At 43.9% G+C, this 121,896-nt stretch overlaps 1 protein-coding gene across 1 annotated transcript; it reads left to right on the top strand.

The window, feature by feature from the left end:
• Positions 1 to 661: 661 nt before the first annotated feature.
• On the top strand, positions 662 to 90,242 carry WTIP (WT1 interacting protein). The gene is made up of 8 exons (XM_064459572.1): positions 662 to 2,766; positions 34,901 to 35,002; positions 63,920 to 63,987; positions 77,595 to 77,657; positions 80,128 to 80,258; positions 81,353 to 81,404; positions 83,233 to 83,301; positions 86,037 to 90,242. The coding sequence occupies exons 1-8, from the start codon at positions 1,296 to 1,298 to the stop codon at positions 86,187 to 86,189; spliced, it is 2,109 nt and encodes a 702-aa protein (XP_064315642.1). The 5' UTR covers positions 662 to 1,295; the 3' UTR covers positions 86,190 to 90,242.
• The last annotated feature ends 31,654 nt before the right edge of the window (positions 90,243 to 121,896 follow it).

Raw genomic sequence — 121,896 nt, 5'->3', positions numbered from 1 at the left:
AGCGTTCTTTTTTAAACTCGTGTCAATTCATAGATTGCTTTAGGCCACAATATGTTTACCATACGTGTTCGTACTGCTTTTTTTTTTTCCCCCAAGACCGAATAAATAACTGCAAATAATTATCAGCTGCTGTGCTAAAGCACAGGTCCTCTCAGCAGTCACCTGGACGGTCCGGGGATTTTGCACAGGTGCGAGCCATTTGGAGCAGCGGGGCTGATCCCACAACCCCCCGCCCGCTGCAGGCACAGCCGAGACGCCGGCAATTTCGCTCGGCGCCCCCAGCCGCATCCCCGGTAGGACGGCGCGGGCGGGACGGGCGGCAGCTGCCCCCTTCCCGCGGCAGGACGAGGCCGCGGGTCCCACCGTAAAGTTCCAGTCAGGGACGAGAGCGGCGGAGCCCCCCGGAAGGCGGGAACCCCGGGCGGCGGTCCAGCGCCTGCCTCTCTCCCTGACAGACAACCCCCACCCCAGGCACGGCCGCCCTCAGGACGCCCCGCCGAGTCCCCGCTTCCCGCCCGGCGGCGGCCCGGGGCGCGGTGACAGCCCCGCCGCCTCCCGATCCGCTGCGAGCAGGGGCAGCGCCCGCCCGCCCCAGGCAAGGATCGGTGAGCGCCGGCCGAAGAGGAGAGCCACCGGCCCAGCCGCCGAGCAGCGCTGCGGCCGCCCTCTCCCTGACTGACTCGGTGAAAATCATTGTTTGGCTCCAGCATTAACTACATTCCAGCGGGACGCAGCGCCCAGTCTCCTTCCTCGCATTCCTGCCCCACACAAAGGAGTCCCTGCCTCGCCGCGCCCCGCGCTCTGCTCGCCGCGCCGCAAAGCCCCTCCGGGCCGGCCGCCGCCTTCGCCCCCCGCCCAGGGGTGCGGGCCGGGCCGCGGCCCCGCCGCGGGGCGGCCGGCCGGGGGCGGCGGGGGCAGGGAGCCGCCGAGCGCAAATTCCTCCGCGCCGCGCGCCATTGACTGGACCGAGCAACTTATTTAAGGCTGGAAAGTGACACAGGGGCTCCTCGTCTCCGCTCGCCGCGCGCCGCCGGGCAGTCCGGCTGCACCGAGCCCAGCGCTGTGGCGCGGGGATGCCGCCGAGGTGACTGCCGCCTCGCCGCCCTCCGGAGAAGGAGCTGCGTCGCGCCACTGCCCCGCCAGGACCACGGGAAGGGGCTTTCTTTTGGGGTGTTTTTTGGCTTTGGTTTTTATTTCTTTTTTTCCTCCACCTTTCCTTTCTCTGCCCCGGGCTGCGCTTTCGCAGAGAGTTCGCCGTCCCTCCTCCGGCCCGCGCCGCCGGGCTCCGGCCGAGCATGGAGAAGTACGAGGAGGACATGGCACTGAAGGCCACCAAGTTCATGGAGGATCTGTCCCTCTATGAGCCCTGCCCAGAGGGTCCGTATGGCCGGGGCGGCCGCCGGGACCTGGCGCTGCACCCCGACCTGGAGGAGACCAAGCGGGTCATCGCCGCCCACATGACGGCGGAGCAGCGGGGCCGGAAGATGAACGGCACCGCCGCGCCGCCGCCGCCCGCCGAAGCCTTCCCCGCCGCCGCCCCCTGCGGCAAAGCCTACGCGCCCGCGGCGCCGGCCGCCCCGCTCCGCGCCGCCAACGGCCGCGCCGCTGAGCCGCCAACGGCCGCGGGGCCGCCGTGCTGCGAGGAGGGGCTGTGCACCCGCTCCGAGGTGGCGCTGCCCTGCTACAGCGGCTTCGCCGACAAGGGAAAGCGCTACTCGGCCGAGGGCTACCGCTACGCCGCGGGCAGCGCCTACGAGGGCGGCTACGTGGCCAAGGGCGGCGGGCGGGCGGCCGGCGGCCCGGACGGCAAGTACGGCGCCGCCAGCCCGCGAGCCAGCCTGGCCGCCTCCTCGCCGGGCCCCGTCGCCGAGCATGGCAAGTTCTCCAGCCCGCGCTCCAGCCTGGGCGGCGCGGCCGCGCTGCCCTACGAGAAGTTCTCCAGCCCCCGCTCCAGCCTGGTGGTGCCCGGCCAGGAGAAGTACGGCAGCCCCCGCGCCAGCCTGGTGCAGTACGACGGCGCCGCCCTCAGCCCCCGCTCCAGCTACGCCAGCACGGCCAGCGACACCAGCAAGCACTCCAGCCCTCGCGCCAGCCTCACCAGCTACGACGGCGGCGGCAGCAAGCCCAGCAGCAACCGCACCAGCGGCATCAGCATGGGCTACGACCAGCGCCACGCCAGCCCCCGCTCTAGCACCGCCAGCCAATACTCCTGCACCACCAGCCCCCGCTCCAGCTACTCGGACTCCAGGTACGGCCCGCCGGGCAGCGCCGAGCCGGAGGGGGCGGGCGGCGCCGGGCTCGCCCTGGCCAGCCCCCGCTCCAGCCTCTGCGGCCCCGAGGGCCGCGGCGCGGCGGGCGCCGCCGTGGTCAGCCCGCGCTCCAGCATCTCCAGCCAGAGCTCGCGGAGCTCCCGCGGCTCCATGAGCGCCTACCCCGAGCTGCAGCTGCCCTCGCCCCGCTCCTCCCTGCTGGGGCCCGGCCTGCAGGAGGACGGCGCCGTGCCCGAGCTCGGGGACCTCTACCACAAGATCCATGCCCAGTCGCCGCCGCGGCACGACCAGCAACACCCGGCCGCCGCCCCCGAGGCGGCGCCCCCCTACACCTACAGCCCGACCAAAGGCTCCGCTTCGGCTCCCAAATTCAAGCTCCCCTACCAGGTGACGCCGTGCCGGGAGAGCGGCCCCAGCCAGGCGGAGAGGCGGCTGGAGGCGCTGACGCTGGAGCTGGAGAAGGAGCTGGAGATGCACATGAAGAAGGAGTACTTCGGTGAGCGAGCCGCCGCCGGTGGGGGGGGCTGGGGGGTGGCTGAAGGGCGGCGGTGTGCGGGGCCTGTCAGCAGCCGGGTGGGTTTGGTTGTGGGGGAGGCGAGCGTGCGATGCCCAGGGCTGCTGCGACCTGGTGAAGCCCCGCATCGCCATGAATTCTGTCTAACTGGTGTCAGAATGCTTACACCAATAGCTCGTTCCCGCTGATTGATCTCTCTCCCGTCTATTCCTTACGCGGTTTGCTAGGGTGCGTGGTGCTTCCTCTTCCACGTGCAGATGGGAGGCTTGTCAGAGGTGTTGGAGAAGGTGTTTGTGCTCTGGGGCTATGGTGACTCTCGCTTGCCTCTCTCCCTCTTGGGCTGCTGAAGCTTCACCGATAACCACCAGCATCCCTGAGGCTGTGGCATTCGTGATTGTGCTCTTGGACCATCTGTGATAACTTCATAGATGGCGAGCGTGGCTGGTGAAGCAATTTTTAATGCCTCATTCAGTAAAATTTTTGAGCTAGTTCAGAGTGCCTGTGAGAGCTCCAGCATTGTTTCTGCCCCACGAGGCCTCGCAGGGTCTGCTCCGCATGCAAGGCTGCCAGGGGTCGATGTCATCCCTGGGGTGGGAGGGGAGTTTTGGGGGAGAGGAGAGCCCTCTGTCCTTGTTGAGGCTAAATCAGCCTGTTGATCATTTCCTGAATTTCTGTTGTTGCTTTATAGAACAGAAGTAACTTCTTGAAAAGAGTGAACGCATTTTTGTAGTCACGCTAGTTAGGTTTAAGCTCCCCTATCTTTCTTACTTTGTACTGGGAGGAAAGGGCCAAAATGCCTTTGAAAGATGGTCCTGGAGCGTTCATATACTGCTCTGTTTCTACCGTACTGGGGACTGCGGGTGAGCCAGGCAACTGCCAGACCCGGGCAGCCCTCAGGAGCAGTTTGTTCCCTGCTTGAACGAGGAGTGAGGACTGTCATGTAGGAGCTCCAGCAGAGGAGGGAGAAGGAGGCCTAGGAAGATGAGGGGCTGTGGATGAGTCAGTCCTCATCCCTGGCTTTTGAGGGGACAGTTATCTCTGGGCTTTGTGTGCTGCCTGGGAACGGGGTAGAGGCTCCCTGGCAGTGTGTGATGTCTGACAGACATGAGCATTGCTGAGGATGGAGACATGCATTACCTTCGTCGCCGATTTAAACATGAGGATTCAGGCTGCTTTTGGCACAGCATTAGTGTGCTCTGCATGGGAAGGAGGAGTTGCAGGGATTCTTGCAACTGTCTGCAAGACACTTGTAGTGAGACAGACTGGGCTGATCAGCAAGGTAGCTGAGTGAGCAGTACTACAAGGCAAACCTTTCTGTGACCTGCAGTAGCATAGTTTTTACAAGCTCTTGTGCCTTGACAAAGGAAGCTGAATGCAGTGCTTATTGCCACCCTCAGTCCCATAATGGAGCTGATAAGAAAGCTGATGGTCATCCACTGCATCATCTGCAGGGCCTGGCACCTGATGTGGTGCTTCTCAGCAGCTGAGTGACTCCAGCTGAGGACAATAACGGTTCACTTCTGAGTAGGTGCAGAAGCTGGATGGGAGGGCTCATTAATATGCTAACTGCAAGAAATGTTGTCTTCAAAATTTTTGTGGTATATGGTGAGGGAGTGAGAAATAACTTGTTTCTTACTTGGAGTACATCTTATAGTTGTCCTGAGCCTCTGAGAGGGGTTTCTAGTGGCCAGGGAAGCTGGGTGTGCAATCAGGGACTCAGGAGCAGCCCTGGGGAGTCTGTGTTGTGGGTGGGTTTTTCTTATTTACAAGAATTTGCCTGTTGTAAGCGTCACTACTTGCAGGTATATTCTGTAGCAACCTGTTGGAGCATGCCCTAAACCTTGGCAATGCATCCTGTGTAGGATCAGCAGTAAGCTTGCGCCTTTATGCCTAGAGAATGCACGTACCAGCTGCTCTGTAGGTATTTGTTGTAGTAGCACAAAGAAGTGCTGCTGTGACTTGCATCCTGGAAGCAGATGAAACCCAGAAAACACAAAAATCAAGAGCTGATTTCTGTGAGTTGTTGAGGTTTTGATAAACCCTGGTGGGCTCGATCCCACATTTCTGGTTCAGATCACCCATGGAGGTGAATGCTGCACTTTGGCTAAGCGAGTGCATGAAGGCTTGGAAGGGATGACTGCAGGCTGATGGGTCAGAGACAGGGAGGGTGAGAACAGGATGGGGAGAAGTCTGCTATTTAGTTTGACTTAGTCAAGAGGGTCTGAAACAAGGTTCATAAAGAGAAGCAAGGAGAAATGCATTGATTTGTGTAGCAGCTTGCACATACTACAGCTGAAGTCTTTGCTTACATGGTCAGTCTTTGCTGGTGTCTAGCACAGTCTAAAGGCAGTTGAGGGGTGTTCTGTGATGTCTGTGGAGAACTGAAGTGTTGAGCCAATAGTCTAACAAGGTAGAGGGAATAGAGGAGATGGTTTAGTGCTCCTTAATTAGATGAACTTGGGTTGTCTAGTGAGTAGGACACTAGTAATTTTACTGTGTTCCACCCACCACCACCACCCCAAAAAAAAGAAAAATTGAGCAGTGTATTACTTTGAAACTGAGGTCAAGTGACTAACCAGTCCTTTTTGGAGGAGCAACCACTCTACCCTGCCTTCATTCTGTTTGTGGGTCAGTTTGAGTGTTCCCCTAACTGTGGTTGTGCTGGCAGTCCCTGGCTGCTCTCCCACACCTTGCTGCTCTGCTTCAGGAGGAACCTGTAGTCTGGGGCAGCTACCTACATGATGGAGGACATGTGCAGGGTCTGGGCATCGGGGAGGCTCCTGGGGTGCCACACAGTGTGCAACCTGGCAGGTCAATGGGACTGACAGATGTCTCTGCCTGTTCTGGTATGAATGGCTCTGAGCAGCGCTGTGCTGGGAGCTTTGCTTTACTGCCTCACCTTCTCCATCCTTCCGTTTCTTCTGGCAGGCCTCAGTGCATCTGTAGAGAGAAGGAAAACGCCCTTCTGCCGCTGATTTAACATGACTGAAGATGACAGTGCCGCAAAAGGAGTGCTCTGCATATGCCCTACCCCCAGTTGCACAGCTGAGAAGTAGCACCCTGCCACTTCCAAGTGCTCCCACTAGCACATTGCAGCCACATGTGCTCACTGATCTTACAGAAAGTGAAGCCTGCAGAGAAGGAAGAGGAGAGGGAGGGTTGTTTTGAGCTGGATTGGTGAGCTGCTCCAATTCATCCCTGTCAATGAGGTGGCTGGAGCTGACCCAAGGGAGAGGGTGCAGACAGAGGGCTCTGGGAGGCTGAGCCTGTTCCCTTGGCAGCAGCCTGCAGTTGGATTGGGTGTGACTTTGTTCCGCTGTAGCTGCTTCCTATGCAACCGCTACCCAAACTGCTCCATCCTCAGCCCTCTGAGATACTGTCTGTCCTGTGTCAGGGTACTGGCAGTTTAGTAAATGTGCTCAGTTTAGTGGCAGATACTGAGAAGAGAGCTAATAAAAATATAATTTCACTCACTTTTGTAACTCTTCTCAGCTGAGCATTTTTATGTGGTGAGGTGAGTAGTCAAACTTCTGTTGCAGAGATGTTTTAAATTGAATGTGCATCCTGAGGTGTCAACAAAACATTTGTGGGTGTTGGAAAGTCGTCAGCTCAGGCACTGGTTTAAATTCTATTTACTTTGCAGAATTTTTCAGTCTGATGTCCAGGAGCTGAAAAAGACAGTTTAAGGCAAAAATTGGACTTTAGCACGCTCATCCAAGTTGAAGCAGTTCTTGTGGGACTGACTGTAGACCTATGGCTTGTCATCTACCAGGCAGGGAAGTGTTGTGATGTTGATTTGGCTGTTTTTGAACAAGATCTTTCTGTATGTCCTGTAGCTCTGCTGGCATGTTGTCAGAAATAGGAGAGTCAACGGAGGGGCACAGACAGCAATCTTGCACTCCTGGCAGCCCCTGCTGTGCTGCAGCCATTGCCCAACAAGGGCTCTCTGCTCATCTTGGACAGGGTGGTGGGGTCCAATGCAAGAAGTGACTTAATTGTCTCACCATCTTGAACTAAAGAGGAGATGGAAAAGGCACTGTGAGACTAGGGAGGCGGGGGAGTGCGGATGATTTTCCTGCCTGTGCAAAGTCGAGAGGGGGACAAGCAAGTTTGTGATCTTGCTGGCATCCTTTGACAGCCCTGTGCAGTGCCCTTTGTGAAGGTGCTTTTCCCCATCTCTACACATCAAGCGTCTTCCCTGCCTCTTGCTGCCACCTTGCCCGTGTATCTCTCGCATCTGATATGCAGCATACAGCAAGTTCATCTCGTGTGTGGTACTCCTCAGGAAATCACAAAGAGCTGTCACCGTTCTTGTTTTCCACAGGCACCTTTGCCTGACCCTTCTTCACCCTAAGGGAAACACCCCTTTTGCAGTACCCTGGTGGGTGGTTTACCAAGTGAAGCAGTAGTTGGTTGATCTCTCAGAATGAGAGACAACGTCTAGATTCTGTTAGTAACTGTAGTCATCTGTCTAGCAAAAGCCTGTTCTTACCCTAGTGAGTAGGCTTGACTTTTGAGAGTTCCTGGATCTTTCAGAAACCCACCTGGTAGTACCAACACATGTTTCTTGGAGCACTACCAAGAAATGCTGCTGATAACATCCTGTTGAAAAGCCTAGACCGATCCAGGCCCTTTCTGCCCTTTATGTACATAGTCATCCGTGCAAATCTGTTTCTTTACATTGAGAAATCCTGTTGGTGTTGCAGGATTGGCTTTTGGGCCTTACGGTGTGCTTGTGAGTTCAGAGTTGTGTGTTATGTTTCTTTTGTGTGTGCAGGTTAATTTGATGGAAGGGTGTATATACAGTGAGATCAAAGTTAAGATGGATAACAGTGATAAATCCCTAGAAGCTGCATTGCTTAAAGATGAAATTTGAAAATCTGAGTGAAATTTAGGTGAGCATGTAGTTGGTGACCGGAACGCTTATGATATTTGCTGAAGTGTTGTCTTCTGTCTTATGATTTCCTGAAGCTTTCTTTGTGAAATATTAGATCTTTCCTATTTCGATCAAAATAGAGGTAACAGTTGATATATCATACTGGCTTTGGAAACATGCAAAGATTTATTGTCTGGGAATTACTTTGTATTTCTCTTTATCTGAGCCTAGAAACCCATTCAGCTTTAAGCAGTGGAGGTCCTTCAGCTTTTACAGTTGGGGCTGTCCTGTGAAAAATGATTTATTTTCCACCAGATTTGAGCCTTTAATAGACAAATATCTAACTAGAAATAAACTTATGTGGTGTGGTCTCCTGAAGTATTCAAACAGGTCACATACTTCAGAGTTTGGTTTTGCTAATCTCCCAGTTACAGCTGGAAAATACACTCCTGAAACTGATTTGAGAGTGGTCAGGCTTTTTTCGCTGAAATGCAAGAAAGCCCTCAAAAACAGGGTCAGACAAGTGTTCACTGGGGAAGGTGTAAGGAGAGCTGCAGTGGGACATGCTGGGGTACAGGTGAATTAGCAGCACCCTGGTGGCTTGCAGCTACTGAGAGCGTGCCCCCCGTCACTGATCCTACATTGAGACAACAGGCAATGCAGAGTGCGTGTGCATGAAGGGGAGAGTGAATGGCGCTGCTGCATGTGCCTGGGTGCATGAGAGGAGAGGAGAGGGGAAGAGAGTGAATGATTGGCTGAATGAGTCAAGAAAATAATGGTAAACAGATAGGGAAAGCGGGGAGCTGGAGGGTCATCCAGAGGGAGGAAGGAATAGGAAGGTGTTGGGAAAGAATTTAAGACAACAAAGAGGACGCAAGGAAATAAGTGTGATAACACTAGTCAACAGAGCTGGAAAAAAGTAGTATCCTTCTTTTGTCTGTGTTAGGAAATGTCCTGTGAACGATGTGGGAGTAGTTCTAGGTGGCCTGTTGCTGTCCCTGCTAGCTATGCCATATGCTTGTGAGTCTCCCTGAAGTTGGGAAGTAATAAACCATGTCATATGTAATAACAGGAGCAGAGAGATGTGGAATATAAGTGTGTTTATATTTTATTAAGTACTAGGTGCATGTAATGTACAATTAACATTAAATGAAAATTTGGGTGACTAACTTGCACAGAAGCATGTTATGAATGGGGACAGCTGCTTTCTTATCTTCAGTTGCAAGAAATTTGACCATGAATAGGGGTATTATTTAATGGCAAATGTTTTTTGCTTGGTTTTGTTGTTTGTGCTTTTACTCTTGGGTTCTCTCTGCATTGTTATAAAAGCACTGTGTGGAGGGGGGTGGTGACTTCCAAAGAACCACCACATGTTTTATTGAGGCTACCACAGGTGAGGTTTCTGATGCAGAGGTTTGGATGTGTAATACAAGAGTTGGCGTGGGCATATGTACTGCTGTGGTATAGTAACTCCTGGTTTAATTGTTACCCTTTCCTTCCATCTTCTGGTTTGGGAAGTGTGCCTACGTGTGTACCCCATAAGTGTTGTACCTGGTTGCTTTTGAGCCACAGGGTGATGCAGCAGTGTGCCAAGGGAGGGAAGGGACGAGCCACCCAGCTCTATGCGTGTGAAGTGGAGGGGATCATTACATGCAAAATGCATGCAGAGAAGGAAGTTTCTTTTTGCCTGTTTCAAAGAGTTCATAGCCTTGTGGAAAGTATACTGGTTTGCAAGGGTTAAGTGGAGCCCATGTTGCAGTTTGCTTTTGTTTTGAGTGTGCTGTGCCCCGGGTGATCACAGAGCCACAGGGCTGCTGCATGAAATGCAGAAATTCGTTAGAACTGCTTGGTTTTTAAGGCTCTGTCACAAGCTCCAAGCCAGGTCTGTACTGCATTCCTCAAGTAAGAAAGAGGCTCTCAAATTCCCAGAAGTAGTGTAAGGCTTTTAAACAGACCCTTCCCCCTGTGTCTGCCCCTCCAAAAGCCCAATCAGGTATGCCCTCTTAGGGGCATCAGGGAGGCCTCCTAAGCAAGATTCAAAGTAAAAATATTTTCCTCTAGTGGAGTTTAATTAGTATTGACAGCTGTTTGCCTAGCTCTGTGCCTTATCCTCCACAAAAATTTGTGTGTGAATGTCCCAGTTTGATAGTAAATAACACGCTGGAAATTCGTTATGTGGTGGTGTGTGAATTGGGAGTAAATTGTTTAATGGATTCTGTGGCTGCTGTATTTTGCAGAGTAGAAATGTGACCCTGTTGTGAAGGAACAGGTGAGACTCAGAGTACCTGTAGTTATGTGATTGAAGTTGTTGTTTAGTGGAAGATTTCCCTGCAGTTGTATCACTTTTACATTTAAAGTGTGTAAATGATAAAATTTGCATGTTCCCACTGATGGCTTGGTGGTAGCAGCAAAGATACCAATATAGGCTGAAATCCTTAATATCCATGGTTAATTAATTAGGATATAAATGTCTCTGTTACAGCCATGTGGATATCGGATGTTTAGAAAGCCTTTTCAAAGCAAGAGAATTTGCCAAGTACTAGAATTATTAAAAAAGAAATCTGGCAACTTTCAGATGCTTAAAAGGGTTGTTCATCAATGGAAAGAAAATAAAATGTCAGCAATAAGCCAAACAATTATACTAAAACAAAAAATTTTTGCAGCAATTTAGTAAGCTTTGGGCTTGGCCCCCTACCTACATCATATGTCCCAAAAGCCATCACAGGACAGTGCCTCACATGTTGGCAGAATTATGGTTTGGGGTTTTCCTCAGCAGCATTGGAGGGGCATCTCCTCTGTCCCAGACTGAGCTCTGGCACTGGCAGAGCATGTAATCCTGCGCTGCTATCCAGTGATGCCTGCCTGCTAGCTGGGTGCTTGGGCAGCTCTCCTTGTTGGGGTGAAGGTGTTGGGATCCCATGGGACCCCACTCCCTGGGTCCCCACCCTGCTGGTGGGAGAGATGGCGCAGCCACTCCTGTGGTGCTTCAGAGCCCATACTTTGTCTCACAGCCTGCCAAAGCAGAGTGATTCTGCTGTTGTGTCCAAAATAATTTCTTATTCTGTGGCTGGAGAAACTAGGTGTCTTGGAGTGTAATGTAGTGTTTGGTTTTTAGGCCCATCCTGGATAAAGTGCCTCTTCTCTGATAGGGCTGGGAATATATGGTATAAAGCAAAACTGAAGCAGCAAATAGGAAGAAATGCAAGAATGTGCATGGTGTCTAAGTTTTAATAAAAGCTTAAAATGGCTCGTTTTGGAGGGCTGCGATCAACTGCCTGAAAGGTTCAAGTCCTGACAGGACAGAGGTAACCTGGGGCTGTGATGTGGAATTGCTTGGAGATGTTCCACGGGCATGATGTGACTGCTCTGAGGCTGGCAGCAGGATTCCTCTTGGCTTGTTTGGGAGCAGGACCATTCTTAGCAAAATTAGCAGATGTGCTAATGATTGATCAAGATGTCAGTGTTTGGCTGGATTTTTATGTGATTTTCATTGTGCCTGTGTGGATGGTGTCTCTGGAAGTGGATTTTGTCCCTTTTTTCTACATTGGAGCAGATGTTTCTGTTGTGTGGTATGTTATCTCTTTCTATTAACCTCACTACATTGTTTTAACTCCCTATCAGCATAGCCTTCTTTAACTGTGCTGTGAGACAGAGGAGCACAAGAAAATGGCCAAGCAAGTCATATATCTCTTCCAGCTGGAGTATTTCACATTGTCTGAAATTTCATTCCTTGTTTTTTGGAGCAGTTTTACTAAATCTCTAATGTCACATTTATGTGTTCCAGCAAACTTCTAAGAAAAGGCCTATGACTCATTAAGGAAAAAAACCCAGCACCCTAGAGCATGAACACTTATTTAATGCTCAGCTGAGAACTACTGTGCATATAAAACATGTAAGTGCTTACACAGGGGGACTCAGCTGGGGGTGAGGATTTATTGCTGGTGACACCTATTTCCAAATTTGAGATGCTGGAAGAGCTCCTCTTGGCAGGGTTTGCACGAAGACCTGTAGGCAGTTGGGTTTAAACCTTTGTGTTCCTGTGTTGCTGGGGTTGTGGTTGTGCACATGTGCTGACAAGTGCAGCTCAGCTGTTGTCTCAGTCAATGTGGCTGTAAGCCCTGGACCCTCTGTGCTGCTGAGAGAAGGGGGCAGCAGTGGCAGCTACTGTGTGACTTGGAAGAACGGGTATATTGGGCTGATTTAGTTGGTGCTGCCTGTTGGGGTTGGGCAGGAGTGGGGTATGCCGATGGGTGCTGCACACTGCCTGTGCACAGTAGGCATGCTTAGAGTTTTACCCGTGATGAGTTTTTGGGAGCTGAGGTACCTAACAGAGGACTGAGTTCCTCCAAGTGTGAGGGATGAGAAGGCAAATGACTCTGAAGAGGGATTGATAGGGTTGGAGTAACAAAACAAATACTTAAGGCTAGATTTGGGGGAGATGGTTAATTCTAATGTCTTTAATTGCAGGCAGCAGCACTGAAATGCATCTAGCTTGCCGTGAGGGTTCATGTGTGTATTTTTGAATATTGGGAGAAGTGCAGGGAAGGCACTGTGCAAACATAAAGAATATTAATACCACACACTGTCATGAAATAGCAGGGAGTGGATCAAATGGACAATAAAGAGATATTTAGTAGGCTACAAAAGGTCATGTCCAGCTATATACCGTTGCTTTTTTAAATAATTCGGCTGGACAAGACTCACTTCAGTTCAGAACATGTTTATAGCTTTTGTGAAAAGTAGATAGCTGTTATGGAAGAACTGCTGGGGACTCTCGGAAGCTTTCCTGGCCATCCAGACATTTATTTAATTGTCAAACTGTTTCACTTGCGACACTGCAGAACTTCTGGAAAGTGAAAACAAGATGTTTTCTCCCTTTTAATGTGGCCACTTGAAAAAATCAGAACATTTCAAAGTTAAAATAAAGAGAAACAAAAAGCCATTCCTAAACGCCATTTGACAGTTGTGCATATTTAGATGCTCCAGCTCGCTTGGATCATATTTCCTGTGGTCCGTGAAGACCCTGTGGCCTCTCCCAGGCATGGGAAATACCCTTTTGTTCTGGTGGTCATTACATAAACCTTTCTTCTGTGCTGCAAGCTTGTCCCCAAGCATGTGCAGTGATCCCAGTGAACTGGGATCCCATGAGAAAGCTCCTGGCCTTGGAAGCTGGGTGGTTCTGCTGTACTTTCTTCACCTCCTCCAAGGTTACCTCTGTGCTGGCAGTCCCAGCCTGTGGGGTTTTGGGGTGCATTGGGTAAGGTCAGTCCTGAACGTGGGTCCCTGGTTGGGTCAGTGTGGTATGTTGTTGAACTTGACATGCAAGGCTAGGCAACTGTTTGTGGATGTCCTGATTTTAAATGCAAGTAATTTGAAGTTCATTTTTGTGTGTGGGCTTTGCATGTGCAAAAATGCAGCATGTGTGCAGGGAGTAGTTGATTGGAAACCTTTGTTAGGAAGGGATTTCTAAGTAGGCAGGAGAAGTATGATTGAGTGTTTTTACTGTAATAAATCAAGTGCTGACCTGACTCGAAGTGAGACACCTGACGTCTCTGCTGCTGTGGCTTGATTCTGTTTTCCTGGCCTTGCAGATATGACATTGCCTTCAGTAGTATTAGAGTAGGATCTTGGTTTTGTGTTCTATGTTTGTTCCTGGTGTGACATTCCTACCAAATCCATTTGTTTGGGCCAGATGTTGAATGACTGGAAAATAATCACTGGGGGAATGGTTCTGAGCAAGGGGATAGTGAATAGACTTTGCTGCTTTACCCATGGTTTCCTCCATTCAAAAAAGCATGCTAACCTGGCCATGTGCTGCTGCCTGCTGTCCTCCCTGTTCTTGTCATTGATGTGAAACGCAACAGGATTAGTCCTATGGTCTCTATGGACAGTCTCACATGTTGTTCTTTTTTCCACCTCAAGTTTTTTGTTTGTTTTTTTAAAATGTGGAAGAAGCAAAATATATTGGAGCCCAGCACCAGCTGAGACAAAACTACTGTTTATATCAGGCAGTGGAAAGAGCTGTAATTGGTAAAATGATGGATCTTTCGATGTTTCTCTCTGTGGCAGTTGCTATGCTGTTAACCTTGAGCATCCCAATTCTTAGGTGTAGATGGGGGAGACAGGTAATTCCTCAGGGGACAAGGCAGAAGTTTTGATGACTGGATAATAACTGTTGCAGCTCTTTTTTTGCTAAGCAGTGATGTGAAAATTCTCTGCAATTGGTGGGTTGCCCATTTTTAATCAAAGCCATGTTTCCCAGATCAAAACACTCAATAGAAAACAGAGCTGCACAACATTCAAGTGTGTTAGAGTCCAGATTTTGAGCTGGTTTGAGAAATAAGCATGTAATTTTCTGAAGTGTAGGTCAGTAGCTGGTCGTCTTAGAAAGTGTGTTGGCTTGTTGTACCTGTTCCTTGCTAGAGGAGGGCTGAGCCTCTGCAGTGCAGCCCTGTAAAGCGGCAGTGCTTCACGGCAAGTGATGCACTTGCTTTGGTGGAAAACCCCTGCAGCTCAGGTGCAGACCTTAATGACTTAACTCAGGAAAAAAACCTCAGGACATCTCAAAATAAAATCCATGTAAGGTTTTAACTAACTAAATTTTTATTTAGAAAATGGAACACTTTTAGCTGATAAATCCAGACCTCCCTCATTCATGACAGTCCTGTTTAGATCACAGGGGCATGTTTGACTTGCTTCTGACAGCTTGGAGTCATCTTCAGTTTTTATTACACCACAGAGATCAGGGAAAAAGTAAATTCACATCTGTGTTTTACCCTTGCCATGTTTCTCTGCCTGGCCTGCCCAGCTGCCTCTGTACCTCCCAGGATATATCCACTGTGGAGCTGTCAGGTATATATCTGCTTTATGCTTTGGCTGTAAAAGTGATGTGTGGTTTGCCCAGGAACTTGGTATCTTGACAGATAGACACCAATTTCCTGCAAATTATGATGTAAATAGCAAAGAGCAGGTGGAGTTAATGGTGTAAAAGAGGGCTATAATGCTCTGTTAAGTCCTGCTGACCTCTTTCAGCTTGTACAAAGCCAGCTGTGGGCACTGAGTTCCCAAGTTGCTCTGATTGCTCGAAGGAAGAGGTGATGGATTTATGGAGGTTGCTTGTGAATCCTAGGAAAGCTCCTTATTGCAGAAGCTGGGATCTCACTGTCTTGGGGCACTGAAGTGTCAGTGTGAAGAGACTAGACTTAGAGACTGAACCTGATTTTTCCATGCAGGTGACTTTTGGCAGGGTGGGATAGAGGCTGTGTCCAGAAGTCATCATCTGCCCAGAACACAAGTCACATGAAGGTATCAAGACCTAGACCCAACAGGGATGTAGAGATTAGAGGAGCAGGTATGGATGTGGATGCATGTGACACCCATTGCCTCTGATCTGCAGGTGGTTATAGAGAGCACCCTGATGCTGTCTGTGCTGTGAATGAAGTGCTGGGGGCGCTGGGTTCTGCTACCACTTTTCCTTTGGTTGCCTTTTTTGCAGTAAAGTAATAGGTCCTACTTATTGATACTTAATGTTTCTTCCCTGAAATTTTGGCAGCCATCAGTTGTTGTCTCAGATGCTGTTTTACAAACAATTAGAAAAAAACTTGCTGTTTTGCTTGGCCTGGAAGGAGAATCTCCTAGTCTTATTTCTTACTAGTTTTGAGGGAGACATTCCTGTGCAAGGTTGGAGAGAGTGGCTGTAGTGGGAGGTGTTGCCTGGTCTTGGAGAGTGGTGCAGGGCTTCCTGGCAGCTGCACAAGCAACACCTGCAAAGCAGGTCACTGCCCAATTCAGAGAGAGGGGGGAAAAAAAATCAAATCCACAGCAGGTTTGGGCTTGGAGCTTTGAACACAGCACAGCACAGGGCAGGTGCAAGGCAAGGTTTGCCCCCTGCTGTAGTTTCTGGCAGAGTGGAGGGGTGGCAATTCACTTGCCAAATCCCACATTGCCCTAGAGCTTCAGAGAGCCCTTGTGCTGCAGAATGGAAGGACTCAGCCAAACCATGCTCTTTTAAGAAACAAAACCAAAAAGCCTTCCTGACCTATTGAGAAAATGAGAAAAGAGAAAGGGGTGCCTTGGGTTAGGCTGAAACAGCCTTGCATGCTGTGTGAGCAAGGTGATGTTACTCTTTTGGGAAAAGTCTTTCTCAACCCCTTCCATACCTGGAAGGAATTCAGGCTGGTGAAGAACTGGACCAGAAAGAGGTGATCCCCAGAGGCTGATTTGCATTTATCCACAAAGAAAATACTTTGAAGGTGCTCCAAGTGCAGACTTGCAAATCAGCTTCCTGGTGTGCCAAGTGTGTGAAGCTCTGCCTTTCTCTGCTGCTGCCTCTGCTCCCCACCTTGCAGGGGCTTTGCCTGGCTTCCCTGGGGGAATGGTGGGAGTGACAATGGGCAGGAGCAGGGAGTAGCTTGGACCCATCTGGCCACAGTGGTGGCTTGCCTCTGGCTGGTCAACCTCACCTGTGTCCATCTAATTTATTTCTGTAGCTCATGAAAGGGAGAAAAAAACAAAACCAAACACAACATGCTAGCTCCCAAGCTTAAGGCCAGATCTTGGACTCCTTTGTGGGCAGAACTTCCTTTGAAATTACTAGGTGTTTTGCTTGGTGAAAGACTGGCAGATTGGGAAACCCAGTGCTAGATTATTGCAAGGTAAGAGGAGAAGGGTGCATTGCAAGATCTGATGGAAGTACTTTCTTTTTTCTGATGAAGTACCCCATGAATAATGGGTATTGGCTTAGAGCTTTTTCATTTCCAAATAGGTTGGTCTGTGCCAGCATGGGGAATTTCTAACACTCCTCTGCAGGTGGGATGACAAGTGGAGGGACTGCCGAAAGCTACTGTGCCTGGGTTGGAGCAGAGCAGGGGACTTGGGACCTGACTGCCCTACCCACCAGTAGTGCTGTATGTCGTGCCTGGGGACTTTCAGCATGGAGCTGAATCCCACCTGTGGGAACTGGAGGCCAGTGGCAGCAGTGCTAGTGGGGGTGAGGGTAGGCTCTGGGCTGCTGCTGAGAGCACATGCCCATGCACAAACATTATCTGGACTTCAAGCCACAGGTGTCAGGGTAACAAGTAATACTAGCATTTTTCCCTCTCCCCTTTTTACATTCAGGTGTTTCTCCCTCTAACTCTTCTAGCCTGTGTAGTTGGGTGAGGACAATGAGCACCAGCTGATCCCAATAGTCAGGGTTCCTCTCTTCTGGTCTTTTGGGTGGGGGTTGTCCCTGCCTTAACTCCTGTCTTCTGTCAACCTGCAAATACAAGGCCTGTGTGGGCTTGTAGAAAGACCATGGCTTCTGCAAGGAGGTAGCTTCTCTGGTTGCTCAAGGTTGCTATGGATTTTGCAGTGATATTCAAAAGCAGAGAGGAAGAGGCATGCAGTGGTGGTCAGGGGAATGGCTCTTCAGAGGGTGAGTCACTCTGGTAGTACTTGCTGCAACTGGGCAGCTCAACCAGCAGGTGCATTTGGGGAGCTTTTAAATTAGTGTTGCTAACCATGTATTAAATGCAAGAGAGAACTTTGATTCAAAAAAGGGGGGTGGGGTGTGCTGCTGAGAGCTCTGGCAAATATTTACTTAGATTTTTGAGAAATATGTTATTTCACCTTTATTACAAAGCTTATGCCTGTGTATTTGCCCCCTCACTGTTTTCCAGGCTTTTGACATATCGAGGCACTGTTCCTTGGTCCAGAACTGCCAGCACCAGGGCTGAGATGAAAGTGACTATAAAACCACATTATTTCTATTTTGAGTTGTTTTCATTTTGAACACAGAACCAAATTATAGGGACACTATAGGGCAATGTTAAATTTTAAGTTTTATTTTGCTTATGTATGTTTTAAATTGGATTAGGCCTGCAACCAAACTGCAGTGAGATTGATGGAGTCTTTCCTTCTCAGAGCGTAAGAACTACATACCCAGGTGTCAATCATCTGTAAAAACATCTCCCTAAACAGTAGACATTCCTGTTTTGAAGAAAGATCAGCTGCTGGGACAGGCTCAGTTCTGCACACATCACTTCTACCTGCAACACTACTGTTCTGAAAGAAATAGTTACCAGCCAGAAAAAGTATTAATTAAGCCTGTAAACAAATTGTTTGAATTTTTTGGACTATGCAGCTTGCAGTTTCTGACCAAGCAGTTGACTTAAGGGAACAGAGTAAATGTCTTGGGGTCTAAAGTAGAGTAAGATTGACTCCAAGGTCAGCTGTGACCATTTAATAACAAATAGTTGCATGCTTGTTTTTATGATGCAGCTCAGGGCTAGGGCACTGATATTTAAGCCTAGGGGGAGAAAAGGTGAGATAAGGTTGTTCTGTGCAGTCTGGAGTGTAGATTTGAACAGAGAACAGCCCACATGCTTGATCCTAAATAGGAGTAATGTATTTCAAGTGTTCTTTTCTTGAAGAGCTCCAGGATCATATCATTGGGAAATAGCAAGTAGTACACTGCGTAATATTATACAGGGAAAGAAGAGGCTGGAGTCTGGGGGACATCCAGTATTTCAGGTCTGAGTTGAAGGTCCTTCTGCTGTCAGCAGATGCTTAGATATTACCTACTTCAGCAGGTAAAGGACTGAAATACATGCCAGGATTTAAACCTAGTTCTGTAGAGGAACACAGGTGGTTTTTCATGTGTGGTGTGTGTTTTTTCCTTTCTTTCCTTGGTACAGTGTAAGTTGCAAGGCTATTTCTTACGTGATATCCCATGTTCACAGTGTCTGATGGTTCAAGGGAAGACAGGGAAAAGGATGCACGTTCATCCTGTGTTCCCCCTGCCAGAGACTTGTACAAGTCATTCCTGTCAGCCTGAGTCACTGACACCACTGCAAGATAAAAGCTGTGGTTCCCATCAGATGCAAACCAGTAGGGGACAACAACTTGTAGTGATTGCTTAGTTTTTCTTGCTTTGCTTGAAGAGACATCTCTCTTTCTGGCTATGGTGGAAGACAACCAGAGAAGACTTTTTGTGACTGGTACTAGATTGAAACAGAATCTGTTTTAACTGAGGATAAACAGTGATTCCTTCTCTAAATTGGACAAAGAGCTCCTGTCTAGAAATGATAAAATCCTTCCTATCTCAAAGGCACCTGTAGGAGAAGCAGGGAATGTGTAGGCACTAGCTCAGTACCAATTCTGTACTTCACTCTTAACCTTGCAGACACAGCACAGTGTAGAGATTCCTCATAGATTTTTTTAAAAGCTACCCTTATTTCCATGGATACAATTACAGAAGAGGCTAGATTCATCTGGAAACAAAGGCTCTAGTAATTAAAGGGCAAAATAAAATAAATAACTCAACAAATACGCTAATTCTTTTAGCTAGTTTTCAAAACAGAAGTTTTGTGAGTTGGTTTGGTTTTGGTTGTTTGTGGTTTTTTTTAAAGGGAACATTTACAAATGCATTTCTTGGTGGATACAGTGAAAGGAGAGTTTCCAAAAGGGCTTTGCTGCAATTAAGGGAATGGTTGCATTAGGTTGTACTGCAGTGATTTAGCATGTGAGAAGGAAAATCCCAACTGAGTGATTTACACACTGAATCCTGGATGTTTTGATTAAGGGTTAGACTCAGAAATGCATTTATGCTTATTTGGAACTCTAAAGAGAATCCACTGGGGAGTTAAATCTCTAAGTAGGAGTTGAATGTGTAAATATTCACGGGTAGCTCTTTACTTACTCATGTAATTTTGTTGTGAATTTAGTTAGGGAAAGTTTTACTTGAAAACTGCAATCCAGTCCTGACTAGTGCCTGCAATAGGGGAGAGCATGCCTGTAGATTGTCCTGACTTAGGATGTCACATATATGAATTCTGTACCTTACTAACTTAAAGGAGTTATAAAGAGGCTAGGAAGAAGAAGAGATCTGGGAGAGCTAGTTGGTTTTTTTCCCAAGGATTGCTGTCTCCAAGCTCAGGAATGGTCCATCCTGACATTCAGGAAGTCAAGCAAAAGTGACAGGAGGCCTGCATGGATAAGCAAGGAGCTCTTAAAGAAATGAAAGGGAGATATAAAACATGTGAGGTGGAAGCAGGAACAGGTCACCTGGAAGGAATATAAAAACACTCTGAGCACACACACAGTTGGGATCAGGAGAGCCAAGGCTCACCTGGAGCTGGATCTGGTAAAAGATGTGATGGTCAAGAAGTGCTTCTGTAGATGTAAGAACAAAAAGATGACTAGGGAAAATGTGGAACAGGGGGTACTGGGGTGGCCTTCTATGATGAAAAGCTTGGTGAATAAGAGCAGTGAATGTTGTTGATAGCAACTTTAGCAAAGCTTTTGATACTGTCTCCCATAACATCTTTCTAGACAAACTGATGAAGTACAGACAAGTGGACTGTGAGACAGACTGAAACTGGTTGATCTGCTGGGCTCAGAGTTGTGACCAGCAGGATGAGGTTGAGTTGGAGGCCAGTCACTGGTGTTGCACTTCAGAAGGCAATACTGGGGTCAGTACTGTTCATCTTCATTAGTGACCTGGATGATAGATGGGACAGAACACACCCCTAGCAAGTTTGCAAATTCTGCTACACTGGGGAGGAGTGATTGGTAGACTAAGTGTATGTGTTGTCATTCAGCAGGACCTTGACAGGCTGGAGAAATAGGCTAAAAGGAACCTCATGAGGTTCAACAAAGGGAAATGGAGAATCCTGCACCTGGGGAGCAACAGCCTTGTACAATGGTATGAGCTGGGGGCCTAGTGGCTGGAAAGCAGCTCTGCAGAAAGGCCCTCTGGGGTCCTACTCAACATGAGCCAGCACTCTGCCCTTGTGGCAAAGGAAGCCAACAGCATCTTGAGCTGGTGTTCAGACCCAACTGTCTTGGATCATAGGAATACTGAAGCTGAATACATGCCCTGGATGTCTGCCTGGGAGCTGGGTGCCCCCGTGATCTGTCCATGCACTGCATATCCCCAGTGTCTGGGCAGTTTGCCCACAAGAGCTGTGGCTAAGCAGGGTACCACAGGGCCTGGAGGTTTCAGAGTGGGTTGTGTCAGCTTGTGGTGTGGGTAAATTTCAGGTGGGAGAGGCACCAGCTCCCTCCCACTGCCCAGACAGAAGGTCCCACTGCTGTGATCTGAGCTGACAGGGCAGCTCAGGTCTCATCTGGTCTTCCCAATAGCAGTTCCTCTGGTGCCCACTTCTCAGGTGGACCTTCAGAAACTTAAAAGGCCACAAAACACCTACCATATAGATCATAATCAGATGTTTATTGCTTCTGTCATACTAATCTGAACCACTGCTTTAATAGTAGGGAAAATATTTACCACTGATGTTGCATGTGGGGTTTCCACTCGGCTCTGTAACAATGAACAGACAGTGCAACTGAGGTGGAAAGGGTTACCTCTCTTTATCGCTCCTCTGTGTTTTGCTGAGTATTTTAATTAAAACCAGATAGAGGAAAATATTTCACACTGTTTCCAATTTTTGTGATTTCACCTGCTGTTGAAAATTGCATTAAGACGTAACACTGAAGGGATGATGTAAAGAGGAATGAATGCTCCTTTTTGCTGCTATGAATAGAGGCTTCTCATATCGGTTATGTGTTGACTTTATAATTATGAGAAGATTACATGTTTCTGTTACTTTTCAGCTGGTCCTCTAAGATGTAAATTAACTAACATTTCACCACTTTGTATAATCTTTCAAAATGGAGAAGGGAGGATTAGCTGATAAATTGCATAAGATCACATTACTTGGAGATGTTTACTGCAACTAATGAAGTGGAAAGTTACCTTCTGAACCCTTGGGTCTTTTCTTGTCTACTCACTCTTTCCCTGGTTTTGCAGCTCTTGAGTTTTCTTTTTGCTGCCTCTAGAAAGACTTTTAATCAATAATTGTCCCGGAGGTGTTTGCTCCACAACTGTGCTTTAGTTGTGTTTTTGTAAGTGTTGCTAAAAATTTAGCCAAACTCCTGTGCTGACTGTGGGTGGTGGAGCTGATGAGTTACTAAATGTTTGGGGGGCTGGATGCTCAAGGTGGTGGTGGTATGTCAGGACTGGGAGAGAAGAACGTCATGCCTCTTGTTGCCACTTTGACTTGACTCTGGCATCTAGCTGCACAAGAAACAGAGTCCGTCTTCCAAAATTCAGCTAAAAAAGAGGATGTCTTGCCATGTTGATGTGGAGAAAGGCACCCAGTGCTAGTTCTGGGAACAGGCCTGCTGTGATGTGCACTTGGGTCCCGCAGTGCTGAGGGCTGGTTGGCAGCTGCCAGTGTCTCTTTTGCAAAGACAAGACTTTTTAGGCACTGGGGTGCTGGTGCCAGTGCTACACACAGTGATCATCTTGAAAGATTAATCCCCTCAAGCAAATAGCCTTTGACATTGGCTGTTAGCCATTGAGGCCAAAATGTGTTTCACTGTTCGCATCTCGGTGCCAATTGCTATTGCAGGACATGTGTTCTTTAATAGGAGTGGCGTAGCACTTCGGCTAAGTGGTTGCAGGTTTCTCTGTGAAGGTTATGGGCCAAGGGTTTGGCTGCAGGGGCAGTGGGCAGCTTATGAAAAGAGCAGATGATGCCAAAACCCCATTATAGTTGGGGTTTGCCTCTTCTGCCAGATACTTGCTGAAATAACTAATTGAGGAGCATCTTCTATGTTTTTTCTTTTGTGCCCAGCTTTTGTGGAGGAGCCAGGCACTTCTACCATTGCTCTGTCTGTAAGAATATATAAAGGTGGGTGGTAAAATACCAAGTGTGTTTCTAGGCATGCAGCCTACTAACTCTGGATGGTGGTTTATCACTAGCTGGGAAATGGTGTATAATTGAGTGCATAAGCAGAGACTACTACACATGCTTCTTTGTCAACTGCTATGAGCATGCCCATTTCCCCGTTGTTTTAATCTGAGAAAACTAGCTCTACTTTTTTTCCCTATTTGTCTGACCTTTTATACTAATTTTGTTCCCATTTTGTGTCAAGATGAGTGAAACAGGGACAAAACAGAGGAGAGGGATGGTCCTGACTGATATTTGTGCATTTCTGGATCATCCATCAATACTAATTGGGTGCAGATCAAGGGTGTGTTCATATTTGTCGAATTAGCCAGACAGACAACGTATCCTGGTGTTCACACCAGCTGCTGGAGAGCAGACTGTTACCTGATCCAGAACTGACAATACCTGATCCAGCAAAAAGTCAAAGCAGTCCAGACAGATGATACCTGACCTAGCAGAAATCCTGCCAATATGAAATTAACCATCAGTACTTTACACTGTGTGGCATCTTCTAATATGGTACTAAGAGTTGTAAAGCTGGATTTACTTAGTTGTTGGAACATGACTTCATCTACTGCAGTGCTGCTGCCCATCTCAGTGGAAGGGTTGCCACCGAGCAAAGTGACCCACTCCTGCAGGTCTGAGCAGTGCTGGCTGGCTGCAGCTGCCTTGGAGAGCATGTCACTGAGGGTGAAAATGGAGCTCAGGTCCCCTCACAGTTGTGTGAAGCTCAGAATTAGAGTGTTTGCAGACAGGAATCTGACTAAAGCCCGGAAGAATCACCACTTGTCTGCCTTAGGTCTGCAGTGGTGAGCAGCTGAACGCATGGGACTGCCAAGGTGTACAGAAGCCTCATTTTGCTGTGGGAGTTGGCAGTGTAGTGATTTTCTGATTTTTCACTTTTTTTAACCCAGTTGGATTCATAGGAAGGTGATGAGCCTACATATATAGCATGTAGTGTTACTGTTTCCTGGAGGTGGAGGAGGCAAAATTAGAATATCCTGTTTGTGTCATTAGTGCTGTATTTGACCAGCTGTCCCAAGGGTTTTTAACTTGCTAGATCAGGATAGGCTTTTCTTATGGTCTGAGATTCTTCCTGTCCTACTGGAGCAAAGAAGTGCAGCTGTTTGCAGTAGCACTGGGCACCTCCCTGGACTGGGTCTTACAACTGCGGAGCAGACTGGGCTTTTCACTGTAGCCAAGGCAGGGAAAGCAAGGCTTGCCAGGATACGTGCTTCAGAACTAAAGTCTGTCATGAGCTGAAGGCAGGAGAAACCTATGGCAAATGACTTTCTGAAATTGTTGTTCCTGCAGGATGTCCTTACAGGAAGGTATGTCCCTCCTCTGCGTGTTCTCAAAGCATCCTTGGGTCCAATTGACTCACAGTGATTGGGGGGGGGGAACCACACAAAAAAACCCACCAACCAAGTGATTCAGAAGGTTGAGGTGACAAAGGTTTTAAAGGAATTTCCAGCTTTCCCTAAGGAAGTAGTTCAGTCTTTCTAAACAGCTTGGTATAATACCTATCTATATACATGCTTTTGTTTAAGCAAACCTATTTATAATTCTAGAAATGATAAAGAACTTCCATGTGGCCGAGAGAACTAGTGAGCCGGCATCATTGGCACCTTTGCTGTCCGGGTGGTGGAAATATGGGGCTTCTATGGATGTGCAGAGCTTGGGTACCGCTTGTGGAAGGAGCTGCTGAATTTATAACCTAATGTGGTTACATAATGCCATGCCTTTTCCAGACTGTCATGCTCATTCTGGAACCTAGACCATTATCTAAAAAAATAGAGAAGTGCACCTGGAAACTTTTAGACTAGTCTCCTTGTTTAATCATGAACCCATTTTAAATATGTCAAGGAAGGCAGCTGTAATATATGACCTTTTTCTGCCATATATTAGTGATGACTCATACGAGCAATGTCAGGAGAATGTAATGAAAAGTCTCTCCAACTTGACGTCTGTGCAGCTGATGTTTTCAGGTCTGATGTGGTGTGGAGTTCAGGGTATTTGGGCTGCATTGTTGGTGTTTTCCATATCACTGTTGTGACCTGGTTGCACAGATTTTTTTTTTTCTAAGCTGAAGCATTTACATAGATCCTGTCTTTTCTGTGTTTAACTCTTTTTCCTGAAGGCCACACAGGCATCAGTGGCTCCCATTTCATAGAGAAAAGACCCAAGACAGGGCAACTAAATGGTTTGCTAAAGACAACTAAGAAAGTCAAAACTGGAAAACAGGGCTGGTACAGTAGAGTTGCTGGCTGGTTCTGTGCTCTGATCACTGTCATTTATATAGGAAAATCTTTAATGTGTAGACAGATATACTGTTATTAATGTGTGGTATCAGTAAGCACAAAGGTGATGAAAATATGAGCTTTAAATATATCATTTATTGTTTATTTACTGTAATAAACCTGTCTCAATGTCTGTAAACCTGCAACTGGAAACAGCTTAAGTAAAACGTAGCAGGTCCACATTCTGACCTGCATTATGCCAGAGTAAATCTGAAGTAATGCCTTGGACAAGCATCTCATCCTAGACCTCAGATGATCTCCAGTTGGTACAACCGACTAAATGAACTTGTAGAAAATAAAGCACTGGTTGAAATTGCAGTACCCATGTTAATTAAAAACCAGATGTTTATGCGTGACTACATTTGCAACCTGATGTTTTTTTGAGAAATCTCATCTATCACTACCTGTGAACTACCCCTTCTTATACTGATTATATTGAGGTATGCAGTGTGAAGGTCTGCCCTTTTCCTAAATCAGCGTGAATATACAGCTGGGCTGAATGCCCCTGGTGCCCCACACCAGCTTCCCACCAATAAATTTGCCCAGGAGCACGGGGGAGCTTTGGATGTTGGTACTATATCTTTCTGGACTGAAACGAGCGATGCTCCTGCAGGTCCTAACTTTTGCTGTCTGTGTGACCTCTGTGTGTGTCTCTGGGTTTGCCTGGCAACACTGGATGTGGTGGTGTGTCCTCCTCTGCCAGCAGTTGTTACAAGCTCAGTTTTTGCTGGCCCTAGCCTGTCTTCACCTGATTTCTACTATCACTGTGCTAGAAACTTTACATTCCTCAAGTAGATGGAATTATATTTGTGATCGCACATTAGGTTCCATGCAAAGTAAGTGTGGTTTGAGCTGAAAGGCCTTGTTGACCTGGTCCCTTTGGGCTGTAAGAGGATGAATGTCTACAGTGAGACGTTCAGGTGTTCAGCAGTGGAGGGGCAGTAGGAGGGGGAAGGGGCTTTACAGAGGTGCTTTTCCCTCCAAGTCATTCATTCCCAGTGGTGACCCCAGCTGTATGCGTCGTCTTACTTTGCAAATCCCAGTAATTACAAGGTACTTCTTTTAGAAAGATTTTCTTCTCTATCTTTTTTTGGTCAATAATTCAGTTGCTAAAGTTATTTGCAAGTCCCCTTGTGCTGTGGTGGTCAACTTGAGCATGAAGCTTGAGCACTCAGCTGAACTCTGATCCGTGGACAAAGCAACCCAAAGCAGCACAGATGATAGAGCAGCCATGAGAACTACTTGGTCTTCCAGTTTGTTGCCTCAGCTTTCTATAAATGCCAAGTGAGAGGTATAAATTATTCTGGAACTGCCATGTACTAAATCGAGAAGCAGAGAAATGAATGAATTTGTAAACCAAGTGTCAGTGTAACTAAAACACTGCGCAGAACAATAGGCCTGTGATATGCCTGGTGCCATCGGAGGCTCTGCAGCAGAGTCAGAGATCAACACAAAGGGAAGTTGTGCAGAGGCGTGTCAGCTGCGGCTGAGGCAGGATGAACTATGTGCAGATAGTAATTTCATGGTTCAGAGCAGTAATTTCACATACTGTATGAAGCAATAAGCATTTGCTGTGCTAGCTTCAGGCTTTCACTGTGTGACTGGGTGGATCTACTTTAACAGTAACAAAAGCCTTCCAGTTTCCAGCAGCTGGTAAACAGAGCTGATACTGGCTTCCATGATATTTCCCACTCCACAGTGCTCACCTGGAACTGCTGTGGTTTAATTCACCAGCACAAACATGCCCAGGGCTCATAGCTGCTAAAAGACGAGGCTGGGGAGGGTGGTGTTTGAGAGTTGCTTTTACAGCCTTCTGCGTTCCCAAACTTGCACCCATCACCTCACCCTACATTTGAAACCCTGGCAAGTTTTGGACAAAACAGAATAGCCTATGTATTTACTGAAGCAAGAATAAATAGGCTGAGGCCAAGCCCTGCTGACCTTCTGGCAGCACTGACCCCTCAGGCAGGGTAAAGCTCAGCTCCTGTGTCCTGATCAGCACAGTCATTCCTGGAACTGGTCCCAGTGCCTCCCTTTGTGCCCATGACCTCTCCCAGCAGCTTTGTCCTATGCAAGCCACAGCCTTGTTTACCTCCACTGCCTATTGCTTATGAAAGTTACTCTAGGAGCTGGAGTTAGAACTTGGAGCTTGCTTCTACAAAACTTCTAGTGAATGTGAACTTCACTGTGTTTATAACCAAATGTAAGTTAGTCTTAAACTTTGATTTTTCTGAAGAAGTTCTACACATGCATCCCTCCTTCTCCAAGCCTGTATATTAATTGAGTAAAGCTTCCTGTAGGAGGCAGGTGCTGAAATGATGGAGATCATCTTAGGTAAGCAGATATATATCTTAAGGCCCAAAGTAGTTCATTGGTGGGGTATTTATGTTCTTTCCTAGAGGAGGCAAGCAGGGTCAGGGGCAATCTCAATAAGGTTTAACAATGACAGTAAAAAGTTTCCTGGTCCACAGGCTGCTTCTTGTCTTGCTTTGCTTAAGGTGTGATTTGTGTTAGGTACCGTGGCCTGCCTTCCTCCAGTTTAACCTACTCCAGCCTCCAGCATGGTCGCTGCAAGGGATACATGGGTACTTGCAAGGCAGAGTTATGTTACTGGATAGGGTCAGGTCCCTCCTGGCTGTAGGGTGTTGCGGTGCCAGGTTTGAATGGACTGTGGCTTGGGAGGGGAGATTAAAATGTTTACCTGAGCATTTCCCACTTTTCTTAATCCATAATTTTCAACCTTAATTCAAGTTGTGGTGTCGTCTGATTTTTCCCCAGGGAAGAGGGTAGTGCTGGTAGCTTACCAGACAGTCCTGTCATTCCTATCATGACAACTTATGCAATTTTACATTGCTGCTGAGCGTGTCCAGGATATATTTATTAATTAATAAATTGTACATACCAGATCTTATTTTGTGTTGGGTGTTCAAGCCTTGGTACTTTTGCCAGGTATCTGCCAGGTGACAAAGCCCTCCAGCAAGAGCTACCTCTGGTGGTGAGGGCCTGGGAGGGTTTCCTAGGCTGCCTCCCCTGCTCCTGCCTGAGTGCTGAAGAGGCTCTGCCCCTGTGCCCTGGAAGGTGCCTTGTTTCCTCTATCTGCCTTCGCCTGGGACATGACGTGTGCGTTGGAAGATCCCTCCTCCTGTGGTTGTTGGAAGGAAGGGAGCATATTTCTTGACTGAAGTCACATCTCAGCATCCAAGGTGCGGCAGTCCAGGATGTCTGCACAGTAGCTGCTGTCAGCTTGGGCAGGTACTGCTGCAGCAGTGACACAGCTGCCCAGGCTTGGGGCAGCTGTGATGCTTCACTATTTACCCAGCTTCTTAGCAGAATATTTTTTAAAGGTAGTAGCAACACCCTGTGTAAAAACCTGTCTGGGTGTGAGATCACGGGCTGCAGGCACTGCAGCCCATGTGGGAACGCGACCTGTGGCCAGTGACACCTGCAGGCATCTGGTGCAGCCCCTCCACAGTCCTCCTGCTCTTGCAGCTGGCCCCTGTTGCTGCAATTTGATTTCTTGAGCTGAGTTAAGGTTTCCCTCCTCTGGTCTTTCTGCTTCATGGCTGTAGTTTTTAATTTCCCTGCCCCTGCACCTTGGCTAGGCCACAGGTGTGGAAAAGCTTGTTGGGGTCTTGCGTAGAGGTGATCTTTTCCTGTCTGAGAGAGAACACAAGGGGATTTTGCAGTAGTCCAGCCACCCTTTTCAGAGCACTGCAGCATGAGCGGAACTGCAGAGTCAGGGAGGGAGTAATCTGTGCCATGTGTTAGTTGTTAATTTTAGCTTTACCATAACTCTTGACGACAGGGCTTGGTTGTTTCCTACTGTAGGCAGCATGTAGCAGTTATCCTGGAGATACGGTGTGGCTGTAAGACAGTAAAGCTGCAGCTCATCCCTGAGCTGTGGCATGCTGTCAAGGAGTGTGATGGTGAGATTCCTCCTCTGACTCACACAGCTGCTGCCTATGGAAGTTGAGAAGCCATATGGTACCATTTTTCATGTATTTATGCAAAACCCTTGACTTGAGGTTAAGTGAGGATGGCATTTGGCACAGGCTGAGTTCCACATGTGTCTGAGGATGAAACTTGGCCAAAAGGTGGCTGTAGATCTGCCTTTATATATACTCCATTTAACCATTGCCTACTGTCCTTTTTCCAGTTCTGGGTACCTGGCAAAGTCTGTATTAAGTACCAGCCCATACTGGCATGGTCAAAGGAGCGTCCCAGGATTTGAAGTACGAGTTTCAAACTGAACAACTTCTAATGTGTAGGCTACTACAGGGAACTCTTAAAAGTATGTTATAGCAGACTGAACAAAAATCATGTAACTCTAATATCTTCTGTAGGTTGTTGCTGATACCTTTGCTTGTTATAATGCATTGTGTTTGGTCTCGAGTCGAGCAAAACAGCTGTCTACATCAGAAAATACCTGTCTTACTTTCTCCTGATGCTGATATTAACATTTTGCTAATGCTTGAGTTACCCAGGGAGCATCATGCTTCTGACGGCTGTGTTGCCGTACAGTGCTGGAGGCTTGCCTTGTTGCATACAGAGATTTCTTCTGGCTGACATGGTCAAGCTCGGTGAAGTGGACTGGTTAAAGGTCTGGGGAGCGCTGGTGATGTGCTGTAGCTAACTCCAGCAGGGAGTGTCTGGGACCTCTTTCTAGTGTCATTTTTGTTGGTGGTCTTCTGCTGTGGTCCACAGAGTGTGTTTGTTCAGTCTCTACTCTTACATTTGGTTAAACACTGTGTGAGGATGCAAACATCTCTTCAGCACAGTGAAGGTACACTGGGATGCAGTGCTCCCACTCAGCCAACCTTTATGCAAACTTTGGGTATATGCAACATCTTATATAACATCTTTTTCTAGCTAGAGAGACACTGGATCTGTAGGAGAGCTGATGACTTGGGTGGAAATGCAACAGTTGGATGTGTTAAAGAACTGGAGGCAAGTTGGCTGCTTAGAACGGAGGTGTTGGGAAGGACAAGGAATTGTATAAAGGCTGAAGCAGTTGATCTGAAGTCATGTCAAGTGAAGTGTCAGAAATGAGACATGCTTGCTCTGTAACAGAACATTTTTCACAGGCAGTTTAACAAGCTTTGGAATTAAATCTGGGGGGAAAAAAAAGGTGATGTAGCTGTTATGTCAAGGCTTTCACAAGCTTGCAGTCTGGGCTGTGACTGGTGGAAAACCAGACCTGAACACCCATGTAATCAGTGCTTTTCCTAGGCAGATATGAGCTCACACTATACTCACACCACAGCTGCATGTGTATTTTCCAAAATACACTTTTGGAATCATACATGTGCTTTTAAAGTATGCTAATCATCTCTGTGGTCATTCATTCCTGGAGTTAATGACTGGTGTCTTAGAGAAAATGAGTTAACAAACTGACAGCTGGTTATAACGAATCACTTGCTGGAGAGGCCAGTGTAAGTTTAACATCCACAATAAATCCCTCTTTTGCTTCTGATGGTTCAGTGGAGCAATGGCAAAGAAATGAGGCAATAACTTCATTTATCAAAACATTTAATGGCTGCAGTAGATCTGTGCATGAGAACTCAGACAGAAATGCCAGAGAATTACAGACTATGGATTTCTGCTACTCTTTGAGTAATATTAAAGTATAAATGGGAAAAGGTAGATCTCTGTGTAACCTCAGTCAGGCTCTCAATAGAGGCCAGTTCCTGGGTACATGGTTGGCTTAAAAAGATAGGCAAGAAGGGCACAGATAGCTGGGGAGCTCTGGATGTGCTCTCCTCTGGCTCCACTGCCAAAACCAAACTGAAATACCATACCAGGACCTGATGCTGAAGTAACAGATTGCTCAGTTCTGGTGTGAGCCCCATGTTCTCTGCTGTGCGTGCAACCGCTCCTGTCCCCAGGCCCAGGGTTATTGCAGAGCTTGTCATATGTGATGAGACAAGGAGCAGGTCTGTGGATGCTGTCTGCTGCTGGGAACAATTCCTGCAGCAGCTGGCTGATCGGATGCCTCTTCTGATCAGTGTCCACAGTAATCAATGACCATCTTTCATCAGCAGTTAACCATTAACTCATGGCAAATAGCAGACCTTTTGCATAACCTTTGGCTACAAATAAATAAATAGATGTAGCAGCCTTGGATAAAGCAACAAATATTCTGAAATTTCCATTTCCTATACTAGAGCTGAGCTAGCCTGAGGACCAGCATTTTCTTCATAATTTGTATGCAATGAACTGATGGAGACCTAGCTGGCAGCTAGTTTGTATCGCAGGCTTAGCTTGGGACATTGGTATCTGATTAATATTGAAGCTATAGTTCCTGTTTCACTTGAACACGGAAATCCTATTTAGGATTTTTTAAAGATCTATTAATAGAATTTTAGTTTTTAAAAACTGTTTAATTTGGCAAATGTGCTCATGGTCCAAAATGGCACCATTGTGCCAGGATCTTGAGCAGGTTGAATGAAAGGCTAATATCTCCATGATTTGAAATGAGGGACTTCAACACCAAGAAACCCATGACCTATGAAACATCTTTCCATTTCAGTATTTGAGTATTAGTAGCATAGGAAGACTTTCTTGTTATATATATTTTTTAACTTGACAGTGTCCCACTTAAACTGATCGCACTCCACAGCCCATATAGGTGGTTGTGTTAATGCTGCACTGATCTGAAACAGTTTGTTCTCAGAAATGGAGTTTAAAATGTGTCTTGGATAGCTTGGGGGCAGGGGGAGGAACGGGCAGGCAGAGATTCATGGGCATCGTGTTGTCTGACTGACTCTCATTGAGAGCCCAGTGAAGATTACTGGGTACGGTTCTCCCACCAGTTTTACTCATCTTCCTACAGCTACCTCATAGGGACAGACAACATTTCTCTCTCTGTGGTGTGGCAGCTTACTCTAATTTGTATAGTAGGAACAAATAAAAGCAAAACCCATGGAAACTGAACTGAGCCGCCAAGCGCTTTGTTAGCTTAACTTTGTTCTTTCTGCTATTAAAGTTTCTACCCGTTCATAAGATGCTCATTTCCCCCCCAGCAGCTTGCATTTGTACTTTTTCCTGTGTGTTTATGTGTATAAAATGTTCACGGCACAGCAGGGGAGAATTCTGGATGATTAAAGCCCAATTTTGTAGTTCTTGAGTTCCTAGACTCTTAAGTGTATTAGCATCAACAAAACTGCTAATGATTAATGCTAAGCTTGTGTGTACATTTGTAGAAACAGGGCCTCAAACAGCACATGGAGCACAGCAGCTTCATTAGAGTTGTATGAGGCAAAAAATATCCACTTTTATTTTCTACTATAGTGCTTTAAAAATTACACAGCCTTGTCTTGAGATATCACAGAATCACAGGTTGGAAGGGACCTCAGGGATCATCTAGTCCAACCTTTCTGGGAAGAGCAGAGTCTAAACAAGATGGCCCAGCTCCCTGTCCAGACGGCTCTTGAAGGTGTCCAACAGGGCCGAGTCAACCACTTCCCTGGGGAGGTTATTCCAATGGTGACTGTCCTCACTGTGAAAAATTTCCCTCTGGTGTCCAGTCGGAATCTCCCCAAGAGCAACTTGTGTCCATTCCCCCCTGTCCTCTCCATGTGACTCCTTGTAAAAAGGGAGTCTCCATCTTCTTTGTAACTACTCCTTAAGTACTGGTACACGGTGATGACATCCCTTCTGAGCCTCCTTTTCTCAAGGCTGAACAAACCCAGTTCTCCCAGCCTGTCCTCATATGGCAGCTTCCCAATCCTTTGATCATCTTGGTAGCCCTTCTCTGGACCTCTTCCAGCCTGTCCACATCCTTTTTGTGTAGCGGGGACCAGAACTGTACACAGTACTCCAGGTGTGGCCTGACGAGCACTGAGTAGAGCGGGATAATGACTTCTTTCTCTCTGCTGGTGATGCCCTTTTTGATGCAACCCAGCATCCTGTTGGCTGCCTTGGCTGCAGCAGCCACTGTTCGCTCATGTTGAGCTTTCTGTCCACCAGGGCCCCCAGGTCCCTTTCCACAGAGCTGCTCTCCAGCCAGGTGGATCCCAGTCTGTGCTGTGCTCCCAGATTATGTTTTCCCGGGTGCATGACCTTACACTTGTCCTTGTTGAACTTCATAAGGTTCTTGCTGGCCCACTCCTCCAGCCTATCCAGATCTCCCTGGAGAGCAGCTCTCCCTTCTGGAGTGCCTACTTCCCCACTCAACTTCGTGTCATCAGCAAACTTCATCAGGCTACACTTGATGCTGTTATCCACATCACTTACAAAGATGTTGAATAACATTGGGCCCAATATCGATCCCTGGGGGACTCCACTAGTGACAGGTTGCCAGTCTGAGAAAGAGCTATTTACCACCACCCTTTGGGTACAGCCTGTCAGCCAGTTCCCCACCCACTGCACAGACCTCTTGTCTAGGCCATAACACATCAACTTCTTCAGGAGGAGACTCTGGGGGACTGTATCAAAGGCCTTGGAGAAGTCTGGGTAGACAATGTCCACTGCCTGCCCCATGTCAATCAGGCAAGTCACTTTGTCGTAGAAGGCCACCAGGTTTGTCAAGCACCATCTGCCTTTAGTGAAGCCATGTTGGCTTTTCCCAACCACGTTCTTCAGTTGATTTGTGATGGCCCCCAGGAGGATTCATTCCATAACTTTCCCAGGGATTGAAGTAAGGCTGATGGGCCTATAGTTACCCGGATCCTCCCTTGAGCCCTTGTAGATAGGGGTAACATTTGCCTTCCTCCAGTCCTCTGGGACATCCCCCATTCTCCATGACTTCTTGAAGATTATGGAGAGTGGCCTTGCAATGATGTCAGCCAGCTCTCTCAACACCCTAGGGTGGATGTTGTCAGGGCCCATTGATTTGTGGGGGTCAAGCTCCTGTAGTAATTCATATACTAACTCTTCCTTCACCGATGGTGGGTGGGTGTTTGGTTCAATTGGCAATTTTGTTCCCAAAGCCTGGGACCCGACAGTGCTGGTAAAGACCAAGGTGAAGAAGGTGTTGAGGACCTCTGCCTTTTCTGCATCATTGGTGATTGACTCTCCTTTTCTGTTTAACAGTGGGCCTATGTTTTCCTTCTTTTTCTGCTTATAGTTGACATACTGTCAACCATACTGTTGATATACTGTCCTGCTACAATCAGACAGACATCACTGGGCATCTTGGAAAAACTTAAAATCAATGGTCATGAGTATGTGACAAAAGGGCATCAGTTCTCTGGCATTTTGCTTCCTCTTTATGGAGATACAGAAGAAACGTGATTATTGAATTAATCTCCCTGCCTTGGTTTGAATATAGAGAGGTTATGCATAACTAAGAGTTAAATGCATAGGCAAAAGACTCTTAAAGCTCTAACTGTGGGGGGAAAAGCTTTTTAAGAACTAAAAAAAACCCCTCAAACCCCCTCTTTGTAGAGCTTACTGAAATAATGCCATTCTGGTAAGTCTGCCATGTGTGGAGCTAACCACTAACTTCGCCAGTGCTAAGCTGGTTCTTCATCGTTTGGTCTCATGCGAACTTCATGGGAGTCATCCTTGGCATCACCAAGAGCAGGCTTAGGCAGCGAAGGTGAATTTCTGGCCCTGCTGAAGCAAAACTGCCAGCCAGAATTTTTGCCCTTAGACCATAAGAAAGGTAGAAGAAGCCTTGCTCTTCTGTTTTGTAAGGTGTCAGGCTATGTTTCTGAGGTTACATACTACTATTCATGGGAAGTTAAACAATTACTAAATGTGACTGACAGACCCATTTTCCTGGTGCTGCATGGCTTCTGCCATGGACCCATGCTGTTGATGTTGCACTGCTGGAGTGGGGCGAAGAGAAGCCTTGTGGTTTTGAACTGAATTGTTTTATTAGTGATTATTGAGTGTAATGTGATGGAGCACCTAGTTGTGAAGGTCTCACTAAATTATTTCTGGGCAAACAGAGTCATTTCCAGGGAGTGTGCAGATTTTCTGTCGTCTTGTTGCACCTGCCTCTTTTGGATTTCTGTCTTTAGCCACCCTCAGTCTCCAAGCATTGAAACACCAGCAGAGGATTCTCCCCTTCCTCTTTTATTTTGGGTTAATTTCAATGCATTTGTTTCACTCAGGCTGCCTGCTGCTGTCTTGGGTACTTGAATTTATTCAGGGTGAGGAGCTCATTGATTTAGGGCCTGATGGGGGTGTATCATGAGTGTTATGGAGTCAATGGCCTGGAGCTGTTTTTAGGAGTGATGGAGGATTCTAACTTTCGTTCTCTTTTTGCTTTGTAGGTATTTGTATAAAATGTGGAAAAGGTGTGTATGGAGCGAGCCAGGCTTGCCAAGCAATGGGTAACCTCTATCATACCAACTGCTTCACATGCTGCTCTTGTGGTAAGTCAGATCTATCGTAGGCTTTGCTAAGTGGCTTCCTTTTATAATACATATTCCTGTAGCAACCAGTGTGCAAAGTAAGACCTCATATTGCCTGATTCCTGAGGCAAAATTCCTGTGCAGGACTCCAGCTTCAAGAGTTGTTATTTATTTGCCGTCTGTAAGTGTTCAATGGTGTTTTCTTAAGCAACAGCCCAGAAAAGTAGTATTTGGTTGTTTTAAGGGCTGCATTTACAAACTGCCTTCAATCTGGCGGTTATAAGCACTACATACTTTAAATCACTTGTGTTTATGGAACTGTAATGTGCATTTATCATTTTCACAGAAAACCGACAAAACCTGCATAGCTGAAACCATAGTTTCCCTCACTTACTAGAGTTGCATTTGCAAATAGCCAAGCACATATATTTGTTAATTCTGTATTGAAATAATGTTCAGCAATTGTTCTCTTACGTTCGAATGTGATAAGAAATAGAAGCTGCAAGTTGAAACACCGTAAGCTATTACAATATTTTATTTTTGTAGAGGAAAACTTGCAAGTCAGACACTGTCTTCTCCTTGCCGTTCTCAGGACAGTTTAGGTTTCTCTTTTAATCTTAATGCATCTGAAAGTGATGGATTCTGTATGTGATTTGGGGAAGTCATGGCTTTGTCAGGGGAAACAGGACTTGGAAGATTCAGGGCAGCACTTTCAGAAGTGTTTGCCTTCAAGCATTGTGAACTTAAGTTGGAAACTTCCTCAGTGTCTTGTCTGTAACTGCTGAGAGCTCACAAATTCCCACTGAGTTCAAGGGAAGTACGAGAGCTTAATTTTCAGGAGTCAGGTGATTTTTCTTGATACACCCATGCATTTATTTAGGTTGCTAATATATGAAAATATTTGCCTGTATGTTGAAGATCTTGTTGAAATACACACAGCAAAAGATTTACTCTGAGCAGAATACACTGAGCATAAATTGTTTATAAAAAGGATTAATTAAGGATTAGAAAAAGAGTAAAAGATTATTGGTATAGAACCAAATAAGTTGATAATGAAAAGGCCATTGTAAAGTTCACTTGTGAAAGTAGTGTTATCTTTTCCTGAGATTTGTACAGGTAAATATTGGTTTAAAGAAACCCACAACCTGAACGTAGAATTTAGTGACCTTTATAAATGACTCTGGACTGTTACCAGGTCCTAGAATAAACTCATCTCAAACCTCCGGGGATCACTCTCAACTTTGCTCAAGTCTGACAGTGAATGAGTAGCTATTTTGTTGCCTCCCAAAGTGAACAGCATCCTGCTTAGCAGAGGATTACAAAATATGATATGGGATAATATCTATCCACTCACTGCCAACGTTAACCTAACCTAATTGCCTGGGTGAATTCCAGCTTCCTCTCTGGGGTGGGCGTGGGTTTTTTAAGTAGTTGGGAGGTGTGTTTGCTACCACAGGGGTCTGTACACAGGTCATTATTCCTCAGAAGAATGTATAACGGCCAAGGAATGTGTTTTAACAGCAAAATACAAACCCAACTTAATTATTCAAAAGCACAACAAGCTTTTCTGACTGTCCTGGTGTGGTGTGTGTGGCCAGTGTACATCTACTATAGGGCAACTTGAGACATGTCCTTTTGGAGCATAGTTTTGCCCCACCCCACAGTGCTGGTGGAATTTCGTGATTCATACAGCTTTCTGTGAGTCATGCACACGCACAAGGAAATGGTGCTCCAGGTTGTCTTCTGAGCTTCTTGCTGTACTGCTTGTGGGCTGGAGGGCCCAGCTATCATCTGCCAGGATGTTTCACAAGCAAGGAGGGCTTGGATTTCCTTCTGTCTGCAACCTCTGATACAATCCCATCGAGAGGGGAATGTGTGGGGACATTCTTATGTTAGACACTGAAAAGGTGGATGTGCTGCTCATGAGGCAGTACTGCCCGAGTGCAGTTAAAAAAACTTGATCAAAGCTCAGTTTCAACTATATGTAACTGAGTCAAAACCAGAGCTTTTCCTCTCAACTCAGCTCCAAAATAGTATCAAAATGAGCACAGCTGGAAAGGGGGTGTTGCATTAACTCTTTGGTTTACCACTTTATTTAGGGCTGTGTGGTCCCTGGGAAAACCAGTGTGATTCAGGATAGTGCCAGTAGATCTAGGGCCTGGGAACGAGGCATGCAGGTCCCATCTATGGGAATTTCATCCTGGAGTGGTTTGCTGAAAAGGCTTTACAAGACCTCTTGTAAAAGCAACCAAATGCATGCTTTTCAGTACTGCAGTTTATGAACAGGGAGTTCATTTTACCTTTGGTGGGATATAGGTGGGACCCAGGTGAGAATGCTGCACTCTAGTTTTGGTGCCCACCTTTAAAGAGATGAGGAAAAACTGGACAGGGTCTGAAAGGAGTTACATAGATGGTTAAAGACTGGCAGAAAACTAATCATGAGGGCCCAGTGTGTTTTGGGTATCAGGAATGATGGGAGGGACATGTGGCTGGAGCTTGTAAATACTTTTACCAGAAAGCAGCATTAGAAAGTGGTCTCGTATGTACTGGAGACAAACGCAAGAGAGAGATTTTCTGGAAGCTGAAATCACACAATTCAAACAGGAAATCAAAGACAGTTTTTATACGGTGAGGATGATTAACTGCTGGAATGAAATAGCAAGAGAAGTGACAGATTCTCTACTCTTCTTCATTTTCAAATTGAGACCAAATGTCTCTGGAAAGTGTTTTAAGTTGAGCCAGGCTTTTAGATTCAGTATGTAGGTAACTGGGTGATCATTCATGATCTTTGTTAGGCAAGAGGTCACAGCACATGGACTAATGCTCCTTCTGAGCCTTTGACAGGAGAGTTAAGTATGTTAGTACTCTATGTCTAAAACAGTTCCTGTGTACTAGTTCCTATGTAGACTTAGAAATCTGAGATAGAGTAAGAGCCCAAGCTTGCCTTTCTTTTTCTCTTCTTTTTTCTCCAAATAACAAGAACAACTCAAACTCCGCTCTAGTAGTTACCAGTCCTACTTTGGATATCATGAATCTAGAAGTAGAAGGTAATAACTAAAGAAGAAAAATTCTGTACCTGAAGACATCTGATTCAAATAAAAGCCCAATAATTAACCATCTACAATTAAAAAAAATTTCAAACCATTGGGAAAAGTTGTGGTTTGGAGACCACTCAGGCTGACATGTGATAATGAGTGATGGAGCCTCCAAGGGCCTAATTTCAGCACTCGGCAGTGTTTTCAGCTCAAAGACAAGTGCAGTTATGCAGATAAGTGGGAAGAGACAACTCAGAGTCAGTGTCCTTTCTTGGGCTCTTCTTCGGGTTTAACTTTGGTTTCAGTGCCAGGTGATATCTGACAGGGTGCCCTGGTTGAAAAGGGCAGCACATGGCAGAATGGGCCATCCTGCACCTTCTAGGGAGCATACAGTGCTTGCCCCAGTGCTGTCCTTTTTGACTCCCATCACTGTATATTACACCATTGCTGGAGGATTTGTGTTGCTTGTAATTAAGAGTAAAACCTAAAATACACTCTCACAGGTGCAGGCATCTCCGAGGACCCCGGACTTGCTAGCGTAGAAATGTAAGGAGGCAAGGATAGGTTCTCAGGGCTCTTCTGCAGTGATGGTGGTTAGCTCTTGAGAACATGAATGCAGAAGGATAAGTATTTCAGAGGTACAGTAAATAAACAGAAGACTTTTGTCTCCTTTAGATGTTTTGGTAAAGTGTTCAAATGGTAAATCTCTTCATTGTCTTCCTAGGTTCTGGCAACTTCAGGATAAAACTCAGCAATATATTGATTGAGTTGTACAGGATTTTCTCAGAAAAATGAAATCTTGCCAGTGAGCTGAGGTCAGAAGAAGAATGGTACAGAAAAATAAATGACCTACCTAGCAGGCAGATCTTGTGTTTTTAAAATAAAATGGTGCATTTCTGCCCCTTTAATGTGTTCAGTGGGCTTTGGATAGTTGAGCCTTGCTCTCATAACTGAGCATGTTCAGCATCTCAGAACTCTGCTCTGTCAGTTAGTTTGTGTTATGTCTCTGTGTAAACCCCACTACCTTCTGCAAAAAGCCATGCTCCTTAGATAGCTTTTTTCCAGCCTTCAGATAATTCTCTTCAGGTAATGTAAAAGCCAAAAGCGATCCTGTTTCCTTGGGGTCAGATAGTTCAATGTAGATCTGTATCCACATTCTCTTAGAGAAGACCACTGAAGCTTGTTGGGGTGGTTTTTAAATATAGATTGAAATTCTCTCTCAGCCCTAACACCACTGGAACCTCTTTTAGGCCTTGATTCAGCAAAACACTTAGACATGTCCTTAAATATGTTAAATTACTCATATGTAAGCATGCTTTGAATCTTAATAGAGATGAATTAAGACAAAAACATACACTGTCCTTTCTGTTAAGTGTAAAATTTTAGTTTTGGCAGGAGTTCCATAAGCAAAATCTGCAACTGAAGACAAGAGCTGAAAAATGCCTGAAAAGCTCATAATCTAATTCCTCTTGGTAGTATTTCAGAGCATGACAGGACCTCTTGAAGAATAATTACAATAATGCCAGATTGTGTGCTCTTAAGTGCAGGTGAACAGTTGCAGGAATTAGTGGGCTTTATTTGATATTCATTACAGAAGATAACTTACCAGGTGCCTCCAGTTTTCAGATCATAATGCCATCCACAGCATCATTTCAGGCTGAAAATTTTAATCCAGTGGCAATGACTGTAGAAACTGCAGTAAGATAAATCTTTACAATGAGGAATATTGGTTTGGTATTTGTTACTCTGAGGGTGTAGCAGATGGGTGGGAATGAGCTTTGCAGAGCTAAGGGTTTGAAGTCTCTGTTGTCTCAAAGCAGAGAATAGTGGCACGTTCTGCTCTTACATGAAGGCAAATGTTTGAGCATGCCATTCATCTCTAATTTGCACTTTTGCCACTTGTTTTAAGGCACAGGAAATCACTGCAAGGTCAATCAGAAGCCCAAAGCAAACTGTATAATCCCAAAGGTATGCAGCTTATTTCTTACCTGGTAGCTATTGATCAGACTGGAGCACTCACAGGGATTTCGTACAGCAGGTTGATTTTAAGGGACAGCTTGTAAAGGTATCACAGTTCAGTTGACTACTGGTGCTGCTGCTGCCACCTCAGCACCAGCCTTTGTCCAGACTTCACAAGCTCATTGCTACAAGCATCTAAGAGAAGGAACACAGTGAGGACTGACAGCACTGACATTTTAAAAGGCCAAAATCGGACAGCTGTAGCAGTAAGTATTGTTACCCTGAAGGTGTAAATAGCTGTTTTGAATTAGCCTGTGCTCTCCAACTGATGTGAAAGGGGAATTGATTGGTTCACATCAGCGGATGCAACCTGCCTTTTCACTTGTATTAAGTCTTGGAGGCAACAGCTCCCTTCTGACTGAAGCCACTCAGTGCTGCTCTATATATATCTCTATTAACCAGGAGGTTGCTCAAGTCCCAGCTTGTAAAGGGAAGTTCCTTGTGGCACTGGCAATCGTCTTTTGCGTATTTGCTGCCCTGGGTTGAACCTTTGTTTGCTCTTGGTGGTAATAAGGCACAGAATGTCTTAAGGGAGCTGTGTCCCTTCAGTGTATATTTATCAGCAGTTGGTGAGTTTTTAAAATACCCAAATTCCCAGTGGAATGTTCATTTTAAATTCATATTTGTTCTGTCCCCACAGCATATTTATAAGTTTGGCATGAGTCACTGCATCCAAATTGCACAATGCTAGTACTTTGTGGCCGTAAATTCGCTGTGAACGTGATCTTCACATAGAATAAAACAAAATTCACTGCCAAATCTATGGGCTCTACACTGTGTGTCCATCAATGTTAGAGTTGGTGATCACAGTGGTACAAATGTGTGTGCGAGAGTGGCTTTTAACTCTCAGGTGCCTCGTGCCTGACTTTTACGTGGTTCAGTTGCAGGTTTAATATCTGTTCATCTGACCGCCACTGCTTTATGCAGCTATGCTGAGCAGCAAGGAGACACTGCAAGAACACTTAAAGGAGAAGAGCTGATGAGTATTGCTGCAAGGGGTACATTGCTGTGCAGTGAAAGTCTGATGGGTAGTTAATGTCCTTGCACACTTTTCCCTGCCATTTTCTAACCACATACTGTTGGACCAGAGCAGACTGGAATGTTGGGATTTTTGGTCTGTAATCCTGCCAGAGCCGTTGGCTAATACCTGGTGCTCAGGGGAAGACAAGCCAGTGGGTGATTCAGTGCTGTGCATGTGGGAACATTCCTCCCTGACCCCCACAGCCTGGAGCACGAGAGCTGGGTGCCCTCAACTTGCATAACTGCCATTGTTACTCATCCCCGACTCAGACCCCGCATTCGGATTGAATTCATCGGCCACCTGAATGTTTGGTGGTTTCCAAGCCATAACTGGAGCTGGCAGTGGGTCCTGACACACTATGTGGGGCAGTTACTTTGAGGTGTGATTCACAGGAAAGTCCAAGCGCTTTAGAGATGTGCGAGTTTGGTTAGGAAAAAGGACCGAAGGATTTGCTGTATGCGCTGCTAAGACTGTGGTTTGTGTAGACGTGTAATTGAGATAACTCGCAGCATTGCTGAAGGAGTGCAGAATTTTGCCTGAGTCATTCTGCGTCTTCGGGATAAGTTACAGCCTGTGCTTAGCCCCCATGCTTTCCATTTTAACACCTATCAAGACAGATAGTTAAAAGCTATTTCAGGTATGTCTGCAACTGCAGTCCCAGACAAACCCATTAATGCAAAACTCAAGGAAAGGGAGGTGCTTGCTTTCAAAAGAAGCAGCCAGATGGTAGACATGACAGCTGGCTTCAGACAGTTCAGGTTCACCTTGTGCAAGACACTGAACCATGAATGAGTCTCAGCAAAGGAATGTAATCTTGTCTTCTGGTAATTAAAAGTCAAACTTGGATACCAGCCCATGTAAGAGCCCAAGTGCTTTTGGGTACTGATTGGTAGAAAAATGTTCCCTTTATCTTGATTTGTGGTTAGTCTGATAATATTCCAGGGTTTAGAAAAACAGAAAAGGATGGGATGGGAAAAGGGTAATCTGAAGTGTTTGAGATGGGACTGACGCAGGAAACTCTCCTTTATTTAGAATGTTGGATTTCATATTTTAGGAGGTATTTAGTAGTTTCTCTGCATTGCTCTCATGTTCCAGCTAGCTGTGGTCCAGCAGGGCACTGATCTGTGTGCTCAACTTCAGATAAACAGACCACTCCATTGACTGTGTCCCTTCTACAGATGATACTACTAGATGTTATGTCATGAAAGGTTTTCAATTCTGTGACTACTTTAAATTAAATTAGTTCAACTCTTGGGGAGAACCTGTTTTTTAAAGGTGGTTCATCTGATTGGCCCAGTCCTGAGCCTTACTTCCATGGGGACATCTCAGATACTTGAAGATTGATGTTCTTAAACGTGTTTTTTTTAATGTGGTGGTGGTGTGTTAATACAGAGTATCACTTTTCTCTGAGGGCTGCTTTAGCAGCTAGTTTTGGTAGATCTGGAGGCTGACCCCCAGGGAAAAGTGGTGTTGATAGGTAGCTAGTCAACAGAGAAATGGAAAACATTTCCATTCCCTATTTCTGATTATCAGAGGGCTGGTGGTTTGTCTGTGTTTCCTTGAAAGGTAATAATTGCGTTCTGCTATTAGTTATTCCAGCATGAAAGGCATGGCTTTTGATGGTTATTTTAATTGGTGGGAGTTGCCTGGCAACTAATGACGGAAACTTTTTTCTGTGTTGATTGCCTGACCATAGATATATAATATTGTGGGAGGAATACATTCATAATGTGGAACCAATCACTAACAGCACCTGTGATCCTTTCAGTGGCTGAAAAACATAAAGTACAGAAAATACACTCTAACAAGGTTTCTGCCTCTGTGTTTTACTTCTCTGTAAAAACCACAGAGAACCTAATCACTTCCCTGTGTAGTCTTGTGTTTGGAATGCCACCTGTTGTTTAGTGTAACAAGATTTGCTGAAATGTCCTTGTTTCCTTATCAGCATCTATTAGCTGCAGGTCTAGATTGTCTTAGTCTGAAACCCACAGCTCTTGTGTGATTTTTTTTTTTTTATCTTCTAGCCTTTTTTGTTTCTTGCCTTCCTCTCTGCCCATTTAAAATGTTTTCTTGGAATACATCTCAGATTCTCCAAAAGAAAAGATTCCCTTGGGCTGCTTTTGAGTTCATCTCTCAAAGGGGAAGAAATCCAGATAATCCAGAACAGAACACAGGCAAATCACTGACATCGTCAACAGATGCTTGTTTCCTATTTCCAGGTTCTGTAATTTTTAAGTATTAACTAAAAACAAAGTGAAAAACAGGTGGAAGGAAAAAAAGAAGAAAATTAATGAAAGGAGATGTACCTGGTTGGCTTCCTGTAATTTTAATTATTTAAGTTTCTGCTATGTGTTGTCCATATATTTTCTGCAAAGTGCCTAGTCAGTGCTGTAGTGATGTCCTTGATCCTTTACTCATCTGAAAACTAGACCCTGGAATGCCATAGCTGTCTGAAATAATTTCAAATTTAATATCTATCATCACCACCACTTCTTCAGCAATAAATCACTCTATCTCCACATGTGCCAGTTAGTCAGTTTTGTCCTTCAGCACTTAGTAAGTCAGTTCTTCCTCCCACAACTAACTTATTTCTTTTCTGGTGCCTGTCGCACTAAATTTGGTCCTTGCACACAAACATGTCCATGTACACTAACATGTCCATGCTCATGTGCTTAGCCTCCTAAGCATGTGTCACCTGGATACTCTCCTATCATTTGACTGAGTCCCTGGCTTTCCTTTGTAGCTGTTGAATGTGTAGATCTCACCATTACTGCCCTGGATTGACCCAAAGTGTGGCCTGTGAGCTACTGTTACCTGATTGTCTTCCTGGTGTGTTGGAAGTATTGAACTTCAGGTTTTGTTTCTGATGCATCTTCTGTGAAGAAGGGAAGGTCAGCTTTTCATCTCCCTTGACTTTTTCTTCGTTCTTTCTGCTTATGTTTCCTCTGGCATGTGCCTGTTCTACTACTGAAGAATCCAGGCTTTATTGCTGTTTCTGTGCGGGCATCTTTTGTTCTTCATTTCAAATGAGCACAATGGATTTCTTAAGATCTTAACTGCATGTCAGTACCTTTTTCTCCAGAAAATAGTGAGCTGGTCCCCTTGCCCTTGGCACTGTTTGAAATCTTACTGTACCCTGGTCGTTTCCTGTTCTGACCTGTTATGTGCATCTTGGGCTTTTCCTGGATTCCCGAGTTCCCAGGATCTAAAGACTCCAGACTGTTGGCAGCTCATCATCCCCTTACCAAGGAGGCAAGATTATACTGCTTTTTAACGATGGGAACTTCAGGCGGTTGAAGTCAGTTTCCAAACCTCCTGTGTACTTCTGTAACTGGATAATTTTCTGTTCTTATTCCTGTTACCTGTTTTCCTGTTGTTGCCAGTCTCTTGACTTCTTGCTGTCCTTTCCCCTGGTGACACTGCAGCACAGTGGCAGGACCTCTCCTCTCCCCTCTTGCCAGGCCACACACCACCTCTCACTCCTGCCCAGCAAGTCCTGCCTAACAAGGACAGGTGTTCTTAGCAAAGGAGAGTGTGAAGTAGAAATCTGTTTTTGCTGCTTCTGTTACACTTTTCCTCATGTGTCGTCTAACAAAAGGACTCTTGCTTTGCACCTTATCCATGCTTCCTATCTAGGCCAGGTTACTAACTCATCCATAATAATTCCTGCTTACTGCTTATTTCAAAGGAGAGGTGTCTCTATGGCCTGAAAACTCACTCATGTTCCACACCAGAAAGCAGCCTGTGTTTTACCTTACAAATGAATTTTACAGATCAGAGGTTTCCACTGCCACTCTTCACCTTCAGCATGCTTTTACTTCTTTCAGGTCAAGAAAAGCTATTTCCCCATAAGAATCTTGCCAAGTACAAAACAATAAAAGATCTTTTTTTTGTAAACTTTGTCTCCACATCTATAAAATAAACAGTGGCAGGAAATTTTAGCATTCTGTCTTTAAGGCTTCCTTTTGGCAGAGGGTATTGGCAAATGACAGACAAAAAATTCTTAGCCGAGAGGATTGATACGTTGGTGGTCATGAAGGGGTAAATCAGCCCTGTGAGTCGGAGGACAGCAGTATAATCCCCTTGCTCCTGGCTTCCTTATCTTGGGCAGATCACTTAGCCCTGTCTGGCTTTGCACATGCGGAGATAATTTTTTTCTCCTACCTCACATGGGTGATACTGTGTTGATTTTATTATTATGAGATTATTTGGAGATCCTAAGGCCAAAGTACTGGAGAAATGAGAAGTTTTGTAAAATACTAGATAATTATTGTTATATCACAAATAGATGCATTTGCTGGAGAAAACAGTGTCTAGCAGCCAAGCCATACAGCTGCTGCAGCATGCTACTGAAAATAATTACTTGCTCAAATAGTGCATTTCTACAGTTTATGGAGGACCATTTTGAGGATTATATATCATTAAATACACAGTCTAATGTAAGGTTTTTAAAAAGACTACTTTCCCAGCACATTCCCTAGAGCCCTTAGTGCCTGGGCCACGTGAATAACGTTCCCATTCCTCAGTCCAAGCCCAACATTGTGTTTTTAATTTATTTTAAGTATCCAAGGAATGCTGTCTCCAGTATTCAGAGAACTCTAAATCGGATGTGAGACACAAATGCACCAGAGAGGGCTTATCAGAGAAATGGGCTTGGCGTGAAGCCTACATAAACAACCATAATTTTTTTCCTAATTTAAATGATGGGGCTTGGGAGGATTGGCTGATTATAGCTGCAGTGGGCTGTCTTTGGGCACCAAGGAAAGTGCTTCGGTGACCCCTGGTATTTGATGTGAGCTGAATGTTTTGCTTGCTCATAAACTTACTGTTATAGAATGACCAGCTTAGTTCTGGGTAAATGGACTTCTACAGGTGCCTCTCCAGAGTTATTTACCAGCAGTAGATGTTTTCCTCCTCAGTAAATTTTAGCTTGGTTTTAACCCAGGTAGGGAAGAGCTGTTGTTTCCAACCACTTTTCTTTGCCTTTCTCCCTCAAAACACAGCACAGGAAAAAACTAAGTAAATTTGATCTTAGCCAAAAGCATTTTTTCCCCCTTCCAATAAATATCTCGTTTCCTGAAAATCCTGCCCTTGACCAGAACTTCTGCTGGGACTTTTTAGATTTATCATCACTCATGGTCAAATCCAGTTTCAGTTAGTGTCGAAGTATTCATGTCTTTGTGGAGAGGGGCATAAGCTCTTAGCTGGGCAGCAGGAGCCTGCTCCATCACACTGATGTTAATGGTGTAGTTTGCCCTAGGTGAGCTTGTTCCCAGTACTCATATAACAAGCAGGTAGTTTTGCAATATAGCTTTGATTATGAACACTGTCAGAAATTGTATTATTTTATTGTTCTGCTGAGAAACTCCTAGTATTTTACCAGTGTGAAACCTATATGTGCATGCCCTGCACCAAACTGACACGAATAAAAATAGGAAACCTTCATACTTGTAAACCTGATCCCACAGTCTTGAATTAGGTAAATACTTTCTAAAAACTAACCTGAAGCAAAACCCTGCCATGGCCTCCCTGATGGCCAATGTCCAGTCTGTATTCAGTGCTCCTCCATTTATAAGATTATTGATTCCACTTGGCAGTTCACAGGACCAGTATCTGATCGAGCACAGGCAGCATGCTTTGGCAGCCAGCAGAGATAAGGTGATATGCTGTAGTGTTGGTGTGTGTCTGGAAATCGGTACTGGGCTGCAGAGGATGAAGGCAGTCTGGCTGGGGCTGGTACCCAATGCAGATGCTCTGTGCTGTCCCTTAAATAGTTACCTTCTTTTGATGATCCACCCTCTTGTGACAGTTCACCAGCTCTCATTCAAATGGCTCAACATTCAAATAAATCAATTACTTTTTTAAAGTGGTGGAGGAAGTGGGAGAGTAATATGTTTGGGTGTAGTCCTGTGTTTCTTGCCTGCCCCAAACATCCTAGTAGGCTCAGGGCCTGCAAGGAGTGAGGGGGCGGTGTTCCTCAGGGAACAGTGCTGAGTATTTGCTGGACTCTTGATCCTGTCGCTCCTTCTCATGTACGTTTAGTACTTGAGGAACAGGTGTGTGTCCTATGGTCCTGGGCCAGGATAACCTTCTACTGTCATTTCAGGGTAGTTGGGTCTCAGGTGCCTGACCATTTCACCCACAACATCGATATTCCTGGGTGATGAGATGACCGCCCTGCAAGCTGAAATGGCAAAGAGCGTTCCAGTCTCTCTGGGCCGTGTCCCAGAAAGCTGTGTGACACATGAAGTTGTAGCTTTGTATGTTTGTATTTAAGTTGTAGGTGGTGTGTGACATGACTAGAGAGATGCAAAAGCCTAAGCTTTCAAAGCATCTTCTGCCCAGTGGTTTTGCGAGTGCTCCTGTTGCCTTATGCAATTTGGGAGGAGTGCTTCAATACAGGAAGGTGTAGGGGAGGCGGTCGACAGAGTTGTGGCCTCTGAGGTATGTGGTTCAAACCGCCGGGAAACTTGGTTGTGTGTGAGGTTACTGGGGTTTTGCAAAGTCGTTCCCAAAGTCCCTTGTGAGTGCTTGCTGCCTGGTGGTGTTAGGGGCAGGCTCGCAAAGACAGGTTTCAAGTGCCATGGATATCCTTCCTTTCGTCTACCTGTTCATCCCATGGAGCACAGGTGGCACAGAGGCATCAGGTGCTTGGCTTCCCTTACTGCTTTGTGTACCATCCTGCTCCTTTCTGTCTTCATGAGCTCCCTTTATAGATGCAAGAAAACCCTGTATTACTTCCCTTTCTTGTTCAGGGCCCCATACAGCTTTGTCCTCACCTCTGTATCTGCTGTTACTCTTTCCACCCCCGTGACTCAGCTGGTCAGAGCCTAGCACTGCCATCCCCTGCCTGCTCCCTCTCTCCTGCTTCTGCAGCCCAGCCTTGGTGCAGAGAGGCAGCCTGCCTGTGTTCAGGAAGGGGATCCCACCTCCTGTCTATCCAGCCACCCTGCCTTCCTCTGGCAGGGACTCTTCCAGCAGTGCTACCTGCTCTGGGTGCCTCCCTAGGCTTGCTCCTTGTTTCCTTTCTCCCCTAGCCCCCAAGCTGATTTTTCTTGCCTACAACCATCAAGCCTTGATTCTTCATTTGCCACTACGTTTGGAATAGTAGTAATAAAAGTGAACAATGACATAAGTAAGAAATAGGTAAAGAGGTGGAGGAGATAAACTTTTAGAGTATTTCCTGTAAGAAGAAATAGTGGCTGCTGGCTTCTGATAGCGCAGCTGACTCAGCTGGTGTGGGTGACTCATAGTGCCAGCGTACGTGCAGAATAGGGCAGCTAATCATAGAATCGTTAAGGTTGGAAAAGACCCTTAAAATCGAGTCCAACCGCTAATCTATCACTGCCAAGTCCACCACTAAACTGTACCCTCAAGCACCACGTCTACCCTTCTTTTAAATACCTCCAGGGATGGAGACTCCACCACCTCTCTGGGCAGCCTGTTCCAATGTTTGACAACCCTTTCGGTGAAGTTTTTCCTAATGTCCAACCTAAACTTCCCCTGGCGCAGCTTGAGGTCATTTCCTCTCATCCTATTGCTTGCTACTAGGGAGAAGAGACCAACCCCAACCTTGCTACAACCTTCTTTCAGGTAGTTGTAGAGAGTGATAAGGTCTCCCCTCAGCCTGCTCTTCTCCAGACTAAACAACCCCAGTTCCCTCAGCTGCTTTTCATGAGACTTGTTCCCCAGACCCTTCACCAGCTTTGTTGCCCTTCTCTGGACACGCTCCAGCACCTCAATGTCCCTGTTGTACTGAGGGGCCCAAAATTGCACACAGTACTCAAGGTGCGGCCTCACCAGTGCTGAGTACAGGGGCACAATCACCTCCCCGCTCCTGCTGGCCACACTATTCCTGATGCAAGCCAGGATGCTGTTGGCCTTCTTGGCCACCTGGGCACACTGCTGTCTCATGTTCAGCTGCCTGTCAACCAGCCACCCCCAGGTCCTTCTCCACCAGGCAGCTCTCCAGCCACTCCTCCCCAAGCCTGTAGCATTGCGTGGGGTTGTTGTGACCCAAGTGCAGGACCCAGCACTTGGCCTTGTTAAACCTCATACAGTTGGCCTTGGCCCATCGATCCAGCCTGTCCAGCTCCCTCTGCAGAGCCTTCCTACATTTAAGCAGATCAACGCTCCTGCCCAACTTGGTGTTGTCTGCAAACTTCCTGAGGGTGCACTCAATCCCCTCACCCAGATCATTGATAAAGATATTAAACAAGACTGGCCACAACACTGAGCCCTGGGGAACACCACTAGTGACTGGCCGCCAACTGGATTTGACTCCATTCACCACCACTCTCTGGGCTCGGCCGTCCAGCCAGTTTTTAACCCAGCGCAGGCTGCACTTGTCCAAGCCGTGAGCAGCCAGCTTCTCCAGGAGAATGCTATGGGAGACAGTGTCAAAGGCCTTACTGAAGTCCAAGTAGACAAATCTACAACCTTCCCCACATCCCGTAAGTGGGTCACCTTATCATAGAAGGAGACCAGGTTAGTGAGGCAGGACTTCCCTTTCATAAACCCATGCTGGCTGAGCCCGATCCCCTGGGTGTCCCACATGTGCTGTGTAATGACATTCAAGATGATCTGCTCTATGACCTTTCCCGGCACTGAGGTCAGGCTGACAGGCCTGTAGTTCCCTGGATCCTCCTTCTGACCCTTCTTGTAGAGGTACCTCCCGTGGTTGGCTTGCTTACCAGCTGCGTCAGGAAGTTATCTCCCACACACTCCAGGAACCTCCAAGACTGCTTTCTCTGCTGTGTTTTATTTCCAGCAGATATCTGGTGAGTTGAAGTCTCCCATGAGAACCTGCCAGCTCTTTTAGTTGTATCTGTGCAGAGTGAAAGGTGTCTGATTTAATGCATATTTAAAAGCAGGAATGGATTTGGCAATCATTTTTGATTGCTGGCTGCTGTGTCTCAATGGTTGTCCATCCATGTGTATTAAAACACAAGTGTGATGTGTCCTAACATTAAATGGGATATAGTCATAGAACCTCAGTCACTTAACTCAGCTGGCTGCCTGGGTACTCTACACTGTCACTCTTCTAACTGACATCCCTGAAAGTTTTTCCTGGAAATAATGCAGCTAACTGGCTTAAGTGAGTCAGTGGATTACTGACCTTAGGAACCACAGCAGTGTAAAGTCAGACCTATGGAAACAATTTGCTGAATCAGTACTAACAACCCAGTGGTCTCCCAAGTGGGGTCCGTGTACCCCAGCGAGTGCTCACAATGATCTGTTGGGGCGTGGGAAGAAAATACTCCAGTGCTACATATATATAATTTATAAATAAATAAATATACAAGTATTGGGGGTGTGTGCTCCCCCCCAGTACTTGAGGGAGCATGATCCAAAAAAGTTTGGAGACCACTGTTCTAGAGGAAGAAAGCCTGAAAATACATGACCACTAGGACTTGCTTTGCTGTTTCCGCAAGTTGTTTAACGAAGGAGAATGTATATGCTTGGGGAAATGAGAGTTGAAATTATCTACTTACATTCTGAAGGTGGCATGTAGGTGGGAGCCAGAGATCATGTTTCTAGCCCTTGTTTTTTAACAGGTGTTATTCTTTAACCAATAAATTAATGTTTATTTAATGAATTATAATACCAAGTCATCCTTGTTGTTACAATTGTTCTTTTTCAGGCAGTGTTGCATGAGGTTGGTTCGAGTAAAGTGGCCAATGGCTAATACTTCAGAAGTACTGTGGGGTTTAGGTGATGAGGGTAAAAATAATTTGGTGTTACACACAGACATAGCACAGATGCAGACATATAGTATCTGCATATTGAAACCTCAGGGAGGTTCCAGTTACATATGTGCAAAGGGGAAAGTTGTCCTTTATCAGTCAAGTTCTGCAGCTGATTCTGTACAATTTTGAATGATTAACTTTGGGGTTCACAGCAGCCAAATGCATTTGGTGTTTGTGGTTTGCTGTATAGCTGCTTTTCTACCTAGCCCAAATGGTGGGCTAGTGAACAGGATATGTGAAAACAGAAAACCAGGAAAATGAAAAAAGACCAGGGAAAATAAAAAAAGGAATAACCAAGTTTGATACGAGCATGGCTGAAGGCAGAGGTTTTCATTGTCTTAGTCAGCACTGGCTGTAGTGGTGAGCTGATGTCTCATGCTGGGTAGGGAAGAGAGGAAGGAAGTGGATTTAGTGGAAAATTGATTGCATCTACTTGGGCTCTTTCCAGCTGAATCCTGAGTTAAGTACATTCATCCTGAACTAATCGTTGGGGAGAATTGGCTGAAATCTCACATACTACTTAAAAGGAAAGCTAAGCATTAAAGGAACAATATCCTTATTGTACCTGAGTGCCAAAAGAAGCGAGTGTACTATCAGGAGTCCTGCCTATTCAGCTCTATGTCTTGGAAGCTGCTTGTGGTTTTAGTTCTAATGTGACGTGGTGTGGGAAGCTGTGGTCAGTCCACCACAAAACATTGAGGACAGGCCATTTTGGAGGGCTGATTTCTGATTGTATTTTGTATTAGCTGAGCAAGCTGCAGTTCACTAATTCAGTACAACTACAATTTTCAGTTTTATTTACAGCAAAGTATACTGGCATAGGGTCTTAAACACATCTAAGGTCCTAGCAAGGTTTTGATCAAAGACATGCAGAATAAATCTGAATTAACGTTATTAACATCAGAAAGAGTTGTCTCTGCAGTTCTTTCAAACTTACTGCTAAATAATGTAAACCCAACGAATGTGCTTCAGAACTGGCGGCATGTTTTAATATTTTGCCACCCTGAGAATATTTAGATTTAGTTTTTTTCCACTGTATACTAACCTTTGTGAGCTTTCTTAGTACTTCTTGTCCTGAGGACCATTTGTTGATACATTATTCCATTATCACATGAAGAAAAAAGTTTTGGCTGTTGCTCAAGATGCCATGTCTAGGCACTGTGGGTCTCAACAGTCTTACTTATTGTGAAGGTTTATCTCAAGGGAACGAGAATTGAGCACTGTGAGCTTGATTTCACAAACGCATGGGCGCCATTGGTGTTGGCTGCTGAACACTTTCTGGATGTGACTCAAATGAAGCATTGCTAGTGTGTTTAGGTTCATCAGCAGCATCCTTTGATGCTGCTCACACCTAGGTGCTGACGCATATGATGCTATTGGGAGGAAGAAAGTAAACTGTTCCTGTGCAAATCCATTCTTGTTTTTCTGAGACAACGCAGAAGATAGTTTAGGGAAATTGCTCATCTCCCTTTAGGCTCTCTTGCATGTTGCTACAGGATTGGGCTGTGTCCACTCCTTTTGTTCAACATACTTTTATGTATAAAGTATTAAGAGAGAAGGTGATGCTGCAGCTCACTCTGTGCAGAGATAACATTCAGCAATCTGACTTTGCTGTTCCAGCTCTTGATCAGATTTCCATCATCTGCTTCAGAGCCAGGCTAAGCTGTGATATTTAGTGGAGGCTGAACCTGAATGAAGAAGAGAATAATGACTTGCAAGAAAGAACCTGGTAGCAATGGTGAGGGGCTTGCAGTTCCATCAATTTAACAAATTTACCTGACTTCTGCTAGTTAAGTTTGTGAGGTGGAGTGTCTGGTGGGTTCTTGCCCTGCTCTGAATGTCCATGTGGCAATAGAGACCAAACAATTTTTTTTTTTTTTCCTTCAGTCTTGCTGGAATACAGTGGCTGCTTTTTTTGGGTGCATTTCTATAGAAATTATTTCCCATGTGTATTATAGCAGTTCACCCCTCATGAAGGCTGCTCATTAATGATAGGCAGTGCAGAAGTTGGTGGCTTGGTCATGTCTCTTGCAGAGTGTGAACTTCTTGAGTCGGGGACTATCAGTTCCGCTTAGACGTGTCTACTTCTGTGTTGTACAGTGAGGACCTGAGCAGAGTCTCAGGAAGCTGTTAGATAAAAATACCATTTGTGCCTGTGACCTGCATCCTGTTCATTTCCAGGTGCAGTTGAAGACTGATGTTTCAGGCTTTGACTTACAAAGCTCTTCTCTAGTCTGGTGGTGATGACTGTAGGGGCTGCTTTAGGATGCAGCAGAAGCTTGAGTTCAGCAGAGGTTTAAAACAAACAAAAGGGAACGCTTCATATAATGCATAATGAAATTGTGGAACTCACTGCCATAGGGACAGTGTGGAAGCCAAAAGTATAAATGATCTCATAGAGGAATTAGACAAATTAAAGAAGGATTGGTCCAGCGAGGCTATTAAACATAATAGTTATGATGCAACCTGCAGTGCCGGAAGGCCTTAAGTGCTGGCTGCTGGAAGCTGAGAGGTTATTCTTGGGAACACATCAGCCTGTGTGAGCCGTGTTTCTAATGCTCTTTCCCATTGAGCTTCCCCTCTTGGCCAGCGCTGGAGACAGGATACTGTGCTAGATGGATCCATGTTGCTGCCATTATGGTGGTTCTTGCTGGAGTTTGAACAAAAGCCACCCACCACATTGCATGGGTAGTGGCCATTAAGGCTGCTCGGGAAGGTTGTGTCCTGCAGAGTCAGGAAGACTTGGGCTGGAACAGGCTGCAGTTTGGTGATGGATTTTATTTTGCCATAGAATGGGCTGGCACTGGGACCATGGGAGAGTGTGATAAGACAAGTATTCTTTTAAGTCCTGGCTTACAGGCAGCAGCTAGAAAAGTGGAATTCTTTGCAGGGTTTGCAGTGGAACCATGAAAGCTTCCCAGAGTGGAAGCTACCCTGGGGGATGAGCTCTATAACCCCTTCCCTCCCGGTTTGCTGAGTGGTGAGGAGGCCTCTCATGGTTTTTACTCGCTGGTCTGTTGTCTGCCCCTGTTCCTTGCTTTTTTTTTATTTGTAAATCCAGCCCTGAAAGAAAAAGTACATTTGGATCTTTATTTTACATTTCCCCGTTAGTGTGTCTGCTTGCTAGTTTATTAAGAAATACATCTTAAGACATATGTTAATATATAGGCCCAAAATAGTTATTAGATCAGTGCAGGCTGTTGTATTTCTGTTTTTAAATATATCCTTGGCTTATGTTTTTCTAAACTCCTTTTCAACATAAGTTCTTCTGTTGGAGCTCCATGGAAATAATTTATGCCTTAACCCTGAAATTGATGGGTGGTATGGGATAGAATAAATACATAAGTGGGAGAGAAACGAAACATCTGCCAATTTTAACTTTTGCAAATTACATGGAAGCTTGAAAGTATCTGCTAAGTTTATAATACTGTCTGCACAGGAACGCTTTGCCTGAGTACCAGAGGTCAGAGATCTTCTTGTCCCTGTAGCATTAAGTAACCTTTTGGTTAAATAATCTGACCGAAGAGTAGGAGGAGAAAGGAAGAGAGAATTCCACACTAGAGTAAACATGGCATGGAGATTATGGATACCCTGCCAGGAAAGGTGGGGTTTTCCAGCAAGGTAACAAAAGATATTAGCTATCTATCTACATAATCCTGCTGGAGGCTGACAGTAATGCAGCTAGGCTGGAGCAGAAATGTACCTTCCACGTCCTCTCCACCCAGTCTGGGGCGTGGTGGTGAATGATACAGAGTGGTCAGAGCAAGACACATTACCTGCCTCAGTGCAGAAATGCAAGGTTTCTTGGCAGCAGAGGCATGCTTTCTGGGTAGAAAGGTGTTTCCTTCAGTGCGATAGCTGACATGAGGTAGAATCCTGGGGAAGATGAAGTTTTTCATTTTGACATCATGGCAGGTTAAGGTAAACTGCAGAGGAGAGTCTAGAGTTTACCTTGGGCTACAAACATGTCAAAATGATAAACTGCCTTGTTTTCATCTGGATTTTACCACGTTAGTGAGTGCATAGCAAAGACGGACTTTTTTTCTGGCAGAGATAGTACCTTGGAGCAGGTCTACAGCTTGTATAAATTGTGATTAATTCAGTGATGCTGCTCCGATTTATACCAGCTGCAAATTCAGCTTAGCGTAGTCGCCTGTGGTGGGAGGTGCGTGGTACTAGCATGTTTGTGGCAGGAGCTGGCACGCTGCTCCTGTGCTGGAGAGGTGGCACAGAGCAGAGTGTGGTGCGGAGCCTGGACAGCAGCCCAGAAATGGAAACGATAATTGTATTATACAAGAGCGTACTGCTGTAAGAGTCCAAGTAAGAGCTGGGCAACAGTAATCAGGAGGAAAAATAGTTAACTGCCATCTGCCTCTCCAGGACAGATCAACTTAAGATAGAGAATGAATACTGACTTTGTAGCCACAGTTAATTTGCCCTGGAAAGCTCTTCTTAGTGTACAAGTATGAATTAGTATAGGAACTTAAACTGTGGAGGAATTTTCAATTAAGATTTTAAAAAGAATTTATTTTAAATTATAAATTAAATAATAATTTTTGTTTTCCCTGCATTGATATTTTTAAAAAAAGTAAATCTCCTGATCTCTTAAAAGTGTTTGTTCATATCTTGCCATGTCTGCCTACCTGATGGTAATATTTGATTAGAATTTGTTCACAGATGCTGAATACTCTTTCCTGAAAGAATCTATGTAAAGGGAGAAAACAATACGCATCCTGTACTCCACCTTCATAGGCCTCTAGCATACGATGCCACCTTTTGTTTGCAAGAGTTTAAATTTCAAATAAAATCCCAGCATTCTTTTGAAAAAAAGGAAAGGGCCTCTCCCCTGCTTAGATTGTCAAATCCCAGACTAGCCCGGAATTGAATAGGCCAAGTCAGTGACCTCAGGCAGAAAGAATGTTGGTTATTTACGTAGGGCTTCTGCTATTTTAGCAGCAAACCTTTTCTTCTGAAAGGACAATGTATACTGTTTTGTGTTTATGGCCAAGTAAAAAGCTTGTACATTTGAGATTTGCATGGTAATAGCCTCGTAACTCAATATACAGCATCCTCAAAAATAGCAGTGCAGGGCTCTGTTTTGTCTTACTTGGTGCAGGTCTTTTAGAGGCTTTTACAAAAGTTCTCTGAAAAACCATCCTAGAGACTCAGCTACTTATATGTTTGCTTTGGTGGCTTTTTTTCCCCCCAGAGTTTTGCCTTTTTAAAAAAAAAACTAAAATTACACGTGGTTTCTTACTGAGCTATCAGGCCACTGCTCAAAATATTTTGATGCATCTCAAGCTAATCTGTGCCTGCAGCTTGAAACCAGGAAAATGTGCGAGTGTGTGTGTAATTCACACACCAAGCAATTTTCCTGAAATAATGGAAGATCTTTACAGGCATTCTGGCCTGGTGGATGAGCCTGCAATTCCAAATGGTTTTTAAAGTGTGCCTTTCTCAATAGATCGTAACCATGAGGAGCTATTGTGTGAGTAAAGCACACATTTAGGATCCAATCCTGCATTCCTTAAAGTCAATGGGAGTCTGAGCGTGAAAGGAATGCAGGATTGGGTCCTGAAACAGGGGAGCAAAATTGTGTGCCAGATTGCTTTGAAAAGAAGAATACAGCACATCCACAGTAGCCACTTTTTAGTGTTTCAGATTTCAAACGGCTGAAGTCTGTGAAAAGTGGCTTCTGCCAACATGCAGTATCTTCTATTCAAAGGAATTTGGCATTGATAATTTTTCTATCTTAAAACCCCTGAAAGCCCTAGAAATTCACCCCTCCTTTCACAAAGCTTGAGCAATGGAGCATTGTAAGGAGGGGATGGGGCAGTGGCAGTGGGGGATGGAAGTTTCTCCAAGCCCAGGGGCTGGGGCACAGTCGTCTTAGCAGCCCCTTCCTGCTATGAAGACTCTGCACTGCCCCAACACCCGCGATGGCGGCTGCAGCTCAAACGCAGGACCCCCTCATGAAGAGGTTGTGCTCGCCTTGCTTAGTGGCTTTGTGCGAGTTCCCCGTAGGAGCCGGAGGAGAAAAATTTAATTAACAGTTATTCAGGGGCTAAAGCAGCCTCGGTGCTCCCCATTCTCAAGTGGGTGGAGTGACAGAAACCCCGTGTGAAGAAAATCTCTGCAGATAGGCAGTCATAAGCCAGAGGGGAGGGATGGAGAGCTGTGGACCCAAGCTTATGTGAGTAAAGGAGGAATGGTAACAAATACAGAAAAAGTATTGGAAGCTTTTGTTTTCTTTTGGCACATCTTTAATTCCTGGGCAGGCAAACCTCTACTGAGTGAAAGAAAACATCTGGGTGAAATTCTGTATCCGTTTTATCTTGAGCTGACTGGGTAGAGGAGGTGGCAGAGGTGGGTTGTTATTACTTAATATTTTCAATTATTTATTTCATGTTTGTAAAACTTGGTATTTCTCTTGAAGTTTCAGCTCCTGGAATCATCTGGCAACTTAAAGCTTAGCTTCCGCTTTTCAGAAATAGTAGTTGTCCAGCCTGGGGGTTTGCAGAGAACAGATTGGATTCTGGATGTTTCATTCGCCCTTCATCTTTTGAGTTATTTTGGTCCCAGTTTCTCAATCATTAAAGCGTGTACTGGGAGAGCACACAGGCATTCTTCAGAGGGCAGTCACACCTTGCATGGCAAGAAAAGCTGCAGTGTCTGCCAGAGTTTAGTTTAAGGCTGTGGATGGTGGTTCCTGTCGTGGTGCCCTGTGCTGCCACAATGGTGTCTGCAGGCCATACGGGAGATCACTTGGGCACCAGCTGCTCCTGCATGGGCTCGATGACAGGCCCCACCACAGCCCGTGGGTGGCACATGGGCTGTAAAAGTGCATTGAGTGCTGTGCGTTTGGGAGCGCGGGCAGCCCATGGATAGCCACTGCGGACTGGCTCTGAATCAGAGCAGCCCCAGACCTATGCCAGGGGCTTTTGCAAAACAAAATTACCAGGTTTGGCCTGGTAAATTGTATGTTTCCACTGAGCAGTGATGGAGACTGTGGTCGCAGGTGCACAGCAGGTGTGCAGATACATTTGCTTAGCCCAAGCCACCTTGTGTCTGGTTTCACTTGTGCAGGGCTTTGGGGCAATACATGGGAATTTTGCTTCCCTATTATGGTAGCTGGGAAATACCTGAGCAAATGTTGTTGCGTATTAACCCTGCATGTATGTTTACATGTCGCTTTAGTCTGAATGCTTTGAGAAACTGTTGCTTAGGGTGCTGACATGAGACTGGGAATGATACTGGTGTCACATCAGTCACTGCAGAGGTGGTGGCATCTGAAGCAGTTAACAGGCAGTTAGGTCCATATTTAACATTGCTAACTAAAACAGATACGCATAGTTCTTTGGTCAGTCAGGCATGTAGACCCAGGGGCTGCCATGTTCAGAAATCTGTGCGAGTTGTGGACCAAAGCTTCCAAAGTGCAGAGATTGTCACTGACTGTCCTGTTCAGCCTTAGAACCGGCAGTTCATAAAGTAAGTAAGGGGAGGAAATCCCAGTGAGAGAAGCAACATGACACACTTAGTTCCTCCAGAAAGAGCTGTTAGGGAAGGACGCTGTGTGTTTGTGTTGCTGCTGTGAGACAAGCCAGGAGCTTGTGGTGCCACTTGCCCAGCAGGAGCGGCGTGTGGCTGTGGCAGGAGCTCGAGCAAGCGCCTGATGCCGCGGCAGGGCAGCCACAGCCATCCCGCCTGGTCTGCCGCAGCCTGCACCTTGCTCGCTGCCTGCGCGGGGCCTCCCGGGTAGCTGTGCCCCCATGGGAGAAGGGGCAGCAGAACCAAGGTGTGGTCAGACCTACCCAGGCATGTCCCTACCCAATAGGAATGGCAGGTACTTGAACAATAGTCCGTGGCAATAGCTTGGACTGTTAATTAGCTTGGCTTTAACTAATTTAGGTATCACTGCTAAAGATGATAAACCCAAACTCCTCAATTGCGCTCCATACAGGGAGGTTTTAATTACATTTTCTGACTGAAATACAGTCCTCTTGTTCCACACAGCTGTAACCTTAGAAATAACAAGGGCATTATCACACTTTGTTCCCTCTAAGGCTGAAACTTTCCCACTTGAAGTTAAGGGAGGAAGCACATGTATCACAAGAGATCATGATGGTGAGGAGGTACGCTGGTGTGGTTTGCGTTTTTTTTTTTTCAGCACGCTGGTAGTCTCAGGGACACGCGTTATCTGGGAGGCAAGCCTAGGGCTGCAGCATTCCCATTATGTCGGGGGGAACTGTTTGTTTTTAAGTAGCATCAGGCACTGAGACAATGCAGGCTTCTCACATGAACTTGCTTACACTACAATGCTAGTAAATCATGATTATTACCCAACGGTTGCATGCTTTTAATCATCAAAGTACTTAAAATATTATAATAATGCTTGGCACTTCTCAACTTCAAAGCATGCTGCGGACAGTAATTAGGTCTAATAACCATGCTGTGACAGCAAGACATTGCTATCTCTTGTCTTACAAACGTGAGGGGGAGGCTAGCCCCCGATGCAGTTGCATCATCCCATGTGAGACTGGAGATCTACCACCAAAGACTTGATAAACTCACCTCCCTATAGGCAAATACCCCACTGCCAGCAGCACAGGGAGGGCTTTGAAGATGCTTTCCAAGCTAGTGGGGAGGGGGCAGGACAATTTTCAGTGCTCTTTCGGAGCACCATAATATCCAGTCTGATTCACGTTTTGTTCCATGAGGGCCTGGAGCAGCTTTTGAAACAGCGCTGGAAAAAGTTTTACCCCATCTTGGCTTCCTGGCTGGTGAGTTTACACCACCCAGCAAAGTGTTGTGGAGACTGGAGAGAATAATTGTGGACAGCCTGTGTCAACTGTGGGTCATTTTTCCTTTTGCAAGCCAAATCTTTAAGTCCTTTGCTAAAGCAACAGCTCTCCTATTTCTTCTAGTTTGCAACGCGTTGGGGAGAAAAATTGTATAGGAAGTAATTGCTAGATGTTTCAATACCAGAGGCTCATAAACTGGTTAAATGTGAAAACTGATGTTAGAAACCTAAAGCTGTTTCTGATTTTATATATTTTTTTAAAGTTCTAAAAGTCTGTTTCTTTTGGATGTTTGTCATGTTGGTTGCAAACACCACTTGTGATCATTCCTCAGGATGGAGTAAATTCTAGCTTGCATTTTATTAACTGCTAGATCATCTACATGAAACTCTGCACTCCTGCTGGAACATTTGCAAGGTCTCTGCTTCCCACCTGAGGTGGTGGAACCCCCTTATCCTGGGACTCACTACCCCTCAAACGTGTGGTTGTCAGTCAAGAAATGTACAAGTTATTTGCAACAAGCATTTGTTGTCACTGTGAGTGCATAAGTTTCGTTTTCTACAGTAAAACAAGGCTCTAAAGAGCACTCGGGGGGTGGGGGTGGGGGTGGAAGGGCTTCCGTATAAAAGCTAGTGTTACGTGCCTGCATGCGGGCTGCATGCTGGGCAGCTTCTGCCCTGTCCCGTGGTCCCCCTGTGTATTCCTGGCCGACCTGCTGCTCTTCTGGTCGGGTGTGAAACAGAGCCTCTTCCTCGCTACTGTTGAAAACTGGTCTGACAGGGCAGACGTGCCAAGGTGGGTATCCAGCAGAAGGAGAGGAAAGCAGCACAGTGTGTGTGAAACCCCACGCTTGTGAACTCTGCGCTAGGCTGCTCATTATAACTGCTCATTATTATTATAATGAGCTATCAGCAAGTTGCATCAGGTTTTGTCAGAAACTCTTGAGTTTTTTGTTTCAATATTATGAAAGCAAATAGTAACCTGGGCTTGGCTATACTCAGTCATTTGAAGGAAAGCCAAGCAGCAGGTTCTGTGTACCAGTGGGCAAGATGATATTACCTTGTCTAGCTGGCCAGGCATTTGACTCAGCTGGCTAAAGCAACACTAGTTATTTTTAACTTGTAATCTCTGCCTGATTGACAAAAATAGTTTATGGCTACACAGAACAGGCTGGTGCTGTGCAGGGCCTAGAGAGGTGAAACAGCCTTGTCCAGTACGTGGAGCTTGTACCCTAACCTCGAGGTGTTGCACCCGCCCTGCCGCACAGCTGCCCCGGGGCGGGGAGGTACCAACGCTGCATCTCCTTGGGCTTCGTGTCTCCCTGGCTGCAACTGCCAGCACTGCCCTCTCTGTTGCAGTTTTCACATGATGCCCAGGCACTCAGAGTTTGGTGTCTGACCGTGTTCAATGCTGTCATTTAGCAAACTCTTCTGGGGGACAAATGGAATGTATGTTTTTGCCTTTATTTCTAAAATGCAGTGTGTAGAAGCCAATATAGTGCAGCCATGGCTATTTGCGTGATAACTTGCTGTTTCTTGTTTATGAGATAATTATTGTACAATCCCTGAATGAAATTCCTCTAAGGGAAAGGGCCTATCATATTAATTATTGCTAATAATAGTAATTATCATGTGAGCAAGCTGCTTGCCTGCTTTGAGTTTAGGCAAGTCTGTTCCCTAATAGGTGGCTTGGTTTTTTCTGCTGTGAAATGGGGAAAATGGTATTTTTCCTCAGTTTTGAAAGGGATTGCTCTGCAAGTTCTGTGTAAAACAGATGTTTTTACCATGTCAGCTGTATGGAAGGGGAGGCCAGCTGCCTGTGTTTGGCGGGGGGGCTTGCAGAGCGGGGTGTGAACAGTGAGCGGGGGCTCCCGGGTTGTGCAGTGGCACCTTTGATGCACTGGGGTGAGGTGGGGTTGTTTCATTTCGCAGGGCAATCAGCTGCCAAATGCATCTGATAACATAAGCGTCTTTGAGAGCCAGTCCAAAACATCGGTTTTGCCTTGTTTGCTTTGGGTCATAGGCTTCCCACTCCTTCCCAGTCTGGGAAAGCTCTGACCCCATTGGCTTCTGCCAGTGATGCTGTGCTAAGGAAAGAACAGGAGCAGAATTTGGGGCATTTCTGTCAACCTGAGCACTGGAGGCTTTGCACACTGAGATACAAAGCAGGATGCGTGGGTCCTCATGCACCTTCTGCTGTGCTTCGGGACATGCTGATGCCTCCCTGAATTAGGGCGTTCCTTTCTTGAGACTATCCCTCCAGCAGTGGAGTTCAGGATTTGTCCCTAATTATCTCTGCTGCTTCTAACCATAAAGGGTGTGTGGTGAGGGTGATGGCCAGCGCTCCTCCACCTGAAACAAACACCCCAGCTCTGCACCAGTGGCGTGTGTGAGCAAGGTGGAAGGTGCTGCATCAGCTCATCCAAGGCAAGTCCATGTTCTGGGTGCAGCCACTTCATTTCCACCATCTAAAGACAAGTTATGTGTTAAGGCTGGGCCTGACGGAGTCAATATGTCCCTTAAAAAGCCATTCTGGCCTCTTTCCTTTTCTTCTCTCCTTTCCATTTACCTTTGCTTTACCTTTGACTGGAGAGGTTTAAAAACAGCTTGGATAAGCAGGAGGGAAGATCTAGAGGTGGTTGCTCCTGCATCAGTCAAGAGGGGCCCTGTCACCCCCTGATTGCTGTCCCAGCCCTGTGCCTTGTTTTGGTGATGTGTAGGATGGACCAGTTTTACCTAAGTCTCAGAGGAGATGCGACAGTCTCAGTGCATTGCCCATGCCACAAGGCTCCCGGTCCCCACAAGAGCTACCAGGCAGCCTGAAAGATAAACAAGAGCTGACTCCACCTACCAGCAGTATGGAGACAGCAGCCCGTGAGATCGACAGCCCAAGAATGTGCACACAAAAGAAGCATTTCCCTCGGCCACGACAGTAAAACCGCCAGACAACCACATGCAGCATGTGATTTCCCAAAAGCATCAGCCCAGATCCCAACTTCTTTGTGCCACACACTGTTTCCCAGGATCAGATCACAGTGGCAACATGTAAAAGGCACTTTAAAGCACTGAAAATTAATCATATTTTCCTCAACATTGTTTATGGAAACCGTGGAGAGCACTCCTGCCCTTCTCTGCTTGGCCAGCTGGCTCATTTTGCAGGTCCTCAGAGTCAAACCCTCTGCAAAGATCAGCAGTGTTTATGGTGGAGTTACTACTCCACCTCAGTAGGAGATGTCCGGGCTTATTCTGTGGAGTAAGAGCTTTGGCAGTGACCTGGGAGGGGTCATCTGTTGACCTGTAAATACAGAGCTTCTTGCCCTCTTCCTTGCTCTGTGTCACAGCTAACAGCAGCCCGTGGTAGGCCTTGTGCCATCTGCTTGCCAAGGCTGCAAATGACTTGTGAGAGCACCCAAATGTTTGGGAGGTTTGGCCAGTGAGACCCTGGCACAGAGTGGAAATAAGGTGAGTCAGGATGAGTGCTGTTTCCCTTCTCCCCCTCTGCTTTTACACTGGTAAAATGGTGTTACTTTCAATGGAGGAGCTCTGGTGTAAGACAGACGTGATCTGCTGTATCTAAAAACTGGTTGGGCTCAGTGGTTTCTGAATTCCTGGTTTTAAGCCTCTTTGGGACTCTCTGGAGTCTGTTGTGCATTTCTTAGCTGTAAAGGGAGACATCAGTTAACGATGATCATAGGCTTTGTCAGTAGAGTTCCACAAGCGCTAATGAAATGGCAAATATTCAATCTTGAAAATTAAATCTCTTGTTTTCAGTATGATTTACTGCCCTTCCCTCTGTCACGTGTGCCTTGTACTGCTTTTTAGTATCACAGTGGGATGTGGCGTGTGGCTGCTGTTCACATTGATTAATATATTAATGTCTTTAAAGGTGACAGGAACTTCCGTATGTGGTATCCCTTGTTTGGTCCTTCAGACAGACACATTGCCCATGTTGATTGCAGTGGATGTATGCCTGCTGTGATTTCATGTGCTAAGAAAATAATCTCAATTTACAAATGAGCCTTTCCATCCAGAATAATAATTATTGGGTTTAGATTTCAAATTTTGCAGGAACTGGTATCAGCTGGGTTCCAAAACGTACACTTAGAAGTAACATTTAGTTGATAAGGAATTTGTTAAGGTAGGATGGAGCCAAAAGCCAAACCCTCACCCATGTCTCTGGACGGACCCTCCGGGGAGGAGAGGGGCCAGGAACCAGCCACGCAGACAGGCGCAGCAGGACGTGCTTTTCACTTTGCATCCTGAACAACTGGGTTTGGGTTTGGGGCGCCAAATTCTGACAGTACCATATTTTAACAGGGAGAAGACTACGAGGAAAAGCGTTCTACAATGTCAATGGCAAGGTGTACTGTGAAGAAGACTTCCTAGTAAGTAAGATTTCAGGCATTTTTTTATTTTATTATTTATTTTATTTGTTTTTAAACCAAATAGTTCTTTTATATTGGCTTGTTTGCTTTGAGAGACGGTTTAGTCATCTGGGGCCTCCTGCCAGTGCTGGAATTGGGAAGCATTTACCACTAACCCCATAGAGGCAGGATCAGGCCCCAGGTCTGAAGTGGTGGCTATGAAACCAAGTACATAACTGTCCATAAGCCATCACAAAGTGTAAATTATGAGAATAAACACTGGAGCTGCTCAAGCTTGGGACTTGAATTGCAGCCACAAAGCCTTGCCTGCCAAGCTAGAGCTCAAAGTCAAACATCTGGGGAATACCAATCATAACAAGAGGGGAGCGTTTTTGACTGGAGCACGTCATCGCTGTGTACAATGTTGCTTTGTTGCAGGCACAGTTTTAATCACTGCTCTGCTCGGAGTGTTGTGGAGCTGCATTGTGATTAGCTAAAAACTGTTAGCCACGGAGGAGCAACTAATTTTCTCACCATGCACCCAGAGCTTTTATAAATGCTTTAATAGCAACTGAGTCATGAAAAGAAAAATGAAGCTTGTTGCTGAGCTGTGTTGTTCCAAAAATAAAATATTTGTGTAATTAAGGGTGAGGATTGTACAGTACACAGAATGATTTGATAAGTGGCAGACCATTTGTAATTAAGATTAAGAGGATGGCATGGCTGGGAATTGAAATCCGAGAGGAATGATATATTTTAGCTTAGAGGATGATGAATTGGAGAATCAGTATGTTGAATTTATACCATCTTTATTTATTGAAATACTCTTTATTTAGAAGCTTGGGTCTTCCAGAACAACTTTCCATTTCTAATGAAAATATGGCCATGCTTCTTGCAAATGAACTATTCAAAATATATCCCACAACAAAAATGTTGCTGGCAGTTAAGAGTGCACAAATGCATTTCTCATCAATGCAATCCATAAAAATAATGGAAATTCCTAAAATATAAGCCATATTTGCCTTCATGTGTTACACCTTTACTCTCAGCCTACCACAGCTGGAGCCTGTTGAAAATAGCAAATTGTATTTTGTTCAGAAAATAGGTTGCTTGTTATAATAGAAATGTTACTATTTTGCTTGCATTTTGGAGAGAAAAATATTTTTTCTCCCTTGCTTTTTTCGCTCGCTCTTCCTGTGTTTCTGCAAAAGCAGAAGGTGCAGTGTGAGATGGAGGGGCTCAATCCTTTGAGATTTTTATTTTAACCTGTGTTGGAAGGTACTTTCCCCATGATCAAAACCTTTCACCCAGACTTAATGACATGAGTATTTTTAGTAGTTTGTACTTTTAGCCTAATCATGAGTGTTAAATCTAAAAATCTCAATTGGAGATTGTTGAGTTTTCAAGGGGTAGGGGGGGAACCTCTTTAGTTCTTAGTCATGTTCTGTGGTAGGCTTCTGAAGGGAGATAACTTGCAGTGATTTTTTCCCAAGAAAATAGAGGTTGACGACCTTATAGGAATAAACTTTCTGCAAGTTAGGGAACTGTTGGGAGGTTTAAGACATGGATTTAAAAGCCCAAACTTCCCAGAGGTGTGTCTTAGCATATTCCTGGTAGCATTCCCAGTAGGGATGGGAGAGAAGCAGACCAAGGGACTCACTGCTATGTAAGTCAGCGAAAGAAATCAAATTCTGACGTGGCTAAGCCAGCTCCATCTCAGAAGGTGAGTTCATCTTCTCTCAGCTTTCCCTGAGCAAACATCATAGCAGGAATGCTAGGAATTGTCCTGTTTGCCTAATAAAATAAAACAACTTTGCCTGTTTTAGAGTTCTGTGGACAGAGAAAGCTCAAAGCTTTTCTCAAAGTCAGAGGAAAAGGCTGCAAAGTAGCAATTAAAAAGGAAGTTATTTTAACTGCTTCATATTCCCAGGTCTAGCTTCTAACCACTTGAAAAACCCAGTCCTCTCTCAAAAGAGGTGTTCTCAGTCCAAAACAGATAGCAAATGCTTTTTCTGTATAACTGAGAATTTCAGTCTCTACCATAAATCCAAATCTTGGTGCAGCTTTATATATGGATTCTCTGCTGCCAGTATGGTAGTGGGATGTTAGGGAAGGTAAAGATGGGGGTGGGGGGAGGTGTTTAAAAAAACAAAGACACACTTGTGGGTGAATTAGGTTGACCTTGAACTCTGTCCTCTGACCACTACCCTGCAAGATTTGCAGGCCAAGAAGAGAGCGCCAGCAGAGCTGTAGGAGCTGCTGTGCATTATAACAGTCTGTGGAGTTGTCCCATAGCCCTGAATCCACAGGTCTTCCACAGAGACATGCTTCCTCCCCCTCGGCAAGCTTCTGCCCTGTCCTATAGCAGCTGTGTGAGTACATGCTCCTACTTTTGACCTTTCTTGCACTGCAAGACTTGCCTCTTAGCTCGTTGTGGCCTCTTTATGGCCAGTAAATGCAGTCAGAAGCAGAGTGGATCACGTTCTGGTCCCGTTCTTAGGTAAGAGTGTAAGAAAAAGATTATTTTAATTTGGGGAGGTAAATGGAGTCAGTCTACCTACATTATAACTGTATTCCTGCTAAGAAAATACTGTCTCCCATTGGTGTCCTGGATCTTCCTTGGCTTTTGTTTGCCTGGGAACTGATCAGGAGAATTAGATGCTCCTATAGGTGTGAGAGCCTGGTCAGAGCTCTGTGGAGTTGCAGCCCCGCAGCTTGGGACCGGGTTATTCCAAGTATGACCCAAACAGAGCAGGAACTGGAAAGCAGAACGGCTTCAGAAAATTGGGCAGGAGGTAGCGTGCTGTTATGCTGGGGTCACTGGTGAAATCCATTTAGTAACAACTGAATTGGAGGGGCCTGTGTGTACATGGTTAGGCTTGCAACAGCAGGACGACCTTCCCATGGATTTCCTAGGGACAAATGTGAGGAGTCAAAGTTTCACAGTCCCACCAAAGCAGCAGTAGTCTGACTGAGCTCCCTGATTTGCTCTGCCAGCAAGAGTTCTGCTGATGGGAAGCAGCTGACTTGGAAATGTAATGCAAATGGAGAGCAGGGGTGGTAGTGGGCTGAAGCCTCCCTGCTACCTGGAGGAGAGCCCATCCCCTTGCCACCCTCAACAAGCAGTGTGGGGCAGAGCTGAGGGCTGTAATTCTTGGAGAGCTCTGTCCACCCCCACTGCTACCTCTGTGTATCTCACTAACTTGCTGCAGGTGCTTCTTCCCTGTCGTCGTACTGGGGATGTCCTGCAGGCCAGTCCAGGCAAAAACAGGGACTGCAGGAAGTCCCACTTGGGGTCTACAGTAAATAGCACATGAACAACAGAGGGCAGAAAAGCTGAACTGGTTCTTGCTATGAACCAGTCAATGTAGGAGATTTTAGGGAAGGATGGATATAATTTATGGGTTTCTTCTTATTGTAACTTTGAAAAGTTTAACATCCTGTAGATGTCAGTATCTTAATTCTCCTGCCAATACTGCTGGTTTCTCTGTCAGAATGGCTCCTGGTGGAGCAGATTCTCCAGAGCTGTAGTTGATGGTTCCGTATGTGATACCTGGTTTTCTAACTCCCATTCACCCAAGACAGATCAGCTCTTTCTCTCTATCAAAGGCGATACATGGAATTCAGTGTGATACTATGTATGGTCTTTGAAGACAAGGCCTTGAGAAAAGCCATTATCTGATCCTTAGAAATGTTTGGCACCTGTTATAAGAGCAGGGCTCGCCCTCCTTGGCTAAACTGTCCCTTTTGAGGTTCAGCACAGTGCTGGTGCTGGCTGCTCCAGGGTGCGTCACCCCAGAGGTAGTTGCACTTCAGCAGTGAAATGCTGTGTGGGTCATGTTTTGTGAGAGGTCAGTTGTCACTTAAAACATAGCGAGTGTCAGAGAGCTTTGGCTACCAAGTGTTACAAAGAAATTCCATAGAAGTGTGACACAAGGAGCTGCTAGCATCAAGCATTCAAAATATGGCCCTTTCTTTGAAAAGTGCTTTTGATTTCTGGACAAAAGGTGTTAGAGAAATGTAGATGTTATCATTCATTAGGAGCAATTTCCACTGCGCAGCCATAAAGCTATACAAAGCACAGGTACACCCATCAAAACCTTTGGCAATAGCCTCAAGGTACATTCTTCCAGCAAATAGTTTTCCCACATGCTTGCTCTTACTGAGGGCACAGATTATCTTTCTCCGAATCCGGTGACTTATTTTGCTCATTCTCTCCAGGAAAGAAGTTTTTAGATCCACTCGTGGAGTTGTAGATGGGGAAGGGATGCCACATGCTGCAGTGATCCTCATGAGAATAGTTCTGGCCTTTTGTGTGTGAAGTTGTGAATCAGTGGGTGAGGGCTGGTAAACCCTTACACCAGGATAACATGGCATATCTCTTCCCTGTTGTTTTGTTTTTGTCAGCCTCCTGCTTCCAGCCCTGATTAGCTGCAGATTCTCTCAGGGCTTAAACCCAAGCCATTTTGGCTAAATGTAGTGCATGAATCAGAGTTAAAAAAAAAAAATAAATCCACAGATAATGCCAGTGCTGCCTAAGCATGGCACAGAGGTTCCCTAATCAATGCAGTTCGCAGTAGGAGCACTTCAGCAGCGATATTGCATGTTACCGAGTATAAGGAGTAAAAAGAACAAAACTAAACCCCCAAACTTTTAATTGCTTTGTTTAGCTCCAGGGAAGATCCAGTTACTCTTTTTCATGCCACCTTAAGGTAGCACGTCCAGCAATATCCAAGTCTTGCCTCAGCTCTATTAGGATAGTTATTTCATGAAAGGAAATAAAACAAATGACAGTTTAATCCTTCCCTGAAAGCTCTTAGGACACAGATGGCTAACTAGCCATAACAGGGACACTGTTCCTGGTGAAGTGAACAAAAAATAAATGCCTTACTGTATAATAAATAATCCCAGTCAGATGTTCTTGTTCCATTTTGTTGATAAATTGCTGCATGATCATGGGTGAAGGAAAAATAGCTCAGTAATTTTAATTTGTCTTTCCTTTTCAATGCTTAAATATCATGGAAAGGAATTTAAAAGAAATTACTGTTTTTCTTGGCAAAAAAGACCTGAAAAATGTCACCAAAGCAGCCTGAATCTTAGATCGATTATCTTTTTTTTTTTTTTAAGTTTGATAGGCTTTTCCTTTTTCTCTTGAGGTAATGAACATTATTGAGTGGGGGTCCAGCAGAGGTTAAGAAATGAGAGAATTTCCCTCCAGGGAGGAGATGAGAGGGAAAATGAACCTTGTGACAGATGTTAGGTACATTGCTTAATGCACTACTGGAAGACTCAGATGCTCTGGAAATAACCTATTACAAGACACCAGAAGCTGCAATGCATAGCATTAAGGTCATCCCAAACTTCCCCTTTTAAGATGATTTCTTTTGCTGTCTTATAACTTTGCCAAATTTAATCATTTAGGCTGAACTTCTTCATGCCAGGTTTTTGCCTCCAGCTAACTTTGCTGTCATTAGTTGTTGAAAGTTTCATCTAAAGCTGTTCATCCATTTCAGTGAGTAAGACTGGTGGAAGATCTGTCACTTTGCCCATAAATCCTCAAAGAGAAAGGCTCTAAAAACTTTGTTTTGCACATGCCAACCACAAAGAGAGAATTAGTGCATTGCAAGCCTCCAGAAGGCCTTTGGGTGTCCCCTTTTTGCCTTTCCCAGCCCAGACGGTGGCCAGCCGCTGTGATGGTTGCGTGCTTGTGCCTTTGCGGCTCCCTGCCCTGGCCTCATTCCTTCCTGCCACGGAGAGGCAAGGGCTGAGGCTGTGGTGGAAAGGGCTGGCAAGCAGCCAACAGCCCCAACAGAGCTGTGCCTTGCAACCCTGCAGGCTGCCTCTCAAGTCTTCCTTCTCTCCATCCAGTCTGCTGGGTCTTCTGATTCTTCTCTCCCCTACAGTGGCAACTGGTACCTCTCAGGACTCTATCCTCCTTGCTACAGCTGTAGCCTCTTTGCTCCGCCACTGGCCACTGCAATGCAAAAGTTGGCTACAGAGAACATACAGGGCCCTGTCTTACATCCACAACTGTAAAACTCTCATTTTTTTTTTAGAAATGCAAAAGGATCAGGGTGTGCAAGACTGGTAGGGACATGACAAATGGATATCATCAGCCTTTCATGGAGGAAGGGAACAGGATATCAACAGAGGACTAGCTGGGTGATCAGCAGTTAATAAGAGCAGGGCTTGCACCTTCATCTCCTGTAGCACCAAGCACAAGACAACCTTAATTTGGGCCCCTAGGCGTGGCTGCAATGTAAGTATTAATACTGACGAGGCTATTCTTCTCAGTTTGTGCACATGCTGTTTTCCAAGCCTGGCAGTGTGGGAAATGGCCCATCCCATTTGCTGGGGCTCTAGGAAGATAGTTTTTATTTAGTGTAATGGAAGCTGGTGTCAGCTGGAGCCAGAGGTTTGATTTTCCATCTCAGTGAGTATAAATGTTTGGAGATCCCCCTTGGGAGGTGAGCAGTGGGAGTAGTGCATTAGAGCCCGTTGCTGCCTAGCGAGACTCTCAGAAAAAACAGACTCAGTTGAAAAGGTAAATGATTAAAGTTACAGCTTGTGTCGGCTTTGTATCTAATGGGAATCACAGAGCAAATAGAGCTCAAGATAACTGTGAGGATGTTGTATTTAGGAACCTTGGTATTAAAATGCATATTCTGGTCAGAGAACTGACAGACATGAGTGTTCATTGGTATGTTTAACACCATGATAGAATCAAAGCTTGGAAAGGGATTTGCTGCAATATTCCTGATGTGCAGAAGCATAAGGAAGTCTGTGAGCATTTTCAAGGCGCTCACGGCCTAGGACAGGCATCAGGAATGCTGAGCGTTGCTGTGCTCCCAAATACTGTCACTGAAAACAACAGCAAACAGATTATAGCATGTTACTGTAATTGGCGCATGAGGGAGTGAAGTTCATGTTGTTACTTGTGTGTCTTGCTTCAGCCCCTCCCCGCCAGAAAAATTTGAATACTTTCCTGCCTTAGTTTTTCCTAAGTTTGAAGTATGCCAGTCGTCCTGGTTTTATTTTATAAACAAATTTGACAGTAATGATGATTAATTAGGGTATTCTGAATTGAAGTGTTGCATCAAATCTACAGATGGGCTTAAAATTCAAATTTCAAAATATTTAGGGATAGTCAAATATTGATTGGCCTCTGCACTTTGGACTTCAATGTGAATCAACACGAAGGGTGTGTAGAGCTGGCAGTTTGGGTTCACCTCTCATTGCAACACAATACTGTAGTGTTGTATTCTGTATCAAGAAGTTACAAGTCCACTGAAGCTGGTGGCAGAAGTCCCATTGACTTCGGGGGGGGTCTGGATTTTCTCCCAGGAATTCATCCCAGAGAACAAATTTTTAAAGCTAGGGCCCACATAAAAATATTGGCACCAAGGCTGAGAAACTAAGGGTGAATGCTGCAAACACTGGGTGGCATGGCAAACTGCAGGTCTGCTAATTGAACAAAATTGGTGTGTTGAAATAGGAGACCAACTGGAGTCTAGAAAAATCTCTCAAGTTTATAGAAGAGCAATACAGAGGCAGTACCTAGACCCAGGTGATAATGTAGATAAACATAATGTGATGAAATGTCAATATGTGAGGTCTGTATTCACTAAAAGGATGCTCAGCTTTTCCTGAACTGGGTTACAGATTGTTAAAACGGGTCACAGGAATCACTGTCTGGCCCATAACAAAATAGACAAGGAAAGGCAAAGATGGGGTTTTTTTCTGAAATGTATCACTGTACTAGCTTTTGCAACTACCCCATATATTAAATTTGCTAGAGGAATATTTTGAAGAGCGTGTTACAAAGTCCAATCGGTTTCATGCCAGATAGTCACTCCCCTATTTCCTCTTGAGATGGGCATCCAAAAAGTCAGATTATCCCATTTTTCTTAATATTACATTGTAAAGTAAATTACAATAACTGAAGCACACTTAAAAGAACTAGACGTCTTTCTAATTATGTGTAACTCCTGCCAAACACTTGTAAGCACAACAGCATTACTTTTTTTTCTAATGGAGAGTTAGGGGGAAAAAGTGAGAAAGTGGTGTGTTTCCACTTCTGTAGTAAACATTGGTATTAGTTGCTGTTATGTTTTGAAATGTTTCAACAACTGTTTTGAATAAAATTCAGATATTTTTTTTCCCCCAGGAAGATATGTTCTAATGTAGACAGTTTCTTTCACAGTATACATAATGGATGGTAGCAGTGACAATAAATAACCCACAGCAAGAGTATAGTGCTGTGCAATATGAAGTGCTGTACATCATGAATCAATAGATTTTGGGCAATGTGACGCAGAGTTAAAATTGTTGCTTCAGGCTTTTTTCTTGATCATTGTCACTACGAAGCTTCCACGGGAGTTTAAGGAAGATCTATGTAAGAAAATCATTGTTGACTATTAATCAGACAGAAGGTAGCCTTGGTGAGTGCTCACACATGGGTCTCTGTAGAAAGTAAATCGCTATTCCCTTCTCAGAGGCTATAAAATGCCTGACTGCTAAGGCAAAGTTAGCTATCAGCCAAATTCCTCATTTTTGGCAGGGTTTTGTCCTGGCCAGACCAACTGTTACCTCTGTGCAGAACATGAGGTCCCTCCTTGCCCCTACCCATGTCCTTCAGACAAAACAAAGTTGAAACGCAGAAGCAAGAAGATAAGATGCTGTGGTAGTGTTTCCTCACTGGCAGCAAGGCAGGGTGAACCAAAAGGGTATTTGAAGGGGTTTCAGCAAGATGAAGAGTAAAGTTCTGAACTATTTTCCTTTAGTTTAATCTCTGCCACCTGCCATGAGGCTCCTGTATCTTTGAGCCTGAGAAGGCCTTGTTTTGTTCAGTTCAATTTAATCGCTGCATTTAAATATGTGTGTAAAAAACCAACAAAACCCCATCTGCATGAAACCAAATTTGATATTCTTTCCCTCTCCTAACGTGATCCCATGAATTTCTTGCATTGTTGTATCCCATGTACTGAGGGTCCCATGCAGAGAGCAAACAATAAAGCAGCGAGAAGACAGATGCTCTGCTAATGGGAAACCAAGGAGAAGAGAGTCTGAGGGATTACAGGCAGCCTGGGGATGGAATACATTATTAGCATAGCACCCAATTCAGAAATTAGTTTTCAGAATTAAATGCCTGAAGCATTTTGGCAAAAACTCCTGATCATCCCTCTCAAAAGCCCTTAAAGCATAAAAGGGTAGGAGTCTCAAGTCTAGGCTGAGCAATCACATTCAGTGACTCTGTGGTGCTGTAACAGTGAATCGTAGTTTTTACGGCTTCATACCATTACCGGGGCAGCAACTGCCACACCTACTGAAATGTAACCCAGTCGATCTGCTTGCACAAACCTTTAGCAGGTTTTGGACATCCTCATCAAAGAAGCAAATGAGTCTGAATGAGATTCCAGGGTCTGTTTCCAGGAGAAAGGTTTTGTTTTGTTGAGTGCATAACAGCAGGGAAGTGCATCAGCCTCTCCTTGGCACGGTTAGGCATGTGAAGGAGAAGCAGCGACATGTCTTTTCAAAGATCTGATGTTGTCTAAGGTAGAAACTTAGGGTCCTGAAGCCTTTTTCAGGCATGCTTTTTTCCTGAATGTTTTTGCTCTTGAAAATCATGATAAGAACATCAAACTTTAAAAGACCCTGGGTAGACAACCAAGATAGGTTACAGGACTGAGGGCAGACAGGAGAAATTGTTTCTCATAGTACTTTGTAGGATTATCCTCCATGCATAATTGTTCATTATTTGCTCAAAATTCATTGTCAATTTCTTTTTGATATATTGCACATTAAACTGAAGAGTTAAACCCCCAGATTATCACAGGAGGACACTAACAGGCCTAAATATTTAGGACAGAAGGGGACTTGTTTTCTTCTTACACTGAAACAAAGACTCTTGGACAGAATAATTAGAGATTTTTTTGACTGTTTGATAATCGAAGTTATAGTGGACAGCAAACAAAAGAAAAGTTCAGCCAGCCAAGTCTTCTGCTTTATTTTTACTCTTCTATTCTAACATAATTAACATATTTCTTGAGGTTTATTTAGTTTCCCAGCGTCTTGTCTTATATAAGTATTTTTGGGGAGCTTGGTTAGAGTCTTGATTCATGCGTATAAAATGAGATTTTATTATCTTGGGATAGACTCAGGGACAAGGTAAATATTGGAAAAAATAACTGGGACCAAACTAAGAAATCAGGAAAAACAATATACCAGCTCTTAAAAATGCACTTGTTTTCTTTGCATCCTGGTAACTACAATCTTATTTCTATGTCACAGAAGTGAGAGTAAAGGGTTACACTTCATTTTCCGCTTTGAATTTCAGAGCTGTTCTTTTTATAACAACTTCTTTCAATGTTTTTATATATGGGTAATGAGCATCTATAATGAATGTTTGGGAAGGTTCAAAATTATGCTTCATATTTGTCCTGGGTACAGACTGTCTGTAGACTTCTGAACGTTTCTGTCTAGTTTGAGATTGGTCTGTATTTACGTCATCTTATAGGTCAGCAAACAAAATATTTAAACAAACAAAACAAAAGAAACAAAAAACAAACACAAAAAAAACCCTGAAACATGGCACATTTGAAACCCTTATAGAGTAAGGCTAGAATTGAGCCCAGTGCTGCTTACATCCCGAATGAAATTGTACATACAAAACACCATGTGTACAGGAAGCACAGGCTTCTCCACTTGGGTCTTGCCCATCAGCCTGTATTACTTCACTGTTTCACATCAATCTGTTCTTCATGTCCCCAGATTGTGAGGGAGGACTGGTGTGCACAAAAGCTTTTTCCCCCTCCAACTATGTCAGTAATAAGAGAAGCTACGAGTCTGTAGAGTATAACCTCCTTCTCTCTTGTAGTTCCTTAGTTCACAAGTTCTGGGGCACCAGTGCTTCTTCCACCCAGCCACGCCGGGAGCTCGCCATTGGGGAGGATCTTGAGTGTGCTGAAAGCTAATAGAGAGGCCATTCTGCCTTGTCTGCAGTCTGGAGCAAGACACCTCTCATTGCGCACACAAGATTTGTAGAGGTTAATAATAATTAAAAGCTTCCAAGACAGAGGCTGCCAATGTTAATTAGTATTTTCAGGCTTTGTTGTTAAGTTCTTCTTCTAAAATTGAAAATTTAGTATACCAGCCCTGATTGAACTCTCCAAGTTAAGAACAAACACTGCAAAGCAGAGGTTGACAGGTGAGCTACAAAAATGTAGCGAAAAATCATTGTTTACCTTTAAACAGCAGTGTCCACAGCACTACCAGCATGTAGAAAATGGGGCTGCTGGGATCCAAGGCTGTTATTCTTTTCCAGTCCAAATGGATTTGAAGCACAAGCAGAGCTGAATCCAAAATGCTGATCTTGCTGAATCAGGCCTCCAGTTTGCCTGGGATCAGAAAAGAGTGTAGCAGTAAAGGACAGCTTCCCAAGCCCATGAAATATCTTATCATTGCTATTAGACTTAGTGCCATTTTGCAAAGTCGTCTTAAATGGGTTTGGATGTGTTTGACAAAAAACATTCTCTTGTTAAAAACAAATCATGGTTTTAATTTAATAGGGTTAGTCATATAAGAGTGATTTTGTGTCAGCAAAACCTTTCTTTCTGACAAACAGTATAATTTATGACAATCTAGTTAGCAATAAATGACATTAATCAGACCACTATGTCATTCTGTCCCTGGGGAATAATATTCCCTCTTAATCAATAGCCGGGTAAATGCTCCTTTGCATTCCTTATCAAATGACAGCCAGATGCTACTGATAAATTAATTCCAGCAGAATTTTAGAATTAGCTGGTTTGTACTATTGTTAATCCTCTGCTGTCTGCACCACTAGGATCTACCCACCTGTTTCCAGTAACCCTCGAGTTTGCAATCTTAGGAAATAGTCTAGCCATAGCCAGATGGTTACTCAGATACAGTGCAGCTAAGAAGCATCCAAGTAGTGAGGCCTTTTTTTTCTGCATCAGTAAGAAGGAGGAGGCGAAAACCCAGCATCTTGCAGAAATGGCCAGCTAGGGCTGCTCACCTCAGTATTTGTTCCTCAACACCCAGGTCTTCTGTGAAGAAGTTTCAAAGTTTCTTAGGATCGCATGAGCTGTGTTCCTCAGTGTGTAGTAAATCTGGAGCTGTGACAGCTACCAAACCATCATTTACTGACTTTCTGGGCCTGTCAAAGTGTCTGAGAGACCTTTTCCTTCATAATCACTTTGTGGCATAACAACAATAATTCTGTCTCCAACCTATTGATCTGAAATAATGTGTAATCCCTCAGCAATAAAAAGGAAAACATATGGCAGTTCTAGACTGGGAACCACTGGCTTTTGGGGGGGGACGGAGGGGGACAGTTAATCCCCACTAAATCAAGGAGGGACTGGAGCAAGCCATGAGCTCTGTTGGGCTGAGGCTCCGAGGGTGCATTAGATGCCAGAGCCAATTAACCTGTGCTCTGGGAGAAGAGTCCAGTTTACATGCATCCTCCCCATTCCCTGTCTTTTATCTTGTGCAACTAAAGTACAATTCAGGTGAGCTTTGCTACAACCTTATTGCTGAAATAAGCATCACTCTGCAATACCATACAAACACCTGGGTACCCCTTCCCTCTGCCAGGAAAGAGCGCACATACAGCACTTCGCTTATACAGGGAGGCACTGGGTGAGGGTGAAGTTCAGCCACTGCAAATACCAGTTTCAAAATTACATGGCTGGGGTTCTTCAGGTAAATGCCTCTTGCCTGTAGGGTAGTCATTTGGTACGTCAGTCATCTGGCCTGATAACCTTGATGGGGTTTTTTTATACCTCTAAACACAGACCTAAAGACAGACTTTGGCATCTGAAACAGGATCTGCTTTGGGGGACGCAAGTACTAAGATAAGGTCAAAAACGCTCAGGCAGGTGACACAGAGTTTTGGCCCCAAGTGAGCAAAGCATCTCCATGCTGCCATGCCCCCAGCACCAAACCTGAGAGGGCTCTGCTGCCAGGCCTGCCCAGCCTTCCCGTTTCCCACTGCAGGCTGGAGCATGGGCTGACGGTTGGGGTTTGTATCAGCCTTCTGAGGTACCTTACTGCTGCCCACGTTGTGCAGGGAGCCTGAGGTCCTACAACTGGGCTTTTAGTTTCTTCCCTGGTTAAAAAGTTTGGTATCCATGATGCAGCTAAATTGTCCTTGCACCTGTCTTAATTCTTCTAGTCCGTACATAGCACTGAGTAAAATGTAGGTCCAAAACCTGAGGCCAGTAAGTGTCTGGTCACTAACTTGAGCAGGAGTTGGGAGGTAAGTCCTATATTATTTACTTCAACAACAAGAGTGAATTCAGGCTAATCGCAGCACACCAAACACAACCTTGCCAAATAGGCTTCAAAATAGAAACCAATCTTAAATAATATTGTCACATTGGAAATCTCAGTAGAAATTTTGCAGTGGATCGGAAGGCTAAGGTGGTATCTGAGCATGTGGCAGGAGGAGAACAAAGGCTTCTGAGTCGCTATCTCCCAAACCTATTGTATAGTTTGCTATCATCAAGTACAGGCCGGAAGGTAGTGCAGCATTCAGTTAAAAGGTATTTCTGTAGCTAGAGGAGTGTGTACTAATAATCCTTTCTTTTCTGTCATTTGAACAGTATTCAGGTTTTCAGCAAACAGCAGACAAGTGCTTTGTTTGTGGACACCTCATAATGGAAATGGTAAGAGATCTGAATTCCTAACCGCGGGGTAGCTTGCTTTTCACATACTTTGGGGAGTGCACTGTGAGACATTGTGCTTTTTCCCTAGTAGGACTATCATTGTGTCTTCATTGCTATCCAGGTAATTTTTGAAACTGAGCAGTAAATATATTAAGAATATCTTCATGCTCCATTACTATTGAGTACAGTAAGTTGGGCTTCTTTTCTGCCTGAGGTCATGGGAAGCTGTTGGTTTGCCATATGACAGTTTAAAAAAAAAAAAAACCAACTAAAATTTTAGTACTAAAAGGGGAAATACAGTACAGTTTTTTATGAGAACATGGTAAAGGAAAAGACAGGCCGTGCTCTGTAAGACAGTAGAATAGCCAGAGCTCTGTCAAGTGGATGGAATCTGGGCTGGAGAGAGGGACATTATCAATAGTCCTGAGGTTTGTTGCCTGCTCTGTGACTTGCTTTATTTACTTTCTGCCGCTTGCCCCGCATCACTTAAAAAGCATTATCTCCACTAGGATTTGTAGGGAGTCAGCAGTCAGAGTTACTTTTATAATTTTAAAAAAAAATATCAAAGGACTATGGTTTGGGCCAGATACTGCTGGCATCATTTCAGTGGGTCAAAGCAGGAAGAACTTAATCTGTTCTTCCTAAGCAGAAATTCCCAAACAAAATGAAGTAGCTTGCGCATTGAAGGAGTGCAGATCATGTAGTATATCTATTTTCTTCTTGCTTTAAAATGTATATGAACTTCAGTGTGCCTAATAGAAGTAGCTATTGCGTTGCAAACACGGAGGTTCAGTAGGAGCTGGAACGGAGACTTCACTAATGAGGATTCTGGCTCACATCCTGGCACCACTGGTTGGACAAGGATATTGTTCGTTTTAGCCCAAGAGCAAATTTCTGGAGTTGTGTCATGCTGGGAGGGGGAGGGGTACCCTGACTTGCATGCTTTGAGCTGGCCTTTAATTGCAGAATTGCAGAATCCTAGGCAAGAGTCCATAATATCTCGTTGGTGGAGCTCAGTAGCTGGAAGCTTGGCAGGTGCTTGTCTGCCTTTCTCCCACCAGCAAGTATGCTTTCACAAAAGGAAACAGCTCTGGGAGCTCCAGGAATTAAGCAGTCTTATTTGACTAATTCCTTCGCGTTCCTCCCTGGGAGCGCACAGACAACAAACGTGCCTGCACAGTAGTGGTGCCTGTGTACAGCTAAGGAGCAGAGCTGCAGCCCCACAGGCCTGGGCGCAACTGGAGCTGTTCAAGGCTGGAAGCGCGGTTGAATTAGGAGTTGCTCTGCGCAAAGGGGTTGCTGCACAACCACGCCAGGCTAACAGCATGTGTTACGTAGCTGCCTAGATAGCAACGCGTGCACAGAAACAAGTTGTTTCTGGGTAGGAACAGGCATGAAAACCAAGTGGAGTCTGATACCACTCGCTGAATGGAGAGCTATAGGGTTTCATTAGAGGGGAAAAAAAAAGGTTAAATTAAATTGACTGTGTGCATTTTTTCCTATACGCCACTTCTTATTTCCTGTTGATTTGATCTTTATTCATAGATTCATCTACTGGGCCATGAGAGCTTGGCCTGTGGAGATTTTTCATCTCTAGCTTATGAGCAGCTCCAAGCTCAGCACTGCTGCTAGCAGATACTTTTTGAAATTACCTTCCAAAGGTATTTCTTATAGCCATGTAATTGGTGCTATAACCTCTTGAGAGCTGCCCAAAGATGATACCATACCTCACTCTTCCCAGAGGTTTGTTCATGGGCTTCATCCTCGATGTCCCCGTGCCACACTGAGCGTTACATACAAGGACACCAGGAGGGAGGGGATTGGTTCTGTAGTAGCATAGCTGAGACCACATCAGGGCTTTTCTTGAAACCTTTAAAATGCAATAGGGAAGGTCAGCATGGGAAAAGTCTGGGCAGAAGGATGGATCTGTATCCAAACCCATGGATACAGATGGAATTTTAGTGGTAATGGATGGGCCCCTATGACTGGGTGATAAGCAGTCAGTAACTGTGGTGGATTAGGATCCTTAATTAGCAAAGGGACACTTATTTATTTTCTTGTTTTGTTATTTTACTTTTTGAGTAATGACTGGTTTGGATTCTGTCTGTCACAGCCTATTAAGTTTTGTGAATTAACTCTCTATCCCAGTAACTTGTATTTGGCTGTAACAGATTTTTCCAAGAACTGGTCTCTGAAGCCGTTTTAAATTTCTCTTGGCAGTATTGGCCCTGCAGAGCTAAGACTAATGGGCGTTAGCATGATTTTCACAGTTTTTCTCTCTTTATTGGGAGCCTACTGAAACAAGCAAGTTGATTGTTTTAAAAGGCCCCTTGCTGACAGATCTGCAGAGTGGTAATTTCATCCTGAAGTGCTTTTCTCACTGTCACTACTAAGAATCAGACACAGCAGCAGTATATGGGAGGATCTCATGTAATCATGCATCTGCTTATTTTGCTGTTTGCCTCTTAAGATATTACAGGCTCTTGGAAAGTCATACCATCCTGGCTGCTTCCGCTGTGTGGTGTGTAACGAGTGTTTGGATGGAGTCCCCTTCACTGTAGATGTGGAGAACAATATTTACTGTGTCAAAGACTACCATACGTAAGTCTGCAAATCCATTGTATGCTTAGAAAAATTACAGTAGTTAAATTATTGGTATAACTGTAAGCCTTGCATTAGATAAAAGGGGTCATTCCTATTTGCTCAGATGTCCCTCAAGTGATGCTCTCACACATTGCATTTGTAAAGTATTTTAAAGTTATATGAAATGTCACCTTATGGGCCTAGTGTAGCATACAGTGGCCAGATGAGGTTGAAAATCAAGTTGTGTCAGAGGATGTACTCCTCCAGTGGCTGTTTCTCTACTTTCAGGACTTTAAATACTAATTAGATTGGGCTAATTCTGCAAGTGATGGCAGGTTCTGCTGGCTGTTCCCAAGAGTTGAGGTTGTGCTAGTACATGACTCTGGCGAGTGTAAGTTAGGTTAACCTAGACCGGACAGGAGACATGTAGCAGCTAGCACTAGAATGATTTTAGCCTCAACTGACAAAAAGTTTTGTGCTTTAAGTGATTGCTTTTGGACTCCTTTCTGCTCCTGCTCAAAGGCAACATGAATGCTCTTAGCTCCAGTCAACCAGTAACTCAGCTAATGCAGCAAGAGTAAATCACACTGAACTCAAGCCTGTTTGTACCAAGTTGACCGTATTACAATCATAGACTGAATGTTGGCTCAGTGATTGTTGTAAAACACAGCTGTGGATAATATAATCATTGATGTATTTGGTTTAAGTAGATCCTACCCATGGTCAGCCCCTCTCCTATTTAGCATGGTTGTGTCTTCCTGATGTCAGATAGTGACAGTCGCCAAGTCAGGAGCTGCTTTGCAGTCAAAGCAGCAAGTCTCTGGAAGAACTTGAATGGCTTTAGGAGTAAAGGAAGGTAAGAGAAAGGGCATATGTGGGAACAGGGCTAGATTCACTATGCTTAGAGGACAGGAAGACCTAAGCAATAAAGCTGGGGTAGATCAGCCTCTTCCACATCACCTTTTCCCTAATATCATCAAACATTTAGAGGCGTTTCAAATCCTGTGGATCTACATTTTGCTAAAACCAAGGCATGGTTAGAATAACTCTCTTGGTTCTACTTTTTGAAGAAGCTTTAAATGTGATTTGAACACTTTCTTCTTGCACCCTAGGGTTTTTGCACCAAAATGCGCTTCCTGTAACCAGCCGATCCTACCAGCACAGGTACATGTTAACATGCACTGACTCTTCAGAGAAAACAGCTGTTGGCATATGAACACTTCCTAAAAACACATTAGATGCTTTTCCTCCCTCTTCCAGAATCTATGCTGTGTCAGATACTAAATTAAATACAGTTCAGCAGTAAGTCACTCCCAAACAGTCCCAGAGGTTGTAACAGTCATACTACTCGTGCACTATAGTACTGTATCTTTAGGGTGCTTTCCAGGTCTCAATTATGGTGTTATAAATCTCATTTCATTGAAAGCCCTGACTGGGGCTCCAAGAACAACCCAAGACGTAAAGCTCTGTTTATTTTCAGAATCTCCTATTAGCTCAAGTAGCAATTTTCCTTGTCTGCTATGTTTGCGTTTCTGAAGAGGATCTGTTAAGATGCCCAAACTTGAAAAGATGTCTGAGGGTTACCCTGACCCTGTGCAAAGGCCATACAGTCTGTCATCCTGGGGTGGTAGTGTAATGAAAGTGCTTTAAAGGGGTGGAAAAGGCAGCAGAAAAGTTGGCTAAAACGGAAGTCAGGTGAATGACCTGCTTGCAACCTCAGCCTATCCTGACAGTATAGTTAGCATGATAAGGCTCCTGCATTAAGACATCCCTTTCTGCCTGCCTGCAGTGGTGCTTCCTCATACTCTGGTGAGTACAGGACCCTCTGAGTTGCCATTGCTGAGGTCAATGATCAGCACATTTATAAGCGAGGGCCTCAGCACTTCCCTCCTTTTCCTCTTATTATGTTTATAGAGCCAGAGCTTGCATCTTATAAGCTGCTGTGCCCTAGTAAAGCCTGTGGCTAGCACCTCTTGGCATGCCCACCTCCATCACTCTGCACATTACTCTCTATTTGGCATTATTATTTCTGTTAAATGGCCAGCTCTCACATAATTAAAATTTTATAAAGGCTGATCCAGAACTGCTCGTTCTGGTGATAGGATGCGAGGAGGAAATCCCCATGTAAATTTCACTGGATTTGTGTCTTACAAAATGACTGTTTAAGAAAAAAAAAGGCAGCCCTACTGCTGACTCATCTGATGGCTAGCAGGATAGACTCCACGTTCTTTCCCATGGAGGTTTCTTAGGTTAGTTCAAGTCTAGCAGTGCAGGTATGAACTTGCCCACAGCTTCTCTCAGACAAAGTTTACGTCATATCTGATGCTGTAACCACACCTGGAACTGGAAACAGGGCAATGAGCTCTGGCTTCAGAGTGGATCAGGGGAAGAGTCTGTGAGGTTACAAGAAGGGTATGGGCTGCTCTACAGGGCCTGGGGCTCAGCCAGGAATTACACAACTGCACTGCATCCACCCGCACACCAAGGTTTTGGCCTGTGCACATAATTACCTGCTGGACTGGTATGTAAAGCCCTATGGGGTACATACAGTGACATGTGTGTGTGCAAAGTAGATGTGTGGCAGATGGTTTGAGCAGAATACAAGTACTGGAAAACTCAGGCTGGGATGCCTACAAGGAAAAGTTACCTAATCAGCAGGTCATAGTTTTTGGCTGGCAGTTTGTACAGATCCTGAGTGCCCTTGGAAAATTATTTGATTTCGAGACTAATTTGTCCCTTGGGGATGAAGTTTTGGCTACACTTCCCAAATGACCTCTACAGCTTAGATGCGTCAGACACCCACACTGCTGCTAAACAGCAAAAACAGCGGTGCAGTGCTGTGGACCATGGGACAAGACCCTCAGTGGTCACAGAGCTTTGCTCTGCAGAGAAAGGGAAACAGCTCTCCAAAGCAATAGGTTGGACACTGAAAGAAGATTAAGAAAACACCGCTTACAAATCCACACTTAGCTTCTCTCTGCTTCCCCAACAGGGTTCAGAGGAGACCATTCGGGTGGTGTCAATGGACAAAGACTACCATGTGGAGTGCTATCACTGCGAGGTAAGCATCGGGCACCTCTGCTGGCCCACCCCATGGCAAGGCTTTGCCGATAACTAGCAGCTTTGTGGAAGGTGCCTGGTGCACACTCCAGGGTGTGCTTGCTGGCTCTCGCGCGCCTGGGCAGGCAGGGCTCTGCCCCACAGCTCCTGGAGGGCAGCAAAGGCATGAGTGCTAGCTGGGCTGCAAGTGGTGCTGATATCTCCAGTATCAAGTTAGGTGTTCTTTCCCCCCCCCATTAACCTCAAAAGCTGGGTTTGGTTGCTTGGGTTGAATTTTCTCAATACTTCTAGATGGGGAGAGAACAAAGAATTAGGTGCCAGTTCTCTTTTTTCCTGATTGCTGGATACAGCTTGTGTGTCTCTGATCTGAGGAGACTTGAATTCACATTGCCTGTGCAGGGAAGGGGCTTCACTCCTACAGTGGAGGGCTTTTCTAGAGGATCTGTGCTGAATCCATGCTGAATGAATATTGATTCTTTACTAGAAAAGTGACAGGGATACCACGGACTTTGTGTCACTTTTTTGGAGTGGTTTCTTTTTGTGCGGAAGATTTAAATGTTTATTGGGGCAGATCAAGTTGTGGGATTAGTGCTTTTGCTTCAAAGAGGAGAGCTGCATTCAGTCCTAGCTCTGCATCTGGGAGCATGAGGAGGGAAACAAACTCCTTAATTCAGGGCAACCCAAAACGTCCATTTTTGTGTAGGTTTGATGCTCTGATCTAACATGCCAATATCCACATAGATCCTAACTGTGCTACTTACTGTCTTAGCACCAGAGGCAAGAATGCAGCAATACTGCCTTCTGTACACTTTTGCACAAAAAGGTTTTACAAAAAGACTGCTGGCTGAGGGAGAAAGTAACACAATTTAGGGCATCTTGCCGTGTATATGAACCTAAATGTAAGGAAGACCCCAGCCACTTAGCTATCTCCTTCCAACAGAGACACCTGATACTCCATCCTTTTCTATTAATTTTTAAAGATAAATTCGCATAGGAAATCACAGCATTTTGGAGAGCTGTACTTCCCTCCTCCTTCTTCCCCCAGCTATTGCTTTGTGCAGGCTTCACCTAAGATGACAGCTCCCTCCCCTTCTCTCTCAGGCTATTGACTTTATATTAGAATGCCGCAATGGGGGTTTATTTTCAGTTCTGTTTCATTATTCATTTCCCCATTCTCCTTCCAGTTGGAGGCAAATCAAGCTGCCTCCACATCTGCCCAGGATGGCAGAGTGCATTTATGGACAGAAATCAGGGGCTTAGCCCAGTGTTAACAGGGGTAGGTTACTGCCTGATGGTCTCAAATCAGGCTTGCAAACTGTAGATGCTGGGCCACTGCTGTCTCCAAATACTGTGAGAAAATTTAGTGCTAGTGTTTTGAGGTATTCACGTGGAGACCTTTGCAAGGCTACAGTGACTTAGGCAGCCACCTCTGAAATGCCATTATTGTCGTCATAACCTGGTGGCCATACAAAGTCAGTAGTCCATTTGGAAACTGTGCTGCTTTTCTATGTCATCTCTTTCTTGTCCAACCACCTAACCTCTGCTGAGAAGTTAAAGCTGGTTTACAGCTCAATAGACCCCCATCCACTGAGAAGGCAGGCTTTCTCATTGCAGAAAAGCAAGTTTTGGAGAGGGATAAAGTATGAACCCTTGGCCCATCTGTAGGGTATCTGAAATTGTTAAGTTCTAATGAAGAATAGAATTTTAAATCTTATACAGAGGACTGTAAAGTTATTATGTGATGTATAGTAACACACAGAAAAACCACTTTGCCAGAAACTTTAATAAAAGCCTCCCTAAGCTAACCATCCAGTTTTAAAGCTTACTTTAAAACCTATTTTTCATTCTTATTTCAGCATTGTAAAACTTGAGGATTTTTACTTGAGCTATGAAAGCTGAAAAATCATACTTTGTGTGTAATTTAAAACTTTGCATCAGTTTTCAACCCTAAAAAGACATATATGCCCAACTTGATCAGGGTTTTGTTGTTTTTTTTCTCCTTCCTATTTAGTGCATAGATACATACTCAGAATCTCTGGTTTGTCGGGTCTGGTCACAGGAACAATTTTTAAGTATTTAACATACCTGAAACAACAAATCCAAGCCCAAAACTTCCATGACTTTTAAATATCCTCAAAATTATAATGACAACAACTGAGAACTAGGATTGTCTCTATTGCAATGTACATAATAGTTCAGCAGGCAGGATCATTGTTGTTTTTCTTTTTATCTCTATTCCTCCCATGTCATCTCTGAAGTTATGTGCCAGTCCCAGAGGTACTAACATATTTCCACTAAAGATGGACCATTGGCCTTGAAGTCTTCAGTTTTTTTCAATTCCAAATTAGAGAAAGTACAGCCCTGCATCAGAAGTAAAACATGTTTCATCTCCCCCTCTTCCCCACTCCTCTCATTCTCTACTCACTTATGCTCCCCCATTTCTTGCTCACTGCCTCATTGCAGAATTAGCCCCTTCTCTGTTCTAACCTCTCTTCTAGGTTGTATGTGTCAGGGTCAAACGCTGGGTTGGGTACTGCTGTAGGCTGGTCTGTTTGATTTCAGTGATGTCATTTTACCTAATATGAGATACAGCCAGGGTCCACCTACCAAAAACTCTTGAGGTCACTGGCTTTGGAGGTGTGGGAAGATCTCTGGGTTATGCAGGGAAGATCAGCATTGTTGTGAGATGACCTGCCTGAATCAATCACGAATCTGGGATATGTATATTTCTTCTAGGACTGTGGCTTGCAGCTCAATGATGAGGAAGGCCATCGCTGTTACCCATTAGAGGGCCACTTGCTCTGCCACGGCTGTCATATCAGGCGCCTTAATATTAAACTGCCATCACATCCACCTCCAAGCTATCCAATGCATGTTACAGAACTCTGAAAGACATTTCCATTCCCAGTAAGCTTTTTGAAAGAGGAGACAAAAATCTAAAAATGACTTTCCTGTTCTTTTAAAGATGAGATACCAGTAATAACCATCTAAACCAGCTATTTATTTTTTAAAATCAAAGGTGAGGGGTCCTTTTCTGATCTTGTACCTATGCATTCTTTTATCTAGACATTTTGACTCAGACACCAGCTACTTGAACAAATAATTCACCACTAAACTGTAACTGTAAATGGCAGCATTTCTAAAAACAATGGTACAAAGGGCTGCTCTGTGCTCCCTGCTCACTGTCCTTCAGTGGAGATTTCACCAAGTAAGGAGTGTAGAATTACTTTCCAAAAGTTAGCACCTTATCATATTGCAGCAAGCATGATAAGATAAATGCTAGCATTTTAGCTAGTTTTGTTGAATTCTGGTCTTAGAGAATACAGTCTCACGTTTTTAAAAACTTAGACTCCCAGAAGTAGTGACTAGGGAGCAAACAAGTGTTTTTTAGCAATGATGATTTTCAGTATGGGTTAAATAATGGCATTCTGAGAAGGGTCAGGCCAGCTTTCCATCCTGCAAGGTTCCACAGTCATCCAAAGACTATTGAGCTTGTTAAAGAAATATGGCAAGCATCTCATAGAAAAACCACATTACAGAGGAATATATCCAAAAGATTGGCACATGTGGGGTCATAACCATTGAAGGAAGTTACAGACATCTGTCATTGGTTGCTGTGAATGAATGTAGTCCTGGTTTGAAAATGCATTCAGATCAACCTGGTGATTTGGCACTTAGTAAAGAATTCATCTTTTAAACCTGTTTTTTGTTTAATAGGGTTAGCACCCCCTTTCTATGCAAAGGTACACTTGTCTTTATACTACTTGTTTTATACAAGATTTCATTTGTTACCAACTGCTTTATGATTGTATGGTGATACGTTATTAAAAAAAAAAAGAGGGGGACAGTGGTTTTTGTATTATGTTTTCAGCTTTGTGTTCTTTTCTAGATGTGCTTTTGAACTGATTACAGTGATTGTCTTCATTGGAAAACAAAGTGCAGTTTTGCAGAAATAATAATGTAGAGTCAGACCATTGAAACATTGGTATTTTATAACAAGTATTAGATGTACATAGAATGTACACACTTTCATATTTTGCATAAGCTTTTACAGTAACCTCAGAGCTCTGGGGAGATATACGTCTTCCATATAGGAAGTTAGATGAATCTCTTTTATGGTTTGTTTTCTACCATGTGTTGATGATTTACATGCAAATCACACATCTGTATGTTTAAAAAATTCCTTGCATTCTCATGAGAATTGATCCAGCCTTCCTGAATTTATATTTTAAATAAATCCATCATTGCTGTCTTTAACTGTATCCAAAATTACAATAAAATAAAATTATTCTGCTCCAGAGGAAGTGGAAACACCAGACCAGATTCTCTGCATGTGTAAATTGGGACATTTCCATTCCAGTTCTCAACACATCGAGAATCTGACCAATCCATTCGGAAATGATCCCATGTTAAATTCAGCACGCAGACTGATGAAAGACTTGACTTATTTGGCAACACCATTGCAGTTTAGTTTCTTATGCTCCGTTGATTTTTTTAAGCCATTTGTGGTGCTGTTGAAAAGTACAAAGAGCATCCAATGGACACTAATTCCTAAGTGGAATAATTAACTGCCTTAACAGACCTTTTTGATAGTCTGGAATTTCCTTGGGGTGGGGGTTGGCAGGAAAAATTCCTGTGAACTGGTTTTTTTTTTTCCTGGTACTAAGGAACAAAAGGTATGTTTCCTGAACTTTTGCCAAACTTCCATTGGCCTAGATTAACCTGTCCTACTGAAAGCTCCTTCGCAAGTCAGATGCTCCTCTAAAAAGTCATTTTCTAATTAATATATATCAGTTTATAATTAACATTTAATGTGATAGCCATGTTTTGAAGGAATTACAGTGCAACTAGTGCCCCATTTCTACAGTGTGACCTAAGAGGCCTGGCCTGCAAAAGAGAGGACGCTGAGTGCGTGCACAACTTTTGTGCGTTTGCAAACTTCACCTCTGTGTCATCGTCACCAGCCCAGCCTCAGAAGGAAGGGGAAGTATGTGTGCCTCTCACCCAAACAGCAAATGCTAGAAAAGGGGATAAAAAAAGTCTTAAATTGGATTGTATGACTAGATCAGTTCCTTAAGGTTATTACAAACATGGAAGATATCAGAGCTTTGGGATGAACTTTTAGCATCAGTGGCAGTGTAATACTATTTCCATTTAAGGAAGCTGCTTTGGACCACATTTCACTTTGAGGCTTTTTCACTTGCTTGTCTTTACAATATAAGTTAAGGAACCCAAATTAAGGAAACAACCATTAAAATACACAGAGAAGGTTTGGGTTTGTTCCTGTGAGAAAGCCATCCCATAAAATCCCAGTGGCCAGAGATGAAGGTGACGTACCGTGGCGTTCAGTCCAGTCTTCTGCCAGTATCTTCCTTAGCACTTTGCCTCCTTTGGTAGCAAGTTTCTGCTCCAACATAGTTTTCAAGGGACAGCACACTGTCTAACATGTACATACCATACCTTTTTTTTTTTTATGATCATACTGTAGAACAGAATATCTAATTTCGTTTCACATGTTAATTTGTCAGTCTCATGTAGATCTACTCAGTTCCAATGTGTTAAGTATCAGCATGGTAAAAATACCAAAAGGTAATATTTCAATATTGAATAAGCAATTTGTTTAAAACCAGAAAGCAGCAGTTGTTGTTCCAGTGTTTTCTATAGACAGGTGCATTCCATTACTGTATAATGAAATACAGCTTTGCTTTTCCAGCATTTAGTATAAAAACTGGAGCTTGAGTGAAATTTGCCAGGTTTGGTTTTTGGGGGGGTTTGGGGTTTTTTGGGTTTTTTGTTTGGTTTGGGGTGGTGGGTGGTTTTTTTTTTTCCCCAAACAAAGAGAAAAATAAAAGCAAATCTAAAGTAATGATGTGCTATACTCTTCGGTGCTAGTGATAGTTTCTGCACATGTTACCTTCTGCCTGAGGAATTATGTAACTGACAAAGCTTCTTTTAATGATTTTCTTAAGGAGTATTCTTATGGTAAATCAGTTCAACACAGATGTAAACTTTCTAGGATTCATTTTACTATGTGATTGTTCTTCAGAAGCCTTTACTGTACTTTCAGAATATTTCCATAGAGTTAAAACAATAACAACTTGTTCTCATTTGCATCAGGACTACACCTTTCCATTTTGGTAAGGAATCTTACAAAGTCCCTACAGCACAAAGCTGATGTGGGCAATTCAGAGTCCCTCGTGCACTGGAGGACATGTTCAAAGGACCAAAACAATAATTTGAAACAAAACAAAAGCATGCACTCAGATAATTGAGCTTTCAAAGAGGGTTTGTTTGGGTTTCTTTCCTTTTCCTTTCACTTGTGTGCACGTGTGTGTATATATTTTGTAAGGTGGAGCTTCAAAAGGAAAACATGGTTAGAGGAGCTCTTTAAGACCAGAAATTCCAGAGTAGTTAAGTAAACCAAAGCTCTAAAGGAGACAAAAGCTGCTTTCTTGTGTTTCAAGAAAAGTTTAAAAGTTTGTGATTCATCCTGTAACTAATGCCGTAACTAGAGTATATAATTTGACTTAAATTAAGTTTTTCATTTGAGAAATATTTTCATTTTCTTTAAAAGAATATAGTTTTCTTCCAAGAACTTGGACCAACGTTGATTTTTATTTTGTAGGAAATATATAAATTCCCAGTTTGTATATCATGTAACTAGTTTACATGCTGAAAATATACATTAGTTTAACTATTTTTGTATATATATTCTTGTAAAGCCTTTCAATGTGCTTCTGTCTTTTAGTCTTTAGAATTACTTGTGGTTTTGTGTTTCAGTGTTTGATTCCCTTGGTTGTTGAAGAAATTGGGAAATGTAGATTTATTTATCTAAAGAAGCTACTTGCTATCATCCTAAGTTATTTAATATTAAAGTCAGAAGTTTCATTTAACCTTAGATGCTATAATCTGCTTTTTTTCAATAAAGACGTTTTGTAGTTATCTTTGATTTTGTAGTGTGTTGCATATAAATTGCATTTTTTAAAATCTAGGTGGGTACTAAAACAATTTTCAGGAGACCCTTGTATTGCCTACAGAAATGCCTAACTGATATTAATTGATTGCAGCTGCATTCATGAAAGACTTTGGTCTTCCAGTGCAAGTGTTACTAATTAAGGTCTAAAATATGCCCACAGCTAACATTTTGCAGCTGCATTTAGAAAAGAATTTAGCCACTCTGGCAATTTTTAATTAAGCTTTAACCAGTCTGGCTAGTTCACATGTAGGACAGTCAGTATTGAGGATCACTTCCTTGTCAAGACTCCACATTATTTTTTGAAGTGTTCCAGAGAGAAGTACTTGCCTGGGCTATGAACTTGAATAGCTTTAAGCACTCAGACCTTGGTTTGGGGAATTTTCTCCATTTTCTTGCTAAAAATCACAGTAACTCAAACTGTGGCCAGAGCTCCAGTAGGATCAAGCAGATGCTTTTTCATGTATATTTTACCTTTATGAAGCTCTTTGCCACTTTATTGTCTCCAGCTTCCTGGCACACATTGGGGCTTGGTCACATTTACCTTCTGCACACAGTGGTCTTGCAAGAACAGCCACATCTGTCAGGCAAAAGGTTCATCAGTGCTCATATCCTGTCTCTGACTATGGCCAAAACCAAATGCCTGGGGAAGGAGTACAAGAACCAGTTCCTTCCTGGTTTTCTCATATTCAGTGGATTTCCTTTCCATCCAGCTGGTCAGTCTACCATCCTTGTGAATGCTCTTTCCCCCAGTAACTCACAGAAGCCAAACATCCACAAGCTGCTACTTCAGTGTGATGCCACCCTCTCCTCCAAAGAGGCCTGCTCTGCAGCTCCACTACGCTGGGTTTGCAAAGTACAAATGACTTCACATTTGGAAATGAAACTTGCTGGTGGTTGTCAGACAATGGCTATTTTGGCAAATTTTTTTTTCCTGCACAGTCAGAATGGAAAGAGTTACAAATGTCACAATTGTTCTAGCGACACAGTCTGCACTTCTGTGCTTTGTGAGAGAGGTACCACACATCTATAGGGCCTTCATATACATGCTATATTCTCACTCTCATAATTTTTTAAAAATTCGTTCAAAATGAGTAAGTAATACCCTCCTGAAAAGAAAAGAAAGAAAAAAGAAAAGAAAGGGAAAAAAAAACCAAACAACAAAAAGCCCAAACACAGAGACTGGCCAACTCAAAGCATTTTAACAGTGCCTCACCACATGGGTGACACAAATGTAGTCAATAAAATCTAGGACATATTCTTAATGCTGCAAGAATTTTTACCAAACCATAGCCAGCCTGGCTGAAAAGAATGGCGTACTTAAAAAATATTAACCATCCCATGTGGGCCTCCTTGCAGGAAACTCATACTGGAAAATGACCATCCATTCACTGCAGGAAGGGTGTGAGTCAGGATGCAGCTCCCAGATGGGAGCGCCACAGAAGCCAACAGTGTTGGCCTCCCTGGCCTAGCATCTGTGCCACAGGGCAGTGTGTGGCTGGAAGCTGTTGCATGATGCATGGTTGCTAAGTCTGGCATGCAGATTATTCAGGAGGGCTTTGCTAGCCCTGCTCTTCACCTTACAGGTGCCCCCAGCTCTGTACCCTTCACCTTGCAGGTATTGAATAGGACAAGGATTTTTCCACATCCTCCCAGGGATGATCCCACACCAGAGACCCTTGGCTACTGCTGGGAGCCATTAGGAACACGTGAACTAGGCTGGTGAGTCTGCTTTCAGCTCACATCCCTGTTCTTCAGCTTTTAGTGCCTCTAATTCATAGACTTGTAGAATAAGTGAGGTTGGCCAGGACTTAAAGAGCTCAGCTGGTGCAACACCCCACCACCAACACGCCTCCCCCCCAACCCAATATGTGTGCGTGTGCCTGTGCATATCTCACCATATATATATGTAATACAGTTGCTATTCCCTTGAGTGTGTGCTTGGGAAGCTGGACACTTGCAGTCACATTCCTACCACTACAGCATTTCTCAATTGGCCCAGTCCGACAGATACTAACAAAGCTGCTCAGCGTTCACATTTGGCATTGCAGGTTTCTGGCCAAGGCACCAGCTGGCTGGGTCCCTGATGCCCATGCCTGTAACGTCACACCAGCTAAGAGGAGAAAAAGGTAGCAGACGCTAGCAAATGTTGAAAGGCAAAAAACCAGGGCCCTGCTGAAAACAATGCAAAGAACGCACTTTAGCTCAAGTATGAGCACTGCAGTTTGCAAGCATTTTGGGCTGGCATTTTTTTTTGCAAAGGCAACATCTGTGGGTTTTCTTTTTTTGCTCATCCTCATGTCAATCACTTATTTACATTAAACATCAGAACATAGCAACAGATACTTTTATTTGTGAAATCTGTTTGAAAGCAAAGGACAGTAGTCTGCAATTACAGCCACTCTCCCATCCAAGAACTCAGAACTCCTCACCCTGAATGCCGTTTAGGGCAGCAGCAACCTGCAAGGTTCTTCCTGCTTGCTGCCCCACTTGCAGGTCTATGATTTTATGCAGCCATAAAAAGCACTGAAGTTAGCTGAATTTGCCAGACTATGTTCCCAGTTGGTGCTAAAACTCACGCCTGGGGTTCACTTACAGATAAACTTTGAAGGAGAAACTACTAAGCAAGGTCTGTTTCCAGCACTGTTTCCAACAGTGAGCGAGAGCTGGACATTTTGCAGGACACAGCAGTCTTCCCTAGATGCTTAAGCTAGCCATGAAAGTGTCACCCATTAACCTGAGTGCGTTGGTTTCTGGAATAAATTGTAGGTAATCCTTCAGTCACCACCACTAGACTGATCAATAGCTGAATTACATATTTTAAAAACTATAGAATTAACCACTATTTCTGTTAAAACTCCAGAAGACCAAAAATATTTTTCTCCTGTTCAAAATTCATTTAAGATCCTATCCCAGTGCTCAGTTCAGTTCTTGCCCTCTCTTCACTTCACACTGAGACAGCAAAAATAAGTTGCCATGTTGTTTATTAAGAGCACATAATAAGAACCAGCGTATTTCTGCTGCCCCTGTATGTTCCCTGTGCTGTCAGTTTCTGTCCCCTCAGAAGGAACTACGCTACATTAGATAGATAGCATAAATCACTGTGCTCACACACACCCCCATAGGAGAAGTACAAACTGAAAACTATAAAAGGTAAGAAACCATGTGGAGTGCTGTTTTGCCAGAAGGGATAAAATAAGTATCTATCCAGCAACACATTTAAGAAATGTGTAAAGGTTTGTGTCACGGCTGAAGAAAAATCCACAAAACCCCACATTTGTATATACATGTCTGGGAAGTCATCACCTTGAAGAAAAAGTACTGCATTGGTTAGTTACAGTAACTCAAGTGTCTAAACGAACTATCAAAAAAGCCCCCGTTCATTAAAAATTTGGCACATTTAAACTATTGCAGGAATGTTAAAGCCAACTGATCTGTTAATTACTGGCTGCTCTGGCAAGGCAAATGAAAGCCAGAGGCACCCCTCGCTGCTTCCAGGCACAGTAAGGAAACAGAGACATGCGCAGTTCCCAACTGGTGTGGATGGGTCTTGCGCTGCTAAAACCAAGGAAGCTGTGCTGGGTCGTGCTAAATGAGAGTGTCTTACGCCCTCTGTGAGACAGGGCATTAGGATAGGAAAGAAAATTACTGTACGAAGCTGTGTCTTTTACCATGTCACTCCTGCAGCTGAAAGCTTCGTGAGTCAAATGCAACAAGCTTACCAGAGGGGAAGTAAAGCAGCAATAAATTCTGCTCCATGAAGGTCAGTTATTGTGCGGCTCCGTCTTACCTAAGTACCTTTACCTGAAGTTTGCAAAGGTCACACACTATGTGCAAGGATGGATGCAGCAACGGAGTAAGGAAGAAAGTGGCACCTGTGGCAGGGTGCAACACTGGGGAGAGAGCAACAAGAATTACCTGCAATACCTGCAAGCCACGTGTTTAAACTGCACTTACCTCTACCAGTGGACATGGGTCCCAGAAACATTTTTCCAGAGAGCTTCTCTCAAGTGGTGAGGGGAAAAAAGGGCACCAGTATCCTGCAGCAGGAGAGCAGGACCTGCTGACTGTCTTCCAAAAGGATGGTGGTGGCACTACTCCACACCTGGCTGTTTCTAGGCTCACCTGGGAGTTGGTCCTTTTTTGCACTCCTCCTTCCTATATCAGAAAAAGAATAGAAAAGAAAAAAAAGCATCACAGCTTTCTGCACCATTCACTCTTCTCTTCCTTGTCAGGGCATTTCCCAGCAAGGGAGAAGACAATGACAGCACCCTGCTGGACACAGAGCTGTGGCACCTCAGCATAGCCTGCTTGCCCATGGTCACTCTGTCACACATGAATCCCTTTATCAAAATGGCAAGTCTTGGTTCAACAATCATTATGGTCACTTTAAACACATCCTATTGCTTCTAGCAATATCTTATCATTCAGAATAGATCATTTGCTACCTACATTCCCAACCTATAAAATCTATACCTACAGTTTATTTGGCTCATTGTTCTTTTATCACGTCAATATACCACACTTAATGGTAATAGATAGTGACAGACATTCAGCCATAGTAAGAGCTGCCTTCAGCTGGCTAAAACATTATTTCATTCTCTATTTTACAAAAATGTTTGTAACCTTTTTCTTTTTTAAATAACTTACTTTCCTTGCAATCAGCTGCTAGCAGCTCTCTGACTCATAGAACATTTTCCAAACCCTGGATCAAAACCATATTTTTTTAAAAGCCAGAAAAAATATTTTTTAAATTAATAAATTTACTGCCAGTTAATATGGAATTGGCCAATTCTTTTCCAGAAGCCCCATCAGAATGGGAAAAAAATAGAAACATCTGTAAGAGCCCATGAATGCCTCTGAAATGGAGCAGAAGTGCTTAAAGACTGTGCCGTAGCATCTTCCAAACTGAATCAAAAAAGTAAGGTGGAGTAAAACTAAGTTTTCTTTCTTTTCTAAGCTTTCTTATTTCATTCTGCAACACACAGCAGAAAATCTGCTAAATCAATGCTTCTGACAGCTACCAGACAAAGCTTTGATAATTCATGCTGGATTTCATGATATAATTTAACTTCACTTAAATTTTTTTTTTTTTGCGTTAACCACAATATCTTCAAAGCTGAAATCTTTTCCTTTGCTGATGAGCCAAAAGATAATATGAAGCCAGGCACCTACTGCACTGCAGTTAGTAATCTCCATATCACCTTTCCCAAAAATTTTATGACTTTATTATTTGCATCCCAGGTCTAAGGATCTCCTGCAGCAGGAATTCACTTGTAGGCTTAGCAGGGTCAGTCAGGGAGTGCAAAGCAGGAGGTACCAAGGACTGCTGTTTTCTTTCAGCTGGATCTTCATTTTTAGCCTTGTGTATAAACATGCAGCCCAAAAGAAAGCAGCACTGTAGAGAGGATGCTGCAGAGATTGAGCAATGCGTCCATATTAAACAGGAGTGAAGAAGTGAGCAGGACTGTATGAAATGTGCCAGCTGCCATCCCTGTTTGGAAAGGAACAGCAAAGGGCGCTTTTAGCTCTTGCTGTAGTGCAAGAGCAGTCTCTTGACGCTTCATCCAAAATCCCTGCAGTGCTATTACTACTGCATGTGGGCCTTTGTATCTGCTCATGGAAGTGGCAAAGGTTTTGTTTGTTCTAAAGCACCTCCCGCCTCAAAAAACCCCATGGCCACATATATGAACTTACTGTCTATACTAAATACAATATATATATATAAATAATAAATATATGTGTAGAGATAAAAGTGCTGTTTTGTGCAAAGATCACATTTTAGAAGGAACCAGGCCACATGAGATTCACTAGCAAAGGATTACAGAGTATTTTAAATGTATCCCAATATTAATCTTTGGAGATTGGGGGTACCAACACTTACACGTACATCACACATTTCCTTGCACTATCTGGCAGTGCACATTATTCCTTACTCCCTCTCCAGTGGAAGTTTACTAAATAATCTATTTTACCAGCAAGGAAATTCTCCCTGTTGAAATTGCAGGTATCTGCTCAAGGATAGGCAGCAGAGGCAGCAGGAACAGACCCATAAGATCTGCCTGCTGCAGCTGTGGTGGGGCACCGGCTGGGGCCAGGCTATGGCAAAAGATGAGGGTCAAACTCCTGTGCTGCTTTGGGTGACTGTTTCTAGATACCAGCCCACAACCTGCCACAACAAAGCACAGGCTTGCGAGCACAGCAAGAGGCGCACCCACCTGGGGTTTGTTGTGTTTGGGTCTCGGATGAAAAAAAAAGTTGCAGCACGTTGAACTAAAAGAGGGCCAAAAGGTGGGAGAGCCAGATGTGACCTGGCCAGTGGCTCAGTTTGAGGAATGGGCGGCCACCGCTCAGCCTTCCGCACGTGCCAAGTGCACTGACTTTGAAGGACACAGGAATGTCACCAGAGAACCTTTTCCAGGGGAAATATCAAAGTTAATTCAAAACAGATACCCCTGAGGAGCATACTCCACCTTCCCAGTGCCCCCCAGGGTGCACAGCAGAGCCAGCTACCGAGCAAGCATTAGACAGGTGAGAGCAGCACTACTTGCCCCTCTCCTCTTCCGAAACAGCTCTTCAGAGCTGGGGTCTGGCACAAAGCCTTATCAACCCCCCACACTGTGTAACCCCAAGAGACCTGACAACACCCCTGCTGCATTTCTTGCCTGGAGAAGATCAGTAATTATTATCTGGGAGGCCATGGAGGAGACCCTCCTCTCAGACCTGCTGCTGTGAATTGCAGCAAACTCCACTATGTTCCACCACAGAGGGTCCAGGTTTAGCTGTGCAACTATCTCTTTTTCTTCTTTTTTTTTTTTTTTCCTTTTCTTTTTTTTAGAAGCTTCTGGAAGTCACTAAAAATAAGTTTGTTTGGGTTTTTAAATCTAATCCAAACACATTTGTGTCGTCTTTCAAGATGGCACTTCCCCCTTATCCCTACTTGACAACAGATTTTTCAGTCATTAAGAATGCTCTGCATGCACAGAAATATCTCGGGTTATTTTTCCCATAATCAAAAGAAAACAAATCCCAGAGCAGCCCTGGCAGGCTGCTTCCGGCCAGCACTGCTGCCCCCCCCCCCCCCCAGACCCATCACGCTCAGCTGCTGCCTTCAGAGGGCAAACAAGAAAGTCTGCTTTCAGTACAAAATTAGACACTGAAACAAACTGACAGTCGTCGTCCCCCCAGAAAAAAAAAACACAACCAACTCTTGCCCAACTACTTTGCCATTAAACATATTATAAGACAGTAATTGAGATGTATATGAGTGACTTGGATTGTATAGCCAACATTTATGGCCACTCCCCTCCTGCTGTCAGTACCATTTGATACATTCCTGGCCAGTGCTGGAAGCTCACATCACACTGCAGTCACTTTCAAGCATTTGTGATACAGCTCAAACCACACTATCAGCTACCAAGATGCCTTCTGCTATTGCCTGCTCATCTGTATGTGCTGTCTCCTACAAGGCTCTTCCTGATTACAAAGGATTGGCATTTAGAAGGAACTGCAGTTATTTATCTCATTATCCTCCTTTAAATCCCTCCCTAATACCTCATCTGCTGTGATATCTAAATGAATTTTGCCAATTAGAGCTGGTAATACACTATGGCTACCACCTGTACCCATCTAGCCTGTCTTAAATTTGGACATTAAGTTTCTGAGGGCAAAAAGCTATTTTTTAATTACAAGGAACACATTCTTGCAAATCTACAACTACATATTCACATGTAGACACCAACGAATCTTTTGGGATTGCCAAAATCTTCTGCTATAGGAAGTATTTCTATGTCTAGCACTGAAAGCTAGCCTTATCCAAACAAACAAACAAACAAAAAACCCTATCACAGCCCTCCTTAGCAGTACTATTCCTGCAGTACTTGTACATTGCTAAGTATAAATTAGAAAGATCTCATAAGCAGTTCACAACGCTTTACCTAATTAGTCTTTTGCTTTCCCTGTCCATTATAAATCATTGGCAAGAAAATTGCTGGCCACTATCTAGAATTGTTGATGAAAACTTCTGAAATGTTTTGCATTCTTGTGATGGAGACCTTTGCAAGAGACCACTGTCAGCACTCTTAGCCTTGGATCTACAAGGTCAGATGAGTCACTGTAGCGTCTCCTTTTCACATCTGATCAAGTGTGCAAAAACCTGGGGACAAATGCTGCTGCACATTACTCTTGTGTCCTGGGGATCTTCATTCAAGAGCATTCAGAGAAAAGCAAGCCTGAAACAAGGCTGCAAAGTGACATCATTTAAAAATTTAAGCAGAGTTACAAAAAACACCTGGGGGCCTAAACCAACCTTTTGCTATCGACATACAGTACCCAGCACAATGTAGACCTAATGTATTATTAAGCACCTAGACTTTATGGTTTGCTAAAATGAAAATGTTTATTAGATATAATTCATTAGATGTCCCACCTTTAGCATTTACAGCAGCTTTAGGCACCCCAAGATCATCATACCTCATGTGCTGCCAGAAGAATGCAAAATAAATGTTTCATGTAATCACATTTTTCAGTGCAGAGTTGCATGAACTACACTCCAGAGCGCTCTGGAATAGAGGAAAATTACAGTAGCTCCAATCACTATAAAATATTCAGAAGGTGAAGCTCAAACACATAAAGGATCCCTGTTGTGAAAGGTTCTTTCACTGCTATTAACTGCAAAGAAATAACCAGAGGCACCACTGAGTATTGCCAAACCCCCACTGCATCAGGCTTTATACATGTAGGATTGCACAAGCCACTACACCCGGATTTTATACTCCCTTTTAAGCTGAAATCTAGTTCTTAGTCTTGTTCTTTGCTAATGAGAGGGGGGTCCTGGGCAGGGAAACACACAGGGACTACATAATGGCTGAGAGAAGAGCAAGGAGAGAAGACAGTACTGCAAAGGGGAAAGAAAAGAACTGCCTCCTTTTAGTTTGGAGACAAATTGCTTCTAATGGCTGGGCTTCATTAAAATACAACAGCCGAGCAGGGCTCCCGAGGCAGTTCATTGGCCTTGGCAAACCCACTCAGCCTAGGGGGAGGCACAGCCAGGTCGTAGAACAACTTAATCCTCTCTAAGCTCGGTCCATCAGCAAGTCCTTTAGCAAAGCTTAGCACAGCTCCGCACCCATCAGGGAACTTGAGGATCACCAGAAGTCAGGGACCTACCAACTGCCCCATGTCCCCTGGTGATGTGGACACCCTCCACCTAACTGTCCTCATGTCCCACGTGGAACACCAAGTGGTCTCCAAGTAACGTGAGCATTTTGAAAGATCAGGACAAGATATGACACACATAGACTCTCCCTATAATGCTCAAATCCATGCCTCTAAGCAAAAAGCAGCACTAGCACCAGCCAACTGCAGCAATCACAGTCCAATCACTAGAGTCACTTCTGTGGTGGGCTCAAGAGAGATGAAGGTGTCTGCAGCCAGTGACAAGCTTATAAAAATATAATGCCTTTATTCTTTGATTTTCTACTGAAGAACAGGTGTGAAAAGGCAGAAGCTTTTCCATTTGAGAATGGCCCATTCCCCAACTTTTTAAATATTCACGTACAGGATGATGCAAACTCCATAGAGCCACCTAGTGCTGGAAATAAATAACTTTCCCCACTCCCCACTTCTGTGACTGTCCTCTGCGGTCCCATAAGTGTATTTGAGACTAAGTGTCTGGCGAGGAGGAACAAAAGCCAAGACCACGCACTTCCAGTTATGGGCAGCATAACGGTCAATGAACTATGCACACAGGAAACGCGCTTTTGTCCCGATAAAGAAAAAAGGAAGACATCCCACAAAAGATATGGCTACTGACAGTGGATTCTCCAGTGGTTGTTATCTGTGGCATCTCTCCTCTGTTTTGCTGGGATAAGGTGAGTAGCAAGTAGATCAGCTTATTTTTAAGGGTACCCAAGCTTCCCACCCCACTGCCAGCCCTCCCAGCTCTGGCTCTCCAAATGTGTTGCTCTCTTCTCTTCCTAACAGGGAGCTACCAAGATTTGCTCCAGTGAAATCCTCCTAATTTCTCAGCAATTCCTTGCCATCACAGGACTGAGACTGCCTGTCCACAGATCTGATCGTGGCTACAAAAGAGAAGTGTAGCATGCTCCTTCCAAATCACTTGCTCCTACATCCACACCACCCCCTCCCATGTGGTGACACTGGCAATCACGCAGTGGTGCAGAAGAGTAGATCAGGGAACCAAACTGGGTTAAAACTAATGAGCAAAGAAAGAAAAAAAAAAAAAGAAAGAAAAAAAGGTTTGCATTCAGCCAGATCAATTACCTGGCTCCTGTTCACCACATCGGTGAACAGATGCTGTGCCAGCAGGAGACGGGGGCAGCACCAGCACAAGGTGGTGGCCTTATATATTCAGCAAACTACAGCCCAAGCCATCATCTCTGCCCCCCACTACAGGCAGAAACAGTGAACAGGAGTCTGGAATATGCCCCACGATGTCTCCATTAGGGCATAACCCTGATTAAAAACAGGTTAGCTTCTTAAAAACCTTTCTTTAAAGACATCATTTTTCCATAGCTTTTAGACTGGTTGCCTGGAAGACAGCAGAACTAACCCCACTCAGGAAGCATGCTGTTTGGATGTCAGTTTGAAATATACAACTTTATTGGTTTTTTCCCCTTAGAATTCAAAAATATTTTGCCATGCAGCTAGCTAACCAGGTTTTAGAGGGATATTGTTTCTTGTTCTCTTGCTTATAAGGGAAACTTGAAACATATTAAAATTATTCTGGCCTCATACTAAAGGTCAGTGTTGTGGGAAAAGATGACTTGTTTGGAATTCAGTCAGGAAGTTTAACACAAATAATCCAGCTTGAAGTTCTGTGAGAACAAGTCCCAGCCAAAAAAGAAAAAAAATGTGTGCTGATAGAACTAATTTAAGTACTAAATCTCTCCTTTCCAAGCATTTTTTCCACCGATAAACCCAGAGGCTTTTAAAGCTACCATTTGAACAACTATTCAGCTGAGGTGTGAAAGAGGTGCTATTGGTACCTTCTCAGATAAAACCAGGCTTTTATCAGGAGACTTAAGCAGGAAGGAGCAGGGGAAGGAACAAAAGGTACTGTTGTAAATTGCTGTGAAGACAGACTGCACTGTACAGAGCGTTACCATTACTTGTTGTAAAGCATTAGACTGCCTCAAATCTTTTTAGAGAAATGTTCGTGCCATAAAAAAAGGGAGAACAGCTGATAAAATCCAACAGCTTATTTGCAAATAAATAACATTCTTTGTTAGTAAAGAAATGCCTTGCAGGTGTAGAGATGCCTTCTGTATCTGTGAAGCAACGTTTGCCTCTCTGAGGCTCCATCATGAATTGCATTTGGAAGTGTTCATGACTTCGAGAAAGCCCAGAAAGACTTTAAGATATTCTATTCCCGCTAGAAACATGTATTAAAAATCAGATATTAGAATTGGTTAAAAACAAAACAAAAACCACAAAAAAAAACCACAACACCAACCAGTAGATGCTCTACCTTCATGTCACTGCCAGCCTTGACAAGATGACTTCAAAAAGAATTAGAGAGAAAGCATTTATGTTTTAGAGAATATGTATGTGTTTGTGTGTATGTAAATATCTATGTACATGTATTTTTTAATAAAGTCCATAGGGACAAAACAGGTCAGGAAATCCCTCCCAAAACTCTGGAAATGAGAAGAACCTGAGCTGTCAATTCCTCGCAGGTTTATGCCTCTGTGGTTGGTCTGACTGAAGCTAGCAGAGCTATAAAAGCATCTCCATCCAAAGATTTAAATCCAGACCTTGCCAGTCTGGTTTTGTTTTTCTGGCTGACCAAACGCTGTTACCAATAAATGAGCCTTTCAATCCACTCTCATAGTTACAGAGCATTCGGTTCCACCAATAATGGCTGCTCTCATCAAACAAGTTGTACCTGGGACTAGAGAAACATAAAAATCAAACTGCCTGCAATCTTCCTGTGACAGCAAGTGCAGAGTGCCATGGTCAGTGATAAAACTGTCCTGCAGATAGGGAAACCCATGAATCAACTAAGAAGCCTATGTAGCTGTTAAAAGAATTTCAGTGCATTTCCAGAGCTGCTGAGCTGGAATATTAATCAATTCAGTTTGAAAATGTACTTGTATGCTTTAAATTCAGTTTCTACACCTGAATCTAACAGGACAACCTGCCAAACAGGTAGTCCTATAGGTAATAAAAAAGTCTTCATGTTTTATAGACATCTTGATAATTTTGCAGGAAGAGTTGCTGTGGCCTATGTTTCACCAGCAAACGTGGGTTTTGTGAACATTGATGTAGTGTTTTTAGCACAATTCAACATTCAAGTCTTTTCAAAGAGGTTTCTGCTGTGTTACCTGCACAGCCAGTTTCATCCCGTCCGATCGTGACTCGCTGCTGCCCTCTTTATTCCAGTATCGACTCCAGTGCATGGTAAATACAGCAGCGCCAGGAATCTCCCACTCAGTGACTCAGTCTCCATTACTTGAGTATTTGTCTTCTCTTCTCAGCAAAAATAACTTGGAGAAAGTTACACTTCATTCAGAAAAAAAAAAAATAAATCCCTGTAGTCCAGGGGGAAAAAGAAAACACAACAAAAAGCACAAGTGACTCACTGAATGCTCCCTTCCAACAAGCAACGCGATGTTTTGCCACCCAAGGTGTTGTAATCAGACCATTAAAACGTGGCTGTTTCCCTTCAGCTCTAATGAAGCATCAGCAAATGGATAACATATCTATAGCCTCTCTCTTTCTGTCTGTCTCTGGGAGGCAGGTGCAGACTCAAGTACAGTTCACCAAATGGATTCAGATGTGACCAATTTGTAAATTCCCAGGCAGCTATCCAGAGAAAGCTTATTGCTGCCAAAAATGTGCACTTTGGAACATCACTGAATGTCTTCTGTGTTTACAGTAATGGTTTTGCTTCATTCAGTTCCTCAAGAGAAAGGATCAGAGAAATATTAAATCTTACGGTGTTTAAATGAAAGTGCCGGCACCACTGCTCTCACTCCAGCTGGTTAGCAGGGAGTGACACCCAGAAGTGCTCTCCCAGGGCAACTGTGGCATTTTCCTAACGTATTTTGAACAGTTATTTCAGTGGGGAAACCACCAAATCTCATTTTCCTAGATAAGGTTACATAATAAAGTATAACCATGAACAATCCAGCTCTGCCTGGAATAGGAGAAACTTTTTAAAAATGGCTTTTGGAAGATTAGTTCTCCCATACTGCGAAAAGCTCCAGCTTTGTATTAGTGATATAGAAATATGAATTTAATTCATGGTCAACCTGGTTTTTTTGCCAGCTGACTTGCTTGGGATGTCTTTTTTTTCAGTTGTCTTGTTTCTCAAACCAGCAAAAATGAAAGGATTCGCTGAAGTGCCATTTTTAATGCTGAACATTAAAGACAAACGTTCCTTTTGGCCAAACCCAAAAAAGTTCCTGCAGCTCTGCTCCTCACTTGTAATAGAGTCAGGCAGTCTATTATTTATTCTGATTCATGATTTAGTCTACACAATGTCCTGAAAAATAAGAAACAGCAATGCTAACCCAAAGAGTACAATTCATCCCAAATCTTTGTTTATACGTGTAATGCCAGCACAGCCCTTTGGCATGACAGTAGCACAGCAGCAACCCCATTTTTATGCTCTGAAGGAAGAAAATCTTTTCCAACAGACCTGTTAAACTTCAGCCAAATTTACTAATAAGAATACCTGTATGCTTTCTTGTTCTTTGCTTGTATATTATATCCATGAAATAGAGAAATATGTTATCAGAGATGTCTTAAATGGCACCGTATCACTGAAAGACAATGACAGTGAACCCGACGTAGCAGAGTATTTTGGGTTTCCCCCAAAACACTCTTTCTCCAGGAAAGGATATTAGGTAGAATCCTAAAGTATCAGCTTAACTTTAAGCATATGAATCGTGTCATAAGCAACCAGAACAATCACCATTTCCAAGCACCAAAGCCTGACAGTCATTCTCCAAGCAGCAGACAGGTTGGAAAGGCGGTGGTGTTCAGAAACAGCAGACAGTCAGGAGGCTTAGAGTTTGCCATTTATATCTCGTTACATCTAAAAGATAGTCCCACAGCAAAGTACAGTAGTACGAAACAGAGTCCTGAATTTGTGCATGAATACTTTTATCATGATTCCCTTTGTATTTGTCAAACTCATATTCACCGAAAAAGGGCGAAGCTCCCCATACAACCAGCAGCAAGCAGCTCTGTGCAAGCACCATCTCCCTCCCATTACTGCTGCCTCCAGTTAAACAACAATGCGTGACAGCAGTGACACAGAACAGCTGCCCCCAGAAAGTTTACTTTCATGGGCCTGTGAGAGCCTACCATCCGTGACTCCCTGCACAATGTCACATCTACCTTTCATGCTGCTCAGAGTTTTTAAAAGTCTCCAGAGCAGCAGTGGTGGCATGCAAGAGGGAAACAGTAAGCCTCCTACCTCCAGATTACTTTTGCAGTTTAGAGGGTATTTTTTGCCATCTTGGAGGACTAAAATAGATCAGGTGGCCTGTTCCTTCCCCACCCTGCCCACCCACCCCCAATTATGGACAAAGTTTCTTCATGGTTGTGAATGCTTCATAGGGCTTGTGAGAAGCAGCAAATAAACAAACAAAGCCTAAGAGACCTCCACATTAATCTTTTGCTGTAGCCTCAAGCTCTGAAATGATAAAAGGGAGGGAAAAAGAATTTGAATGTATACATAGATGTCTATATAGCTACAGCACAAATACTTGAAAACATAACCCATGAGAATACTGACAGCATGCTCAAGAAGCCAGTTGCCCATAAAAAGATTTCAGTTGCTAAGCTTGACTCCAGACGAGCTTTTAAGAGCTTCAAGAATTTGTGCTCAGGTGTCTGCCTACTTTATTTTCTAGATATTTTGTTCATTACCATTTTGCCACGCACACTTGAGCCAAACCAAACAGCCTTGCACTAGCCATGGATAAATTTCTGCAAGACAGATGGACCAAGATGACTTGTGATGGACACCTGATGCAAGGGAAGCTTGCTTGCACCTCTCCTAGCACATTTGACCATCCTCAGGAGGTACTCAGCTCTATGGCAGTAACGTGCCAAATACTGACAGCCAGACCAGCCGGCATCACTGCTGCTTGCACACCTGACTTTTCCTGAAGTCTCCTGCTGACAACTATCATCTGCTCATTTACAGGGATCCCCCCTAGTCCCAGTCCTTCTCTTCACTTCAGATACAAGTATTTGTCTCTCCTGTAGGTAACCAACAAGCACCACAGCTGGTCAGTAATGATGAACCTTATTTCCATTCAGGAGAGCCTCTCTATCCACAAGCAAACCTTTGCTGACCTGAACTATGTATTTACTGTTTTCTTGCTTTGCTTGTAGGACAGCAAAACGATAATATTTCCAAAACCGCAAAAGCTTATATTTTCTGCTGTGACTTTTTGGAAACGGGACATTTCCGGTAATCCAGCAGAATACTGGTTACATCCTGGAAAAAAGTCTCCCACATCTTCCACTTGGCTGTCTCTGAGGGTGCAGGTACAGACTGTACGTGCACATCATGATTTGCTATGCAGTAATCATTGGTGCAGCCCTATCACAAGTTAACTCAATACCCCATGACTGAGTAGAAAAGTGACCGAGACAAAATGGAAAGGTACAATCGGTAATTTCCAAATACACACACCCCCTATTGTTTTTTTATTTGTTTCTGCATGCTTGACTTTCTGAAGTCTCACTCTAGAAATTGAAACTCGTGCAGATGTTTTTATGAAGTAAAAAAAAAAAAAAAGACTGTAAAAGAGAAGAGTCTAGAAGAAGTCACAAAAGATACCCTGTTCACACATCAAAGCACCACTTGGCAAGTATTTGAAAGTGGGTAAATAATTTTTGAGCAGAAGCATAGCTGCTAATTACAACTACACAAATAGCTTCTTGCAGAAGCTAAGCCTTTGTATTTTCCAGTGTAGAAACAAAGACTTGCTGGAATCCAGGCAGCAATAAAGCTGTTGTGTCCATAGAGTTATCCAGGTAACATTAAACACACACCTCTCTCAAAGCAAAACACAAGAAACAGTGCTATCATCAGCAAAGAACAGACTCTCTTGGGGAGAGCATAATTTGTAATTACTCTAGCCACCTGGACACTCACAGGTCTATGGGGCCAGATGGGATCCACCCGAGAGTACTGAGGGAGCTGGCAGAGGAGCTTGCCAGGCCACTCGCCATCATTTATCAGCAGTCCTGGTTAACAGGGGAGGTCCCAGACGACTGGAGTCTTGCCGATGTGGCGCCCATCTACAAGAAGGGCCAGAAGGAGGATCTGGGGAACTACAGGCCTGTCAGCCTGACCTCAGTACCAGGGAAGATTATACGGAATGAATCATCTTGAGTGAGCTCACCAGGCAAGTGCAGGACAGCCAGGGGATCAGGCCCAGCCAGCGTGGGTTCACAAAAGGCAGGTCCTGCCTGACCAACCTGATCTCCTTCTATGACCTGGTGACTCACCTAGTGGATGAGGGAAAGGCTGTGGATATTATCTCCCTGGACTTTAACAAAGACTTTGATACTGTCTCCCACAGTATCCTCCTAGAGAAGCTGGCAACTCATGGATTAGGCAGACATACTCTTCACTAGATAAAAAAACTGGCTGAATGGCCGAGCCCAGAGTTGTGGTGAATGGAGCTAAATCCAGTTGGCGGCCAGTCATGAGCAGGGTTCCCCAGGACTCAGTGTTGGGGCCAGTCTTGTTTAATGTCTTCATCAATGATCTGGATGAGGGGATCGAGTGCACCCTCAGGAAGTTTGCAGACAACACCAAGTTGGACAGGAGCGTTGATCTGCTTAAATGTAGGAAGGCTCTGCAGAGGGAGCTGGACAAGCTGGATCGATGGGCCAAGGCCAATTGTATGAGGTTTAACAAGGCCAAGTGCTGGGTCCTGCATGGGGTTGTTGTGACCAAAGTGCAACACTACAGGCCTGGGGAAGAGTGGCTGGAAAGCTGCCGGTCAGAGAAGGACCTGGGGGTGCTGGTTGTCAGGCAGCTGAACGTGAGCCAGCAGTGTGCCCAGGTGGCCAAGAAGGCCAACAGCATCCTGGCTTGCATCAGGAATAGTGTGGCCAGCAGGAGCAGGGAAGTGATTGTGCCCCTGTACTTGGCACTAGTGAGGCCGCACCTTGAATATTGCAGTCAGTTTTTGGGCCCCTCAGTACAATAGGGACATTGAGGTGCTGGAGCGTGTCCAGAGAAGGGCAAAGCAGCTGGTGAAGGGTCTGGGGAACAAGTCTTGTGAAGAGCAGCTGAGGGAACTGGGGTTGTTTAGTCTGGAGAAGAGGAGGCTGAGGGGAGACCTTATTGCTCTCTACAACTACCTGAAAGGAGGTTGTAGCGAGGTGGGTGTTGGTCTCTTCTCCCAGGTCATTAGCGATAGAATGAGAGGAAATGACCTCAAGGTGCATCAGGGGAAGTTTGGACATTAGGAAAAATTTCTTCACTGAAAAAGAGTGGTCAGGCATTAGAACTGAGTGGTTCCACTGAAAGAGTGGTCAGGCATTGGGAACAGGCTGCCCAGAGAGGTGGTGGAGTCACCATCCCTGGAGGTGTTCAAAAAACATGTAGATGTAGCCCTTCAGGGCATGGTTTAGGAGGCATGGGGGTGTTGGGTTGACATTTGGACTTGATGATCCTAGAGGTCTTTTCCAACCTTAATGATTCTACGATTCATCATAAGAACCTGAATAGATAAACAGCCTATGACCACAATCACATAGTTAAACTGGGAAAGAGAATGTATAGACAATATTTACACACAGAACCCAAAAAGCAATGCAGTTCTACAAGAGAGCACGTAAAATCGATATTCTGAAAGAAATGAAATAGCCAAAGTAATAGAAATTCTTTGGAATGAAGCTAAGTATTATATGAAAGCAATTACAGCTCTTTCTCTTAGGGAAAAACCTCACATAATGTTGCAGGACATTTTGCTAAGGCCTGTAGACATACTGAAAAGACTTATCTGTGATCTTATTACAGCTATACACAAGCTGACACCAAACCTCAGAGCTGAAGAGTCAACAAAATTACAAAAAAAGATGAGAACCACATTTTGAAACTTGATCTTCTAATTCTGTGCAGAAGTTTCCAAAGTTGATATTTCCAAAATAAGTAAGGCTCAAAGTGCAGAGGGGCATTTGTTTCCAAGTCTTTTTGTGGATACCACAGATACCTGTCCTGCTGACATAGTTTAAAGTTTTGAAGGGAGACAATGTCATGCACAAGAGTGGGTTCTTGTCAGCTGAACGGATAGCTCATCTGTGCAGCACTGCCTGAAGTGTGGGTGCAAGGACAATACTTAACACTTCTGCTCCTGCCTTCTCTGTCTTTCTTTGAGCTATTTGCTTTATGCTCAGTAACCCATCCACAGAGCTGAAATAGCAGTATCTATCTCCCAGTGGTATCACAAGAAATAATTTGTTGATGTCTGTAAGCTGTTTTGACTCTGTGGTAATGGACGCCAGAGGAAGATTTAGAAACATATGTCTGTGGAGTGGAAAAACAAAAACTGTGAATGTGTAAACATATAATATTTAGTACTTACATAAATCCAACTCTGTTTAACAGAGAACTTCTATTTAGTAAACATAACTGAAGGATGGTTTCTGAATGAATTGAACTGCAACATGTCTATGTGATTTTTCCCTACTGAATTCAGACAGAAGAACTGTACTTTCCAGGACAGCATCCCCAGCAATGCTTGTGAGATAACAGCCAGGATGTATTGCACTGGGCATTTCTTCCCTTCTGAGAACACAGATGAGGTTAAAAGACAACAGCCAGTCAAGTTTACTAAGGACTGTAGTTCCACAAGCAAACTTTGTGTGAAGATTAACCAAGTTCAAGATGATCATCTCCATTAGCAAAGACCTCACATACCACCTGTGAGAATCACACAGCTGATAATTAAGGAGGAAGGATTTCTGGTATAGATCAATAAAGTTAGAATATATCAGCAAATATTTCTTTATGCAACAAAGCCTTGATCTGGGTTTCCACAGGATTCCTGGCCTTAGACACTGCTGCTCCATTTCTAACTGTTAGTAACCAGAGAGTGGTACCTCACTGAAGTCAAATAACACCACAATAACCTGCAAGCTGGCTCTTCAACACCAGCAAAAAATAAAGTTGCGCCACTTAAAACCCTAATCAAGGCTTGAAAACTGGCTGGGTAACATGTGCATTTAGTCTGACTTCTGAGGAAGGTACAATTTAAAACCGTTACAAGTCATTCATCTAAGTGAGCCAAAAAATAAGCAAATAATAAAAAAGCCTGGGTCAAGCACTTCTGAGCTGCTTATCTGGGACAGTCTTTAGTTACTGTTAGTCATTGGTACATTCTTGTTATCATCCCACACCACTTTTTACCTCAATTAAGGACAGCTGAGAAACTCTTGCAAAGCATAGTTGAGACAAATCACAAGGTTTTCTACAGTACAAAATTTATTGCTATTATTTCACATTTATTTTCCTTACTGTTTTTCTTGCATTAATTCTTGCCTCTTTCATAGCTTCAGGTTCACTCTTTTGGAAACCAGTCTGCTCAGAAATCCCAGTCTCACTAATTTCCCAAAAATGACAGCAAAGCAGAACAAAATATCTTCCTTGATGTTTCTAATAGTGGAGACTGGAAGAAATACAAGGCTTGCAGGAAAGAAATGCACTTACATAGAGAGAGGGGTGACCAAGACGGCTCCAAGCAGAAGTTCCCAGAGAGCAGCTGAGCACTGTTCACTCCCACAGAAATCACACCCAAAGAACATAACCAGCTCCAGATCTAATGAGTAGCTCGACTCAGTCCTAACCAGACAGATCAAGGACAACAAGCCTCTTCTGTGGCAACTATAAAGATCTGTATCTTGTACTCCTTTTTTCTTTTTCCCTGATGCCACACAGCACAAGGAAAAGTCCTACAAAGCACTGATATTTTGGCACAATTGCTCTCAAACAAACAGGAATGGCCATCAAAATACACAAAAGAGTAGATGTTGGGGACTTCATCCCCATGCACAAAACGTCTTGCCAGGCTCCAGTGACCTGGAGTGAAAAACCCAGGCAGAGGATACTTGTTTTCTCATGTCCCAAGTACAAGCGATCGTCTCCCAGTGCTTCCTCCCCTGTCTCACTTCTCCCAGAGATGTTCCTGTGAAGTAATACATTTTTATTACATGTCATTCAGGCCAAAATAGTCTGACAATCTCCAACCTTAGCATTTCTCTTCTCTCTTACTCCCTGTGGTCACATCGCCTTGAATTGTCCTGTGTGAAATGTCACTGTCTTGGATAAAAAGGAACAGAGCAGAATATTTAACGCTTAGGAGACTAGCAAATTTGTGTGTTGCTGAACATGGAGAATCACTAGATAAAATCCACATGCACAAGCAAAACTGGGGCAAAAAATCTTAGTTTTAAGGTTAGGAAGAGCCTTTTACCATGGATCTCAAAATAAACTAGGTAACACTTTAAAAGTCTTTTATGCAAATTGCACATGTACATGGCCATTTCTCAGGCATTGACATGACTGAGCCAAAACACTGAAATCACCAAAATACAAATATTAGTAATGAAATAATATTACATTTGGCAAACAGAGAAACATAACAAATGGTTACATTTACTGCAGGAGCATTTGAATACAAGTTTTCCAAACAGCAAAACACTAAATCACCTTGCATTCAAAATGCAGCTGTTCTGCTATTAAGTAGGAAATAGACTTTTAAAACTAAAATCCTGTTAAACACATAGGGAAAGTTTGGCAAGACAGATTGTTTTCCATCATTAGATGAAATTTTGAAAGCTGTTTCCTAGCAGAACATTTCATTGCAAATATTTTGGACACTTTCATCTGACTTTAAAGTCAACTGAGATCAGTGCTTGCATCTCTTACAGTTACAAGATAAATAGCAGGTTTCTGAAAATAAAAGTAGCTCTCCTTTCCAAGGCAAAATCAGGGTTTCAGAGGGAAAGGTGCTAAAATAGTTCACGGGAGTAGATGCATCTTTCTGCTTTCTTTTAAAGAATTAAGTCCTTGCAGAGTGGTTTAATTTAATGTCCAAGATCTCATTTAAAACAAAAATTTAACTTCTAGAGCATTTAAAAAAGCCCACTATCTATATTTAAGTGTTTGGTGGGCACTGCCCAATTTAATTTCTATGAACCTATGGTTAGGACTTTATTATCCTTGAATACCTGAAGCAGCGAAGCACATTCCCTTCCTTGGAGGTACGTTGATGCTTCACAAAGAAGAGAATGCAACATGTTTACACTGCAATATCGTGTGCTCTCATACATCATTGTGTTTCTTGCCAGGCGTTGCATTATTTGAGACAATTGCACAGAAAAAACCCGCTCTGCCCCTTAGAAGCTCAGACCTCTGAGATGAGATTCATCTCCAAGGTAAGAGCAGGCTCCTGGCCATGGACTGCTTTGACAAATGAGACACCAACAGCAGGAACAGATAATTGTAATGAAGGGCTCTATCATCCCCATTAGAAACCAACCAACCCACCCACCCACCCACCCACAAAAACCCCACCTAAACACGTGTTTGTATGACCTCAAGGTGTGAGACAAATAAGCTGCTCTTCCAGGGGTGGGAACCCTCATGTGCAAGGGGGAAAGAAGCAGCTACTTCCTTGCTGACGTTCAGGTCACAACATGAGATTGTCTCCCTGGTTGTGGGCTTTAACCACAAAAATCCAGCTGAGCAACTCCAAAGTAAAAAACAGACCCAGAGCTTTCAGCAGAGCATTAGAGAGCCCTCAAAACCATGAGAGATATTCCTCAGCCAGTGCATTGAGAATATTGTCATCTTTCAAAACAATTGACTGAATTTATTAAACACTCTAAGATCACAGATAAACATGTTTTTGCAAGTTCATATCTGAGATTTCCTTTGGAATGACTGCATTTCCTGCTAGTTATGCTCCATTCTAAAATTAGGGAAAAAAGTGATAAAAACTAGGCTGATCCAGAGAAAACAAGAAAGGGGAAAAAAACACCCCAGTAATTATTTTATTCCTCTCATGCCTTAGAGTATTTTTGCTAGCCTTTCTAGTACAGGTTTTAAAGGGTTTTGTTTCAGATCTCAGGATGTGCAATGTCACCACTGCACTTACTAATCAAGAACTGCACAGTGACATATTCTAGGTGTTTCGGGGAATGGGCAGATCAGTCTCTCCCTTTGGAAGGGAATACCCACATCCAGAACAATACCACCAGTAGCCGGAAAACATGCATACTTCTTAAGGCTTCCCAAGTGACACATCAAAAGAGATAATACAACACACAGAGAAGTAATTCATAAATTGTTTGCTGGATTCAGCTGTACTGGGTATTTCCAAATTGCACAGGAAGATTCAGCTGTATTATGAAGGGTGGCAAGGCTAGGTTTAAGAGTTCATAGGACATAGGTGATGTTTCAGATGCCTCCAGCCAGTGGCTGCGCCAAGGTGAGCAGAGTGAGATGCTTCACCCAGAACTTGGATGAGATGAGGAAGGTGAAAAAGAAAAGAAACTGGAGTTGATGCTCTGTCCGATACTGGAGAACCACATCACTGTGGATGTAGGTGGCATAGTATCACAGCCTTCCTTGTCTCAAAGGTAAGCACTTGGGCCAGTTTTCAAATAAGACCAAGTAAGTGGGACTTTCTTCATCCAGAAAATGAAATGGGAGAAGACTTTACAGTTCTCTCTAAAGATCAGACCAAGAAGCCCAAACCATTCATCTTTGGAGAAGCACCAGAAGTTTATTCCCATTTTTATAGACACTACGAGGGCCACATGCTGCCAAATCATTGGAGCAGAGAAGCCTTGTTCCTGGGCTACATGACTCAGGCTGCTGAGAACAGCACACCACACCCCATGCTCTTCTGGCTGTGAAATGCATCTACTCAGATGGGAAGAGATGTTTCTGTGACACCTCATTCTCCTGGCATGCTGCACATGGAATAAACAACAACAACAAAAGGAGTGGGACATTTCTCTGTGGTTTACAAAACAAACAGAAAAAAAAAACCCCAAAGAACTCTATGACTAATATGGTAAAGTGAAAAAAGGAAATCACACAAACAACTCTATTTCCATGATGAGATTTATATATAGAAAGATGGTAAACAAGAAGAGCTGCTGTATTCAAAGTGGATCACACTGACTGTGGAAAGACAGCTTTAGTTTACAGTATCCTGACATAAATGAAACTTGTTTCTAGCCATATAGACACATTACTGACATTCTGCAGCTAACATTTGTCTCTATCTATGTCTCCAAGAGGTTAGTTCAAACCAAAAAGTATATGATACCTGATACTCATCTTGATATCCACTGGAGGCGAGGAAGGGTTTTGAATTCTGAAAGTTCTTGGGATTAAAGTCACTTGAAGGAGCTGGGAGGGAAACATCAGAGCACTCCCTGCCTCCTCCTCCACATGTGCTTTCCAGACACCAGAGCTAATAATCATGGGAAAGTAGATTTTAAGGCAAGTGCTCATACACTAGGTATCACCACACCAGGTGTGGCCATGGAGGACCTGTTGGACCCTAACAGGAATTCAGTTTATTCTGATATTTTTGCCATTATTTGTGCTTATGCTAAATTACAGCTCGAAGTGTAGAATTGCAGTCAGAAGTTTGGGAGCTCCTTGAGAAGACAATGGTGGCACCAATCCGATTTTGTACTAGATGTGACTTCAGCATCCAGAATTGAAAATATGTTCAATGAAACAAACAAAACACTCAAAGACCACCACAAACATACAGATGTTAGTCACTACAACCTAGTGCACTGAAAAAAAACCCCAAACATCAATAACCATCTGAAGAAAACCCAACACAACAATCCACAAGAACAGAAAGCACATTGATTAAAGTATTTGCTATTAATTATCTCAACCTACCAGGTAACATTGCTCATGTCTCCATGACTGTAATAAAAAGAACAATAACCTTATCTGCAAGCTATTTGTAGATACCATAGATTTACCAGGAAAGCAACATGAAGGTTTCCATAATTCATAGTTATGTTGACTACATAAAAACAATCTTGCTGGACTTGGGGGGTGGGGGAGCTTGGAGGCTGAGAAGAAAAAGACAAAAGAGATCATGTTACTTTTCAGACGTAGTTGGATAGCAGCAGGCTACTTCAAACAATAACGAAGAAAAGGAGACTTACATGCACCTTGTAGTATTTATGAACAGCTGGGCCCAAATAAGCTTCCTTATGCAAATGGATATTGAGTATGTAAATCATCACTTAAACAAACAGATCTCCATGCATACAAACCTTTCCCCATGAAAACTGCTCATTTCTTAAGCCAGACCCCGGCTTCCATTCAAACCTGTGGCACAATTTCTTTTGACTTGAGAGAAAGCAAGAATAGAAACCCAACCTCTACAAAAAACATTCTCAAAGAAGTTTGGGGTTTGGTGCCTTTTTTTTTTTTTAAAAAAAACCAGACTTACATATGGGACTGTCTATCAACTTCAAGATCATTCAGCAATTGGAATGGATTTCTGGAAAGTTATTTCTACAGTCTTTTCTCAACACAAGGTCAGTAAAGCTTTCGCAAGTGGTTATTTCCTGTAGACTGCACTCAGACTTACATTGCTGATGCACCCAAGGGCCCCAGAAGTTTTGTCTACAGTTTCAGAAAACTGAGAGTCCTTTGCATTTGGGATGCATTCACATTTTCATTCCAAAGAACAGATTGTTATCCTTTTACCATAAGAAACATTAGATACTCTACTTCTATAAGGAGTTTGACGGAATTCTGGTATGTCAAACATACTGATGCCCAAGAAGATAAAACCTATTTATTAGCCAGAGCTAGCTTTGGTCAAGTTCTGCATGCTGATACCAACTTGTTTCTTAATTTTTTTTTCCTCACCATTTTTCTTTACTTTTTCAACCAACCAACATGGTTTTATCGGCGACTAAAAAGCATCCAGGAAAACTGATCCATAAAACAAAACAATGCAGTACGTTTCCCATGGCTACTCAAGCTACTAAAAGGTTAGTTCAAGTCTGTAAGCAGTGAAATCATAGCACCATTATCATTGCCTTGTGGGAGCAATAATTCTGGGTGGTCTGTAACACTACAACTCCTGGCCTCCTAGATAGTATGATGATGTTGTCAAGAAGAGCCTATCTAGGAGTGTAACTAGGCTGAGGCTTTTTGACCTCATAGATAAATAGGTTTTGTTGAAAGCTCCTCTATTATTTTTCAGATTAGCTTGGACTTGCATTTGGTTCATTCTCTGCCATGGGGGTGGGGGGGGAGAGGCCTTGAGATATCCAATAAATGTTTATCCAGCTGCGGTAGCTTGATTCTTAAAGTATAACTGTCAACATCTCCACTCCCTCATGCAAATCTAAATTTGTAAACAATCCTAATAGTTCCTCCTCACTGTTGTTCATTTTAGTTTTACATTCCTGACTGAACAGCTACAGTACTTGAAGCAAGGAGAGCAATGCTAGTCAATGCAGTGCTGACGGCGGTGGAAAAAAAATGTACTAAAATCATGGGCTCCCAGAACAGACTGTTCAATGCTAATTTTAAATCTTAAAAAACAGTGCCAGTCTGACATCAGAGTGGGGTATTTTTCATATTTTTTAAATAATCAAGAGCAACTGTGTTGCCTTTTTTTTTTTTTAAGCGTTTGATTCAGCTCCTGTTCCCTTGTGTAAATAGCCTTAGAACATTTATCTTTTTTTAAACTATGTAAACAGAATTGCACTTTGCAGGCATTTTCCTACCACCATAATTCATAAAATAAATTTTCTTTATCTAATTTTTCCGGAGTTCATTTTTCCTGGCTATATTATGCTGGAGCAGAAGGCCAGTAAATCTACTTACAAAGGATATCCACTCTGTTCTCTGCATCATGACCAAGCTGAACATTAACATTTGTCCTTTTTCACTAAACAACAACAAAAAAACCACCCCACAACAAAAAACCACCATCAACCACCCTGGAGGACATGATACACCATCACTAAAGACATTTCATTCCAGCCACAGTAAAGAACTCTTTCCAGCATTTATGTAGTTTCAGCAAAGGCCTGATATTTTAAGTATTTATGCACAGGCTTAATGGGGAATAGCTTTGAAGAAATGAATGAGCCTAATGATCTGCCAAGACTAGTCTTGCACATAAACATTTGTAGCACAAGGGACTAATCGTCTCAGAATTAGAGAGACAGTTATCCTTAAATATAACTTTTTAAAGATCTTGTTAAGATGTTAAAGAAAATAGTTCTTTGCGCAGCAAAAAAGTATTATTTCTCAGAGATTTTGTCTTAATATCGAATTCCTCAGAGGATTCCCTAATGAATACAGCTTTTTCGTCAGAAAAAGTCAAAGTTCCTTTTCCAAAGTTTCTCCCCAACTATTCTCACATCACTAAGAACAACCAAATTTGGTTAGAAGTTGGCCCAAAATTCAGAAGTTATATGGGGACTGATAAAGCAATGGCATAATCCCCATTTCTGGGATGATTTCTTTAGAGAAAGGCTTAATAATGCCATGGAAATCTCTAGAAAAAAAAAAAAGAAAAAAAAGAAAAAAAGGAGAAAAAAACCCAACCACCACACACACACAAAAAAGCCCCCAAAACTCACACCTATGCAAGACCTTATCAAACCCAGAGGTGTGAAAGATGTGTCTAGTTTGTATATATTGAACTGGCAGATTATACACTAGAAGAACGTGTAAGCACAGGGAGTCAGTCCAGACTTAATTCTGTGTTTCCTATCTATGGTTTTAGCTCTCAGCTTTGACACAGCCTTTATATTACTTCCTAAATGCAAAGGTTGAACTACGCATTTCCACACCCTCCTTCAGCTTGCCCGCAACTGAAATGAATGCCATATACAACCCCATAACTTTGATATTACTCTGTATTTCACATGGAGCCTGCATTCACAGGCATTTGAATGAAGAGCTCTGTTGCATGCCAGGCTGCTTCAGTTCCTGGTTGTAGGTGGAAACCTGAAATACAGATCCCTGTCTTCATTTGCCCCAGCGTTTCTTTCTCTCTTCTGAGATGTGCTGATGAGGCAGTTTTATTAATGTAACTCTTCCCCCATCATCCCTTATCATCATAGCCTACACTCTTCTACATTTTTCTGGAGAAAACACATGTTTTGGTCAGTCAGGCTGCCAAGCAGTCTCCCTTGCTACCTCTAGAGCCCTGGAGGTCCTACACCCTCACATGGCTTCTCATACCTCATCCCATCACAGACACAATGACATCTTAACCACAAGCTGTTCTACATGCCAGTATTCCCCACATTTGCCACCTGACTAAAACTAAAGAATCTTAACAGTAAATACCATATTCACCAAGATGCCAGAATTAGCACACATTACTACTGAGGGTCACATCTCTTTCTCTACTGTGCACCAGGCACTGAAACTCAGACCAGATTCTCTAGATGCATGAAGCTGAAGAATTAGAAATAAGTCTTCTAGGAAGCAGATGAGGGGTATTATATCCTCCTCCTGGACTCGATGGGCTGTCCTTCATCATCCAGTGATATTAATGGTGCACCATGATATGAAAAAGAATCATCTCAAACTACCAGGTAACATTACTTATGTCCACATGACTCTAACAAGGACAACACACTTGTCTGAGGGTCAGTTTGGCATGCTAATGCTGCCCTTGTGATCTGACTCCCTTCCTGTTTGCAGAACATGAAGCCTCACTAAGCAGTTCCTGAAGGACTCGAGAGGAGAGGAAGGGATGATATTACAGAGGTTGCAGCTTCTCCAGTTCCAAGTATTTCAGAAAAGAACCTGAGGCTGATCTCTTTACTCAGACATACAAATCTGGACCATCCATTCTCCCAAGTAGCATTTTAATCTCTCATTCTTGTCCCTGAATTTCCTTATTGTTGATACAAATACAAAAAGGAATTGAAAGGAGTTCTACTGTGTGAAGCTTTCAAATTATTATGTCCTGGTGCATTACGTCTCTGTTGATCAGGCCTAATTTCCTGGCAGTATTAATCTGGCAAAACTTACTCATGGCACACCAGTTAAGTCATTTTTATAAGACCTCATCAGTGATGCTTACAATGCTGGCTTTCGCTATACTTTGTAAATGCAGAGTAGCTTTATAAAAAGGCATTAAAAGAGGCAGAGCCTTGAAACACAGATTAAGCACATCATATTTTTCAGACCCATGTTGGCAAGCATTAGGTGCCATCTTTATAGCTCATCCCTCATATCTCCTGAGCAGCAAAATCTTCAAAGAATTCCATCAAGGCAGTGAGTTGTGACCTCCATTTCCAGACACCATGTCAGCCTGCCATAATCAAGCTCGGCTTTTCTGAGTAGTCTTCTGTTTGATCTCCAGAAAAAATGATTCCTAGATCTTTCCCACCAACAGATGTCAATCTCAGTGGCCTGGCACACATGGGAGCTTCCCTGGGCAGTTAGGACAAAGGCAGTGCGTCAGCACACATGAGGCTGCATGCAGCTGCTCTAAACTGAACCACCTTGGCAAAACACTTCCTGAGGATGCCTCATTCCCCTCCTTGCTCTTGGGCAGGGGTGGATATTGCCCAAATACTGAGAGGGAAGAAGGGCTCAGCCCCTGCTTCACGAGACTTAGAGCATGTGCCTGGCACCCAGCAGGGTTAATGAAAGAAGCAGGGAACAGCAGCAACCTAATAAATCTTCATGAGCTTGAATGTGTATCCTGGTCTGCATTCCACTAGTGACTGCCTCCTTTAAAAAAAAAAAAAAAAAAAAAACATTTCTCAGTGACACCTGGACACTAGCCAGTCCTCTATCCCAAAAGGCTGATTCCCTCAGTCATATTCATATATAAAAGACAAACCCAAAATAAGGGTTGTAGATCTTTTGGAAAACTCCAAAAATAATTTGTAGAATCATAGACTAATTTGCATTGGAAGGGACCTTTAAAGGTTGCCTAGTCCAACCCACCTGCAGTGAACAGGGACATCTTCACCTACATCAGGCTGCTCAGAGCCCCATCCAGCCTGACCTTGAATGCTTCTAGGGATGGGGCATCGACCACCTCCCTGGGCAACCTTTTCCAGTGTTTCACCACCCTCATAGTAAAAAATTGATTCCTTCTATTTAGTCTGAATCTACCCTCTTTTAGTTTAAAACCATTGCCCCTTGTCCTATCGCAACAGACCCTACTAAAAAAATTGTCCACTTCTTCTCATAATCCGCCTTTAAGTATTAAAAGGTCGCAATAAGGCCTCCCTGGAGCCTTCTCTAAGCTTTCTTACAAGACAGGTGTTTCTTTTAAAACCATCTTTATTGTGCTTATTAATGCAGCTACATAAATTTTGAGTTTCTATTTTAAAGAAAATTTTGATGGTTGTTTTCAGTAGGAAACAAAAAAAAATTTTCAAGGTCCCTACAAATGGGAAGTTCTGAGTGAAAATTTGGGATTTCAGTGTTGTGTTAGGTATTTCTTGTAACACAAAGTGTCACTGGTACACCAGAACATGTATTATATTACGGTAGTTTAAATAAGTAATTTTTTCAGGTACTGAGGTAAGGAGTATTTAACAAAATAATATGCCTGAAGTTTTAGAAGTTTAATAATTTCTATGAAAAAAAAAAACCCTAACTCTTGTTCAGGTATACTTGGGAGTCATTTTGATTTTTACATTTGTACTAATCTTTAAGATAGTTGTGAAGTCCTTTGCATTGGGACAGAATATGATATGACGTATCACTATGCATTCTTCCTAAGAAGTGATGTAAAAGTATGTTCAATAACAAGAAAAAGACCTTTAAAATTGAAGTACTTGGAACAATAATTAGTGTTTCTAAAGTTATATTCTTCTGAAGTAAAAGATTATTTATTTTCCTGGAAAGTTTTGCTAATTAATGCATAAGCTCATTTGCTGGGGAAAAATTCTATTAGGAAAATATTACAGAACTCAAGACTTCTGAAAAATATTTTTCTATTTAGGAATTGATAAGTCAGCTAATTCTCATCTTCAAAGTAAACTTGTAGTGTCAGCGATAGACAATGGCCCCTTAACATCAGCGAGAATACTTGATCTGTGCATAGATGAATTCCCCACCTTCAATTATTTTTCAAGTTCTGATTATTTTTGGAAGCTTTTAAGCCACGAAGTTGGCCTTCCCAACTCTGCATTATTAGGAGACCATGTTAGGGCCATACATTACTCTCATCCTTCATAACAGCCATTTAACATAGAACAGATCATGCTGTTCTACTTCAGAGACAAAGGTCCAGTCTTTGCCTACATGGCTGTGTGCAATGATGCAATTAAAACCACACCATTTTGTGCAGTAAATGAAAAACCAGTGGGGCTAGTATCAGCTCCAGTTGCTTCTGACTCCTTAGGCAACCAGGCACCCTTCCACCAAATGAATCAAGAGGGGTGGATTCAAGTTACTCCAGAGCAAGGCTCAAACTGCTCTGACCCACAGTGAGGGCACTGACCTACTCCTGCCTCCCACTTCTGCCCCAGAAGGGTGTAATGCATGAGCTCCAGCTAACCTGAAAACTTGCCAGGCAGTAGTTGTTCAGCCTGATCAAAGAACACAGTACATCACAGGGCAACAGGCAAACTGGAACATCTATTTATTGAATTAAGCCACCAAACAGAGTAGATTTTTTTTCACTTGCTTAATATGAAGCTTTAAAAAATTCTCTGGATTTCAAATAATAATTCAAATGAGGAGATTCATACAGAGGGATGAAAACCGTTTAGGTGCCATTAGCTCTTTTCCCTCCATCGTTCTGCCTGCAGAGAATTAAACAAGGGGAAGAGAGGGATGAAGAGGACAGGAAGTACAGCACCACTATAGGGTGTGAGGTTTTGTTAGGTTCCCCGCCCCCCCCGCTTACGTTCTTAACAAACAACTCCACCGCAATGCTCCTGTGATACTAAACTTACATACTTGCCAAGAAACAAATAAAAGCTGCATGGCTGTGTTTGTCCCTGGAAAAAAAAAGGAACACTTCTCTTACCCTACAAAGTTTTGTCCTTATGTGTTCCCTTGCCTTTATTTTCATTATAATCTTTGTCTCCCTGCAACGTCTGAGATTTCTTTTAAATCTTTCAATTACTCCCCAATACCATTGTCCCAGCTCTCTACACTTCTGCTTTACATGCAACCCATGTCCTGCAAGCATGTGAGGAGGCCAAATACCAGGCATCTTGGCACAAGCTAGTACTTTACACCTATTCACAAAGAGAAAACATTCCTCTTTTCTTCAGGAAAAAGCAAGGGGAGCAGAGCTCCACCAAGTACTCATAGCAAAGAGATGAAGTAATGTTTACACTCACCCTTTCTAAAACATGTCTGGTCCTTTATTAATGACCTGTCAAAGCTGAAAATTAAGAGCAGCCTCCAATACAGTGAACCTATTATTAGTAATTATGCATACTGTTGTTATTTCCTTAGGTCCTATAACTGTCTCCATTGTGCTAGCTGCTTCTTTCTTTACATCTGCAGAACAAGAAAGTTTCTGCAGGCAAGGTACAGCCCAGTTCAGGAGACGGCTGCACCCAGGCTGGCCTGATGTCCACAGCCATGAGTGCTGCACAGCAGCA

This window comes from Phalacrocorax carbo, chromosome 8 (assembly GCF_963921805.1).
Source record: "Phalacrocorax carbo chromosome 8, bPhaCar2.1, whole genome shotgun sequence".
Classification (NCBI taxonomy): Eukaryota; Metazoa; Chordata; class Aves; order Suliformes; family Phalacrocoracidae; genus Phalacrocorax; species Phalacrocorax carbo.
This window is presented reverse-complemented; position numbering and strand designations above follow the sequence as displayed.

What these genes read in the sequence shown, in the direction of transcription:
- WTIP (XM_064459572.1), top strand. Translation starts at nt 1,296, where the DNA reads ATGGAGAAGTACGAGGAGGACATGGCACTGAAGGCCACCAAGTTCATG. An exon ending in CATGAAGAAGGAGTACTTCG is followed by an intron (nt 2,767 to 34,900) that starts GTGAGCGAGCCG and finishes TTTGCTTTGTAG; the next exon opens with GTATTTGTATAAAATGTGGA. An exon ending in TGTGTCAAAGACTACCATAC is followed by an intron (nt 80,259 to 81,352) that starts GTAAGTCTGCAA and finishes CTTGCACCCTAG; the next exon opens with GGTTTTTGCACCAAAATGCG.